General features: G+C 40.5%; 1 protein-coding gene and 1 pseudogene across 2 annotated transcripts; one reads left to right on the top strand and one right to left on the bottom strand.

Moving 5' to 3' along the window:
• The first annotated feature begins 24,038 nt into the window (after positions 1-24,038).
• LOC128575883 (small nuclear ribonucleoprotein Sm D3-like) lies at positions 24,039-26,779 on the top strand (annotated as a pseudogene).
• Positions 26,780-29,310: 2,531 nt separating this feature from the next.
• On the bottom strand, positions 29,311-135,039 carry ADGRA3 (adhesion G protein-coupled receptor A3). 2 transcript variants are annotated; one of them, XM_053577782.1, is made up of 19 exons: positions 134,535-135,039; positions 94,640-94,711; positions 84,202-84,273; positions 77,989-78,060; positions 75,316-75,387; positions 72,524-72,684; positions 70,463-70,676; positions 68,157-68,321; positions 66,401-66,602; positions 64,878-65,033; positions 59,351-59,512; positions 56,622-56,825; positions 51,035-51,248; positions 50,615-50,823; positions 42,495-42,619; positions 40,668-40,791; positions 34,632-34,777; positions 31,042-31,137; positions 29,311-30,901 (listed from the first exon to the last, which is right to left on the bottom strand). In XM_053577782.1, the coding sequence occupies exons 1-19, from the start codon at positions 134,780-134,782 to the stop codon at positions 29,656-29,658; spliced, it is 3,960 nt and encodes a 1,319-aa protein (XP_053433757.1). In that variant the 5' UTR covers positions 134,783-135,039; the 3' UTR covers positions 29,311-29,655. The 2 variants fall into 2 exon arrangements, with proteins under 2 accessions (XP_053433757.1, XP_053433758.1); XM_053577783.1 differs by lacking the exon at positions 75,316-75,387 and having other exon boundaries at positions 134,535-134,940.
• Positions 135,040-144,179: the final 9,140 nt, after the last annotated feature.

The raw sequence follows: 144,179 nt of genomic DNA, 5'->3' as shown, positions 1-144,179 counted from the left end.
GCTTACCTGTGTCTTTTTCCCTCACTCCCTGTGCTCCCTCATCTTGGGAAGGAAGGTGGCATACCTGTCCTCTTGCCACACCCAGACCTCGCATCACCAACCAGCCTCTGTCTATCTGTTCTGTCTGTGTGACATTTCCACCATCCCTGGTTCTTTGCTCTTAGCAAACAAGGAGACGTGGGCCTCCCTCATTCTCCTGGTTCCCAAATCAGAAACCCAATTGTCTTCCCAGACTCTTCTGTGCCTCCACCATCAGTCACCAGACCATAGATCCAAATGCCAAATCTTCTTACCTCTGTCCCTTGTCCCATGTCATTGTCATCCCCTCAGTTCTGTCTTTTCTTACAAGGATCATTGACTGGGCCTCTCTGGCTCCATTCTTCCTTCTTTCTAATTCAACAGCCTCCATGTTTCCAGAGAGCTTTCTAAAATTTGAAACTAACTGAGCTACATTTCTGCTTGATACTTTATTTGAAACTAACTGAGCTACGATTCTGTTTGGTAAGTTTCATGGCTACTTCTCACCTATTGAACAAAATTAGACTCCTTTGCACAATGTATAAGATTTTTCCAGCTCTGCCTCCCACCTATCCGGCCAGCCACTCTGCCTCTCCCACTTTGCCTTCCAGCCTTGATAAACTCTTTCTTTACGCCCACATCTTTGTCCTTTTGTTCATGTTCTGCCTCCTCCTAAAACACATCGCCCTCCCACATTCTAGCTTTGACAAGTCTTTTTCCATCAAGAACTTCAGGAAGAGTTCCATGACTTACATCTCTTAGGCCCTTCTCTCGTGTTCAAAGTAGCTGGTGATGTCCAATGTTCAGGACAAAAAAGGCAATTAATTTCACCTGTTAAATTATTGTTTTAGGGACTTTTTCTAAACAGATTTTGGTCCACCTGTATTTGGGGATCTGCTTCTTTGAACATCTGGTGCTAAATTATTATGACCTTCATTCATTTTCATTTTATTTACATAAAACTCCTGTTTGCATGGAACTGAATTTTCACGTAAGGATCCTGTGTGTCCTGAACACAGCAGATGCGGATAGCTCTGTAAAAAGAGAGTAGCCAAAGACTCTTAGTCACAAGCTTCCTGCTTCTCAGAAGGCAAAGCCAGAGACCACAGCTGCAGGTCAGCAGCAGGTGAACTACAAGTAAATTATCCCACAGACCACACCAGGTCTCAAAACCCTCTTGGAGATCGAGGTTCCTCTTTTATGTAGCAGAAGATATTCACCTGTTTTTTTTTTTTTATCAGAAGTAAATAAAGACACACAACCCTTTGCCTGGATCTTAAAAAAAAAAAAAAAAAATCCCTCAATCATATAATACTAGCCCACTGATAGCCTTCATTCTAAGGACAGATTCTAATTATTATAGAGATGAGTCTTGAGCTGTGCAACTGCCCCGGGGTTAAGCTTGCACTGCTGGGAGTCCATTTGCCTGGGTTTAAACTGTGGCTCAGCCACTTCCCAGCTGCGTGGCATGATCATAGCCATTGGCCCCTCAGTTCCTCTGTCTGCTTATTTATAACAGAAAAATCATAAAGATTATATAGTAAGATTAACTACTGTAAAGGTTGCAATGCTCCTGCAAAGATTAACTAACATATGCAAAACTCCTATTACGTACTATGTCCAATGCGTGGTACTAACAGTGACCTCACTGTTCAATGCCAAAATCTAACAGAATCTATTAGGCGGAAGATAGTTTTATTTTTTGGAAGTTTTGCTCACGTTTCTCTCCTCTCCTTAACTTTAATTATAACCATTGTTCTTTTGATTTTACAGTGGTGCTTCATTTGTGGCCTTGGTTAAAAAGCAGTTTTGACTGATGCATCCAATTTCATCAACAAAATCTTGTTTTAATCCATATACATACATTTTTTGGGGGGGGAGGGTTGTAGTTGTCGTTGTTGTTTGACAGGCCCTGGGGGGGTTCGAATCTGCCAGCCCTGTTGTATGTGGCAGGCACCCTAGCTGCTGAACTACGGGTGCCGAGCCAATCCCAAAATTTTTTTCAATACTTTTAATTTCAAAAGGGAGATCTTAAGTCCTGGACTATATAATTCAGAAAAGATCCCAGCCTAAGTTTAGGCTAATTCCATCAGTTCTCCCATTGGAAGGTGTCAAGTCACACAAGTTTTATGCCATCATGATGAGCACTTAGGTTATGAAAAAATTCCTTTGCAAAAGTTACTGTTTCCTGGGCTATGAATTAGAGAAAACACTCCACATCTTCCAGAAATAAAGGTCAAAGGAACTTACCTGGTCCTTACTTTAAAAACTTAATTGTGATCCTTTGAACCACAGTTTTTAATTTACCAGAACTATAAAAAATATTTCAAAGTAATAGGAGAAAAACACTATTCTGGTATATATTTTGAATTGTTTACTTCACTAGAAAAGAACAAGAAGATTGACCTCTTACTTTTTGTTTTATAAAATTTCATTTTTTACTTATTTATATACTGATGCTAAGGAATCTATTCCTAATTAAAATACATGAGAAATTCAGTCTGAGTTGTGGAGCTAAATATGGCTAGAGACACATAAACACACACACACACACACACACGCCTTGGTGGGGTGCCAAAAATGTATACATCACTTAAGAGATGTTACCAATATATTATGTCTTGAAGTTGAATTGAATTACGGTAACTATGGTAGCAATGTGTAATAGGATGTTCACTCAAAAGAGGACATCAATCAAATGAATGCTAGTATCACCATTCACCAAACATGAGTAAGGACAGCTTTTCTCTTAAAATGTGTATGTACATGTATGTCTGGCGCCTTCCGTCTGCCACATACACACAGGTGCGTACACATGCACACACACACAAATACAGCAGGTAGTACAGAGTAAAATCACAGGGAATATTTGCCAGTTTGATGTCGCAAGGCTTTGAATGGTTTTTGAACATGTGCAATCCATTTGTTTTTCTCAAGTTTGTTTCATTATATTCCCTCAAGAAAGAGTAGCCTGTGAGATCATGAATTTAAAGGAAACTGTCAAGAGGGTGACTCATGCGGGAACCAGGGTCCTAGGTCAATGCTTCCCCCACACAACCCCAATTAACCCCAGCTTCAGAGAAAGCTGATGGTATCCCATTCTACAGATACAAATGAAACAGGACAGCCAGGAATAGATATTTTTTACTTCACAGGCTGCCTCATTCTATGCCACCTTTATCTTTAAATTACACAATGTCAGCTCTGACATTTTTTTTCTCTTAGCACTTATTTTTTCATACTCTTAGGATTTCGACTTTTTTCCCTGAGACCTTCGGAGAGTCTTCAGGTCTATCCAGAACTCCCTGTCTCGCACACACACCTGCACGCACACACACCTATCAATTTAGTATAGACCTAGCATTCTTCCTTCATTCACTCAACAAGTATGAACTGAGCATTACTATGTGCTATTTTAGCCATGGCAATAGAGCATAGGAGCTTCCACTTTGCAGGAGTGACAGATATTAAAGAAATATATCAGGGCCAAGTTTTTAGTGGATTTATTACTTTCTCTTCTTTGGTTCTGCTTCTCAAACTCTCTTGACAGAAGAGACTCAATATGCCACTGGGGGGCGCCAGAGGGCAACCTTTTGGGGAATCTTAAGTCTTTTTTTGTTTGTTTGGTTTTTTTTTTTCACTTTTTTTTTTTTTTTTTTTATTGTTGGGGATTCATTGAGGGTACAATAAGCCAGGTTACACTGATTGCAATTGTCAGGCAAAGTCCCTCCTGCAATCATGGCTTGCCCCCATAAGACAGGGTAGAACTTGCTTGCTTTCTACTCTGTGTCAAGTTCTGCAGTTACCTGCTTTGAATTTAAATATTGCCTAAACTCTTTTAACAGTCTGGCAAGGTATTCAGTGGTTGGGGCCCCTCGCATCCCATATCCCTCCTTTCTTCCCCTTCCTCTGAGCTTTTAGACTCCCATCACAGCCTTTGCAGCCATGGTTGAGTAGTATGTCCCAGAACCTGCCCTACAGGGCTTCCGAGCCCAGGATCCAAGTAGCCTTAAGTCCTCAGGTTCTTGGAAACTGCAACTTTAAGTGTGAACGATGTACAGGCAGTCCCCGGGTTATGAATGAGACAGTTTCTATAGGTTGTTCTTAAGTTGAATTTGTGTGTAAGCTGGAACCGTACATTTACCTATTATCTGTAACAGTCTCCATAACTGTGAGTCATATGTCAGTTGAATGTTTGTACATCCTGCATAACTTGGGGACTCACCGTAGTAGCCTCTGTTTGTAATTTTGAGTTTTAAGCTCGGGGACTGCCCGTACTACAAAACCAGTTTTACCACAGACTGATGGATGGAAATAAGAGTTGCATTCCTCTTGTTTATTTCTAACATATTTTTGGTCACAAAAAATCACCAAACTCTGGAAGTTTGAACCAAGTATTTCTATTAATAATATTAAACATTGAAATAAATGTGAGCTATACTTACATTTAAGGAAGATTAATAAAGACAAGATTATTTACACACCCCCCCAATAGAAATATATCCAAAAACATTGTCATGAACTGTTGTTACAATAGAATACAGGGTGTAAAATAAGAGCACTTAATATGAGTACCTAACCCTAAAATTAAGAAGAGAACTAAAGATAATATTATCTTCTCTTAAGAAGAGAACTAAAATATTATCCACATTAAGAACATGGTATTCTCACTGGGTAGCTCTTCTTGCTTTTTAGTGGTGAGAACTTCTCCCAACAACCTCCTTGCATTCTGGCTGCCTGAGGCAACTAGACATTCTTTTTCCCTGATACTTTTTCCTCCAGGCCAGACCTGGCCAAAGGCTGCAGAAATCTCAAAGCAACAGAGTTCAACCAATGTATTCTGATTGATGTGATGCATCTTCCTATATGCGTGCTGTGGCCTCCACTTTTAATCTACGGGTATGCAGCATTGGGGCTGGGATTCCTTCTCAGCTGCTTTTTTTTTTCTCTTGATTACCCTTGTTAAGCATGCTCCATAAAAATTGACATCAGAGAGTTTTGCTGTCAGTTTTAATTCTTTCTAGCTCTTAGTTCCTGTCATTTATTCTCTCAATCAAAAACTTTATATTGGACATCTACTAAGCACCAGGCATTGTGTTCCTGGATGCAAAGCTGGGAATAGAAAAGACATGAGCTGTTCCCTCACGGAGTTGATGTAGGGTTGATAAGATTCTTTGTTGATAAGTAAATGTTGACTTCTCAATATTTACTAAGCTTTGTGGAAATGCTTAGCTCTGCAAAGAAAAGAATATCCCCGGTTTATAGAACTCATGTTCTTGGGATAGAAATAAATATCTATAGAAAAAGCCACCCTGAGCAGAGCTACATTCTAGCTCAGGCTTCTGTTCATCTTTCTTGTAAGGACTTGACTCTGAAATGCAATAAAAAATCAAATATATATGTAATATATGCAATTATTATTTGTCAATTAAAAATAGAAACATTTAAAACTGTCAGAAACTAATAAAAAAATAAAGAAAGAAACACAGGCCAACATGATGAACATTTTTCTTTTCCCTAAAGCTACAGGCTGAGTCAGCACTGATCAGGTTCCAAAGCCATCACTACCAAAACGTGCGATTTTGCCACAGCATTCATAACAGGAGGCACCAGCTTTCCAGCCTTCACATCTGTGTCTCTGCTGCTCACCACCAAAGATCCAAACCAATATCACATTTTTAGATTTTGTTCAGTCTAAAATAACAGGGCCCGGGCCCCCTACAAGATATCGATTTATGTTTTTGTCTCGAGTAGAAAATTCCTCACTGGGTTGGTGTTTCTGCCCTGCAAAGCCTTCTTTCCACTTGCTTCTCCTTCCAAATCTAAGATATTGCCCTTTCCACATGGTCCAGGACAGCTCTCTGCCCTATCAACACTGTTGGCCAATGTATGTCGTACCATTTTTCCTATTTTATTAACAAACAGACTGTATTTTTTAAAGCCGTTTTAGGTTTGTAGAAAAAATTATGCAGAAAGTACAGAGGGCTCATTAATTCATATCTTATTAGCCAGAACTTAGTCACTTGCTCACACCTAACTGTAATAGAGGTTGAGCAATGTAGTTACTATTCTTGGTGGCTTTTTTCCCAGATTAAAAAAACCAAAGTTTTACCACCAGGAGAGAAGAATGGACAATGGGAATTAGCAAGTAGTCTATCACAATAACTACATCACCGTTGTATTCATATACTAATGTCTATAATTATTGTACAATGTCTCTCTTTCTCACTGTATTTTAAACTCCATTAGACTTGAGACAATATCTACTTTTATTTATTGCCAAATCCCTAACAGTAAAAACCATGCCAGGCATGTAATAGATATTTTTTAATATGCTGAATAATTGAGTAAAAGAACAGAGTAGATTTGAGAAAAATTAAAGAAAATGTATCTACCTTAAAAAAAAATACCTAAAGAAAAAAAATAAGGCTGGATCTTAGAGAACTTTCTCCGAGACTTAGAAGGTTAGCTTTTATTCTTTGTATTCTTTATTTCCAAACTCTCCTATAGAAAGCCAGGGTTTTATGAGGTTTAATAAATACTCCAGAAATAAAAATGTTTTGTGGTCAAGTAATGTAGGAAATGCTGCATGGTGTCGACCTTTGTGTGATTTGTTTGGTCTGGTAAACCCTGTACTAATAAATCCATTTAACATACCACTTTTCAAAATGATTGAATCACAATTCCATTTCTGAAAGAAATATCTCACAGCATCTTGTGGAACATGGTGTCAAGGATTGCATACTTTGGGAAATGATTCACTCATCAAAAGCCATTGGATGTTTTAGAGCAAGCAGAGTTCACTGTCAAAATGGTACCCTTTGGAAGGTTAAGCTAATGGCAAGAAAGACTGAAGGGAGGATGGTTTGGGTGAAGAGTTCTACAAGGACTAATCAATAGTTTTATAATGTCTGCATTTTCAAAAGTATGACAGTAGTGATCTGGCTTTCCCTATACCAAGATTATTAAAGCTATGGTAGAAAATTTTTTTAACTACCTCATATTCGTTCTTGTTTTAGTTAACTATGTTTTGAGGTCAAGTTGTTTCCTCCTTTAGGAACTTACCAAACAACATTTTAATTTCTTTAAAAGGTTTTTTAAATAAATCTTTTGCAGATCACCTTTAAACACTACTTACATTATAATTTACTAAGCTGTACTACCAAGAGGAATAAGCAATTAGCCAAAATACACACCATTTACTGAAACTTACCAAATTATAAAACATTGTCAACTTCAAGTATATGTATAATGAGATGCACTATAAAATGTTTTCTTCTCTTTGTATTTATTTTCAGGTTCCAATCTGCCACAGCTAAGAATATGTACTTAGTTTTTGCTTTATATCCATATTTCATCTTTTAAATTTCACAATTTGAACCTAGTAACTTTTTCCTTTATTTCTTCAACTTTGCTGTCTTTGCTTAAAAAAAAAAATACTATTCTTAATCCCATTATTTTTTGCTTAATTCATTCATTTGCTGCACAAAATCTATTCAAAGACTTCACTGTGTTTAGAGTTATCCCCAGAGTTATCTATTTATACATCTGATCAATCTCATAATGGCCTTTAACTTGTAAGGCAGGGAGATATTATGGAAACCAAACCAAATCCAATTTTTCTACCTCAAATCTCTTATTCCCTATTCTGAATAATCCAACTTTAAAGTGTTTATGCAAAACGGTCTTTAAGAATAAAGCAAACTACTACCAACCATGTTTTTCCATAATCCTCCAAATTTTTCTATCATATTATCACACGTACCTCCATACATTTTATACATTTTCCCAAAATAGCCTTCGATCATGTGGGAAACCAGAATGTGCCTCTCCAAAATACACCTCTTTTGCATAAACAGTGTTTTGAGCTGAAGGTAATTAAGAAGAGGCAGATGCGGGAAAGCTCTCTGCTCCTCCTCCACTTGCCTCAAAGCAGGACATAGATTTACAGAAACAAGAGGGATTCGGCCCCCACACCCCCCATTCTACAAAAGAGGACAAGGTTAACCACCAAAGGCAATTGTAGACCTGACCACAAGCCTGCAGATAGCGCCAGAGAAACCTACATTAACAAGCTTCAGCCTTTACCTGCCATTAACTTGCCTTCCCACATCTTGCCACCCATAGAGACTCAAACTCCTATTCCTGTGCCTTGTTATTTCTTTAAAAATGTTCATCTTTTGCCTGCTAACAATTCCCAACAGCCCCTGGAAGGCGAGGCAGTGAAGTACGGCTTCTCTCTCAGGGCTGTCCTGGCTCCTGCTCTGTGTCCCACCAACCAGCCTCCCATGCTGGAAGTCTAGAGTTAAAACCCATATTAGTTAAAACTCTGACTTCACTGGGTCTCAGGAGTGACCCCAGGGCTCTATGAACATGTGTCTGTTCTTCTGATATGCTAATGAAAAGTGATAAATATCTTGATATGTGGGGGAGTGCATTTTGTTACATGGAGTAGGCAATAAATACTTTTTGATAGAATGAATGAGTCTCCCGGTGACCTATTAATTACAGCCTACATAGGAGGAAGCATCTGCTCCTTCCAGAAAATGTGGGTTGCCTTTTCCTTTTGTAAAATAGATTAGATGAGAGAAAAGAGAGAAAGATGGAGATGTTTATGTCAGGTGTACATGTGTGTCTGATCTTTTAGACTCTAAATCTGGGCTTGGGTCATCCTGAATGAAACCTATTTTGGTGCTGCCGAGTCTCTGAGAATGTTCCTTCTCTCCCCTGTCCCTCCCGGAGCCATTTGACTCTCGCCTTTCTCTTTCTTTCCCTTCAAAGCAGGAGGCGGGAGCTGCAGCTCCTCTGGAAACCTTGGCCTGCTGTTTCCTGGACTAATTTATCCTCTTTTCTGTCTTTCACCCCAGCTGCTCCCTCCACCCTGCCCTCCCTGATTCACTTTGCCATAGCAGCAAAGGCTCAGGGCATTCTGTGAAGCTGTTTCCAGAAGGCCATGCTGGGCTCCTAAGTTCACTAAAGGGAGTGTTTTCTGCTCAAGTACCATAGGCAGCAAAACACAGATACTAACTTACAGTGGAAGTTTCTGTCCGAGGGCCAGTCCCAAAGAACCAGAGGACGAGCAGAGGTCCTGATGCCTGTAGGACTTGGGTTTCTGATCGAGGAAGGAAAAATACTGTGAAAAAACACAGCTAAGGCACCTGACCTCCGAGCCGATTTCCAGGTGAAGGCAATTGTCAGAAGCACCCTCTTCCTCCCAATACTCAACTTTATTTCAATGAGAGATCAAGCACTATCAAGTCCCTTAGTAAGAACTAAATTGGAATGGTTTCTCCTAACATGAAGCTGTTCTCATCCTCATGGACCCGTGAGATACTCTGTAAGAAGAAAGAAAAAAACATTGGGGCACACGATGTATGTGAGGAAGGAAGTTGGAGAAGTCACAGGCCTCATTAGGGGCTGTGGGAAAATGTGAACCTAGACAAATTCCATCTTGATGGGAAGCCTGTGACAGGAGGGATATTGTATCCTTCCCCAGTCTCTAAAGAGGATTTTTTTTTTTTTAATCAAATAAACCTCATTTTAAAAAATATACCTCTATTCGAATTCTCCTTCTGTGATCCACGCGGGCCTCCCTGCCCTTCCTCCACTATGCCAAGCATTGTGAAAAAGCAAAAAGGCATTTTGGGGGCATGTTGCCAAAGGCCTGGGTATTCCGCACTTTTCTACATTTTGATTAGCTCTTTCTTAGCATCAAATAATGACGTCAAAATGCCATCTACTGAGAGCTCCGGCAATTCTACCAGTAATTCTTTAGGTGTGATGGTGTATGTCAACTGGGTGAGGCTAGCATGCTAACTTGAGTGTGATGTCATGATTCTCAAACTCAGGGACCCTTTCCTTGTATTCTCCAATTACTGGGTCTGCAACAGCTGCTTGACCTTCAAATGATTCACATGTATCAACCTGCTCTTCAGTGACCTTGGCTAACAGGGGAAAATGGTTGCTCCAACATTTCCTTTAAGAGGGTAACTTTTTGCAAAACTTTTGGATCTTTTTTTGCCACATATCATAGGTAGACTTAGTTCCCTTACAAAGAAAGATTCAAGTTGTTTTTATTACACATGCTATCCCACAGAAAGGCTGCATCCCTATAGAAATCTTCTTGCAATAATTCACATTCCTGAGTCTGTTCTTCCTAAAATTAACTAACACCTGTCCCTGGGGCAGAGCCAATGCACTTTAGAAGGATATGGCAAATCCACATGGAATCCCTCATTGTTCAACTCTAGCATGTTTCAAAACAGATGCCCTGTTGCATTTGTACAAACATAGTTAACAGTACTCATAACTTGTTGCAAAGCATCACTTAAAGTATTACCTTTAGCACAGAAATATTGCTGATGCAAGACACAATAAAAAGAAATGAGAGCACCCGGATCTGTTAATACATTTTTTTTTAACCTGTGCAATAATCCTTCATGTTTTCCTGTCATGGAAGGTGCATTGTCTGTACATACACTCACTAAAGTTACCAAATTTGGTCCAATTTCAGGACATTTGTCTTGAAAGTTTTTTTTTATTATTATTAAATCATAGCTGTATACATTAATGTGATCATGGGGCACCATACCCTGGTTGTATAGACCGTTTGACACGTTTTCATCACACTGGTTAACATAGCCTTTCTGGCATTTACTAAGTTTCACATGTACCCTTGTAAGATGCACTGCAGGTGTGATCCCACAAAGTTTTTGAAGGTATCTATTCTCTATGTTCTGTTCATAACAGTGCCTAAAGCAAGTAACTCTTCTTGGCAAAGAAAACCTTCTGTAATGACCTGAATGGAGTATAAAAACTGCACTGAATCAGTAGTAACAGTTGATTCATCTAAAGCAATTAAATAAATTAAATAATATATATTTTCCTTTTAAAGCATTGCATAAAATTGTTCTGTCAGGTTGAAGGCTAATTCATGCTGCCAAACAGTTATGGTTCTACTTGAAAGAGGGAGTTGTTTGTACTCTGAAACATTATCAGAGTCTAAGCCCCCTACCACTTCGACAATCAACTCTACCACAATTTCTATGACACTGAGAGGCCTCCCTGTTTTATTGAGTATATAAACTACTTTATAAGTTCTTCCATGGTATTACATATTTTCAGGACGTATTGCTGCTTGAAAGAATCATCTCTGCTTTTGCTTTTCATCTTTTAATTAACATAATACAACCTTTTGTGCCTCTCCCTTTAATTTAAAATGATTTATGGTTTTCATGCATATTAAAATCCTGGTGCACATTGAATATCCTTAATGCTGATACTGCAGTATCACAAAGCAAGCAAATCACCTTATCTTTAGCAGAAACAAGATCATGTTGCAATTTCCAATCCTCATTAAAAAAACTGTTTTCTGCCTTCCGTGTTCTCTCGGTCTTCTTTGACGTGATGGGCTGTGGAGCAGGCAGAATTAAAAATACTATTGAGTTGTGCAACTACTCACAAATTCCACTTCAAAGAAAAACACAGTGCACCATTGTCAACAGCGAATAAGAGACTGGCACAGTTGGCTTGTGTGGCTCTCAGCAACCAGCCTCCTGTGGTGGCACCAGTCAGGCCGGGGAAGTTAGAGTTAAGTCAGGAGCGCAGCAGCCATCGGGTTACTAATGTTGGCTTACTAATGTTCTAATGATGCCTGTCAATCTGGAAGCATTATTTTCCTGAAACTTACTTTATTCTTTTGTATTTTAAATAGGTTCATGTTTAAAATAAAGCAAAAATATACAAGATAAATAAAAATGTATTAATAAAAATGAAAAGATTTATTCTGTGAATTTTGGATTCAGTCAAAAGGCTGCGCTGAAGCACTTATGGGACCAGGTGTGGCCTTAAGGCCTCAGGTTCCCCACCTCTGGACGGGTCTTTTGGGGCAGAGAGGAGGAGCTTGGTGCAAAACAATGGCCTCTAATAATTTCATATACCAACCTAATATAATAGCATCTATTCTATGTGAGACTTTAGAACATACTCTAATCAAGGTTCAAAATGTAACCTCTAAGACACGGGAAACAGCTAGTCCTGTGTATTTCAAAAGGTTTAAGAATAAAAATATATCTTCTCTTCAACTAAATTCCAGTTACATCTACATGTTTAAGGAGAATGTCTAGGTGGGGAGCTAAACATGAGCTCACTGGTGGGACGAGGATGCTAATGGAGTTACGTGAATTGTTCACATTCTAAGGAAAGTGGCTAGAAGGAAATGGGGTCAATTTGTTTGCAAATCCTGAGGACTACTGTGCTCTATTTAGAGAGCGCAGGATGTATTTAAGGACTACCCCGTTGTGAAGTCCTTCACCATCACCAGTCTGGGTTGGGAAGTGCTGCCATCATTCGGAAGGTTACCTGAAGCAAAGTAGAGGATGAAACTGGCAAAAGGCACAAAACCCATTAAAAACAGCTATGAATTAAACATGAGACGTTGCCAATGTGCTAAATTTGGAATTATTTCCTTATCCGTGGTCCTGCTGGAAGAAATATAATGCTCGGCTTGGGAAACAAAGAAAGGAAATGCATCAATGTTTTGCTCATAATATTGGGAGAAATAGAATTATGTGAACCATGTGAATTCCAAATGCACCCCTTTTACAAACACACATTTCTATATTTGGAATGTAATTTAAGAAATTAGACTTTCAGGGTGGCGCCTGTGGCTCAAGGAGTAGGGTGCCGGTCCCATATGCCGGAGGTGGCGGGTTCAAACGCAGCCCCGGCCAAAAAAAAAAAAAAAAAAAAAAGAAATTAGACTTTCAAACGCCTAGAAATGTGATAGCATTGTTAAAACAATTTTTTAGTTTTCACAGAACAAATGGATAAGCTGTATATTTATACGTGAACACACTCAGTAGAAAACTTTTCTGTATGGCTTGAAAATTATAGGTCAAATAGTATCTCAAGACAGTTAAAAATAACGGAGGACATTCTAACATGGCCCTGTGTAGAATGTTCATTTTTTTCACCCCAAATAGTTAAATATAAAAAGAGTCCTGGGCAGCGCCTGTGGCTCAAAGGAGTAGGGCCCCAGCCCCACATGGCGGAGGTGGCAGGTTCAAACCCAGCCCCTGGCCAAACACAAACAAACAAACAAACAAAAACCAATCCTAATATTTATTTTTTTTCTAGTATTTATTTAAAAGAAAAAAATGAGAACACTCATTAGGCTTCAGGATGTAATTGTTTTCTGGGTCAGTTTCCCCAGAAGCAAATCCTGAGATGACAGATCATAGGCAAAGTAAATTCTCATTAACAAAACTAATAAAGGTGAAGGAAGCAGGAGAGTAGAGAGGAGGAAGCCGAATCAGAGTGTAATCTCAAGCAAATTCCCACACAGAATAACTTCAGCCTTATCCCATGGGGGCAATCAGCAGTCTAAATTACATCTCAAAGTTGTCCTAATCTGTGTCAAGAGAGCTGAGATTTCAAATTCCCACACCAGTCACTGAAGGAGGGCCACACTAGGAGGATGTAAATCCTCATGTGCTCAGTCTCTAATAGAATTTAAGGAAAGCCTCAAAAACATTGCTCTAGCTTATGGGTAATGGGAGCAAAAGCAGATTCAGGTCTGAAGACACATAGGGACATTAATGAATCTGGAAAGAGCTCAGACATTACTAACTCCACAGTTCTTTAATAATGTTTATTTGTCAAAGTAACACTTCATACCATTATTATTACCTTTATTATGTTAACACACTGAATAAACATATTTGCACAATTCAAACACAGGGTATCTTCCCCATATGAACAGATACATTTAATTTACTCATATTAATCAACTCAAAGCAACAAGGCTTAATTCTTGATCCCCTGTTTGGATTTTATTCAGTCATTCAAAAGCATTCATAGATTGGCCTCTATGGAGAGTCCACTTCCCCCTGTCATGAAGAGCTTTGGAGTCACAAAGAAGTAGTTTTGAATCCTGACTCCACTGTCTAATACCTACGTGATCTAGAGAAAAGAGCTAAGTTCTCTAAATCCTTTTTGACACGTGTGTAAGCCGAGGACACTCATAAGGATTACATGCGATAGTGTGTCTCTGCACCTGGCACAGAGGAAGGGCCCCATAAATGCTGGTTAACATCATGACAGTTACGATGCTGATGATGTTGATGGCAGGGTGATAACGTCTGTGCATGAGATGGGGGACGCTCAAAAGGAAAACAAGATTTGCCCCTGCTTTGTAGAGCTTAATATCTTAGAATTCAACGTATGAGTAAATATTTAGCACAGAAAAGGCAAATAACACAAGAGAACAATGTGTGATTGATGCAGAATGAGATATCAAAAAGAAAAAGATGCCCTACCACTAATCTCTCCTCCCACTAACATATTCTTCACCCTGACTCTTGAGTTCTCTTCCTGAATATAGTATTGTGAGACTCTCTGTCCTTAAACTGTTAGCTTCCTTCCACTTATACAATAAAGTCCAGGCTTCATAGCATCTGCCATGATCTACTGCAGTCACATCATCACCCTGCATATTTTACAACAACCATCATGAATATATAATAGTTTTCTACCTTAAGGTCATGGCTCAAGTATTTCCATTCATGAGGAAGATCTTTACTCCAATTCTTACTGCTGAAATGTCTCTATCTTTAGATTTCTATCCTGTGTCACCTCCAGTGTAAACTTCCTCATCTCTTCCTTTCAAATTACTTCTCCTGCCCTATGCTCCTATATGGTACAGAGTTTCTTTCCTAGTTTTATACCTAATGGGATTTTAGTCGATATGAAGATGCAAAATAGCTAGACAGAAGTTGTTTGTGCATTAAGTTTGGTTCAGCCAATCTTTGTATTCCATAAATATAGTAAATTATTATCTGTCAATAAAAAATAAAAAAAATAAAGATTGAGTCAGCCAGTAGGCAGTGTTTACCAAAATTATAGTCTTGACATTAGACTGGAAGTTTCTTGAGGCCAAGGATAATCTCTAAGATATCAGAAGGAAGTTGTAAAGGAAAGAGGAAAAACTAGCACATTGTAATATTATAGAAATTCAAGGAAGATAGTTTCAAGGAAGTGGATAATGGAATTGTCACATAATCCTGAGAATTCAAAGGAAACGTGAATGAAAGAGACTTGTATAGGTAAAAGGTCATTCATAGATAATTTTAAAAACTGCAGTTTTACAAATCATATACAACATGTAGTTATACTTAAATACAGGAAAGAATGAATAGTGAAAATATAAAACTTGCAGTGATATACTAGTCATTCAGTGCAAATAAGTTATGAAATTGATGGTAGGAGGCTGAGAAGGTTTATGTAATGAGAAAGTACATTTAAGATTTCTTAAAAGGGCTGTTCTTGTTAAATAATCCATTTAAAGGAGGGATTTTTAAAATGCTGGAGAGAAAAGTTATTTGAAAAGGAACTGATGCTTTTTAACTGTACGCAAAACTGATTACAATTAATCACTGCAGTTGTATCATTCCTATCATTCTTATAATATGGCAATTAAAACTATCTAAATATTAACTTGACACTTTTGCAATGGTGCTAACTTTTCCATTATGTAAGTAGACTCATGAATCAGCAATTGTTTGTCCACTGCTCCATTTGGGGGGATATTCCCAACTGGTTCTATACAACCTTCTGCAAGGTTGATGTGCTCCCTTGGAGCCTCCGCACCCACTCAAGATGAGCAGATTTCACACCATCTGTTAAGGGAAGCATTCGGGAACTCAGCACTGCTGGAGAGCAGCTTGTCGGGCCCAGGGAGAAAAGCTGGCAGGTGCCCACCCCAGCGGGCGTGCCCCTCAGAGGTCATTTCTGATAAAGAGCGTTTCCTCTCTCTCACTTTGAGGATTCCCAGTGTCATCTTCCAGTTTTTCCTACAGACTCACACTTGGGCCTTTTTTCCCCTTTCCCCAACCCCAGGCTCTCAATATCACAATCTATGAGAAAGAAAAAAACTGACCCCAAATATCTGCTTAACATTTCAATCAGTAGTTTCCTTGAATCTTTTTTGTAGCATTAGTGTCAGCTGGAGGAGGGGGGAATCCTTCAAGACACTAGTGAGAGCAAGCAGAGGAAGGGAAATATACAGAAAATAAACAGATCCATGACCTAAGACATCCCTCCATTGCTGGTTATTAAATAGATGAATAATACTAATAAAGACTAAATTTATTGAGTGCTTACTACGTGGCAGGCATTTGTCTCCGCCTTTACACTTATGCTATAAATGTCGCAACAGATCAATGAGAGAAAAGCAATCATTTTTGCTATTTTACAGACAAGAAAACTGAAGCCTAGAGATGTTAAGAATTTTGCCTGAGCTGACACAGCTAAGTGGTGAAATTGAAATTTTGAGTCTCAGCTATGCAGCTCCAGAGTCTATGCTCTTAAGCACCGCTGTACAATTTAGGGATCTAATGTTCTTAGTTTTGCTGAATTATCACTTCTCCTAATTAAAACAACACTTTTGGATAATATTTCCAATAGAAATATGTTCTTATATTGCCATCTTCTGAAGAAAAATTATTTCAGGTAAATCAGGAAATTAAAAATCAGGGTTCTTTGGTTTTTAGATTAGCCCAGCTACAAAAGCATAATTGTAAATGCTTAATAAATGCAATCATCTTGAGTTTGTTTTCTGCTGGACTCTCAGTGAAGCAATACTCAGTAACTAGTTACAGTAATTACCCTGATTTGTATTAGTGATTTTAAAAAAGCACATATAACTTGCTATGAAAATATGTAAGTGGTTGTTAGCTATATGGAAATTTATGGGAATTGACAAAACAGGTTTGCCTTAATTGTATGATTTCAATTAAGCTTTTAAATAAGTGCCTTACACATTCCTTGAGTGATGTGAATATCGCCTGCAGAGACATAGCATGGTTATGTTATGTGGGTTTTCAGGTAGGTCTTCGTAGCTACCTCCACAAACTTACTATAAATAGTCTCAACATCCAAGTGAGGCCTTCCTAAGGAATCATCTATGGCCACAAATACAATTATTACGGTAGAAATATTACAAACTAGCAATTCTCTCTTGGTATCCTGTATCATTTCTACATAAAATTAATTTCTCTTAATGTTGGCAGTAGGTAAAACAATATTTCTGAGTCTAGTTTGCTCATTCAAAGCAGCTAGTTATGTCTTTAAAATGCAGACTCCTGGACACCTTCTGTTTCTGATTCACTGAGTTGGGGAAGGGCCGCAGAATCTGTATTTTAAACAAGCATCTGCGGGAATTCTGATGCAGATGGTCAGCCCACAATACTTTGGAGAACACACATCAGAGACAAGTGAAGTCGGGGTAGTGTGTGGCTGGTTCTGGCATGTTTGCTTTGCTCCGATAGTACCACTACAGAAGGCCATTTATTTGTTCATTCCGCAGACCAGCCATGGGCTGCATGGTCTGTGTGTGACAAAAAGTTGAGGCACCACTTTTCACCACTGCTAAGTGATTTACTGAGTTGAGATTTTTACAACCAATGAAAAAATTAGTTGGAAAGTCATGAACCTAGCATATAGAATACACTATTTATTACTGACTCAATAGTTAACATAAACAAACATGTACACAGCAAACTTTCAGGAACTGTTCATTCCTAACCCCCTCACTGAAGGACTACCAAGACCGTGGCCTGAGGAGGGTGCTGTTCTGTCTTCTTCCTGCGTGAATCAGCCCCTTTCTTTGACTTGACTTAGTGAGATTTATTCATTCCCATCTTGTCTCATTAGAGTTAGTATCAATTCTGCCATGAGGTGCACTATACTAATTTTAATCTTTGTAGACTATCTTTAATTGCTCAGAAAAGTCTTTATCAATTATACCTCTATGGCTATGGTTATTCATACTTTTATTAGCAACTATATAGATCTGTGCAGAATTAAAACCTGTATCTCATCCAACTTGGGGGTAAATATGCTGACCAAGTCCAGTTGTGACCCCCAGGGATGGATATCATCTTTGTTGTGAAATTGGTGAGGATGATAGAGGCAGCCTGGCCTTTTCGCAGGAAAAGAAGGGCTGCCAAACAGCAATGTCTGCACTAGCTTCCAACAATGGGCAGAAGGTTTGACTGTTTTTACTGCATGTCACACAATCTAATGCCCAAACAGATGTTGCTATTTAAACATATCATTCCCGGGATTAATAAACTGTGGTATAAGTATACCACGGAATACTATTGAGCCATTTAAAAAGATGGAGACTTTACATCTTTTGTATTAACCTGGATGGAAGTGGAACACATATTTCTTAGTAAAGCATCACAAGAATGGAGAAGCAAAAATCCCATGTACTCAGTTCTGATATGAGGACAATTAATGACCTTGTACATGGTGGGGGGTAGGGGAAGGAGAGAGCAGAGAGAGGAAAGGAGGGGAGGGAGGTGGGGGAAGGGAAAAGCAGAGAGAGGGAAAGACGGAGGGTTGGGGGTCACGGTATATGACACACTTTTTAGGGTCAGGATGCAATTATAAGAGGGACTTTACCTAACAAATGCAATCAATGTGACCTGGTTCTTTCTACCCTCAATGAATCCCCAACAATAATAAATAAACAAACAAATAAATAAATAAACATACCTTTCCCTCCTGTGTGTGGGCTTCACAAGCTTAGTTAATGTCATCCTGTCGATTGTTTAGTGACACTCATAGAGTTACATCAGAATCTAAGGTTTGGGCTGCAGTTTGAGGTGGAAAAACAACATTTTTAGTGCTTTTAGAAGGTCTGTAATTTTACAGTTTATACTATTTTTAGCTGAGGTTATACCATCATAATGATTTTCAACATGCCAAGACCTGTAGAGAAAAGGGTTGATCATTTCTTTCAATGGATTTGTTCAGGGATAGTTTAATTTCCCAGAAAAAAAAATAAGAAATCACATGATGAAATCTTTTTGTTTTCTTTGCACCCTTCATAGTTTCAATTAAAAATTTTTAATTCATAAACAACACAATGCTAAAAGAAAGAGTCCATTACTTCAATGCTTTTTCCACAAGCACCTTTGGTCTCCAAGGCACCTCAGATACCCACTGCACAGACATAGACTCTTCAGTCATCTGCACCCCTGGAGTCCACACGGGACACAAAAAAAAGAGTTCAAGGTCAAACATTTGCAACCTAGGGCTTGGGTGGGAAGCTTGTGAAGCAAGTCAGAAAGAATTTCCAATTTCATATTTCTTAAAAAGAGGGGAGAGAAATCTGTTATCCTACATATAAAGAAGGCAAAATAAAATATTTGCTTTGTATTTAAGGCTATGCATTTTGAGAGAGAGAGAGAGCACATCTCTCTGCTTTAACAAAAAAGTTGATGCCAGTTACACTTTGGTAACGGCCCCAGAAGCAGCTGCGTTTTTCCCCTTTCTCAGACATATACCACATTTCTGAAGTTTCTATAGTCTCCCTTTTGAAATAGCTACCATTTTTCAAGATTCTAAAACTTTCATTTCACCCATTTGTGTGAAAATTTGGAGGCAGGTTTTTGCTTTTTCCTTATAACTCCAACCTCAGTTGAAAGTCTCAGAAACAACCAATATTTGTGGTTTTGACGTCTACTTTCACAGCAATATGTTGGTGTGATTAAACTAAAGGCAGAATAAAGTTGCAATTTTTTTTTTCTAAAAGAAAGTTCAAAAGCTCAACTGCATATTGCTTCCTACGTTGTGGCAAATGTACAATAGTCATGTAAGACATAAAAGGGAACCATAGGTGGGGATGTACAGCAATTTTCTGTACTACCCTTGTACCTTTTTGTAAGTCTAAAACTATAGTTATCAAGACAGCTGCCTAGACGCAGGTAGTCTGTGCCTCCAACCCAGGGAGGAAATAGAACGATAAGCAAGTTCTCACATTTGGAGACTGACTGTCCAGGAGAGAACACTAGCATTCACTAGGGACGTGACAGGAAGCGTTGAAAGTGGGTAAGGAGAGGAGTGAGGGTAACTTGCTTGGAAGGGGATGGTGGATCAGTTTCCCCATTTCTGCACCTTATCTCAGCTGGCAGCGATGGCTCGCTCCTATAATCCTAGCACTCTGGGAAGCCAAGATGAGACGATGGCTTGAGCTCAAGAGTTCAAGAACAGCCTGAGCAAGAGGGAGACCCAGCTTCTACTAAATATAGAAAATAACTATTTTTAGTTGTGGCAGGCACCTCTAGTCTCAGTTTCTTGGGAGGCTGAGGCCAGAGGATTGCTTGAGCCTAAGAGTTGGAGGTTGGTATGAGCTACGACACCAAAGCACTCTAGCCAAGGTGACAGAGTGACACCTTATCACCCACACCTGTCTAAAGGTGGTTTTAACATCTATCGAGGCTGACATTGGGAATGGGGCAGGAAAAGTCGTGCTTGAATTGAAACTGAGATTAAGTTCGCCTTGAGCATTCTGGGCCCCACTCCGCTGCAGTTCCCTTGATAGACAGGTGCCCATGGTCAATCTGAATTCCTTCCCAAACCAAGGGAAGCCCATGGCACACCTCTAGCCTCTTCCTACTGAGACGTCCTTGCTCCTACAGAGGGGACTACTGGGTAGGCATCACACCAACCCCTTGTGAGAGAGCTCACGCTCCCCTGAGGTCTCTTTCTAATCCACACATTCATCTTTCATAGTCTTTCTCCCAATATCGTATGCCTGTCAGCCTACCTCACAGCTGCAGCCCTCTCCAAGCTCTACACCAAAGCATCAGCCTGTTTATTATTTTTCTATTTCTATTATGTGAGATCATAAGTTACCTAAAATTTATTATTATCATCCTGGAGGTCAGATATTTAAAGTCAGTTGCCTACTGTTGATGGCTCTGGAGAAGCATGGAGAGCCAGCTTCCCACCTTCTCCATCTTCTGGAGGCTGCTGGATTCCTTGGTTCACACCACATCACTCTAATCTCTGCCTCCCTCGCCAGATCGTTTCCTCTGACTCTGACCTCCCCCATCTCCCTTTTATAGGGACCCTTGAAATTACATGGGTCTCACCTGGATTATCCAGGATAATCCCATCTCCAGAGCCTCAGCTGGATCACAGGTGCCAAGTCCTGTTTGCCTTGTAAGGTAACTTGTTCTCTGGTACACTATAGACATCTCTCACCTACCACATCCTGTCCCCTTCTGCATTTCTTGGTGATAGGTGAGTTGGACTCCAATGTGCTATGCCTCAATTTCAAAGAAAGCATAACAGACTTTCTAGGTCTCGTTCATGGAAATCCCTCCACTAGGCTGGAAGTAAAGCAAGCAGCCCTCCCTCTCTTTCTCCATATACACAACAGCTCTTACCAAGCTCTCTGTTCTCTAGTCTCCCTCACAAAGGTCTGCCTGATCCCTCCTTTCATCCTCAGTCTGTCACATGCATCTAAGGTTACGGAACAGTTTCCTTTACATTTTTTTCATAAAATTTGCATGCAACATGTTGATTCCCTTTGATACCATTGAATTGGCGCCTCAGCTGACATGGAGGCCAACTTCCATTCTAACCTTCTGCACAAAAGTATTTCCCTGGAGTAGATCTGTAAAAGTATAACTGGATCTTCAAGAATTGCTAAATTCTTCAAGCGTGTATTCCATGTCAGGACAGAACGTACTTGATGAGCTAAAAGGAATTTCGATATTCAAAGGTGAACATTAAATGAGTAACATTCTATAGAACACAAACTATTTTTGGAAGAGTATTTTTGCTTCTGAATAGCTTTTCAGTTGCAGTTATATGGTTCCTTTGTGAATTAAGAACTATCACTCAACCAATCTCCTGTTCCTATGAAAAAGAATAATTTCAGCTGGAGAGCAAATCTCACCTGCAAAATACTAAATGCAGATAACGTGAGATTGGCATGCTCTTGTTTGCTGAAAGCAAGGTATTTCTTCATTATTAAACTTCACTTTAGTAGTATAATGGTTAAAATCACTTAAAAGTCCATAAAATTATGATGCAATACATTATATTCACATTATGAGACATTTTATTCAAGTGATAAGAATTAGAGTATTTATCCAAGAACTGAAGATGTGGTATTTGATTGTCAGATCTAGAGTATGTCCTCTATCCAACACTGAAATGAGAATCTCTTAGAATATACAAAACATGAAATAGAAGCTCTATGGGTGTGTTAGTTTGAATGTTCTTTGGCTGCAAGTTCAGAAATTAACTCTATCCTCAACCTTCAAAAGAAGTGGAGCCGGGGATGGATTCAATGAGAGAAAGTGCTTGGGGAGTGTTTTTCTCTGCTCCCTCCGCTTTTCATTCTCTCTAGCTGCAGCATTAGGTGGGAGAAGATGTCACTGCCAAAGTATCTGGAGTTTCTAATTTACCAATTCAGCCACTAGAAAAAAAAAAAAAAAAAAACAACAAAAAATCTTCTTAGTTCAAGTTCCCAGGGAAGAGACTACCTGGCCTGGCTTGGGCGATACACCCACCAATGGGATCATTAACAATGGCCAAGTGATCACTCTGGATATTGAGTGAATCCCCGTAGATGGGGGGTAAGGTGAAGGAACACATGAGAGGCAAATCTAGCAGGTCACTTCAAAAAAGTGGTTGGATGGACCAGAGCTGAATACCTAACAGTCCAAATCTGGGCACATAAATCCCATAGGTGGTTGAGAACATGAACTTTCAGGATTGTATTATACAGGGTGGCCATAAAGTTCGTGTGCAATTTTAGTTTTAATTGCAGACAAACTTTATGGCCACCCCGTGTTTGGTTCTCTCCCTAACCCTAGAAGGGGCACCTGGCAAGACTATTTTTTACATTACCATCTCTGCTTGGGAAGATGCAGACAGTAAGAAGTTAACCACCAGAGACAAACCAAAGCTCAGACCCTAACTGATCAATTTCCCAGTTCTTTATCCTAACCCTGGGTGGGTTTCTGCCTGTGCACATGGCCATTTGAGGGACTCAGCTTTACTCAGTCTCTTGGTTGCAACTCTCTGCCTCTCTGAACACCTTTGGTCCTGTCCCTGCATCGACTTAAATTAAGAGACAAGGCCTTTCATCAGGCAACAAATCTAGCAAGACCTTCCAGGCACGCCAGGGAGTGTCAGCCTACAAATTTGAACCTGAAATCCATAAAAATATCACTTGTCAAACACCATTGCTTTTATTGTCAGGAACTTTAAATTGTAATGAACATTTTGTCTCTAATCCTCTTCCCTTTTATACATTCCTTTTGTTGTTGACTGTAGTATTTCTAAAGCTATAGGACTTTCTTTGGCTTTATATGAAGCTACACTGTTTCAGGAATTATTCTATGTAAAAAGGTGATGTAAATCCAACATCTTCAGAAACATGGTTAGAATCGTTCTACGGTAAGACATTCTCTGACTGTTTTGCCTACACTGAGACAGTGGATGCTATACACAAGCACGCTCAGAAATCTTACCGTATGGAATTGTCCTAGGGGATTGCTAATGGCATGGAACAAGAAGAAAAGACAAGGCTGGGTACAGTAACTCAGGCCTCTGAAACCAGCACTTAAGCAGCCTAAGGCGGGAAGATCACTTGAGGTCAGGAGTTCAAGACAAGGCCAGGCAACATAGCAAGACCCTCATCTCCACAAAAAATAATTAACACGGCAGGTGGCACACGCCAATAGTCCTAAGTATTTGGGAGGCTGAGGATCATTTGAAGACAGGAATTCATGGTTACAATGAGCCATGATAAGGCCACTGCATCCAGTCTGGGTGACAGGGCTAGCCCCTGTCTCTTAAAAACAAACAAAAACCCCCCAATCATGTTGAATGAGGGCTTACAAAATTTAAGCAAGAAGTCTTTGGTGGAAAAACAAAATCAGAAATCATGAAAAAACTTTAAATGTCTTAACACAATAACTAAGAAAATGCCAGGAAGGCATTTTAGTGTGATGTTAACTAGTGTGATGAAAATGTGTCAAACGGTCTATAAAACCAGTGTATGGTGCCCCATGATCGTGTTAATGTACACAGCTATGATTTAATAATAATAAAAAAAAAGTAGATTCTAACTGCACGTTAGGGTAAGTAGAAGTGGCCAGGCCTAATTCGCAGGCCCTTCTCATGTACCAGCCTCTATCCCCTGAAGGATGACTGAGAAGAAGGCAGATCCAGGTGATGGAGAAGCTGGGTGTGGAAAGCCCCTGGGAGCTGCCAGGTTAACATCACACACGACAGGCCGTGACTTCAGAGAGAAACTTTATCGTGTCAACACCCTAAAACTTGGCATTTTTTTTTAAAGAGCGGTTTACTCAGACTCAATATAGAAGTTAATAAAAAAATTATCTAAGCAGTAAAATCATGGCTGACCACTAAATTAACATTTTATTCATTTAATAAAGGATGCACATTGGTGACAAAAAGACCCTCCTTAGTCCTGGAACCCACTGCTTTCCTCCTGAGTGTGCTCCAGAAACCTGAGTTGGTACACAGGGCCACACCCAGCTTTGCAAACAACCATGTTCTACAAACGGATTTCCCAATCCGAACAATCTAAATTAATCCATAAAGGAAATCTTTATCAGTATTATATGCCAAGACAGAGTGAACGCAATGGTTATAAAGTTGAAAGTATCATTAGCTGGCTTCTTTGGAATTATCTCAGAGAGTCCTCTGAAAACAGCTTGAACTTTTTTTTTTTTTTTTGCAATTTTTGGCTAGGGCTGGGTTTGAACCCATCACCTCCAGCATATGGGGCCAGTGCCCTACTCCATTGAGCCACAGGCACCATCCTACAGCTTGAACTTTTTTAAGGATACTTGTAAGACCCTGAGGAAGCTCGTCATTGGTACCTTCTCCCACCAGATGGCTGTATCAGTTACTGGATTAAACACATACACACACTCTCTCCTGCCATTTTTTAAATATGACTCAATGAAGGAGGTCAATGTGTGCTTCAAACAGCATGAAAACAAGTTTGTCCAACAAAAGTCTAATGAGATTTTGGCCAGGAATTAATTCTAAGTATTCAACTCCATAAGAGAAGGCAGAAGTCCAGCAGTGACTACGTAAATGGGGCTTTTTAGTGCTAGGCTTCTGGTAAGTTCACACTCAGTGCCCACCTGTGAGCCTCTGGCAGGCCTAGTGCAATGAGGTTGAACAAAAGCTGTGACCAAAAGTTGCCTGGGGCTTCAGGTCCTACAGAGCTGGGCACACAAAGAAGATGGGAAAACTGTGACTAATCAGCCTACAGAGACTAAGTTAGTACATACGGTCCAAGTATGTGTTTATCAGTTGATGTCCCCTACGAGTCTCTAATGGTCAATAAAAGACATCGCTGTAAACTGATCTAGGTAGGTTAGAAAGAAGATTCAAACCAATAAATACTAAGACTAAAACAACCCAAGTGCCCTCCCACACATGAATGGATTAAAAAATCAGAATCTTCTTAATGATTGCAATTTCATCTTTAAGACTTAGCAGTCAGGTTATCAGTAGTGACAGATTGCAAACAATTAATGACTAATTTTTCCTTAAGGAGTTTGCTTTGTTTATACAAACAAATATCCTGGTTTAGTATTAGTTATTTCAGTGGGGGAAAAAAGTGAGTTGACCCACATAACATCATTAATGCAAATGTTAAGGAAAATATAGAAAAACTACCAAGAGTGATGGAATGACTCAAGTTTGGGACACATTATCCTAAGTGATTGTAAATTATCAAATCATCTCTCAGATAAAAGCAGTGGAGTAAATATTAAAATACTTAATGATTCTAAAAATTAGAAAAGAAAACCAGAATTAACATTTCTTTTAAAATTTGGGTTACTTAGCGGGGCGTTGTGGCGAGCGCCTGTAGTCCCAGCTGCTCGGGAGGCTGAGGCAAGAGAATCGCTTAAGCCCAGGAGTTGGAGGTTGCTGTGAGCTGTGTGAGGCCACGGCACTCTACAGAGGGCCATAAAGTGAGACTCTGCCTCTACAAAAAAAAAAAAAAAATTTGGGTTACTATCCCATATTATTTCCTTCTTTGCTGATTAAAGCCTCAGTCATGTGTTTTCAGTTAATTTTTTTACTTCCTCATTTTTTCCTCAGCCAACTTCAGTTTAGACATTCTGAATTCAATGCCTAAAATGGGTATGTCTCTTATCACGTTGTTTCTCTATAATGAGCACAATCTAAATATTCTAATAAGCATCTGTACGTAAGTTGCCATCTGTATATATATATATATATATATATATTATGTACATGAATGAGTTATATGTACATCCCCAAATCCTGAGATCTAGAAATCAGGTGCCACCTATTAATGGCATGAAACATTGATATACATTAACATTGCTATATTAATCTAGTCACAAAAATACTCATACACAAACTTAACTTCTAATCGTTACCTAAAAAAATAAATTAACAAGATCAGAGCCTGCCATTCGCTTTGCCTCAGGCCTTGGCTCCAATCTCTGTAGCACCGCAGAGAAGGAAGTGAGGGCTGGAAGTGAACCCTCTTCCCGCAGAGGGGTCTACTGTGTGCTGATTAAAGCCCTGCACAAGGCTGAAGGCCTCATTGTAATACGTGAGACAAACCCGGCGAGGTATATGGGGGAAGCTCATTGAACCTAAAGGCAACATGAACTTCCAGATGTCCAATGTCACAGTCATGAACACAGCCGTGTGGCACAGCTGGAGCAAGTGTACATTGCGGCAGCAACATTCACTGTCTGATTTTGCCGTACATGCTGAAAATGCACCCATATTAAAGAGCATGAAAAATAAAAATCAAGGCTCAGGGGCTGGCTGGGGGAAGGCTGCTATTCTGAAGGCCTGCGTGGCTGCGAGACGAAGAGGACGTGGGATGGGACATGGAAACATCTTCCAGAAGCAAAGATAATTTTCTGTGTTGAATAAAACTTTGCCCTTTTTTCTTTTAGTTTATCTGGGTGCACAGGAGTGTATGTTTGCATGTGTGTCCTAGGTTTTCTTTTCACATCTTTGTCTTCAGATCAGGGGAAATGTTAAACTAAACTAATCTGGTCATTTGGTTTGTTAAAAATAAAACAGGTTATAATATGATATCAAGTTATGTGTATGTGTATATAGAATGTGTATATTAAAAAATAACTTTCGTGGAGTAAAAGAATAAATTATGTGTATTTTTTTAGGTAGAATATTATACTTCATTATGAAACTAACACTCAAAATCACTAGGATGAGAATAAAGAATAAAATTACAGATGATATGAATATCGCAGACATGTGGTGCCATGCACGGTGGTGCCACCAAGCACAGTGGTGGCCTCGGTGTTGAGAAACAGGGTCCTGGTTCTAATAGGACCACAGCTGTCTGTTATGTGACTGTGATGTTGGACATCTGGCAGTTCAAGTCCTGGACACAGCAGCGCTTGCCGGCATGTCCACCAAGTCACAACGTCTTTGGATCTTGGTTGAAAACATTTTTAAATGAAAGTACTGATCTCTAAGAAAACTGAAACATCTGTTAATAGTTTACAATTATGTGAAAAATAGAGAAATCTTGGCTGGCAATAAGCCATAAAAAGCGAACAAAATATCTCAAGAATGGAAGAAAAAGTATCCAATGTACTCATCCCTACTATGAAACTAATTTATGGCTTTCATATGAAAGCTATAACCCAGTTATAACCTAAGAATATGGGGAAGGGGGAGAGGGAGGGGAGGGAAGGGGAAGATGGGTGGAGGGAGGGTGATTGTTGGGATTACACCTACGGTGCATCTTACAAGGGTACATGTGAAACTTAGTAAATGTAGAATGTAAATGTCTTAACACAATAACTAAAAATGCCAGGAAGGCTATGTTAACCAGTGTGATGAAAATGTGTCAAACGGTCTATAAAACCAGTGTATGGTGCCCCATGATCGCATTAATGTACATAGCTATGATTTAATAAAAAAAAAAAAAGCAAACGACAAAGATGGGGGGAATGCAATGTTATCCACTTCCCAGAGACAAACATCAAATGTTAATTCAATCAAATCACAAGAAAGCAGACATCACCACCATTTCCTATGCTTTGAGTAACAACTGCCCCCCTCCGCCCCCCATTTATAGTGGGATCTTCATTTTCAAGTGTTTGATTGCTTTTCTAACCCTTTCCCACTCTGGCTCCCACTTGCCTATTACCTAAAAGAAGTCGGATCTGAATTAACAAATGTTAATTTCCAGGAAGAGAAATTTCTTGCTTCCTATGGACAAGCAGAAAAAAGAACAAGAAAGTTCTTGCCTTATGTAGCGCTGCCCAACAGATCAAACCGTTAAACACTAGAATAACAGTTGCAAAGTAACAGCAAATAAAAATAGTAATACATAAAAATATTCATTTCATGACTTATTAGTTTACCTTTGTTATATCCAAATACCATCCTGAATATAATACATCAATTTACCAGGAGACCCTGGGCATGGAATATATTAAACGTAAAATGTCAAATCTATCTGTTGGGTGCCTTATTTCCTCCTCCAAAACTAATGTCTCTAAAACTAACGCCTAAAAAAAGGCTTAAAGAGAACGATCAGTTTTATTATTGGAAAGCAAAATAACTTATTTCAAATGCAGTAACGGAAGGAAAAGTGAGTATTTACACAGCAATGGTTAATCTGTCTGAATTTTAGATTTAATAAGCTAAGCTGCTTGACTCTCTTTTGCATTTTTCGAACATGTGCTTTTGAATCTGATCTGATCCAAACCTTCAGACTTCTACTAAAAAGAGACCTAAGCTGTGTCACATTTTGAGAGGGAAGTAGGAACCCCTCTGAGAGCCAGGACTGGACGCAGGTAAGGAGGGATTTCAGGGCTATAAAGACCAAGGGAAACTTTTGGAGCTGAGCTGTTTTGGGAACTTTGGAATGGAATTCTGAAAATTTAAATCTCATTTCAGAATGGAATTTAAAAATCAGTACTTTGGATGAAGCTAATGAACTCAGGAATCCAGGGAGAGTGAGTTTGAACTCCATGTGGTAGCTCTTCACTTACACTCAAGAATAACGTATGTGCAAGAGTCACCTCCCCAACCAAAAGGAATAAGAAAACATAACCCAAATATAAACCACTGAAAAGCCACAGAAGTGTTAAAGTAGTTATGAACAGGGTCAGAATGACACGGCTCAGGTCATCCAAGTTAGAAAAAATGTTTCAGGCATTTCTGTGTTCAAAAGACACATTCTGTGAGATCTTTTTAAAAAACTTAGTGCATTTAAAACTGTATTTACAAACAACAGAAGCCCCCAAATCACTTTGAATTAATATGCCATCACGAGTACAATTAACCATAGATATAAATAACTGATTTAAATATAATTTTCATGAAAACACCTTAATGCACAAATGTCATTAAAATTAAATGCTTATGCTGTAAAATACAAAAATAAGAGATTGGCTACAGGAGAAACACTTATTTATTATATTAAATAGAATCCTGAAATGCAAAGTAGATGTTATAGAGTAAAAGAAATTACATTTCAGATTCCCAGAATGGCCTATTGGTGCTCTGACAAGTAAAACAATGCTTTAAAAAGGTTTTTTTTTTTTTCCTTTAATTTCTAAAAAAAAAAAAAAAAAAAGGCAACCATTTGGGGATATAAAATAAGTAAAATCCAAACCATCTAAGTTGATTTCAAACTCTTTTGAATTCCTAAGGTGGCTGTAAACAGTTTGTTTTCAAATGTTCATAGCTTAGAGGAATGTGATGATCACAGTTTGTAGGAATCTCTGCCCAGGACGCCCTGCAATGCTACACAGTAGTTTCATGTTTCCATAATCCAGTCCTAACGTTGCCAGTGCTATCGGTACCCAGCAAGGGTCCATCCTGGCCATTGCTTTTAATTGGTCCATTCTGACTGGCCAAGTTGAGGCCATAAGACTTCTGCTGACTTTCAACTTCAACCACAGTTGACTTCCTTACAGCATCCTTTTTACTACTAGTTGAAACGGGCTTTTCAAAGTTTCTACTGCTTTTGGGAAGCGTGCTGCCAGCAGCATCACTGCTGTCCTGCAGGGGTGGGTTGTACTGCCTTTCTCTGTAGGCTAAATATGCTCTCCGGCTCCTTGAGTGTCCTTCACTACTGCCCAGCCTGCTCTTGGGCAAGCCGTTCTGCACGCTTCCCTCCACGCTCGTGGGGACGTCGTAGGCATATTCTCTCAGGACTGTGAGTCTGCTGGCTCGGTGACCTTTACTTCTGTTTTTATGATGGCGGCTAGAGTGCACGTTTGTCCGAAACTGAACTTCTAAAGGCGCCACGTGCATTTTAATATCATTGTCCATTGAATGTTCTGTCAAACTGGTGTCCAGCTGAGGGACGGAGTTCAAAGGTAAAGAGTTGGTGTGGCCCTGAGCTGCGGCAGCTTGCAGGTTTGTTAATTTGCAGCCCTGGGAGGAATTTTTGAAGCTTGAAGCACTTTTGTTTGTGCAGGAAGACTCCGCACTGCTATTTGGGCACTTGGGTGCCTCTCCGTTCATGCCGCTTGAGTTGGGGGCCTGGACGTTAACTTGCACGGAGTAGGAGCTCCGTCCTGGGCAGCAGGTCATGACCCACGCCAGTCGGACATCCTCCCTGTTAATGCAGTGGTGAATCAGGACGAACGCACTGAAGCTCAGACACGTGGCTCCAAAGAAGAAGCTGAAAACCAAGTCCAAAGGGTAATACAAGGAAACTGCCAAGGCTCCAAACATCCACAAAGTGACATAAAAGAGCAAAGTCAGGCCAGCCCCCAGGAGCTGAGAATGAAAAGTGTGCTCATTTTCCAACGCTGATGTAGAAATCAGAGACAAGGACATAGAATCCTGGTGATTTATCTCACTGTGTTCATGGGCTGCCAATCTCTGTTGTTCCTCAGTGGGCTCCTTAAGCTCATACTTGCGCTCAGGGTGTCTTTTCAACTGAATAAATATGCTCAGAAAGTACATGCAGTTTACAAAAGTGATGAAGCTGGCAGGCCCATAGAAGGCTCCCAGGGAGGGTTCCCATGCCATCCAGCAACTAGAAAAGAAGATGGGAAACCGGATCAGATGCTACCTACCCCAACAAATGATTAAGAATTTGCAATAAACCACAATAGCTAGATCATACTTGAAAGAGAAGCAACTGGGTCAGGTACATAGAGAACTCGAATTACTCACTAGGGTGCATTTGGCCGACTGCCGTAATTCTTAATGTTGGCTGCTGCTGTGATTCCACAAACGATGATGGGAATGCCACCCCCGATCAGGTAAAACCTGGAAGGAGAGAGCAGGAATCACAGCTCAGCATTCCAGCTTTTTGTCACAGTATTTCAAGAGTCATTCCTCAAAGAATAATTACTATTCTTATTTCAATCATAGGTTGAGGGTTAACTCAACTCCATTAGAGGCTGCTTCATTAGCAATAACATGTTTTTGTTTTGATTTTTAGACAACTCTTTTTCAAGCACAAGCTGTAATATTGTTTCCAAGTGGAGCAAAGCTGGTCAGCTTCTGCCACCCTGTGGACAGGCGGAGTAACTAACACTCAGCTCTTGCAGGTAGGATTTCAGCTGGGGCAGGGGGTGGGGGGTAGGGAGAGAGACGGATGTGTCCTTAGAGATACTAAAACATCAAGAAACATAAAATCCAAATGGACAGGAACAAATAAAACCCTCCCAGCAACACTGATAAGCCCAGCAAACTGAAACTTGTATGGGCGAATCAGAAAGGACGCTGTTGATTATGTTAATTGGAAACAAAAAATAACGGACCATAACACAGTCTATCTCAAAACTTCTGTAGTAACCTACATACACCCACACACACACATATATGTATATGCACACATTTCCGGGGAGAGGAATTGGCTTTTTAAAAATCCAGCTGGTGAACTAGTAAGTCAATCTATTACAAAATGAACTTCAAGATTTCACTGAGCTATAGTTCATGCAAAATGTAATCTATGTATTAATTATTGATTAATGTTCAGCTAAGCCCTCACGTTCCAGGACCTCTGAATGCTGTGTACCTCATCCTTGGTCAACTGAGATTGAGGCCAAAAAAAGGCATCTGGATACTAGTAACTTCCCATAGTGCAGAGGCCCCCCTCAACTGCCTCCCCCTTGGGGACAGCAAGGGAAATGCTGGTGTGACAAGAAACAAGGCAGGCAGAGGAGGGGCTGGTCCTACAGAGAAAGCCTTTGTGTCTGGAGCATCTCTGGGTCCCCTAAGTTCCCTGGATATGCCTGGGTACAAGAACCTTAATTTTACATGGGCTCCTTCTGGAGACATAGCCCCCAATCTTGAATTGGCTGGATAAAAGCATTATCTGTCACATTTTTTTCATATATTGTTTCATCAATCCAATTACTGAAATCCATTAAGATGACATTAGTGTTGCTGAAAAGACAAATGATTACCCTATAAAACTCGAACCCTATCTTCTGTGTCACAGATTAGAGGAAAGCCAACATAGGCAGGTGTCCCCTTCTTCCTGTAATTCTAATTCACATCTGCTTCTTACTTGAAAAGAAAGCATCATTTCCAAAATTAAATGTGGGTTCTAGCGCCTTCTCTGTGCCTCTTCTTTTCCTCCCTAAACCTTCCTGTTATCAGCCCTCATTTTCAGCTTTAACATCCACGGCTTCTTCTTGTCAGCCTATACAAAATGTTCACATTTCTCCCATCTTCTAAAACTACCCTTGAACTACACCCTTCTTTCTTTCTCCTTTCTATGACAAGCTCCTGCAAACAGGGGCACCCCATTAGCTTTGTCTGTACCAACTTATTCATAGACCTCATCCCCTGCTCCAGCCTCCCATCGTGATGCTGAAACCGCCCTCTCTGTGGCCAGGAGAGGCTCATGAGCAAGTCCAGTGTCCCACCTTCCTGAAGCTTAAGGACGTGGGGGAAGAGGATGGAACCTGCACGGCCTAAAGCAAGAAGGGTCTTTGGGGGTCACCTGGGGACTGTGTGGAGTTTGGAGCCCCAGCTGCTTTTTCCTAAATCTTTGGGGTTTTTCTCAGAATCTCCCAGGAAGCAACAGCTTCTGAAGGATCGGATTCCCAAGTCTCTTAGTGAAACATCATCTCTCCTTTCTCTTAACACAGTGAAGGAGGTGACAGCTCTCCCCCCACCCCCCCAGGGTGAGTCTGGGCTGCTGAGCACTCCTGTTGCTCTTTGTCACTCATGGAACGACTCTCCCCATGTCCTCCTTCAGTTAGGTCCGTCATTTTTCTATGGTCCATCTATGAAACACGGGCATAGCCCAGGGAACATTATTTTCTTAACTAAATCTCCCCGGGAGACCTTGCTCATTATCCCAGCTTCAGTGGCTACACAAGGAAATGTTTCCTGTCCCGTCTAGACTGTGTCTGGCTCGACTTCTCTGCTTAGCGCTGGACTTCCCCAAACACAAACTCTTCGTAAGAAAATACTGGTGAGCCTCCCTCTCCTGCGTCAGCCCCCTGTGCGGCCCCCATTTCTTCTTTTCCTGTATTATTTCTCACCTGATGGAAACACTATCTGCCACGGCTCTGCAGCCACCCAGAACAGGTGACATCCAGCCATCTTTAAATGTCTGTCCCTCTGAAATCCAGGTGGCCGTCAACCCTAGAGAAACTACCTCAGGTCTGGGGAACAAGTGCCCCCTTCTCTGTTCTGTATGACACTGTTCTGGCTTCAGTCTTCATGGGGACTGTCCAAGTGACCTCAAGAAATTCATTATTCTCGGGCATTTTGGTGGATGTTCCACACTGGTGCTACGGCTGTACTAACATGACACGGTGTGAGGACACGCCCTGCAGTGGCTGCTGACATTTTAGTAGGGTCTCCAAGGGTGCCAGGCCCAGCTTTCACCCAACTCCTGCTGCTCCAGCCCACATGCCCTGGGGTCCAGCCACATGGCCCTTCTCAAGGCTTTCTCCACTTCCTCCTCGCCTTGGCGTGAGCAAAGCCTCCACTCTGCCTAAGTCACAAGCTTCACTCCTGTAGTCCAGAATTTCCCAGCAGCCCACCAACGTCCCCCCAGTTAATGTCTCCTTTCTTTGGACTTCCTTTTTTTTTGTTGTTGCAGTTTTTGGCCAGGGCTGGGTTTGAACCCGCCACCTCCGCCTATGGGGCTGGTGCCCTACTCCTTGAGCCACAGGCACCGCCCTTCTTTGGGCTTTCAAAGAACATATCTCCCTATGTTTCTCCACAGCCAACAGTCCATTCCTCATGTGCCATCTCCTCCCACAGACTGCCGGTTTCTTTAAGTCCCTGGCTCAGGGCCAGGTCCACAGCGGGCACCGGATAAACCAAGGTGATAATTTACCATTTTTCTTATTCTAATGGATCTGAAGGACATACTGTACATTGTTTGGTTCTTTGTATCGAATAATTAAATGGATATAGACTTGAGTAAATTAAAATCTATGACATATGACCTCAAGGAAATAAAAATAGATGACATTCTCACGGAGCCAGTATCATCTTAAACGCTTTGCACGTGAGCACATTTATTTCTTGCAACAACTCTCTGAGGTAGAACCCACCTCACTTTGGAAGGGAGCTAGGAAGGCTCAGAGAGGGGATGGGAGTTGACAAAGGACGTGCAGGATGGCAGGACCCACATTCAAAATCAAGCAGTCTGCTTTACAAGTTCATGCTTTCAATTCCCCAAAACTGACTCAGCAATTTTTGGTTATCATGTGTGACTATGCTTCAACTAAAACAAATGATTCAATTAACATTCAAGACAATACACGTACAGCTGAGATATTAGGTACCTGAGCATCGGTCTTGGTGGAGGTGGCGGCTCCTCGGGGTCCTGACACCGCTTGGTTTTCTTAGTGACTTGCTTATAGATGTTGCGAGCTGTCACTCCCACCCACAGCACCGTGGCAAGGGTGGAATAATGAAGAATTATCCCAACCTGGAAGGAAGATCGGAGAATATGTAAACTAAAAGACTGTTCTCACTAAGGTTTATCAAAAAATCAGTAGGTAACTTTTAAATATCTGATTCAAGGATCACCTGAGCTCAGGAGTTCAAGACCAGCCTGAGCAAGAGCAAGACCCTGTCTCTACAAAAAACAGAAAAACTAGCCAGGAGTTATGGCAGGTGCCTGTGGTCCTAGTTACTTGGACAAGAAGATTGTTTGTGCCCAAGAGTTTGAGGCTGCTGTGAGCTATGATGCCACAGCACTCTACCCAGGGCAACAGAGCCTGTCTCAAAACAAAACAAAATAAAAACAAAAGCAGTACAGAGGACCAGCTACTCAGCCAGCACTGTCATGAGACATCCTGGGTTCCATTCCTCCACAGCTGGCTCCAGGAAAGCCACAGGCCACCCTTATACCCAAGATGACACTTAATACCTCAAGACCTGATTTTTGAACACCATCAAACCCGAGGAGCATTTCTCACAGATGAAACGCTACAGAGCTCAGCTTCTAAGCCCCATGTTAAGGTGGCACAGAGAGGACAAAGGCAGCCAGCAGTGGGAGACACATGGCGAGTAAGTCCCGGAGCAAGAGACCTGAGTTCTGAGCCAGAGCTGTCATATTCTATAGCAGCACAAGAGCAGTTTAATATGTTGACAGCTAAAAGGGTGCATGAACTCAGGGATCAAATGTTGCTTGGTTTTAAGCCTGGTCTCCTCCTCTCACCTGTGGTGAACAAAGTCACATAACATACTAAGCACTGACTTCCTCCCTTGAGAACCAAGAACAATTCGAGATGTGAAGATGGTCTACATAAGCGATTAGCAGAAGTATCAATATTATTGTTATGTGTTACTTCTTATTAGGACTGTGGCTTTGAGGAAATAATGTGACCTCTCTGAGATTCACTTTCCTTAATTTAATAATGGGGGGATTATGAAGAGTCACCACTAGGGGAGTTGTGGGACATAATAGGTGCTCAATAAATGACTGCCGTCTGTAATATATGAATGATAAAAAACTAAGCCTCTTCTCAGATGGATGATAGTGGGCATGCTCATCATCTGACCTGTGTTTGATTCAACTCTAGGTGAGGATAAAATTCTAGAAGAAGATAGGAGAGGTAATAAGAAAGGTTTAAAATTTATTTAGGGTTAGCGCCTGTAGCTCAAGTGGCAAACGCACCAGCCACATACACCAGAGCTGGCGTGTTTGAATCCAGCCCAGGCCTCCCAAACAAGGACAACTACAACCCACAAATAGCTGGGCGTTGTGGCGTGTGCCTATAGTCCCAGCTACTCGGGAGGCCGAGGCAAGAGAATCACTTAAGCCCAGGAGTTGAAGGTTGCTGTGAGCTGTGACGCCACAGCACTGTACCCAGGGTGATAGCTTGAGGCTCCGTCTCAAAATAAATAAATGAATAAATAAATAAATAATAAAATTTATTTTAGGAGAAATAAATGCCATGTGTCACTGGAGCACCAAGGACATAATCCAGCTCCCATAGCTTATTATGTGCTCTTTGATAATTTCTTATTATATTATAATTACAGGAATAATTTTTTCTCTCCTTTTTTTTTTTTTTTTTGAGACATAGTCTCTCTCTGTTGCCCAGACTCGTGGGCTACAGCATCATAGCTCACAGCAACCTCAAACTCTTGGGCTCAAGTGATTCTCCTGCCTCAGTCTCCTGAGCAGCTGGGATTAGAGGCACCTGCCACCATGTCGGGATAAATTTTCTATTTTTAGTAGAGACAGGTTCAGTCTGGTCTTGAACTTCTGAGCTCAAGCAATCCACCTGCTTCAACCTCCCAGAGTGCTGGAATTAGGAGCATAAGCCGCTGTACCCAGCCCCAGAGTTTATTTCGATCAGAACCAATCTGTAGCTAAAACTTGGTGACATGAAAGTCTAGTCTTCTTTTACAGGGGGAAAAACCAGAGCAGTCACTGTTCACGTAAACCCAGCAAATGACCCTGGAGGTGCTGGGAGGGTGGATGCAGCTTGGCTGAACTAGAAAAGTCAGATGTTTTCTTCTTCTTAAAGAGAAAAGTGGCTTCTTAGTCCTCATTAGTTTCACTGACTGCACTGTGAAAGCAAAATTTATAGATAGAAGTGGAACTGTAGGCATAAAATAACCCTTCATGCTATCTGAAGTCATACCAAAGACTGTAAGTCAAAATAGTCTAAAGAATTTGGTGCACAGAAACCAATAAATTCGAGACAAATCTCTGAATATTGACTCAAACGGGTTGACTCCACCACTCCTGGAGCTGTCTCCAACACAAAGGTCAAAAGAATGAGACACAGCTTCAAAATACGTAAGTTAAAAATATAGGTTAAAAGTATTTTCCACACAGAAAGTGTTAGTTTGAGGGGGTGACATCCCCCATATTTAAGTGATTTCTGTGGCGTTTCTAAATTCCAGAGAAGGGTTCATTCACTGAAGCCTTCCAGTTAAATGATTCTTATCAATAGTGGAATTTTAGAAGTCCAACAACATCTGGTAACACAGTCACACAAGCAAATCATTAAATATTCTTAAAAAACAAAAAGAAAAACAAAAAAACTAAAGGGCAGCGCCTGTGGCTCAGTGAGTAGGGTGCCGACCCTATATACCGAGGGTGGCCAGTTCAAACCCGGCTAAAATCTAGTAGAAAGTATTCTCCTAGTTTTTGAAATATAATCTTTCCTATTGTATTCTCCATCTGACACTTGGGTCTACATGACATACAACCTTACTATCACATTTTCTTCCAAATAAATCACAGATACATATGAAAATTTAGTAAAAATACACTAGAACCTCTGTAAGTTGGCACGCAAGATACTGTGAACAAACTGGTCATCATACAGCGGTGGTCAATGTAAGGAACGAGGCCTACTGTACTGATACGTATGTGCGGTATGTGTCCAGTCTATAAAAATTAGGTCAACTTAAGGGTGGTCAATGTCGGGAGGTGGCCAGCTAGGGAGGTTCTACTATAGTTTGGAAGTAAGGAATCTAAGTCACAGGGCATATATGAGATTAGTTTAATGCAATGGATTATTACTCAAGAAAGCCACCTTCCCTCAGGATACTAATTTGCAAAGCTGCAAAATGAGCATAAAATAATTGCCTTAAAGAGTTTCACTTTCAACGAGTATTACCTGAGTATAAATCTCACATACTGGAGAGTTTTTAAACTACTAATAACGACCATTACACCCCCAACAGTGCATCACACCTAACAACTGCACTCACACACACATACACAGACCTTTATGATGGATATGATCATATATAAAATGAATACAGAAAAATAAAAATAATAAGAGCTTCTACTACTGAATGTCTGCTAGGTACCAAAAACTGTATTTTTTGTGGGTAATTTCACTCCGACCTCCAAGCATCAGCATTCAGCCAGTGTTGTCAACCTCAAGATACAGACATGGAAATCAAGGCTGCTGGAGGTGATATCACCCACCAGAAACCCCAGGGCCGGTAGCAGGGCTCCGAGTCCCACTCCGCTGGTTTCCAAAGCTCTTGTCCTTTCTAAACGCCATGTTGGCCCCCATGGAACAGTGATGGGAGATGAGGGGCTCTCAAGGTCAGACTAGCATTTAAACATGTCAACTCTCTGTGACTCACTTTATGCATTGAAAAAAATATGAAGGAAAAATTGCCTCTTAGGGTTAATCCGTAAGTTAACACGGTTGAAGTGGCTGGTAAGCAGAAAGTTCTTCATATTTACTGGTTAGATTTTACCCAACACCCCCCAGGTGCTGCTCCAACAGTCCTCTCGATGGTAGATCTAAAGGACACCCGAGAAGGGCAGGTGGCTCGCTATTTGACACATTGAATTGTGGAGTGGCAGAGCAACAGAGCCCTGAGACAAGATGCAGTGAAACCAAGGACAAAAATTTAAGGACCAATGATTTGGCAGCACCTCTCGCACCAGAACACAGGTCGCTTGTAACCGTGAGTCAACGGCCCTTGTTCTCTACCACTCGGTGTCTCAGTTCTCCTCCCGCTCCTGTTGCAAAAGAGAGTTCAAGGCTTGGCAACGTACCTAAGCTCCCACCAGGAAGGGATTTAGGAACCAGAGCGGGAGGCAGCTGGGTAGTGGCGCCTTTAATAACCTTAACCCTCCCACTGCTGTGGGGAAGAAACTCCACCACAGCCCATTCACAAAGTTGATAAAGCAAGTGAGCTCTGGACGGGAGGTGAGAAAGGCAACTACAGGGCCTACAGGGTACACACAGCTGCACACACACTGCAGACACACTGCTACACACACACTGCAGACACACTGCTACACACACACTGCAGACACTGCTGCACACACACTGCACACACTGCACACACAGCACACAAACTGCAAACACTGCGCATACACTGCGCACACTGCACACACACTGCGAACTGCACACTGCGCACAGACTGCACGCAAACAGCGTGCACTGAACACTGCACAGCACACTGTACTCACACTGTGCACTGCACACACCGCACACAAACTGCAAACACTGCGCATACACTGTGCACACTGCGCACGCACTGCACGCACACAGTGTGCACTGTGCACCGCACTCACACTGAACACAAACTGCAAACACAGTGAATACACTGTACACACTGCACACGCACTGCACTCACACTGCGCGCTGCACTTGCACTGCGCGCTGCACACACTGGATGCACGCTGCATACGTGCTGTGCGCTGCACTCTCACTGCACACTGCACTCACACTGCACTGCACTCGCACTGCACTCACACTGTGCACTGTACACACTGGATGCGCACTGCATGCGCTCTCACTGCACACTGCACTCATGCTGTGCACTGCACTGACACTGCGCACTGCACTCACACTGCACACTGCGCATGGTGCACACTGTGCACTGCCACACTGAATGCACACTGCACTCACACTGCACTGCGCACACTGCACTGAGCACTGCATATGCACTGTCCACTGCACTCACACAGCACACTGTGCACACTGAATGCACACTGCATACACACTGTGCACTGCACACGTGCGTGCACTGTGTACACACTGGATGTACATGCTGCATACGCTGTGTACTGCACACACACTGCACACTGTGTGCACTACAAACAGCACGCTGCTTGTAACACTGTGCTTAGAGTTCACAACATTGTACCATACACTGAAAATTTTGTTAAGAGCATCGCTCTCATGCTTTGAACAACTTGAAAAGAAAAATAAAAAGGTTATATGAATTACCATAAAAAGACCTACTAAGTGGCAGAACTAAAATCCAAATTTAGGCAGTTTACCTCTTCATCACTATGTTACACTCTTTGCCACCATGCAGACGGAAATCAATCCACAAACAGAAATAAAATTTCACATATTTCCTGTCTACATAGTGAAGAGTTTCGATTTTTTATCCTTATACTGCAAGGATAATGTTCACCAAGGCTACATATGACATAATTTATTTGAAAGTAACAGTTGAATATATTTCAATTCTTCATATTTACTAAACCTACTCTGTTTCCTATTTTTACATCTTATAGTTCAATCTTTTTCTAGAAATTCTTATTATCTCATTGTCATAAATGTCATTTCTCTTTCAAAGTTGGGATTTTACTAATTTTTTTAATGAAATATTAGGCATTATAACAGACATAACAACGAACTACCAATAATAAAGAGATAAATGTTTAAATTATAGACAAGTATATTCAGTTGTGAAATATTAATTCAAAATTTGAGGCATACTGATGAATTGTTTAAGTGAAAGACATTAGATTTAACTTTAAAGAAAAGGCTTTCAAGACACATCCTTTCCCTTTATAGTTAATGAAACATATAAAATACTTTCTAATCCCAATGTTCTTTCCCTTTTAATGTTTCGCTCTGACTTACTGCTTGGCAGACGCTGGCATTTCTGGTCTGGGTTATTCCTCCCACAAAAACTACACAAGTCAGGAAAATATGAAGGTACAAGTTCACAAGCATGTGCCAGCTCTTAAGACTGATTCTGATCAAACTGTTAAAACAACAACAAATAAAGGAAAAAGTTAATATTCAGTCAGCATCTTTGAAGCAGGACCTTACAATGTTTATTTACAAGTTAATTCCAACTGCATCAAAGAACAAATTTAAATGCTTTATATTTAAACATTTTGTGTAATCAACATATACTATCAGATATATACACACACCACACACACAGAACTTGAGAAATTTCTTAACATTTAACTTTGTGCAACAAACCCACCAGCCACTTATGGAACCAGTGTACCCAATAAAGGGTAAACAAATTCTAAACAACAGCTTTGTTATTCCTTATGATAGAGATTTTTGTTACGTACAATGTCTTAAGATGACTGGATTACCTGGTTGGCTACCTAGAAATTTCTTCGATCTGACCTACTGGCATGGTCTAAACACCCAATGCATTTCTTCCTGGCCTTACCTAAACAAATGTTGAAGTCTTTCTTTATTTTTTACATCAAAATCTCCTTTGTTTATTATCTAAATGTCAAGAATGTCATACATATCTAGCTTAAATAGGAAACATTCTAGCAAAACCTTTTATAAAGTGAATTTCTGCTTAGCAGATCCTTTTAGTTTGTTATTTCCTACAATAAAATAAAAGTTTCTTTAGATTTTCCTCCAATTAACAAAAACTGTATCTCATGTATAAATGCCAAAAACTTTCTTTAAAAATGCCATCTATAAAACACAGAAAATCATAACAGGTTAAAAACATCATAATGTAAGAGTAATAACGCAAACTTCTGAGACGTGGAGACACTTATACAGGTAACTGTACAGGTAAGGGGCCTCCACCTTACCCTGCACTCTGCTGCACCCTGCCCCACAGGCTCCACGACAAATTTCTCATGTTCTTTTTCAGATACATACAAACACAACAAATGAAATGGATGCTACAAAAGATGAATTTGCCATTGCATGTACTAATTATATATGTCTCTAATGCCATGAAACGAAGAAGTCTTGTAAATATATGTTACGGTAACCATCCTCGTTTTAGAAGGAAGGCATGTTATCAAACTCAGTTTTTTGTTTTTGGGTTTTTTTTAAGTAAATTTATTTCAGGTTAATGTGAGAGTACAAACAACTAGGTCAAAATATTTGATTTTATTAGGTAGCATCCCTCTTGTGGCTATGTCCCCCACACAAAAGGTGTGTCAAACACCTCCACCCCATGCCAATTCAGTGAGAGCATCCCAACCCCCTCCCACAAACTTGAAATGAAATGAGTTTTTCATCGATATGGGCATACATCAGATTGCCTACTGGCTTCATACTAGTACTGAGTACATTGGATAATTGCTTTTACCTTCTTGTATATTTTACTAAGAAGATGTGTTTCCAGTCCATCCAGGATATTACAAAAGACGTGGTCACCATCTTTTTCATGTCTGAATAGTATGCATGTATGACAATTTGTTAATCCATTCCTGAGTTGATGGGCATTTAGGTTATTTCCACATTATGGATATTATAAATTGAGCTGCAATAAACAATCTAGTGCCAATGTCCTTATGATAAAATTATTATTTGTTTTCTTCTGGGTAGGTGCCTAATAGTGGGATTGCAGAGTCAAATGGGAGGTTTAATGTGAGATCTTTGAGGATTCTCAAACTCCGTTTTATCCCACCAGAATGTGAAATGAAGTCCTCCAATCAAATCACAGACCTGCTGTCAAGGTTCACCTCTTACCTGTGATGGTATATGTAACTGACAACAACGGCCAGCAGACACAAAAGGAGGATGACGGCAGTGGTGTAAACCACAGGGTGCAAGAGACTGGCCGCCTGGGTGTAGAGTTCAGTTCCTGTCAAATCCTGAGGGGAAAAGAGAGAATCAATCTAACAGCACTTGTCTGGACTTTTAACCACTGAGATTTTTTAGTGATAAAACACATTGATAAACCCAAACTCTGGCCCTTATGTCTCTTCATTTTATTCTAGAATTAATGTGTCATGCTATTTTCCTCACACATTACTTTGCTTTCCTAACTTCAGCCGCATTACCTGCTTATGCATAACCCTCCTCTACACCAGACCATGGACTCTGTAACATGGAGCACTGATGATCCTATGACAGGAACACACAGGGAACAGCAGCCCACCTGGGAGTGACTCAGGAGGGGCTGCCACGGACCTCATCCTTCTTTCATGTCCTCTCGGACCACTTACCACTCCTTCTGTTCAGCTGCTGAGTCACAACGAGAGCAACTTCTCACCGTCTACCAAGCCTGAACAGATCCCCCTAACCGTCGATAGTCAAGTTAAACTTTAAGTCCCACAAATGCCAATGGAACACTGGGGACATTACTGGTAAGACATGGTTCCTGCCCTTGAAGAGCTCCAGGTCACAGGAGAGAAGAGATGTATACTTAGATCAAAATAGTATATGTAATGAAGATAAGCCCAGAACAGTTACGACAGCAAAGAAGAAAGATCCCATAAGAGCTCACAAATCAATAAACCATAACAACAAGTTCACTTATAGAGCATTTACCATAATTCAGGCATTGACCATGTCTAGCACTTTGTATAAAGTAATTCTACGAGCCCATTTTAAAGCTTGAAAAATGGAGGCACAGAGAAGTTACGTGCATGAAAGCGAGATGAAAAGGAACGTGGCTGTGGCATCGATGCTCTCAAACACAAGGCAGACACTGCCTCTCTAAAACAATGGAATCTTAGTATTACCCCCCTCATAAAGGAACACAGCAGACAGGGAAGACCCCTCCACCATGGCCACCATGCCAAAAAACTGGATGTGAGAGTCAAAACTATAGGTTTGCCAGGTCCCTTCACTAAATTCTTTCTGCACTGGCTCTTAGAGAAGCTAAAAAAGCTCTTAGAGAAGCTAAAAAGTGACAGCTGGACATGGAAGGAGTCCATAGTAAATGTGTCTTTAATCAAGAAACTCTTGATTGATCTCAAAAAAAAAAGCTAAATGGAGAAAAGAAGTAAATGGGTGATAAGCAGACATGGAAATGGAGACTAGCCTCAACAGAGCATGGAGGGAAGGGGCAAGTTTCCCAGGAGAGAACTAGAAGTTGAGCGGTGCCTGTGGCTCAGCGGAGTAGGGCGCCGGCCCCATATGCCAGAGGTGGCGGGTTCAAACCCAGCCCTGGCCAAAAACTGCAAAAAAAAGAGAACTGGAAGTTGACAATATGTAACTATAGATCTAAAAAGATCATATCAGGACACTTTAACAAATGCTAAATAGTTAATGACACAAATCTGACAAAAATCACAGTAAATGAGAAGCTGGAGATGGAACACAAAAAAACTGAATTTCAACTGGACTATTCCACTACACCGTGATAAGCCTCAAACTTGTAAGTCACTTATTTACTTGACCAATGTTAAGTGGGTACCCACAATGCCCAGGTGCAGAGCCACGAGCCAGACGTGCAGAGATAGAACCTGGTCTGCACCTTTGGAGGGCTTACAGTCTATAAATTAAGAACATAACGGGGGAAAAAACAGGGGAAAGCCTACCATGACCAATTCTGAGCAATCTGCCTTTGTGTGATACCCACAATAGGAGTCAATGGTGTACAGCCTCAAGGTATCTGCATCCTGTTGAAAGTCCATAGTACGGGTGGGAAAAGAATGCTGAGCAATGAAAACTAGTTAGACCCCAATAAGAACAGACACATTTGCCCTCAATTTCTATGAAAAGCTTCCACCCAGTACAGAATTAATAACTGATGATAAACTTTTCAATACCTAGGATTTAGCCTCTAGATTTCTTTCATGCACTGCCTGCTTTTCACTGCTGTAGGAACGGTTCAATAGGAAGCTGCCAGGTCCTAGCTACATGATTTGGAGCAGTTACCTCCCTACAAAACAGAGAATCACCCTAAGGGGTAGGAGAAAGGGAAGAAAAAAAGTGTGTGAAAGTGTCTTCCACGACGCTTGGCAGAGAATAACAAAACTGGAGAGCTGAACATCGTCTAAGAAGACATCAGACTGAGCGCTTAGTTCTCAAAACATACGTAGATAATATTCAATTTTAAAAGAAATCGGTATTTTTCAAAAGCCAAACAAACGTGACACAGAATGAGAAAGAAACTAGATGTTGAAACACAGGGCAATGGCCCTTAAAATGTCAAGCAATGGCCACAGAAAGACACGGCACCTCTGTTCTGGTCACCTAGAGCACTGCTTCTACAAAGCCATCTTTTTCCTCAAGATTTTTTTTATTAATACATAAAAATCATACACATTTACGTGCATGTGATATTTTAATATATACATACAATATGTTATGACCAAATCAGGATAATCAGGCTATCCATCCTCTCAAACATAGATCATATCTCTGTGTTGAATATAATCTAAATCTCTCACAGCTACTTTGAAATACACAATAAATCATGTTAACTAGTCACCCTGCTGTGCTAACAAACATTAGAACTTAAATTCCTTCTATGTAACTGTATTTTGTACCCATTAACCAAGCTTTCTTCATTTCCCTTACCACCCCTTTCCTTCCTAGCCTCTAGTAACCATCATTCTAACTCTCTGCTTCCACGAGTCTCACATTTTTAGCCCCTACATATTGGTCTTTCTACGCATGGCTTTTTTCACTAAATACACTGTCCTCCATGCTCATCTATGTTGCTACAAGTGATTAGATTTCCTTTTTTTTTAATGGCTGGATAATAGTCCATTTTCTGTACCCCATCATCTGTTGATGCCTAGTGGGGACAATGCTCTATCTTGGCCATTGTGAACAGTGCTTTAATAAACAGGAGAGAATAGAGATCTCTTTGACTTAAGTGATTTTATTTTCTTCCAGGAGTGATATAGCTAGATCATATGGTCATTCTCTGCTTAGTTCTGTGAGGAACTTCCCATACTGTATTCCAAGAATGGCTGTATTAACTTACATTCCCTCCAACAGTTGGGAGAGTCCCCCTTTCTCGGTAACCTCACCATCATCTGTCATTTTTTGTCTTTTTTGACAATAGCCCATTTTGACTGGGGTGAGATGTTACTTCGTTGTGATTTGATTTGCATTTTCCTGATGATTAGTGTTACGTGGGACATGTTTTCATACCTGTCGGCTGCGTACGTATCTTCTTTTGAGAAATGTCTATTCAGATCATTTGCCCATTTTTTAAAATCAAATTATTTGTTTTTCTGATGTTAACTTGTTTTAGTTCCTTATATATTTTAGTATTTAATCCTACAGGGGCAAGTTTGACCTCATCACATGCAAAGAGAACCCCTGTGGAAAAACTGACCTACACAATGATATAAAGGACCAGATAATAAATATTTTTGACTCCGCAGGCCAAAAGGCAAATTGAGACTATCATGCAGGTAATTAACCATTTAAAACGTAACTGTTTAAAACTTGTAAATCCATTCCTACTTTCTTAAAAAGAAAAAAAAAAAAGACCACTGGAGCTGGTTAGACTGGGAAATATAAAAGAATATAAAACTATTGAAGACAATTGACAATTTTAGGATATTAGAATAATGAACAAATAAGAGACGAACAATGAGAAAGAGAAAAGAAATCTGAATCAAATTATTTACAATCAAAGTATTAAACAAAAGCAGGCTTTGTGATAATACATCATAACTAGACACACTGTACAAAAACAGTCCTACAAGACACCTGTTAGTAGAAAAAGTGAATGTAAAAATTCTCTGCCTTCTAGAACTTACACAACCACCCATCACCAGTGATCTTAGTTACCCTTCTATATGAACAAAGCTTAGTAAAATAACTAAGCTAGCAAATGAAAAATATAGTTCTCCACAGACGCTAACTGCACCAAGAGAAAATAAATGAATGCATATGACCAGTGAAGTGCTTGACATATTAACATAAGTGCTTAATAACATTAGACACCATCACCGTCATCTTCTTTCAAATATATCCTCATAGTCATCATCGTCCTAGTTTACAATGTTCCACAGAAAAAAAGTGGTTTAGAACAACGTATGTAGCTTGCAACCTCTGTGCAAACAATGGGAGAAAATAGAACTAAATATTCATTGTTTCAATATGCACAAAAGTCTCCCCAAATATTGCAAGACACTGACGGTAGTTACCTAGGATGGTGATGGGAGTTCAAGTTTACACTAAACGTTAATATGTGGAAATAATCAAAACACTTGATCCATATGAATATAGTACCTATCTAAAAATCATTTAAATAGAAACATTGCTAGCATTCATGTTCAATTACAGAGTAATTAAAACTGAAGTTTGCTTTCATTCAGGATGTTTTACATACACAAATTTAAAACATTAGGAAAAGAGTAACAAATGGGTGGTCTCTATTGTCCTATTTCTAGGTGTATGTAATAATAAAAGAGAATCAAGGTATAGCAATTATCTTCACGACTACTAATTAAAGTAATAACTTCTACATAGCATGAACCTAGTTATCCTCCGACTTTCTGTTCAGTTGTGTTTGTTTTTTCCTATCGGCATCAGTGTTTGTAACTCGTCTGTTCCAAGTGACTATTTCTGATCATATCATTCAAGCACATCTAATCTTTGCTTAACTTTTCTCTCTGGATTCCTTAGTATATGATTATAGCAGGATGTATATGAAACCAAACTAGGGCATCTATTCCAGACTTGGGAACAAATACATTCTTTATGTCTCTTTATTTTTTAATACAAAATTCTTTCAAAACCAGAGCAAAAAAGGTTTATTGACAGTATCTCAAGATTAGAATTTAAACTTGCTACATATATTAAGATGGTATTCGAGAAAAATGGAGATTTTACTTATTCAAAAACATGTAGTATAAGAAAAAAAGATGTTAATCCACAGTTTTTAAAAGACAGTTTTCTATGGTAGCCACAACTTAAGAGTGGGTATAATTTCATTAACTCTAACTCCCACATACTAACTTTATTTATAAATTTTGTCAACAATTTCAGATACATTTCACATTGCTGCCTCTAGGTGGCACAGTTACATTTGAGAAAAGAGTGTTCTTTGGAAATAGAAAAAAAAATCTTAGTACTGTATTTTAGCTTTAAAGAATCGTGTATAATTTTTTTTTTAATTATTAACAGTCTGCAAGATAAAAGAATAGCTTATTCCTTCCAGAAAAGGATTATACTAATTTAAATAGTTTAGAAGAACAGCTAGGAAGTTTTTAAAAAGTGCTTTAAACTAGTATTAAACAAAAATAAAAGTTTCACAGGGTATAGTATCATAGCAAAGCTTATAAAATACCTTTTAATGTGATTTTTGTTTCACTTATTTTGTGTGAATTTTTCTAGTTAACTGGTATATAAATTTTATACTATGTCTGTATTATTATCGCTTTTTCAGATATCAAAGTTTCAGATAATTTTATACTTAAACATGAACAAGAAAACTTTTAAACTGAAAGAGAAAATGCCTCCTACTTTAATTAATGCCTCATGCTTTAATTTAAAAGGTGACTACAGGATAACAAAATGTGAACTTGACAGAAACCAGACTCAGACTTACAGAAATCAAGACACCTTCCATTTATGAAGAGAATCGTAAATTGTTAACATAACGTTAAGCCCAAACGGATCAATGACTTTTACAAATAAAAGACTTATACACATTCAACTGTATAAGTCTAAGCAGTACAGAATACACCCACTGTCAGCCAGGTTGAAACACATACATGTTCAAATATGCGCTGACAGTTGTATGATATGCTTAATGATATTCCTGAAAAGATCATCCTTTTGTCCTATGAATCCACTCACTTCTCTGCCTGTGTGACCAGTGTACTGAGAAAGGGAAAGGGAAATGAGTGGCAAAGAAAATCAAAAAGAATTGAGGAAAATTTATGATAATTCAGGCTTGCTTCAAGATCATGTCAATTAGTAAATTCTGTTTATTTAAGAAAAGAAAAATTCACAAAATGAGATACAGGGTATCCCAAAGTCATACTTAAAGTCATCATGCATAGGGGAAATGGGTTATTGGAACCAAATGAATACAAAATATTCACTACAAAGTTTTAGAAAATATTATCTACATGTGAGAAATATTCTCTACAAAATTTTGTAATGACTATCTTGTAAATAAAGGTACATTTAGCTACATGTTCCCCATGCATAGAGACTTTAGGGGTAACTTATTAGTCTCAAGATTATTACTTTGATAAAATATTGTTTAGATAACAGATTTATAGCCGGAATTAGAAACAGAAGCATAGAAGTCCTCACACCCTGCCTAACGTCAAACTGTTTCTGGGAAATGTCTTTCAGACTAATCAGTAATTCTTTCCACTACACTCCAAATGCACTCCATGATGTCAGTTTCTTCCAATAACTATCATGTAAAATAACAACTACCATGCTTAATTTCATAATTATCTGCTCAGGGTTCAGAATGGCTTAAATACCTCATTAATAAAAAGACTTGCTCCTGTACATCAATAACCAGTTATTTTACCAAAAAGATTACAGTTTGAGTATCCCCAATCCAAAAGTCCAAATCCAAAATAAGCCTAATTCTAAAACTTCTAGAAAAACGATATGGGGCGGCGCCTGTGGCTCAGTGAGTAGGGCGCCGGCCCTATATGCTGAGGGTGGCGGGTTCAAACCCAGCCCTGGCCAAACTGCAACAACAAAAAAAAATAGCCGGGCGTTGTGGTGGGCGCCTGTAGTCCCAGCTGCTTGGGAGGCGGAGGCAAGAGAATCGCGTAAGCCCAAGAGTTAGAGGTTGCCGTGAGCCATGTGACGCCACGGCACTCTACCCAAGGGCGGTACAATGAGACTGAGTCTCTACAAAAACAAACAAACAAACAAAAAAAAAAAAATGATATGACACTCCAGGGAAATGCCACATAGAACACTTCAGATTTCAGATTTCCAAATCAGGAATGCTGAACTGGTAAGTATAATATAATACAGATATTACAGGATCCAAAAATATCTGAAATCTGAAACACTTCTGATCTCAAGCATTTTATTTATTTTTTATTTTTTTATTGTTAAATCATAGCTGTGTACATTAGTGCAATCAAGGGGTACAGTGTGCTAGTTTCATATACAATCTGAAATATTCTCATCGAACTATTCAACATAGCCTTCATGGCATTTTCTTAGTTATTGTATGTAGACATTTGTATTCTGCCTTTAGTAAGTTTTGCCTGTACCCATTCTAAGGAGGGATACTCAGCTTGTTAACAAGGGGAAGTAACAGAAAACAACATTAGACTGATTGGCATTACTATTGTAAAGATATTCTTTGTGTTGGGTGGCACGTGTGGCTCAGTGAGTAGGGTGCCAGCCCCATATACTGAGGGTGGCAGTTTTGAACCCAGCCCCAACCAAACTGCAACAAAAAATAGGCAAGTGTTGTGGCAGGCACCTGTAGTTCCAGCTATTCAGGAGGCTGAGGCAAGAGAACCACCTAAGCCCAAGAGCTGGAGGTTGCTGTGAGTTGTGATGCCACAGCACTCTACCAAGGGTGACAATGACAAATCTGACAACGTTGATTCAACATTTGATTCAATATGTATCCTTGAGCAAGTAAATGACGCTTTCTAGGTGTAGAGAACTTGTCTTTGTAAATCCAAGACCTCTCCAAATTTTAAAGTCAAAGAATTAATTCCCTTATAAGGTTTATTAAAATTTATTATATGAAATGTAATCCCATACATTTCACTTGATAGTAACTCAGTTTCCCTTTCTAATCAGAACTACACCAAACATCATCCCTTACATAATTCAAAGGAGTAAATTATGTTAAAAGTTAAAAAAAAAAATCTTCGTTTGAGCTTAATTATGCAGAGGGGAAAATCAGAACACTGAGTGTTTATGCATCAGGTTAACCCCTGCCATACCATTAAAACTGCGTAGTTACTGAGGGCGGAGCACTGGATGGTGGTGATGTTCTCGTCTGAGTGGAGAATGCGGCACCCGTCTGACTTCCAGCCTCCTTGTCCGTTCAGCAAACCAAAATCCCACTGGGCTGCAACAGCATCTGCTCCGTGCGCGATTCGACGCAGTGTCACATTCACTGGGACGTGGTGGGTATCGACATTCACACCATCTGGAGGAAATGAGAAAGAAAAATATTTCTTCAACAAACTTCATAAACAATTCAATGCCAACTCCTACACGAGTGGGGACTCTGCAAGAACTTTCTTCACTGGTGACTCATTAAAAAGAGAAAAGGACAAAGCTAAGCCTTGGGGGGGGGGAAGTCAACTCTAAAGCCACACTGTCCAGTAACTAGGGGGTAACGTGTGTCACACACAAACCTATTTTGGTGAGAATCACGGGGGTAACCACTGTGCGTCGTTTTCCGTCATCAGCCAGATTGGTTGAATTTCCAGTGGCTGGAAAAAGCTTTCCATTGCGGAAAGCAATGAGCTGCAGCTTATAGGCAGAATCATCAGTTGTTCTGACTTCTCTTTTTTGCTTTGGTGAGAAAAGGGAAGGAGGAAGCTGAATAGAAGCCTCCACAACAGTATTCTGAAAATACACACATAAAAGGGGAGAAGGGGGGCAAAATGTGGCTATATTAATATGTAGAAAACCAAAAAAAGAAAAAGTCAGTGACTGAAGTTTTCTAATTACATACTGAATACATTTTTTAAAATTATACATATAATTTCACATTTAAAAATATATTAACAATGAAGGGGAAATGTCAGAACACCACATAACATCATAGAACAAAAGAAATACAAAATAGAAATGCAAACTCCATTTCAAAGAGGTTATCAAGCAAACAAGATTAGTTCACATTACAAACTTAATTTTCCTGCGACAGTGTGTATTGTGGAAGTAGATGGCATTAAACAGATTAAGGATCTTAGTGACCACCCGAATCAATTTTATAACACCAAACTGGCATTTCTAAGCACAAATGTAAGTATAATTAATTTGGGCTAACAGAACTTTACGGTGATTTATGATGAATTCAAACAGTCAAACAACAAAAGAGTAAAATTACACAAACATAATAGAAATTTAGATTCAGCAAATTCTTAGCAGAAGTTTCCTTGCCACTAAGAAAACATATTAGAAAAACATAATAACAAGATTAACTGAAAATGCTCACTGATCACTGAATATTTTTTAGATTTCTTTCTCGGGGATTTTTAAATGATAAATTATTCAACATACAAGAAAAAGGGTATATACGAAAGAAACAAACAATTAACTATCCTTAAAAAAAAAACAAAAAACCTCCCTAATTTATGAATTTATTACAAAGTTTTTCTTGGCCACCAACTGGTTTCCTTCCGATTCAATGCTCATTTTGTCAAAAGAATTTCTACTTAAACAAATCTGATGATCTTATTCCAGTTTAAATAAGACCTTGTTCTTTAATTTTTGTACAACCTCCAAATCCTAAGTACACCACATAATTTGACTAAGATCTATTTCTCAAATCATCTCCCCACACGTCTCTACCACAACTTATAACACAGCCACGCTGAGTTTAACAAGTGTTGACTTATCCCATGTTTCTCCTACCCCATCATGCACACTGCACACGACGTGTCCCTAGCTGAAATGCTCCAAGATTCTATTGCCTGGAAAACTCCTAGAACTTGTGCAGTGGAAAGAATAAATCGGAATAAGAAAGGCTAGCAGCCAGCAGCAAGATATTACACAGAGCCCTTAAAATAGGGCTTCTGTGGACGATTAATTACGTCTGCTCAGAACACTGCTTTTCTGGTTTAGCTGCTCCTTCTTCCGGATTCACTCTGCACACATCTCTGTCCTGACAAAAGCCTGCAGCCTCACGGACTCACTCACTGCCTGCTCCTCTAGCTGGAAGTCAGCATTTAGGGTACAGACAATCTCATTCATTTCTTGAAACCCGTATGTTCATAGTTTCTAACATGTGTATTTGATAAAAATAGCTCCCTTATTATGAAATTAATAAAGTCTGTATGGCATGTTTACTGTTTAAAAAAGGGTTCTATTTAAGCAAATGACTGATTTTAGAATTATTTAGCTGCCGTGATGTAATGTTAGAAAAGAAGCAGATATTCATAGTAGCTTCTAAATGATTTGGGGAAGTTTGAATGTATTACCTTTATATTGAAGATGCCAAGAATAATTTTAGTAGACATATTTTGCCTAAGAAAATACCTAAAAAAGATTTCTGCTCTTCTCACATACAAATGTAATGTTATGTCAATAAATTTTTATAAATTCATTTGCTAATCTAATAAATTTCTCATAATCTGATGGCATATACCAAGAGAAAAACATAAACAGATCCATTAGTTAAAAGTTCAAAATGCTGATAAAGCATTACATAATGAACACTTATTAATAAGCTTAAATACGACAAATTCATAAAATAGTTTTTTTGTGTGAGTGCAAAATGACTTGAAAGCTCAGCTCTTTGGGGACGTCTTAGTAGTGATAAATCAAATTGATTTTTAAAAATATCATACCTAACACTTTCTAAAAGGAAGTTAAAAAAGGAAATAATATCTATACTATCTACAAGTTTAAAAAAAGGTCTTCTAGGCTGGGTACGGTGCTTTGAGCACTCTTAACGTTTTTCTGTGCCATCACGCACACTGCACAGTACAGTGGCCATGAATATGAGGTCAACTTACTGAGGCGGTCAAAGTAGGAAGGTGGTCAACTATGGAGGTTCTACTGTACAGGTTTTTGGATTCTGATATTTATTACTGAAAGGCCATGTGCCAAGGAAAGGAGAATGTAGGCTCTGAAACAGGAAAGCAGGATTTGGGCCCCAGCCCCAGCATTTACCAGCAGGTCAACACTGCACAATTGTGTTTAACCTCCTTGAGTCTCATCTGTCAAACGTAGCTAATGGTCTTTCTGACAAATGGTGGTGAGGACCAGATGGGATCATGACCAGGAAGAGAGCACCAAAGGCTAGGGATCAGTCCGGGTGTTTTGTTCACCATGACTAAAGCAGCGTGGAGGACCTCAGGACGCGGGAGAACAGAAGTGCCTTACAGTAACTGATTTACCAACCAAAATCTAGAACTTGGCCATGTTTTCTCTTCTAAGAATCAACCTCAGTTCTAATTTTCATGGTAAAAACTGATGAGTGTAAAAACACCTGAAATGAACGCTATCACAGAGCTCTGGTATTATTTGCTATTGTAGAGACCTTCTACTTCGTAGGCCGGTGCCCCGCAACTTGTTAAAAATGGGACAGGGAGGGGTTCCCAACAGAAGAACCAGCATGGCTGAGGACTCCTCAGACTCGGGTAGCAGCTGTGCTGTTAGACAATGAGGAAGTGTTTCAACATTTTACTATCTGGGGTGATTGTACTGATACATGTTGGCCAAATGTCAGGCCTAGGTAGACACATCTATATGGGAAAGATGGATTTTTGAGAAAAAGTCAAGAGATAAAGAGACGAAGTGAGAAGTTACAATGGTTTGGAAAATATAGGAGAGTCCAACCCAGGTCATGGAGGGCAGTGACTCCAGAAGGAGGCAGGACCCACTGGTAACCAAGGACCACTTTTCCTGGGTTTTACTTCACAAACTCCCATTTAAAGATAATGCAATCAATCCTTGGATGTTCAACTTGTCTAGTTAGTACGTTCAAGGGATTAAGAAAAAAAAAGGATGCACAGAAAGAGTAAACAGTGTCCTATCTGTTGTAAGGTATAAAATGTAACTGAAGCTTAAGTATATTTTATACTGTTAACATGAGAAATGTTAACTAATTTGGTGTCGTGAAGGATGTGCCCCTCTTTCATTTGGTCTAATCATGTCCACCTATGAGGTATGAATAATAGTATAAGGTGTCCTTGGTCTCTGGCCATGAGATGTTCTTGAGAGGACAGAATAGTATGAAATTGACAAATCTGAGTGTTCTTTTAAAGCTTTCTACTTTAGCAGGTAGAAACTTTCCTTACCCAGAGTTGAACATCCAAGGAAGGTTGTGACATTGATGACACGTAGGGTTTCATCATTTTTAATCCCTTTCTACAAACTGTGGTCGTCTAAGACAGAAGTGTTCATCAATTTTAAGTGCTCCTCCAAAAACACACACCTTCTCCTCATGGGTGTCTCTGCGTTGCTGTACCTGTGACTCTTGTGATATGTTCTTACCAATGAAAGGCACAGTAAGGAAAGCTGAGCCGGTCTGAGAAGTATGGCTGGGTGGCTGGGTGCAACAGGTATTTTCTTTCTTTCTTTTTTTTTTTTTTAGAGACAGAGTCTCACTTTATCACCCTTAGTACAGTGCCATGGAGTCACACAGCAACCTCCAACTCCTGGGCTTAGGTGGTTCTCTTGCCTCAGCCTCAACAAACAGCCTGCTACAATGCCCAGCTATTTTTTTGTTGCAGTTTGGCTGGGGCCAGGTTCGAACTCGCTACCCTTGGTATATGAGGCCAGCACCCTACCCACTGAGCCACAGGCATCACTCTGCAACAAGTATTTTCATATATTTTCTTTCTTTTTTTTTTTTTTTATTGTTGGGGATTCATTGAGGGTACAATAAGCCAGGTTACATTGATTGCAATTGTTAGGCAAAGTCCCTCTTGCAATCATGTCTTGCCCCCATAAAGTGTGACACACATCAAGGCTATTTTCATATATTTTCATAGGGCCAGAAAGTATGAACAGATAAATCTTGACAATTTTGCTCTGAGTATATGGTACCAAGTAATTACATTATTATCAGACATTTTGACCCTGCTGAAATTGTATTGGACAGTTAGGTTATTTCTAAATTTAGCAAATGGCCTCTCTTCGTGGAGGTCACCAGGATAAAGAATGAAAAAATGCACATTCTTCATTCTTCGCTACTTACTGAGGATTTACGTGTCCCAGAACACCGGTTCAGTCAATGACTATGCAGCCATGAAAATGTCTGCTTGGAATACCATTGGTGATGTCATTCAGGGGTAAGCCAGAATTAAGGAGAGTACTGGGTAATTAAATACCACAGAGAAGGGCGGCACCCCATAGCTTAGTGGGTAGGGCGACAGCCACATACACCAAGGTTTGAACCCAGCCTGGGCCAGCTAAAATAAACAATGACAACTGCAAAAAAAAAAAAAAAAAAAAAACAGCCAGGCATCGTGGCAGGCACCTGGGATCCCAGCTACTTGGGAGGCTGAGGCAAGAGAATCACTTAAGCCCAAGAGTTTGAGGTTGCTGTGAGCTGTGACGCCATGGCACTCTACCGAGGGCAACATAGTGAGACTCTACCTCAAAAAAAAAAACAGAGACCACAATTACATATGAGGACACAGAGCCAAATGGGAAAAATACAGTTCCATCAGGGGGCTAGATTTATGCCCCCACTATTTGCTTCAATGTGTTTTTAGTGGAACACATCTAAATCCTCCATTGTAAAAATCAATAAAAATGCTTTCACTGTGCTTGCTCCAGTGAAACACATTTTTTTCCCAAGATATATGATTAATTTGTTCTTTGCCCAAAGCCTCGAAACAGGACCCGCCTGACACCTGTCCCCAGGGCTGACTTCTGCACGAGGCACTCTGAGCACAGTGCCAAGGGCACCCAACACTTTTAGGGGCCCAGAAAACATTTTAATGTCTCAAAATCAGGAGCAAAAAGAAATAAATGTTTAGGTCAAAGAAAATGGTTTAATACGCAATATATATTTCCCTTTATACTATTGCAGTCCTAAAATGTAATTTTTAACATTTTTGCGTGGAGAAAAAGGGAACCAAGAGGCAAGAAGATTTAGGTCCCAGGAAAGTTATAACATGCCTCTTTCTGTTCTGAATTCCCTAGCAAAATTAACAAAACTTCCCCCCCAAATCTCTAATACGGTTACTTTACAAAACAAAACATTTGCAGCCCTCTAACTATACATAAGTCTTAAATTATTTTTAACAGACTGTAACATACTTTTAGTGCCAGACTTGAAAATGTACTGGAGACGTTGCACTTAAAGCTGAGCTGCTTATCCAGGTTTCCATCGGGATCCCGCCTCCCAAAATCCGAAAGTCCTGTACGATCAGAGGCTGCCACTTTCTGGAACACGGTACAGGTCATCCCAGTGAAGCCAGAAGCCTTGATGACATAAGCTTCCAGAGCAATATTGGGTGAATACTTCAAAAGTCAATCAAACAGGAGTTATGAACGATTTATAATACAGGGGAGAAGCATTTTAAAGACTTCTCAAATACAAAACACTGTACATAAGTCAAATCAGAAAGCCAGGTTCTTACTAAACAAAAACACTGCATCGATATCTGGCAGAATTAAAAAAAAAAAAAAAAAACTAAAAGACCTAGAAATGGAAAGGCTATCCTAAGACTGAATAAGAGGAAAAGAAGCCATAAAGTATGAAGTTCAGGTACGCGTTAGAAGTCAATTAAAAATAATGTAAAGAACACCTTGGGGAAAACTATAAGCTAAAAAATGGAAGTTTCTTAAACAAAAAATCAGCAAGAGACATCAGTGGACCCTCTCAATAACCAGGAGGAATAAAAACTTGATTTGGCACTGAACAGTCACCCTGTTCAACACTCAGGCCATCTTCATTTTTTTCTTTCACAGGGAGATCAAATTAACTCTTTGCATTAAGTTGCACTATTCAAAACTTTACACAGACTCACTCCAAAGCTGTGTCTTCAGAAATGGAAGGCAGGTGCTAGCTCAGATAGTAAGAAAATGAATAGATTTAAAAAGCGAATCAGGTAAAAAAGAGACAGCACTTGCCCTAGAGTTTTAAAGGAATTCACCAGCAAGAGTGAACGGAGGGGGTCCACCAAAACATATGAGCTGTCAACACAAACAGCCGCCAGGCCTACACTCTGGAGGACCACCAGCAGTCACCACCATCAGTCAGAGCCTCAGCAGAGTGGGCATGTGAGGTGACGGGCTGACGAGATGCATGTTCACATCCAGCAAGGTTCAGACTTACTGTAATTTCTATGGACAAAATGGCATTTCCCTTCATCCTTCAAGCATGATTAAAGATATGTCTACCACATAGGCCAGGTGCCATTCTAGACACTACATACAAATGTCTTTTTTTTTTTTTCTTTTTAAAGTATGAGACTTTCATGCAAGATGCTTAAAATCTATGAGGGAGATAAGATACCAATTAAAAAATTACAAAAAGGTATAATGTAACAAGTCCCATACACAGGACAGAAAATACTTATTCTCAAGCTTTTCCAAAGTAAGAAATCTTTGCGTTAGCTCCTGCCTCTCAATGTGTACATGGGGAGAAGTCTTATTGAATTATATTTAGTGATGAATAATGTGTATTCCAATTTTTTATTGGTCAATGACACATATAAATAACCACCAAAGCCTCTGTTAAGAAGTAATAACCATGATCAACACATGAAATCTCAGTTAAAAGAAAAAAAATCTGTCATTCTTGAGGTACCCCTGAAGCTGTGTCTTTACTTATTTTAGGAAGAGGTGTAATTTCCTAGAACCTTTTTCATGTGTTAAAATAGTGAGCAAATACTGACTATGACCTTTATCATACCCTTGGGTTCTCAGAAGAACTGATGAGGTTCAAGAGGAAAAAGAAATTCTTCAGGATGACTAACAAGCAAGACTAAAGGTTAGGATAGGGCAGCAACTGTGGCTCAAAGGAGTAGGGTGCTGGCCCCATATACCGGAGGTGGTGGGTTCAAACCCAGCCCCAGCCAAAAAAACTGCAAAAAAATGACAATAATAATAATAAATGGGTCTAAATGTCCAGGAAGACATAAAAATGACAAGCTGGTTCCAAGTAAGGTCATGTATCTAAGCAGGAAATTACCACAAACTATGTTGTAAAGACAGTAGCCAATAATGGGCTTCTATTTTATTTTTTAGTCAGGAAAGTGATCCTCAACTTAATTGAGCAAAAGTAGCAATAAAACACGATATTGTCAGAAAAGATCTAAGAAATACCTGGAGAAATAATAATCTCAAAATGTGTAAGATCACAGAAGGAAGTGTAGAATATTCTACACTATGTGAGCCCACTAAAATGATTAGGAAATAAAAATCATAGACCAGATCGGAAATACACATTTGTCATGATCTACCACTTTTTTTTTAGAACGAAAAGTTAAGAGGCACTCAACTAAGCAAATTTGCAAGAGTTTGAAATTTAGCATAAATAAAATTTAATACTATTTAATTGAGTGATCATTATTTATTAATCACTCATTACCCCAAGAGTGGGATTGACTGAAAATGCCAATACCTTCCACGTGTTGGAAGGCGTCCCGGTTCTCCTTTGAGATTGAAACCTAGGCAAACAGTCAGCCATTCTCTCAAAACCTCCTCAGGGCCCCACAGAGAATATTCCAGCCCAGATGCATGTGCCAGTGGGGCAATTCTATAATGTTCTGATTTTCATTGCAGAAATAGTTTCAGTGGATTACACGATGAAACCCATTCAAATTACGGTTTAACAAAGTATTTTTCAGTTACCAAGAAAACACTCCTCAAATGCAAAATTCACTTTGAAAATGTTTTAGAAAGGGAAATTCTATAAAAACCAGGAGTAAAGAGAAAACACCCCATCTCATAATGGGGAACAGATCTTTCTCTCTCTTTTGGGTTAGATTAGCTTTAAATGAATTTTTTTCCTTGGAAGTCAATGATAATATTATACTTACTGTTGAATAAACATGAGCACCATTGGCCAGCCGGTACGTAGCCACGCGCTGCAGGCACTGAACAATCCTACTGCAGGCTTTAGCCTCTCTCTGCGCCAGCCACAGGACGCGCTCATCAGCCAACATGATGTTACTTGCAATGTCAACCATCACATCGCCCAGCTAGCAGGGGTGCCGGAGAAAAAGGAAAGCTCTTTAAACACTAGGGGTTTTATAGAATCGAAATTCTTTTTTATTTCTTCTTCTTTTGTTTATGAAGTCATATACACATAGATCCTGTAAACATTAATGCATTTATGGAGTACAATGTGCTGTTCTTATATACAATTTGGAATGCTTCAATCATTAACTAGATCAAATTAGGGTTTCACCTCATCTACTTAGTTAACTAGATCAAATGAGGGTTTCACCTCATCTACTTAGTTATTGAGTTAAGACATTCATACTCTGTACTTAGTAGCTATGACACGTACCCTTGCAATATGCTCCATAGGTGTGGTCCTACCTTTTACCCTCTCACCATCAAACTTACTTCCTCCCCTCCCATCCCCCTCCTCTCTCCTCCCACATCCTGGGATAGAATCAAAATTCTAATGAAACAGTGAGAACAGCCTTCAGCCTATATTTCCACATGAAAACCCAACAGGCACTTCACTTGTTTCTCATTAAAACATCTATGAGCATCTTCAATTATAGCTGTTTGGTAATATTTAGCTCAAAACAGCGTACCCCAGTATATCACTCCTGAAAAGATCACACTCTGTCCAGAAAACCATTTATATCCACTTCTTTTTGTGTAAGCATTGGGCTAAAGGGGACTCTAAGATCATGAATAAATAGACACCGCCTATCTCCTCAGTTTCCTGTCAGGTTTGAAATCCTAGGCATGTCCAACCATTACGAGTTTCCCGTATTTGTTGTGTGATCTCACATGCGGTTTCTTCTACCTCAAATGAGCTTCTTTCCTTCCTCCCAACTCAGTGAATGACTTAAGGTGTTTACAGATAAGCACAATTACAACTACACTTATTAATACTTTTTTGAAGTTTTAAACGTAAGGACCTTATAAGGAGCCGACATGAGACTTTAATAGACACATCATCTAGCCTGAAAAAATCACAATTATTATGTGATCTAAGAAACACTGCTACACCCCACTAAATAAGAGTAAAGAAACGTAAATTGTGTTAATAATTGTAAAGAAAAGAAATACCGCTAAGAAGATACAGAGCTAATAAGGGTCAGTGCCTTAGCTGAGAACAACCTATTTTTCTCATTATTTCACTCCAAATGGCTGAGAACTGAGGGAAAGGATTTGTTGCCAAAATATTCCCTAGAGCAGATAATCATAAAATGCTCTGTGCTTCTGTGGCTCGGTTACAGAAGTAGCTCTGAATCCGTCACAGTGGCAAAAAAGGACACAAAAGGGATAACAATGTATGAAAAATTACACTGGATTAAAAAAGTATTCCTGGAATCTGACACAAAAAGATAGTTTAGAAACTGCAACTGGCACCAGAAAGCATCATATTTCTCCTTGGCCCATTTCCTGCAGGCCACTCCATCCACAAAAAGGTCAGAAGGAACCGCACACCTGCTTGTGCACCTGTCTCCCTGTAGCAGGAGGACCAGCAAAACCACACGTGAATGCATTTTATCAAAGATAACAGTGAAGAGACACAAATGCTATGTCAGTAATAACTGAAGAGTCAATGCCATTTGCCATACCAGGATATTTCATACTCTTCTGAAGAATGCTCCAAATTAGGTCAAAGTCATTGATAAATTTAATGAATGTCTGATGTTATCATATTAAATACACAAGATAGTACAAAACCCAAACCTGATGATATTTAGTTTTAATGCATGGTGATTAGCACTGAAGACAGAATACAGATGTGTCTTGGTGTTAAACACTCCCGGGATGAGCTTTCAAGTCGTCCACTTATAAGTTTAGATGTTCCTGGGCAAATTGGCCTAAGACTCAGTTTACTTATTTGTAAAATAAGATCTCTATAAAAAGTGCTCAAAACCATCTCATTCCATAGTGAATCAGAAAAAAGGAAAAAACAGAAGACAAATGTGTTCACTTGCTCAGGAGAAATTAAGCAATTCATGTAGTTTTTGAGAAAAGTGGATCAATGTAGGCCTTGCCCTCATATTTCCATTCGCAAGCACAGAGCAGCAAGGGACATGCGTTCAATTCTAATAACCAGATACGCGTGTAGGTGGGGCAGCAAGCTGGATAATGGTCTGGGGGCAGCTAACTGAGAGATAAGTAGAGGCACAGAGGTCGTCACACTGAGGACAGCATCACCATCGTCATCACAGCTGACAATATGAAGCACAGGTAATCTTCAGGATGGCTTCCAAACTAGAAATTAAGTATAATATTGAGACTGTACCTATCCCAAGGTGGGTATTTACCCTTTTGTGGTCTAGGCAAGCAGCTGAGAAGCCTGCAGTGGGATCTGGTGGCACTCAGAGGACAGATGCATCCTAAGAGTGACATAAATGCACTTTTAAAACTTAGACTTTCAAAGCAGAGCAATTCCTTCATTAAAAGTAATCAGGGTAATTAAAAATGAATAAATGATTTAACAAAAATCTAGACATTACAATGTGCTAAATGAATTTAGTAGTAAGTATAAAGTAAGTGTATCTCACATATTTAAAAACAGAACAGTAAGGGCCATAAGTATCACCAAATCTAATATTTATATACTTTTTCATCTTCTAAAATGGATATATATTGTTTTAATAAGAACAATCACTCTAGTAAATACGGAACAGACACTAACATTGTCTGATAGGCAACCTTCAGTGGTTTTTGAAAGATTCCACCGAACACATCATTTACATCTGGCAGGTTGATGGCTTTTAGTACCTACCTTGAGATAAGAGAGTTACTGCTTATGTTGGCTAGACTCAACTATAGGTTAAAAAGCAATTGCCTCACAATATTTTAGTTCTGAAATTATCCATAGCAGAATAACAATAAAAAAATCATTTTAATTAATTATTTGTCTAATGCTATATGCATTTTAGAATAACTTGGTATGATTTTATGCTCGGGTAATTAACTTAAAATGCATTCTTTATGAAGCCTTATTAATTTCTTTTCCCTATATTAAGAAATGGTGAAAGCTATAGCCTGTGGCTTAAGTTTTCAAAGAATTGTGTAAGATGTCAGTCACAGAATCACAAGTAATATGACATTCATACCTCAATTATTCAATCCTGTTTTTCTACTTTTTCCCATTTATATTTAACACGGTGTCATCACTTGCTTCGAAAGATAACAATAAATGCTATGTCCAATGTTAACCAGTAAGAGTGACAGCAATCACCTTCAAACTAAATTTTTAGATACGTAAACTGAAGCACTTGTGATTTTTTAAAAAGGACTTCTTCCTACCTTCTGAGATCCTGAAAATTTTAAATTTCAGAACCTTATTGTCTCCAAGCGATGCAACTATTTCACCTGTTATTTTCTCACTGTGCACAGACACACCACATGTTAAACAGGATAAATTAACACAAAGATTGTGCACACAAAGTTTGCAAGACGGCAGCCCCATTTAAAAATGAATAAAGGGCCATTGGTTAATTTAACAACTCATGATGCCATATCCATTTTCAGTTCAAAAAGATGCTTCTGCCTAAGCACAAATCCACACAACGGACGGTGTGTTCCACAGCCTGGCAAACAGTTATGTGTCACCTCTGGGCACCATGTGGGAGGTGAGCAAAACTTCTCCACTTCAAAACAGGGCAGAGTGGGACTAAATACGATAGCAAATTCCTTTCAATGTCCACATTCCAAATGTCATTGCCATTATTCCAGTAATTTGAAATGTTCCACTTCAGGAAATGACTGCCAATTCTGTGGCAGCTAACTTATGACTGTCAGCAAAAATATAGAGCAATGTTACCACAATGTTACCAGTCAGAACCCAAATGGCCTTTTCCAGTGCTAAGAAAATTTACCACAGGAAAACAGGCTATGGCCAGACATACTATCAAATAGCAATAAAAATCCCTAGAAAATCAGTCTTTGAAATTGGGGTACCAAGGCAGAAAAGTTATCTTGTCCTCAGTCAAGTAAGGGGCCCACTGACGTATATGTTCCCGTTTCCCTCCTTTAATAACTATACCTTATCAATTAAAGTGGATAACACAGTAGGGCCACAGCTCCAAACCTTTTTAACAAAATGTAAGATGTTAACAGTTAGTCTACAAAAAAAAAAAAAAAAAAAAAAAATCCTTAGTTAAACAATTTAGGCTTATTTAGTACTTTTTAGGAATAATAATGGATCTGAGATGTCCTACATAAAGCAATATGTAGACTTTGTTAAATATTTTCCCCAGCTGTGTACAGAATATTTTTAGAATAGAAAAAGAGAACAACTTTGTATTAGAAGGTAAATGGGATACTATAGAAAACGCTTATGGATTAGAATCAGGGCTCTCGAGCTCCGTTTTCAGGCTGTCGTAACCTAAGTGCATAATCTTGAATATATCTTTAATTTTCATTGATTTTCTGTTTATAACCTCTTCTAGAGTCCCTCTGCCTCTAAAATTTTTATATAAGTGATTACATCACCCCCCCCCAAAAAAATAGTACACATAAAGTTTTCAAGTAGCTTGAAACTTAAGGCCTAAATATATATTAATTCTGCCTCTTAAAAATTATTCAAAATATTGTTTGTTTGCTGCTCACTCATTGTGAAGACTGTGGCTGTCAATTTTTTCCCCTAAAGGAATATCATGTTGACAAGCATATTGTAGTTTTAACACGGCCCCATTTAAATGCACCCCTTTTCAAAGTTGTTAAATTTTTATGACTTGTATATTCCAATCATTTCCCAAAAAAGTTCCTAAACAGCTCATCATTTCTCCAGGACACAAAGGCAGTTTAACATAAAAGCATTTAACACAAGCTCTTTGTGACTAAAAGTCACATTAAGAAAGATGAGCATATACATTAGTGGAGAACAGAAATCTCAGAAGGCTCCAGCCAGGCAGCCCCAGCCAATCCACAGGTGGAGGCAGAATGCTGTCTTCCCATTGGCTCCCTCTGCTATACCTATACCTTAATTCCCAGAACAGAAATCCCAGAAGGCTCCAGCCAAGCAGCTCCAGCCAATCCATAAGGCAGAGGCAGAATGCTGTCTTCCCATTGGCTCCCTCTGCTATACCTATACCTTAATTCCCAGAACAGAAATCCCAGAAGGCTCCAGCCAAGCAGCTCCAGCCAATCCATAAGGCAGAGGCAGAATGCTGTCTTCCCATTGGCTCCCTCTGCTATAGCCAGGGTATACCTATACCTTAATGCCCAAGAACTGAACGAACAAGTGACTGTATGTAGCAGGTGAAGCAGAAGTTTCTCAGCAAAATAATTTAAAAGCTTATGTAGTTCAAATGTAACAATGCAAATAGGCTCTACAAAAAATTCAAATTCAAATCGATCACGTTACCATTTGTTGGCACTGTTTTCGTTAAGTTTGAACTTAAAAAAAAATACCTCTTTTGATTTTTCCTCCTTTGTAAATCTTCCAAATTTTTCTATCATTTCAGCTACAAATAAAACATCCATTTTGTCAGAAAAGTTGGCGGCTTCCACGGTGTAAGCCAGGAGCTGTCGAGCTGTTGCCACAGCATTCGTGAGATTGAGGGGCATCTAACGTTGAAAAGGCAAAAATGATTGACAAAGGGACATTGCAAAATGATCAACAGAATTCTGACACTTTAATTTTGCATTTTAACACATGACAATGAACTGAAAAACTCTTTATTATAGAATTATCGAGAACTTTTATGCTTTCTCAGGCCCAAGAAAACTAGAATTTTAATGGAAATGCATGTCAGAGAATTTTTTTTAAATTTGGAATGAAATACAGTGATAGATAAAAATACATCAAGTTAACATATTATACCATCTACCTCTTCTCTGCTTATTCAAATTCTACACATATTTTGATCTCAATTGCTTAATAAAGCCTTTCCCGAGTATTCCACCTGGGAGTATAAAGCACTTATTTGGCACGCTTCTATACTGCCGTGCATTGCCAGCAATGTTTTATATTTGTTTAGCTATTGGCTCAAACACTGAGCACCAACCATCACAAAAAGGAGATACTAGATGCTAAGGAACAGAAGAAAATATCTTACGCAGGAGCCATTTCCACTTGCCTATAGTCTGGTCAGGTTTGGAAGCAGAAAGAGGGACGGAGGGAGGGGGGTGGGGCCTTGGTGTGTGTCACACTTTATGGGGGCAAGACATGATTGCAAGAGGGACTTTACCTAACAATTACAATCAGTGTAACCTGGCTTATTGTACCCTCAATGAATCCCCAACAATAAAAAAAAGAAAAGATGCACAGAAGCAAAGATAAAAGGCTTATGAGTAGTGCAAGTATTCTTTGTGTGTGTTTACTTTTATTTTATTTTATTTTTTAATTTTTTTCCCTTTTTTTTTTATTGTTGGGGATTCATTGAGGGTACAATAAGCCAGGTTACACTGATTGCATTTGTTAGGTAAAGTCCCTCTTGCAATCATGTCTTGCCCCCGGAAGGTGTGGCACACACCAAGGCCCCATCCCCCTCCCTCCTTCCCTCTCTCTGCTTTTCCTTCCCCCCCATAACCTTAATTGTCATTAATTGTCCTCATATCAAAATTGAGTACATAGGATTCATGCTTCTCCATTCTTGTGATGCTTTAACAAAAGAACTATAAAAGGAACCCAAGAGGTCGGTTTCCACATGGACTTGAAGCGTGGCTGGGATTTTGTCCAGTGGATACAGATGATAAAAATACTCAAACTAAGGCACAAAGTCAGGCTGCGACTGGAAAGGAAGAGGGACTCCTGAGAGGCCTTGACCATAGGTTACAAAACGAGACCTGACCCAGAAGACAGGTAAGTCAATGGAAGTCAAAGCATCAAATCCTTTTACTTTACCTAGTACTTTGGAGAAGAATCTTATTTATTTGATTTGAATACCATGTTTTATTCAAGACCTGAGTAAATCGAAAGATTTTCCAGTTACCTGATTAAACATATAAAGTACTCTAGTGACATCATTTGCATACTGACAGCGAGAATAATCATCATCTGCCCAGAAGCCACCTCTGTCACATCTGCGCCATGCCTTCCTCTCATCCTGCGGGCTTCCGGGGTATATCCCACTGCCATGGGTGTTCCGAGTGCACTGCAGGTATGCAGTAATGCCTGCCAACGTCCTGGGCCATCTAGAAGAATTAATAGAGCAAGGAAACAGAGGTACATCAACTACAGTAACAGTGAAGTGAAAGTCAGAGAGCAGGACCCGTCGGGTCAATTCAATCCTATTGACAAGGGTTACTGAAACTGGGTTGGGTGAAAACTTTGTTGTTTGAGCTCTATTTTTCCAAAACTAGGAATGGAATTGAACATATTTAATACATTTTTAATAACCACTAAATTGTAGTATTAGTCACACCAAAATGGACTTCATTACCAAAAACTACATAAATAGATCAAGCAATACTAAACTAAATCTTATCCATGCAGTGGGAGTTTCGTTGTATAATATCTTAATGAGTGACAAAAAATAAACAATTCATTAATCAGTTAAACATTTAGATGTTTCTTCTGTTTTGAAAAAAATAAAGCCCTCAAACACTATAAGTAAACCAGAAAATACAGCATAGATGGTAAACATCATATTGGGATTATTTTCAAATTTTGAATATAACAAAATTAACAAATATTACACATTTCACGTTAAAGCATGCAATATAAATATTATAGACCAATAGTTAGTCTACATAAAAGATTTGTTGGTGATAATAAAGGTTGATTTCCATATACGCATGTCAAAGATAATTTTTTTTTTAAGGACAAAAATACAGTGACAAACTCGCCGAGCTTATGAAGTTATTATTGCTTCTTCACCTGGGATTTGAAAGATTCACACTAAAGTTGTTTCCTCACCCTTGAAACATTGGGTTATAGGCAGGAAGCAACAAATATACCCAGCATAGACGGAAACTGGGTATTAAATGATCTTTACGGTGCTTTAGAAAATATATTTGTTTATACCAACTATAAGTTCATTATTAAAACCCCTGAGACACAACAAACATGTTTTAAAACAACTTTGAAAATAAGGCGAGTCTAAAGCAAAAGTTCTTACCTCTCACACAGTCTAAGTTTTCTACTTAAGAAAAAGAAAAATTTAACTCAATTCTGTTTATTTTAACAGAGTTCAACAAACCCACCTGGGAATCCAATGGTTTTCCCAGTTCTAGGCTACCCAATACCTCTCATTTCCCAAAGTCCTTCTTGCTTAATTGCCAGAAGAACTAAATGGGGAAAGAAAATTAGAGACACGTTTCTCCTGATAGCAAGGCCTACTCAGCCTCAAGTACACGGGACGCAGCAATGAAACTTCTAAAGTTCACTCATAAAAGAGACGCCGAAGAGACAGAAAGTACCGTTCTCCTGTCTGGAGTTTGTACTTTTTTAGCAGAATACCCAAAATGCCTCCCTCGTTCTTAAATTGTACAAGAAAACCATTCGTTAAAAATGACTTTCAGAGACTCTTAAATCAAAAGGTCTGAGACACTGCTCGGGTGTCTTTTATTTATTTATTTTTTTTTCATTTCCCTGTATGGCCAATGTCATTCTAAAGGGCAGTCCTTAGACAGACATGTAAGGATATATACGTCTGTGTGTGTATATCTATATATATGTATGTATGTATACAGATCTAAATCCTGTTCCTGAGGATGGGAGGCCAGCTGTGTGTGCACATCACTGACCTGAAGTCCCCTTTGTTGTTCACCACCCTCTCCGGGGGACAGTACTGCGCAGAGCTCTCTAACACCACAATGTCCACAGTCCTTGTATTGTTCCCACGTTTGGTCTGGACATGACAGCCCCAATTTCCAGTAGATCCAGCCTGAATATTAGAAATGGTTAAGGCACTGCATGAGGAAAGATTTTAAAAAGAGGAAAAATATGATTAGGCAAAAAGAGAGACAGGATGGGCTTCAATCTTTCATGTAGCAAATGCGTCTCAATGCACACTGAGTACCCAGCATTGCCAGATAAGAACAAATAGCACAATGACCCCTCCTTTCCAGGCCTTCAGTAGAAAATCAAGACAAACAAGGAAAGGGATCCTCCCCCAAAATGCCAGAGTGACAAGAGAAGTATCAAAAAAGGGCAGTGACCATAATGCGTGCAAATTCTCCTTCTAGAAACAGGGAGAGCAGAGCACTGTAGGGCACAGGAATGGTGCTCTCATCATGATACTCTCTTTAGCAAAACTTGGAGAAGCTTCCAAGTCCCATCTACCTATTCACAGATTCCGAGGAAAACATTCAAGCAAGAAAAAAGGAGAATACCATTACAAAGCACGTAATTAAGAAACTATTTAATGTAAAATATTTTGTGGAAACACGGTTCTACCTCAAACAACCAGTTAAATCTATAAAAAAAAGATTCGGCAAATTACCAGTCAATACTTTTACAAAAGGAAGTTTCCATGTGAAGGTATATTTCAACTTATAAAAGAGCTGTATTTCTAAATAGCTGTCAGTAAATTCAATTTTCAAGATGAACTCATAATTCTTTAATATAACAACCTATTAATTAAGGAGCAAATACCAGAGCCTTCAATTAACCTTTATTCCCCCCATGTGACCTATTATGCTTTGCTATTATGTAGACACAAATGATAAGAAATAATTAGACAAAAAGGATGTATCATTTTAGTTAACTTATAAAATTCTGTCATGAAATTAATACACATTTGTCTAATACACATTTGTCTAAGTCTTCTAAATCACTAACGGGTACAGAAAATGTTCCAGTAAAGACCTGAGGCACTTTTATATTTTGAATCATCAAAGAAAATATTTATTAACTTTACTAATTAGGTTGGGAAAATAAATCAATGCATTGTAATTAATATTTTCAAGATAGAGTGACACAAAAAAAATTTTGACTTTAAACCACCAGAAAGTTGTCAGTTGACTTTATAAACAACTTACTGAACTATACAAATAATTTTGGTCACAAAAATCATTCCTTAACTCAGAGGTTCACAAACTTTTTTCAGTTCTTTGGTCTTTTTACCTTTACAAGGTTTCTCTAGCAGAAAACAAATAAACAAACAAAAAAATATATGGTGGTTCCCATTACTAAATTCCCAAACTATGTCCCTATGTCCTGTATCTTAGGAGCCATTTGAAAAAATAACACCCATGAATTTTAAATAAAATTTTTACTGCATTCTTAAATTACCACACTCCTTCCAAATGGGACATGTGTGCCTCCTGGGACACTTCCAACTTAATGAAAGCTCAGATTCAGATCAGATAATAATGTTCACGTCTTCTTTGACAATGACTCACACCCACAGTACTTGCTTTGTACCAAGGTAATTGTCCAAAACCTGGCATCTCAAAGAATGACAACAATCAAGTGTGTGCAATTTTCTCAGAAGATGAAACTGAAGCTAGAGCTTTCTCCTTAAATCTTGAAATCTTCATACATTTTTCTTTTCTTTTAGCAACACTTTCTTTTTTTTGTTTGTTTTGGAAGTGACATAAGACTTCTATGACTATTACTTAACGCTCTCAAATATGAAGGAAAGATTATAAATGGCAGACACACACACACTCCAGGATTTATATTCTAACACCTATGAACTGAGCATCTAAGTAGTTCATCTTCGCCAACTTCATTTAAGGCAATTAAAGGGAAATTGAACGTAACAAAACTTAGCCCAGGTTTGGCTTTTATGATTCAATAACATAGCATATTTAAGATAAGAAATTAAGAAATTTTCAATTAAGAAAAAGAAGTTAATATCCAGCTTCCTATTTTTCTTTTTTTTTTTAAATTGTTTGGGGTTCATTGAGGGTACAAAGAACTAGGTTACACTGCTTGCCCTTGGAAAGTCCCTCTTACAGTTCTGTCCTGCCCCCATGAGGTGCGCCACTTTCAATACCTAACAGAAGTTACTGGAATACATGTTTCCAGGAATTTTCAAGGCCACCAATTTGGACTCAAGGAAGGGATTCAACATCTACAGGTAAAGATTTCAGTAAAAATTTACCTTGCAATTAAGGAGCAGTTGTGAATCATGTTCTTTTCCACAAAGATACCTTGCGACTCATCAGTTTCAACTATCCGCCCATCCTGGTACCACAGCACTTTCATGTCCTGGTCAATGTAAGAGGCCATGCACTGGAAGGGAAGGCTGTCTCCTTCAAACACAACCTGCCGGTGAGACGGGCTCATGTAGAAAGAAGGCAGTTCCAGGGGAGGATCTAAAGACAGAGAAGCAAAGATTCAGTGCAGAGACCCTACCATCTCCACGCCCCACAATGAAAAGTTGCAGAAATGCTACATAAAACTATAAAAATAGAAAAACAAATATTCTTTAGTGACCAGAATTCCAATGCTGATACCAACAGGCTGCTACTGAGTTAAAAATGAAAAAATAAATAAATAAAGCAAAATTGAAATGAAACCATTTCATACTCAGATTTGACATTTAGAGCTATTCCTTTCAGTTGTACCATAAGACTATCTATAACGCGACCACAGACAACAACTAAAGAACGGGTTGTAAAAATAATATTTCAATCTAGAGAATGGAATCTGTGGTAAGTAAATGCTGATATTTACAATTGTAAACACATTTTGGAGTTTGTATTACCTTTGATTAAAAACACTAGTTTCTGGTTTTAAAAGTAATGTATATTTATTGCAGAAAATTTATAACATTTAAAGAAGAAAGCAAAAAAATCTTTTAAAGTCCATATACTACAATCACTTTTTTAAAAGGGATATATTTCCTTCTAGTGAAAAATAAGACAAAAAGTACATAAATACCTCTGGCTCATTAAAAGCCTTTACATTTTTAGTCCAGCTGTCTAACACAATAATTCTACATTTAGTTAAGTAGTATCCTAAAGAATAGTAGCAAATATGCAAAAAATATACAAAGAAATTTATCGTTCCAATATTCCCAGAGTGAAAAATTAGTAACAAGCTAAATTGACCATAATAGAGTTGTTGTTAAATTACAGTTACGGCTATACAATGGATTGATAGCCACCTATTTTAAATGACAAGAACATAAGGAAAATAAGTTTATATTATTTTAACTTTAAAAAGATTATAAGATACCATTAGAGTTTGATAAAATACAGGAAAAAGGTCCAGAAGATAATATAAAAAGCACTTAACATTAGCTACTTTTGAGGGGTAAGAACATTAAACATGAGCTTTGTTTCTTTGCTCTTAATTCACCGCTTCTTTTCATCAATCTTAGTTTTTATTCAATGAGTATTTTTTACTCATGAAACAATGGTAAATAATAATAATAATCATAAAGACCAATGGAAAGATACGATAGGACTGTTAATTTCCAAACATAAAGACTGAACTGGGATCCATCTCCCTCCATCATTTTAGGACTTTATTTTTGATTTGTCGGGTTTTTGTGGCTTTTCAATTTGTTTTTCATTTAACACATAGCACATGTCATTTCCCTCATGTCTTCAGATAGTCTTTAAAAATCACGATTTTCAACAGTTGCATTCATTGAAAGGATGTGTCACAAGTAACTAAGGCAATACTCTATTTTCAAGGATTTAGGATATGCTTACATATAAAATCCAAAGATTTACATACATAGCTGATCATTTTCGAAGGCTTAACTCCTTAGAATTAGTGTATCTAATTTTATCAAATCTTTAAAGAACACTGACACATATTGCTGAACTATGCATCAAAAAGCCTACACCACTTCACAGTCCTACTAAAAAACACTACGTGTGTATCCTAAGATTTTATTACAATCAACCAATTCCTAATTTGCCAATTGATAGAAAACATGAAGATCTATTTTGTTTTTTAGAGTTGGTTTGCATATAGAAAGGTATTCAGAACCTAGAAACAGATACCTTAAAGACCAATTCAAAAAACAAAAAAGGAAATTCCTTTTTAATCCAGCTGCTTAACTGTTGGCATAAACTAAGTGTTATCAAATCCACGGAGATTACTCCAGTTCCATTCAACGTAAAGAGAACTTTACAGTTTGCCAAGAAAAACACAGTAGCGGGTCAAAACCTGGGAAGCTCTTCCTCCACTTGGGTGTCCCCCTTACCGCACGTCAAGAGCTCTTGCTTCACGCCCGTGACTGGCTGGGCCTGCAGTGACTTGGGATAAACACACCTGGTGTCCCTGACCGTGACGTTCCTCTCCTTCACCCAGCGATGCATCCACAGTATGTTACAGTCACACAAAAGATACTCAGTCTGGAATTCTCTGTTTAACACAGAAATACAAATTAACGGAGCCCAGTGAAGGACATGAAATAGCACCTTTGCTTTCTAGTTTTATGCTTTTCCTGAAAAGCACAATGCCAGCACCCTCGCCAGGCCTGTGGCACGCAGGGGCTGCTACTTTTCCTTTCTGAGAAGCTGATGCTGATGTGTACGCGGAGCCCCGGCCCCAAAGCTGTTCCTCACTGACTCTGGCCTCTGCTTTGCATCAAAGCTGGTGCACAAACAAAGACTGCTCGTCAGATATCCGTCTTCTATACAGCAAGCTCCTGCAGCTCAGGGTGCTGGAACAGGGAACCCCTTCCTTTCTATCAAGTTTCTCCCCATTTATCTTTAAGTGTAGGGCATTACCACTGGATCCTTAAGCATTCCCCCAGCTTTTCAGCATCACTGCCATGTTCTTGGCCTAAATGTCTACAAATGCTGTTGATTTTGGCAGGGAAACAACAACTTAAAGCAATGTAAGACTAAATCCTATGATTATATTCTATATGCCTAACTAGATCCTGAGCTCACCAGGGGTGGGGACTATTTCGGATACTTTTCTGCTATGCATCAAAAGACACCATTATATAATTACAAATTTTAAGAAATAAAGACACAACAAATCAAAAATATCTCCTACTGGCTTGGTACCCATAGCTCAGTGGTTAGGGCGCTGGCCACAAACACTGAGGCTGCTGGGTTTGAATCCAGTCTGGGCCTGCTAAACAATGACAACAGCACACACACACAAAAAAAAAGAATAGCCAGCCATTGTGGCGGGCACCTGTCATCCCAGCTATTTGGGAGGCTGAGGCAAGAGAATCACTTAAGCCCAAGAGTTTGAGGTTGCTGTGAGCTGTGATGCCACAGCACTCTACTGAGGGTGACATACTGAGACTCTGTCTCAAAAAAAAAAAAAAAAAAACAAAGTACAAACAGCAAATGTAACTGTATAGGTTTCTATCATAGTCAGTGTGCTGTTTCAGGGTTTACCTCATTCATTTGGCAGGAATAAAAAGAAAGGGAAGGGGTTGCGATGGATTACAGCAAAGAGAAAATAAATTTAAAAACAATACCAGAAGGATAAACTTCCTGACACTAGCACTGGCAATTTTCCCTCTTTTTTTGGACAAAAATACAACCCACATTCCTGCTATGCAAGACCTCAAAGCCAGATTATCCTTTGCAATCCTTTTTATTTCTCAGACTTCCCAGAAATGGCTGATTTGGGCTCACTAAACATGTCAAAGGAGATGTTCCCGCTCAAAAGCAGCCTTCTGAGTAAGAACAGTGGTGGCGCTAAAAACACAGACCAGGCAGAGTCCCACCCAGTGAGACTCTGCAAGTGCACACAGATGTCTGTGAGTAGGGAGGGAGCTGGGAGCCTGACCTGTTAGCTGAGCCCCAGTGGAAACCCCACAGTGAGACTGAAATGACAGAGATGGGAAAGGAACAGAGAGGGGGGGAGAAGTCAGCATGCAGTGAACAGAGCAAGCTGCCTAAGAATTCCCTGGAAAAGACCATCTCATGGATTGCGTGAAGGACATTTTAAAAACATTGTATTCAATGCAATTCCAATAAAAGTAGTACAACTTAAGTCTGAGCTCTACTAAGTTTTATCTGAAAATAGTTATTTTTTTTTTATTAAATCATAGCTGTGTACATTAATGAGATCATGGGGCACCATACACTGGTTTTATAGACCGTTTGACACATTTTCATCACACTGGTTAACACAGCCTTCCTGGCATTTTCTTAGTTATTATGTTAAGACATTTACATTCTACATTTACTAAGTTTCATATATACCCTTGTCAGATGCACCGCAGGTGTAATGCTACCAATCACCCTCCCTCTGGCCCCCCCCCCTTCCCCTTCGCCCTATTCTTGGGTTATAACTGGGTTATAGCTTTCATGTGAAAGCCATAAATTAGTTTCATAGTAGGGCTGAGTACATTGGATACTTTTTCTTCCATTCTTGAGATACTTTACTAAGAAAAATATGTTCCAGCTCCATCCATGTAAACATGAAAGAGGAAAATAGTTACTTTTAAAAGTAACTCTTATGCAATTTAGCAGTTAAGAAAACGTTATTAAACAAAAAACGGACTCTAAAGCTATAGAGAACTGTGCGAATTAAGATCTTACACTGGTTTCACAAAGCAGCCATTCTAAATAACATCCCTGGAAATGTCAGTAATGAACTGTGAATTTGATTTGGAGCTGGGGCTTACAAGATAAAACTTAACCTCTAAAGTATAAAGTATTCTTACTACACATTCCTCATATGAAGGGATATTTTATACTTTAGGATTTTATTAGTAGAACTACAAAACATTTTCTGATTTGAAATCAAAGTCAAAGAGAAACAGTTACTAATTTATTTACCCTAAATACAGATTATAGTATTTTAAGGAGAAAATAGTTATCCTATTCTGAAAAGCATTATTAAGGTTTAATGAATGTTTCTCCAGGTGAATGGTGGCTCTCAAGTGAGATTCTAGTTTTTGCAAATGGACAAAACTTTCCCCATGAAGTCCTCCAGACCATATAATAAATGTTGTTGTTTTTTTTAATTTTCAAAAGCAAAGTTAAGACAATCAAACCAGGAGAAAAAGTTCTTACTTACAAAGACCGTAATGAGCCAAGATAATCAAAAGTTCCTTGAGATAATGAAGAAAACAAATTCCCTGAAAGGTTTCTGAAAAAAAAAAAAAAGAAAAGACTTTCACAAAAAAAAAAAAAAAAGAACATTCCTATTGGGCATGGTGTCTGGTGCACACTGTAAGAATCATAGAAGAAAATGTCGGAAAAACTATTACAGATATTGGGCTAATCAAAGAATTCATGAAGACCTCAAAGGCAATCACAGCAGCAACGAAAATCAATAAATGGAACCTGATCAAATTAAAAAGCTTCTATGCAGCCACGAACATAGTCTAAGAGCAAATAGACAACCCACAGAACGGGAGGAAATATTCGCATGCTATACATCTGACAAAGGGCTGATAATCAGAATCCACTAAGAACTAAAACAAATTAGTAAGAAACAACCAAACAACCTCATTAAAAGTGGGCAAAAGGCATAAAACAGACACTTTTCAAATGAAGAAATACTAATAGCCAACAAACTCATGGAAAAAATGCTCAATATCTCTCATCATTAAGGAAGCAGAAATCAAAACCACAAAGAGATATTCCCTAAGTCCAATGAGAATGGCTCATATTTAAAAAGTCCCCAAACAACAGAAGTTGGTAGAGATGCAGAGAGAACAGAACTCTCATACGCTATTGGTGGGACTACCAACTTTATGGAAAACTGTATGAAGATATTTCAAAGAACTTAAAGTAGACCTATCATTTGATCCAGCAATCCCCCTGCTGGGTATATATCCGAAAGAAAAAAAAAGGTCATTTTATAAAAAGGACACCTACACTCAAACGTATAAAGCAACACAATTCTCAATCGCAAAGATGTGGAAACATCCAAGGAGCCACCAAAAAGTGAATGGATTAATAAAATGTAGCATCTGCATACCATGGAGTACTACTTGGCCATAAGAAAAAATGGGGATGGGGAGGTGCCTGTGGCTCAAAGGAATAGGACACCGACCCCATATGCCAGAGGTGGCGGGTTCAAACCCAGCCCCGACCAAGAACTGCAAAAAAAAAAAAAAAATGGTGATCTAGCATCTTTTTGGACAACCAGAGGGAACTGGAAACCGTCCTTCTAAGTAAAATATCACAAGAATGCAAAAACAAACACAGGTATTCAATACCAAAGTGCAACTAATCAATCACCATTTAGAGGTAAATCTCAATGAACATCAAACTGAGAGGAGGAGGGGTTGGGTGAATTCATACCTATTGAGTACAGTGTACAACACCTGGGGGAAAGGCACACTTACGTGTACAACTTTGATTCGATCTGAACAAAAATAAAGTTTGTAAACAAAACATCTGTACCCTCTAACCTTCTGAAAAATTTTTAAAGAGCACTGAAATAAAATGCTTGCAATCCAGTTACAAAAGAAATAAAATTGCCGCTTGAATTTAATTCAAATTGCCGCTTGAATTTAATTCAAATTGCCATTTGAATTAAAATGCCACTGATTGAACTGATTTCAAGCCTTTGTAAAGCTGTATACCAATCAATCTTTTATTTAAGAAAAAAAATTAGGCCACATAGCTTTCCCCCCAAAATGGAAGGACACACCAAAAAACAACTACAAGTTTCCTAAGAAGTGGGAGCAATTTGTTCTACTGTAAAAATTGATATTTCTTCCCTTACTGTAAGGATGGAATAATTTCGCTGTTTAAGCCTCTATTTTTTAAAAGGTAATTTGAATGAAATACAAGAAACACTCTAAAAAGCTATCAGGAGAAATAACCAAGAACAGACAACTCTTATCCTAGACCTTCTGCTCTGAATTTGGCATTTCACATTGAACCCTCTTCCCGAACGGCTCATCTCTAAAAGGCGATTTTGTGCCATTTTCCCACACAAATGTCTTTCAGTAGCCTCCTACTGTTAAATCAGATCTAAGCCTCTGTCTTTCAAATATTCTAAAAGAAAGCTCCATGACAGATAACCCGCCTAAAAACAAAATAAAAACATCCTTTATAGCATATCCAGAGTTCTTCTACATTTTTCTTATACATAAATTATAACAGAGATAAAGATAATTTAAATACTAATTAATTAATACAACTTTGAGGTACTATGAATCCTACTTATAGATAAAAAAACAGAAAAGCTCAGAAAATTGACACCCCAAATCACAGGGTCAGAGGCAAAATTCAAAAGGTTATTTTACTGCAGGTCCATTGGGAAACCCTTTACAAACTGGTCTTTTCTCCTTTCTACCTACAAGCACCAATGGTTCTTTTCTTGTCTATCAATGCAGAGCTTTACAAATCTTAGAGACCATCAGCTCAGATGTCACCTCTTCCAAGAAATTTTCCTACACTAGCAACACTTTCTATCATCCCTAGGCATGAACGTGAACATTCTCACATAATGCATGTACTACATTGCGTGTGTGTGTGAGTGTGTGTGTGCAGGTGTGCCCAGCATGGGCGTGAGCATGGGTGTCCATGAGTGTGGTGTGGTAATGTACCCTTATATTCTGAGAACATTATATTTCCTTCATTAAACTGAGACCCCTAGTGCCTTACTCTTTTTAAGGCCCCTACAACATTTGCTACTTGAATTAAACATATCCTAGGTGTATTCATAAATATGTGGCTACCGGTTCAAATGCTCGCTTCTCTTTTGATAGGAAAGAGATGACGTACTTACAGCCTAATCAGATTGGTAAGTCCTCGAAATATGTCTGCATTCAGACATCCTATTCGATTGTTCGTCAGATCCCTAAGAAGAAGGGAGGGAAAAATGTGTCTTCAATTAGTTCTCTTGGTTAATGAAGGTCTCATACATTGAATATTCAAGAACAGCATGCAGGTTCACATCAGATCTTTTTTTTAGAGCATCTTTGAGAGATGTACCTACCTTAAGTGAGATTAGGACAATAGTGACAAAGAAGATGATCTTTGCTTTCCTTTAACTTCTGCACACAAAGACTAAATGCTCTTTAATTATAGTGCCCTCTATATTTCAAGCATTTACTCATGTGATATTACTCAGGATAAAACAGGAGTAGTAAACATGAGATTCAATGTGATGACATTGAGTGGGTGCAGAACTGAGCCCAATCTCACTTCAAATAACAGACAAGGGAAGAAAATACCTACTATGACAGTGACGGGACGTTTATTTCCTCAAGAACCTCTGAATCATAATCCTTACTTCCTCCATTCCTTATATACTCATGAGTTTTGACCGTAAAGAAAAAACAACGAAGTGAGCCTTTACTTGACCAACCTATCATTTAGTTTCTAAGTCAAATTACTTTAACAATATCTATGTTATGGCCCAGTTATTTTTTTCATCCATTTCTAATTTCTATTTTCCATGCTATGTTGCTTTCTGAATATTTTTTTCGTATCCACAGTCAATGAATTTTTTTCCTTTTTACCTATATAAAGTTTTACTTGGTATTTTATTTCTATCTTTCTTCACTTACTTTGCTTTGCACCAAAGACGATGAGTGCAATGTTATTATTTTACATTTAATCAGAGACATGCACTAGTTTATATGTAAAAACTTTACATTGGGACATAACAATTGACAGTTTCTGTAACTTTCCACTGGGACGGCATAACTTCCATCATTGTTCATCAATGGACTCGGTAAACCTATGCAAGAAAACCCTAAAACAATGAATCTTAATGCTCTGTAAACCAAACCTTCAAAAATGTTTTTATCATATAATTTCTTCAATATCCATGTAAGTCTCTACCATGAAGAAATATATATTCTTTGATTCACACTTAAGAAGTTATTCCTTTAAAAAGCAATTTGTACCACACTAATACTAATACTAATGTATTATTAGTGTGACCAGAAATGATTAAGAGTATAACATTTGAATCAGGAACATACTCATTTAGTTTTCCCCTGAATATTTCAAAAGCCACCCAAGAGGGTTAATTTCAGGTGCCAAGTGGCCTGGATTAAGGTACGCCTAGATGGCTGGGGAAGCTTTGTGTCTGGGCCTTCTAAGAGGGTGTTTCCAGGGGAGACTGTGGGTGAGTCAGTGGATGGAGAAGGGGCACCAGCGAATCGGCTGGGGGCCCCATTGGAACAAACAGGCAAAGGTAAATACTTGTCTGCTCTCTCTCCCTCCTGGAATGATGTCTCTGCTCCTCCTGCCCTTAGACATCAGACGCCAGGTTCTTTGGCTTTTGGAGTATGGCACTTGCACCCATGGCGTTCCAGGGGCTCATGGGCCTTCAGTCTTAGACTGTGGGCTGCACCATTGGCTTTCCTGGTTTGGAAGCTTCCAGACTTGGATTGTGTCATGCTAAAGGATTCTCTGGTCCTCTCGCTTGCAGATGGTCTACCATGGGACTCTGCCCCTCTGTGATCATACAAGCCAATTTCCCTGCATAAATCCCCTCTCACACAGCCCCCAGGGTCTCTCTCTGTGGAGAGCCCTGACTAATGCACCACCTTAACCAACCCTAGAATTTGATGATTTACTAGCAGTGTCTTCCCTTTCCAATGACAACTTTTGATAAAAGAATCTTAAGCAATATAAACCTTTATCTGTGCTTGCTGTTTTGCAGCTCCTAAGCATGTAATTGTATAGGACTTTTTTTTTTAATTCCAGTTAATTTTCTTTTTATTTCGCAGTTTTATTGTTTACAAAAATTAGGTATCTTGTTGCTTAAATAAGCATATCTGGGCTGTGTTCATAATATTATCTTGTCTCAATTCTGAGCTTTAACTGGTATAATTACCATCGATTCTCTGAGAAACAATTTCATTACAGCTATACCTTCTTCGAATAGTATTTAGATACTGATAATGGCTTTTGATTTGGATTGAGAATCAGCTTAAAGTGGTTGACAAAGCAAAAGAAAAATGATAGGTCTGGGTTTCACTCACTTCTGATAGTTTATTCTGCAGAAAGCCACTTAATCTTCCTGAGACAAATTATCTATAAACTAAAGGCAAAGGCACGGTACAATTACAAAACCAGTTCATGTGTGGCTGTTGAGTGAGAGGCCCAACTGAATTGGGCGATTTAAGGCGCTCTAAGAAAAACGTGTCTGTATCTACAAAGCAACTGGAAAACACTACTATTGCTAAATATCTTCATATCCTATTGAGTTGGCATAGAGGACTCCTTTAGCTTATACGTTGTGCACCGTAAGTTAATTACAAGTCATCTGCTTGGAATTAAGAATGTATTTTCTAGTGGGAAGAATATTATAAATGGCAATTACCTTCCCAGGCAAGAACACAAGAGACTACTTAATGTGTAAGGCAATGAAAAACTGCTAAGGCAATGCCTGGTACAATATCAGTAATTAAATTAAATGCGACTAAACAAGAATTTTTTTCTAAAACATTCTGTATGGCAGTACTTGAGAAATTATTTTCTGAAAGATAAAGAATTAGATGGAGAACCTAACATAGTCTTCGGTATCTAAAACATCCTGATAAAACTGCTTTATGTGAACAGTCAAGTTCACCTTTCTTTTAGCATAGAGGGATTATCAGTATTCATCTTTTTATCACCTAAAGGCTGTGAATACAGGGTTGTGGAACAGAAAGGGAGGAGATACGAAGTCTTCCTGTCTCACAGTACGACATCACAGTTCTCCTCCCTGAAGAAAAGAAAGGTTGGAGGAAAAACTAGAATTCTGAGAACTTCTCAAATGTTAGCATGAGAACTCATAGCAGGGATGGTTGAAACAAAGATCATTAGGCCCCAGCCCCAGAGCTTCTGATAGGGTAGGCCTAGCCCCTTCACTTGTGCTTCCAACTTGAGGACTCATGTTCAAAGTCGTAGGTATGAACTGACTCTGGCATGGACAGATGCAGAAAGAAGGTGGCCTACTGGCACAGTCCAGCTCACCTGTCATGCCGCTGCCCCCTGCACTCTCCAGGGACTCTGTGTCTGCAGATGTGGCCTGTCTGTGGACACACGCCACACCCCTGCCTGCGTCTGCCTGGCTGAGTGCTAAGAACTTCCAAGACTCTAACTACTGCTTGTCTCTGTGTAACTGGATTCTGATCCACGTCCAGGCTCGAGTTTGGAGTATGTGATCCCACTAGACTGCACACTCCTCAGGGGGTCCTGGTTTACCTTTGTGTCTCTGGAGCCTGGCTCACTGTTGAGTCCGCAGGATGGAAATGCACGGACACCAGATGAGCCTCACCTCTCCGATGACGCGGCTCTACCTGGCTGTTAGCACCTTGCTGCGCTGCAAAGCTGCTGCATAATGCCCACGCCTTTCCAACACCTGTCACCCTTACTAGAACTCCCATGTCCAGTACCACCCACCTCACACCTGCCAGCTTGTCTGACTTATTTCATTACAAAGCATTAACCAGATAATAATGAAGTGCAGTGGAAAAGAAGAAAACTGACTAGCAATATGATCTTCTCCAGACATCCCTGAACCCCCACAGAGTAGAGGCAAAGATGAAAAACACAATGCATCCCCTTACCCTGAACAAAAACTCGGGGAACAAAAGTCTCTATCCAAGGCTCTGATCGAAATTCTGAATAACTTTACAAGAGGCAGAGAAAGCCCGTTCACTCCTACCATTCATAATCTTACAGAATTCTGAACCTTCCGACTTCCCCAAGAGAGAAATAGGGAAAGAGTGACAGATGGTTAGAGACAAGATAATTTCACCTGCAGAATAAGAAAAAATTCTACAAGAGCATGGCCAACTGGTACAATTGGATCTGATTTAGACCTGTTGATTTTGAATGACAGAATAATAGATGCAAAATGTCAAAAGTATTAGGATGGAAGTTAGTACTGAAGCCATGGCATGATTAAACTGAGAGCAACCAGACTCATTTTTATTACACGAACACAATGGAAAACCAGTAAGGCAGGAAAAAGTACCTGTGTACCTTGTGAGGGGAAAAGAAAAAAATACCCTACAAATGTAAATAAGAACCCAAAAATATAAGAGGCAGGGCAAAAGGGTGACAGGACAATGGAAGCCATGGAGCTGGTCCCCCTATCTTGTGTCCCTGGTCTGTCTAGACGTAAACGCTTTCTCCTTATCACCAGCACGAACATTCTGAAACACAAATCAAATCATGTTTACCCCATATTCAAAAAATTCTGATAGCCCTTTATTGCCTAAAGAACAGATCGAAGTTTTAACATAGCAAGTCTTTAAGAGCCTAGTCCCTGACCAGCTTTACCTCCCAATATCCTTGTCCCCCTGCTACTTTATGTTCTCACCAAAGAACGAAACTACTGCCCCCATACAGTGCAGGAAGGGTGGGAAAGACTCTTTCCATATTCCTGCACGCCTGTTCCTACTCTGCTAGGAAGGCCTGTTCTGCTGTTCTTCAATACAAATTCATTCCTCAGGAGTGAGTTCAAATCTAAACGCTGATGGCTCTCAGGTTGGCTGTCCCTTCTCAGCTGGTCCCTCTTTCCCCTGGCAGATCATTATCGTTATTAATATTATAATTATTATTTACTTGTTATAGCATGTGTACACATATTAGTGTGTATTTGCTTAACAACTAAAGGGTAGAACAAGACCCCAAAATATCCTATGTTGGCTTAAGGATTATTTTGAGCTGATGCCATTGGAAAGAATCAAATACGAGAAAGACTCTCTGCCTTCCCCTATTTGCTAAAAGCAGCATATAAATTTACAAAAGTGTCCCTCCCCTGTGTACCAGTAGAGGACTTTAGACCCTTACCAGCCTAGAGAGGGCACGCGGGGACTCTTCATAAACATAACTAACAAGACTGTCTCTACCACCAGCTTCTCATTCATTTGCCTTCCCATGATTTGCTGCACCAGGAAGATCAAGGTCCTTTTCCTTTGTCTTGTCGCTTCCCTAAAAATGCATTTGTTTCTTATTGAAAATACTCTTTAAGTTGTCATTCTAAACTGCGTCTTTAAGTTACTCTTGAGAGTTTTTTTTTTTTTTTTTTTTTTTTGTAGAGACAGAGTCTCACTGTACCGCCCTCGGGTAGAGTGCTGTGGCGTCACACGGCTCACAGCAACCTCCAACTCCTGGGCTTACGTGATTCTCTTGCCTCAGCCTCCCGAGCAGCTGGGACTACAGGCGCCCGCCACAACGCCCGGCTATTTTTTTTTTTTGTTGCAGTTTGGCCGGGGCTGGGTTTGAACCCGCCACCCTTGGTATATGGGGCCGGCGCCCTACTCACTGAGCCACAGGCGCCGCCCACTCTTGAGAGTTTTCATAACTATAAAATATAATTTTACTGAACTTCTGTTTGTTTTTCTCTTGTTTGTCTTTTATCATAGAGATCCACACCAAGAAGTTCAAAGAGCAGAGAGAAAAATTAGTTTTCCTCCCTGACACTATTTCCCCCCCCCCCCATTCTATGAGATCTTCCAGAGAAGCGTTCAATGGATGTCTTAGAAAGAATAAAGGATGGAGCAACTTGAGGACAGAGTGTGCTGAGACAGCAGGGTAATAGCAAAAACAGCTTAAAGAGGAGGGGAGAGGAATTATTCAGCTACAGAAGTAATAAAAACTGGTCTTTGGGTTTTGAAATAATAATATGACTTTAAATCATTAATATAAAAGGTGCCTTAATTTATATGGCATCTATAACACATACAATTTAAATGGATTCATAACTTGAAAATCATCCAAAGATTATATCCACTGGCAAAGCCAGCATGGTAATGAATTTGTTAGCGTAAGAGGGACACAGCCATCTATCACCAAACAGATCAAGTGACCGTGCAAATTAACCATCATGTCAGCTACTTACATTAAATATTGTGTCTGTTTCTCTATCAGGGAAGAAATAATTCTCTAAAAATTATTGAATGTCCATTTTTTATCATGCTAATGTAAGTTAACAGTGACCCATAACAGGAAGAGTTCAAACTCACAAGCGATTAATTCAGACACTTACAATCTCTTCAGGGATGACAGGCCCCAGAAGGCACCTGGATCTATACTACTGATAAGATTATTGCGAAGGTCCCTGTTAAAAACAAAATAAAATCCAAGTCAGTCATATGTCAACACCGTAACAAACATGTAGGCACACTATACGTACTTGATATACAAAAAACAATGTTACAATAATGGGAAGAAACCAAAGCCAAAAGGTTAAGCCAACAATCACCCCAACAGTAACTGAGAAATTGGGCTCCAAAGCATTTTTCTTTTGTCACTATAAAAATAAAAGCACATGTCATAAAACATGTATCTGTCCTAATAGTTTTCATTGTTATCCCTAAAGGACAGTCATATACATTATTTTTACAATTTCATCAATAGGCCGTACTTTGGGTATCAAAGTAAGTCGGTGACTATTATATTTGTGATAAGCATCACTAAATCGGATTTTTTTTTTTAACTATCTTCAAGAATATACACTCTAAAACTCATGCCATTTGGTTTTTCATTTTCTTTTCTTCCCTGGCCGCCTTTGGTCAGGTTTTCTATAAAGTGATGATATAAAATAAGAATGCTGTAAGTTATAATTTAAAGCTGAAAACAAAGATGTACAAGCCCCACACCTCCTAGCCTCTGACAGCAGTCACAAGTATCCTTCTCCAGCGCGCTGGCATGTCCAGGTCTAGACACAAGCCTTGGGGAACAGCAGTGAATGTCACAGCCACATCCCTCCACCACGTGGCTCTGGGTGGCAAGCATAGGCTACAGCTCTCCTCCTGGTCCCTGGGCACGGCTGCAGAGTGTCTGGTGACCCCATACAAGGGTGTGGCTCCACAGTGAGGTGACAGTCAGACATAGTCCACTTCCCCAGACCCCATTCCTGCCAGTGGCTTCAACTGGGCCCTACGGTGGCCCTGTCAGGACTCACGTATAACCTTGTCTATGAAGTCAGCGTGGCCTCTGGTCATCCCTCGGGAGCCTGGTACCAGCCAGTGAACACAAACTCCTCCAGCTTTCCCTCCCCTGGCAACCTGGCCCTTTTTCCACACAGCAACATCAAAGTTCCCTTGCCCTCTTCATCCCTGGCTTAGGGACATGGAAACGCAGCAGAGGAATTCTCAATACCAGGCGGGACAGCAGGGGCCTCCGGCTTCCTTAGTGTCTTACTTCAATTGAGATTTAAAAGGTCTTCCTGGAAGCCTCTGCTAGGGACACTGAAGTGACCTGTGTCTGGGATCTGTAATAACTTATCCTTCCTTCTGGGCGTTCTAGCCCCTGCCCAGGCTAGAATTACTTGGAGAAAAATCCTCACTTTGTTTTTCAAATCACTTGACTTAGGAACATCAAGTGTGTCCCTTCTCCACCTGTAATTCAAAAAAGGACTCTGAAGAAGTCTCGTCAGTGAGCCCAGATCTGCAGGTTTCTTCCATTCAATTTTATTGTTTCACCAGCTATAAATCCTAACTACTGTATGGCCTGGCTCATAACATGTGATTTTTTTTTTTTTTTTTTTTTTTGCAATTTTTGGCGGAGGCTGGTCTTAAATCCACCACCTCCAGCATATGGGGCCGACGCTCTACTCCTTTGAAGCACAGGACCACCATAACATGTGATTTTGTTGTTATCATTGTTGTTGTTCTAATGGTTTATTCTATCAATGTAGCAAAAGTTACAACATTCGACTTAGTTTCTGAACATGTTTCTTAGAAATTTCAAAAAAAATCCCGTTGTGGTTGGCCCTTTGCTCACCAGTGTCCGTGGGCCTTCACTCTTCACCTGCAATAAGGACAGTGTCGTTGAAGTGTCACTGACCCCATGGCTTCCCATAATGAGAGACTGATTAGAAATTGTCAAGGCCCTGCTCTGGATGCACAATCCTGAGAGCACGGGGCCCTAGTGAACCCTATCCTACCTATCCTTTGGTTTCATTCCCATTCTAACACAAAACATCCTCCAGGAGCTAGGGTTATGGTTGTAATTCCACAGCCTCCCCCATCGGAGCCAGATTTTTCTGAATAAAACTCAACCCTTCCCAATACCACCCCCAGGACATCACAATACTTTTTTGAAAAGGAAAAAAGTATTAAGCATAGATATAAAATCTATGCCCTGATTAGCATCACCAAATACTTCACTGATCAGAATTTAGATAATTTCACATCCCACAAGAAGAAAACAGCTTTATCGATGTTGATAACTACCCCAACTTTGGGGGTGGTTTATACTTTAGCCTGTAAGACACTTTCTAAATAAAGTAAATGAAAACATCTGGAAAAGGCAGGAAGCTTCAACAAATACATTTAGACAAACTAAACTGTCTGACTTAAGTCAGTAATCCGACCCTTCTCTGTGGACGTCTAATAGCTTTTAAGTTTTCCTCTTAACTTGGAGTAAAAAAGATGGTCCTCAAGGTAGCAATTTCAACACAAGGGGGAAAATCACACAGAGAATAATAGGTTCACTGCTGTGAACACCGTGGCTCCAGCATCCCCATCTCCAGGTTCCTTCGTCAGGGCCTATAAGGCCAATGATGCCCACACTGACAGGTAGCAATGTTAAGCTAGTGCTGGGTCCTTCAACTTACAACTCTCCTCACGCAGGCTCCCTTCTGGTCACCGGAGTCACCCAGAGGTCAGAGGTAAAGGCGTAAATGGCTGTAGTCTTCTTTCCCTCCTTGAGGAAAGGAAGTAGGGGAACATCCCAGCTTCTAAGGCCTGGGCTTCTACTAACTCCCCACAGTCCCCAGTGCCACCTGCCTGCACCAGACACTGCTTCTCACTGTCCAGCTCCACCCACAGAGCTTCTGGGACACCTCCCAAGCAAATCTCCTCAATGGAAACTTCATCTCAGGATCTGCTTCTGGGAAAATGCAGCCTCAGATATATTAGCCTGGGAAAGTGGATCTGCCAGCACCCAGGCCGAGTGTTGACACCCGGTACAGAGACCTAAGGAAACTCTGGCCATGCCATTTGGAGGCAAACAGCGGAAAGAGACAGACCAGAGCCGTTTAAAACCTCAAAACGTCTAGGGTGGGTGGAGGTGCACCCCTAAATGTGGCAATGACGTTTGCTGTCAATTATTTACTGCTTCCATTTTCATGATTTTGTTTTTGTTTTGTATGGCTTCTCTCCCTTGCTCTTCCACATAGGGTGCAGACAGAGCCCTCCGAGTCCCAGCACCATTGCTCTAGCTATGGATCAACCTCACCCTTGTGCAGATTTTTCAAACACTTGGATTTGCTGGGGGTTAGGGGTGAGGGGCAGGGGAATAGATGTTTCCACTGGTCTGATCAGAAGTCAAAGTATGAGCCTAGAACATTAGTGGCCCTCTAATGACAATCTGACAAAGTCCAGCCGTGCCTGAAATCCAGCTCAAACTCTGGGCTCCTCAGTAAATACAGTGAGATGATGTCTGTCATTTAACATCTCATTAAGACCCAATGGTGCCTTCATTGTTTCAGATGAGGAAACTCACGTGCAGGAGGATTAAGTAGTTTGGCCAAGGCCGGGCACAGGGCACAGTGGCTCACACCTCTAATCCTAGCACTTTGGGAGGCTGAGGTGAAAGATCATTTAAGGTCAGAAGTTAGAGACCAGTCTGAGCAGTACCAAGATACCATCTCTACAAAAAAAAAAAAAAATTAGAAGGCTCAGCGCCTGTGGCTCCAGCAGCTAAAGCGCCACCCAAATACACCTGAGCTGGCAGGTTCAAATCCAGCCTGGGTCTGCCAAACAACAATGATGGCTGCAACCAAAAAATAGCCAGGTGATGTGACAGGTGCCTGTAATCCCAGCTACTTAGGAGGCAGAGGCAGGAGAATCGCTTGAGCTCAGGAGTTGGAGGTTGCTGTGAGCTGTGATGCCACAGCACTCTACCCAGGGTGACAGCTTGAGGCTCCGTCTCAAAAAAAAAAAAAAGTGAAAAATTAGCTCGGCACTGTGGTGTGTACCTGTAGTCCCAGCTACTCAGGAGGCTAAGACAAGAGGATCAATTGATCCCAGGAGTTTGACGTTGCAATGAGCTGTGACAATATCATGGCGCTCCAACCTGGGAGACACAGCAAGGCACTGTCTCAAAAAAAAAATTAAAAAAAAAAGGTATTTGTCCAAGTTTTTGATATTAATCAGTGACCACTATTAAGCATTATCTTTCTGAATGACACAGTGGAAAGTTACTACACCCTGGCGTTACCCAGCCTTCCCACCAGGTCTCACAGTCATCAATGTCTCATTCCTCTTCACTGTCATCACCCTCACCCTGGAGGCAGACCACACAGTTCCTGTCTGTGTCTAACTCTCCCTTTCAACCCAATCACCTTCCTGTTGTGGTTAAAACCTCAAAAAGCTACAGTTTCTTCAGAAGAAAGTTCGGCTCTTTGAAGTGACAGACAAGGCTACTGTCCTCCTTCCCGTTCTCACCTCCCATCCTCCCGACACCTTTCCCTTATCACTCATGCACCCAGGCTCTCTCTCTCCCTTCTGGTCCCATTTCAAGATGTTTCCAGAGAGTCATTTTCTCACCTCCAGACCCTGCACATGGATATCCCTGTCCTGAACACGCATCACGATCCACCCCACCTCACAGGCTCACCTGCCTCCCTTTTTTCTCGCCTGGCTACAACCTACTTTCTTTTCCTCCAAGTAAAATACCTCTGAACACCTGCCCTGTCACATCTCCCATCACTCTGAGATGCTTTAACCGTCTACGCCGAGCAAACACAAGCTCGACGAAGCAGGGTCTGCTCTGTTCAGTGAGAGAGAGAGACACTCAATCCACTGTGGGTGGGTGAATGGATAAACACAGGAAAAAACAAAGGCGGAGAGACAGAATTACATAAACTGACTATGAAAATATTTTCATTAACAGTACATTATGGCCGCCCCCAAAATCAGCAAGATATTCATAAAGTCAGATATTATAAAGAGTATTGCATCTCATTTGTAACAATTTACATTTCTCAGTAAAGGTAGAGTTGCGGTGTCTGTAATTGACCTTCAAATAATTCAGCAAATGTGTGTGTGTGCAGACTTATTCTATTATAGAGGGGAAAAAAATGATGGCATTTTGTTAACGCTCAGTGACTTTTTGAATCTGGGGGAATAAACTGCTGATGTGGAAGATGACAGCGTGGCCCTTTCAATGCTTCTGTTTGTCTGAAAACTATCTCAATAAAATTTAGTTTTGGTCCCCAACAATGTAAGTCCTAGGAAATCCAATTCATCATCAGGCCCAATGGATCAGTTTCTATCCCCCTCTTTCTGATTCCCCAGCTGACTCCAACCTTATACCTTAAAGAGGTAAGACGATTTTAGGAAAAAATTCAATCCATGTTTTTTACTTGTTTTGCATAAACTAAACAGCTCCATAAATAGAAATATATAATGCCAGTTCCATTTTTTTAAAACATAAGTTTCCCTTTTCAGATGTTAAACAGCATCTACCAGAGGAACTGATGTAATGAAGGCAGTGTGTAAATTTCTCGTCAATGATGAACTGTGTGTGTTTGTACAAAATACCTCTCGTGAATAACTGAGTACTGTAATTTGATTTAAAGATGTACCTTTTCTTTGATAATAAAAAATTCTCGACATATTATGTAATATTTAATAATAGCCATATTAATCAGGCATTGTCAAAAGATATGTATAGTCAGACTCTCTCATTTAACATCCCCCTAAACCCCCACCAACCTACAGATTCCCTAGTAAACAGGAGTCTAACTTTAGGATCGATGGCTAAATCTGAATACAACTGGATCATTAAAGCATAAATTAAAAGAAGTAAAAGAACTGCTTAAACAAAATATTTTCACAGTTCTTGGTAAAAGAACTAACATCTTTAGGAAAGACCGCAAACCATATCCATCAGAACCAAAAACGCCTTTAGCTACAACTGTCAAGAATCCTCCACTCTAAATGGTTTCAACAGTCAAGCAAACTTCTCTGGCATTATGGAAAATCAGGAAGCAGGGCAGCCGTGGTGGTTGGTTCTGTCCTTCCCTTGGATCAACCACCCTCAGCATGTGACTCTGCTTCAGGGTTGGGCCACAGTCACAAGACGGGCTCCCAGGACCAGAAATCACCTCCAAGCACAAAGTCATAAAAAAGAACACAGGTTTTCTTGTGTATCTCCTTAGAACAGCGGTTCTCAATCTGTGGGTCACAACCCACAGGAACTGTATCAAAGGGCTGCGGCATTAGGAAGGTTGAGACCACTGCCTTAAAAGCTAAGAATCCTTCCCCAGTGCCTCACGGCAAGCTGCCCCTCATCTCTTATTACCTGGGACAGACTCTGTTAATGGCTGGAAAGAGATGGTGAACTACCTTGGTGACCTAAACCCACCATGAGGGGGTAGAATTGACACTGGGGAGTCAGACACATGGACCAGGAGGCATCCCTGGTGTCAGGAGTTGGCATATAGGGGGCAGCACTCACCTACTATCACTAAATATTTACAACTAAGTACATGAAGGCTGTCCGGAAAGAACCTGCCATGTCCCATGGGGGAAAAAAGCATTAACAATAGCTGGATACTTTCCAAACAGCCCTGGTATAATACACCATGACAAGAACAGGATAAAGTAAAGATGGAGGTGGAAGAAGGAAGGAGGGAAAGCTACGTGCAGGTGGATGGATGAAAGCATGGACAGGAAAGCTCCCACTTCTAAAACACACAGCATAAACATAAAACATACGCTAAAACACAGCGTAGCAAAAAAGGGCTCAAAAATACATCCACTGAAATACTGGGAGGAAAATTCATAGGAAGCATTGATTTTAGACAATCTTGTCTTTTTTTTTTTTTTGAGAGTTTAGAATCTATATTTTACTATAGTGGAAGCTCTATTGTTGACCACTCCTTACATTTATCACTTCCTTAAGTTAATCTAATTTTCACAGCCGAACACGCATCACATGTACTCATCAGTATAGTAAACCTAGTTCTTTATGTTGACCACCTTGGTTATTTTGACCAGTTTGTTGTAGTCCTTTGTGTGGTCAACTTACAGAGGTTCGCTGTATTTATTTTATTTTTATTTTTTTATTTTTTTTATTGTTGGGGATTCATTGAGGGTACAATATACCAGATTACACTAATTGCATTTGTTAGGCAAAGTCCCTAGAGACAATCCTGTCATTTAATAAGAATATATTTTAGCAACTAGGTCAAGGGAGATGATTATCATATAAGGTTAGTGGTTTAACACTGTCAGTCTATTGTATCAAGAGTCCACAACATCAATTCCCCACAAAGAGCAAATGAGAAGACTCCTTGGCTGACCCGGCAGCAGAGTCCACGTCCTCCCCTACAGATGTCTGCTCCCTGGACTGTGAGGGAGGCTTCTCTGCACACTCTGTCCAAAAGTGAGCACAGCCTCAGTCCACACTGACAGCTCCACGGCACTTATCACAATCCATCTTCTCCACTTTGGTTCATTATTGTAAGTATTGTCTATTTGCTCAATCACCAGGCTGCAGGAGTGAGGCTAAGACTCAGAGCCGGAGTTCCAAGGGTCCACAGCCAATGCTGAGTTTAGAGTTTGCAAAGGTAAAAATGTTCTCCAACAAAGGAGGCCCAGGTGCCAGAGTCAACACCGGGCCTTCAGGTCGAAGCCCTCAATAATAGAATGCCCCCTGTCTTTCTTTTATGTCTTTCGTTCTTTTTCTTTCTTTCTTTTTTTTTTGCTTTTATTTCTTATCTTTTCCTTTCCTTTCTTCCTCCCTCTCTCCCTTCTTTCCTTCCCTCCGTTTCTTTCCTCTACCTACCTACCTACCTGCACATGGTCCCACAAAAGAAAACGGTAGGATTCTGGGATATAAGTTCAAGCTAAACAGGTCCAAGCTAAAAATGATCACAGCATCTTAACATCACCCAAAATGGCGATTTAATTTGTTTCTAACAAGTACAGAGATCTAGTATCACAACGGCTGCCAATAAGGTCAAAGACAAGGGAAATTCAAAAATAAATGTAAGAAGAGGAGTAATTCACAACACAGCATAGAGCATCAGGCGTGCTGTCTATCACCTTTTCATGATATACATGAACAACATCAATCTTAGGTGACGAAAATAAAAGGTGTTCCTGAACACAACAGGTGCCATTTATATCCTAGGAGTTTTTGCCATCCTTCCTTTTGGAAAGGGAAGACAACATGAACTTCTTCAATCGTCATTTAAGCACCTACCAAATGCCTGACGATGTACTGTCTGCTAAGGGTGTTTGCCAACCCAGTGACTTTTCTTTGCAAGGAACAGAAAATATAACGGGAATTTATTGCCTCCCACAGTCCTAGTGGTCCAGAGGCAATCACACTTCAGCAGGTCCTCCCGGCTCCCCCCTGCTTAGGTGAGGGTCCCCTCTTCAGCCTCAGACAGTCAGCAGGATGGCTTCTGTATCAAAGACAACTACAACTATCTTTTCCAGTGACAGTGAGGAAATTACCTCCCTCAAAGCCCACGTACATCTCACATCCATCAAACTGGGTCAAATACCCGTTCCCAAACCAGTGCCCGTGGCCTGTGCATGAAGCACTGTCCTTGGCCTGGTCGGACCTGGAGCTATAGGTGCAGCCAGCAGCCTTCTCTGAAGCACACAGACCATGTGGAACAAAAATAGGAATAGTTAAAAGAAAACAGCAAAACAAAAATCTGACGATTAAATACTACTATGCCAAGAACACTTGAAAACATACGTGTATACACATTTTTGTATGCATACACACTTATACACATGTGTATGTGTTTGTATACACATGTAAACAGGAATGTACTCACTTCCTATGTGCAGGCAGGCCCCAGTTACAACTGAGATAGGCTCCGTAGGTTTGTTCTTCAGCTAAATTTGCACATCACGTGGGACAGGTACCTTTATCTAGTCCCTGTAATAGCCTCCGTCCATATGAGCCACATATCAGTTGGATGTTTGTAACTTGGGACTGCCTGTACATACATGTGTGTATGTCGGTGCATATATAACCTAACTTCAAGTCATCTGGTCCAGACGAAGAGAACAGGACTCTAGATGGTTCATGCCCAGACAGCACTTTGGTAACTAAAGCAATGAGTCCTGTAAGAGCTCAACTGCAGGAGAAGCCAGAGGGGACACAGCCACAGAGAGAAGCAGAGAAAGTGAAGCAAAGAGGGTTAAGAAAGACAAAGACAGTTGGTGGCTTCTTTACATGTTCCGAAGTTGTATCTCAAATGCATGAGTACTAGAAGCACTTAAAACATTATCCCTTGCAAATTTAATATCCATTGTCTAAAATTCACCAATGCAAAAAACGGTGCTACTTGCAGCACCTTGGGCCAGGGATCACAAGCAAACCCAGAGCTAATTACTAAGCAAACAAACAAACAAATCACATTCAAAGACATCAGAATATCAAAGTTTAGGGTGGTGCCTGTGGCTCAGTGGGTAGGGCACTGGCCCCATATGCTGAGGGTAGTGGGTTCAAACCCAGCACCGGCCCAACTGCAACAAAAAAAATAGCTGGGCATTGTGGTGGTCACCTGTAGTCCAGCTACTCAGGAGGCTGAGGCAAGAGAATCGCCAGCCCAGGAGTTGGAGGTTGCTGTGAGCTGTGACACCACAGCACTCTACTGAGGGCGATAAAGTAAGACTGTGTCTCTACCAAAAAACAAACAAACAAACAAAAAAAAGAATATCAAAGTTTACCTAAAAGTTTTTCCCCTGACATTTTTTTTTTAAATAAATTCCACCACACTTTCCTACCAGGCATACACATTTCATGATACAGAATTCCAAAACAGCATCTATGCTTTATGCCAGCAGCCCAGCTGTCAACAAACTATGAGCCACAATTTATTTTGTAAATAAAGTTTTATTGGAGACTCCGCATCAATTCACTTTGTATCCCTAAGTACTGTCTAACGTGCAATACTTACTGACGTGGTAGTGACGGCTGCTTTCACACTTCAGAGGAGAGTCACTGTGACCAACTAGGAATCACATGGTCCACAAACCTAAATTACTTTCTGGCCCTTTCCAGAATTTAGGTAATTACTTGTTTGTTCAATTCAATTCTTGAAATTTTTTCATAATAAAAAGTTGGAAAAGCGGGCGGCGCCTGTGGCTCAGTGAGTAGGGCGCCAGCCCCATAGGCCGAGGGTGGGGGGTTCAAACCCAGCCCCAGCCAAACTGCAACAAAAAAATAGCCGGGCGTTGTGGCGGGTGCCTGTAGTCCCAGCTGCTCGGGAGGCTGAGGCAAGAGAATCGTGTAAGCCCAAGAGTTAGAGGTTGCTGTGAGCCGTGTGACGCCACGGCACTCTACCCGAGGGCGGTACAGTGAGACTCTGTCTCTACAAAAAAAAAAACAAAGTTGGAAAAACTCAATTTTAGTTTTGAATATCTGCGAGTTCAGTAATAGGTTTAAAATGAAAATGCATCAAATAAAATAATAAGGGATGATAATTAAAGAATACTTACAATCTTTCAAGGAGACTTAATCCAGAAAATGAGCCATTCTTCAGCTCCGATATCTTATTGTTACTCAGAATCCTAAAAATGGCAGGAAAAAAAAATAAGTTGCCTAACATACAACATCAATATCAAAGTAATTTAGCTCATTATGTTTAAACCTATGAAGAATGCTAAAACATCACTTGTTACCCGACTTTTTTAGCTGGTTGACAAAAAGAAAGCATCTTCCCCTTTCTTTTTGAAATCAACTACTTAAAATAGCTCACTCATACATCTTGTCACATTGTAAATGACACTCAGCCAGAACCTTTAAAATAAAAATAGAGAAAAGTCGACAGGTAATAGGTCTAAGTTCAACATAAGCATACAGAATGCTCTGTACATTTACATAATTAATCAACTTATGTAAGTTGAATATTTATTTTAAAACTAGAATCAAATGTAAAAAAAAAAAAAAGCCTTAACATGTGATCTATAAAATACTGATGTAAAGAAATAAAGTATCTTCTAGATATCATTATAATCATGCTGAATATTGTTTATATTGTTTTACTGTCAAGGGTGGGTAAAAATATGCTTTCCACAGGCACTCACATGCACAGGTGGCTGAACCCTAATATGGCACCCATATAATGAGAAAATATTTAAAAATGAACTGAAAACAAACATTGATTAAAAGAAGTCATAATCAAGACCACGTTGACAGCAGACTTGTCTGAGAAGAGACTCTATAATCCCGCCCCTTCTCTAGCTAGGCTTTGTAACTGTCTGCAGCTTTTGCAGCCTGAATGTCAATGAAAAATTTCCAAGAATACAGTGAAAATGCTACAGTTACCTGATCTGAGGAAGTGGTGATAGGAAAGTGAAGAAAATGAGAACACCAAAGTACCCAAGAATAAAATAAATGTTATTTACACTAGTAAAAGACAGAGCTAGATATTGAACCTGAGCAGTTTTTACTGCAAACACCATGTTCTTCAACATGCCCCAAGAGTCGGTCCGGAAGTACTTCTCATGATGGGGACAGCGTGACTTGGTGCTTCATGAAGCACAGCAATTCTTTGTACATACAAATGTTCACAGAGCCTGCCTCTGCATCATAAGATTTGGGGCATTCATTTTCACTTTGTCTCAAAGAACCTTAGATTATTTTCATTAAAACAAAAATATTTAAAAAAAAATGATTTTCCTTTGATATAGTGGAATAAAAAAAAAATCTCTGCTCATGTAGATGAACAAGTCAGAGCGTTTTTTGGATGATTATTAGGAACGCCTCAAGTCAGGCACACCTGGGGTTGAACCCCAGCTGTATGGATTTCAAGCTAGCTGATCTTTGGAAGTCATACCCCCTTTCTGTGACAGAGTTCCCTCATTCGCAAAATGGGAAAAACAGGACAGACCTCACAAACACTAGAAGGAAATGAGAAAATGCATGACACATTTGATGAGCATCCATTATGATTCAGATTCTGTTCCCTGGATTCTAAGACACACATCGTCTCTCACTTCAGTGGTTCTGAAGTCAGGATATACCTTGTAAAGTACAGTAGACCCTCTGTAAATTGACCACCCACGGGACTGTAACAAACTGGTCAACATACGGAGGTGGTCAACATAAGGAACTAGGCCCACTGTACTGATAGGTACATGTGGTGCATGTCTGGTCAACTTAAGGAGGTGGTCAATGTAGGAAGGTGGTCAGCGACGGAGGTTTTATTTTATATTATTCTGCAGGATTCTGTCCCTCTCCAGCTGTTAGTATAGCAAGAATAAAACTTCAATCACTGGAACCAAGAAAACGTGGAGATCAAAAACTTTCTAACGAAAATACAATACCATCATCTCTAATCAATAATGGCAAAGGTGTTTGAAAGAAAAGTAGCACGGGCAAAGCAAAATTAGACTCTCACATGACCACAGACATTTCTGGACCAAGATTTCAAGTGGCCTAATAGCATTCCAGGAGCCTGCCAACCTCGCTGCTCTAAACAGGCACAATCTTTCACTAGCACTCACCGAATCTAACAAACAGCATATTCTACTATTTTATGTCAGCATGATTTATAGCAGACAGAAATTACAAACTAACAAAGAGGTGAGGTCGACTGTAAGAGTTAATACCAATTATGATACAGTCAAAAATAAAACGTTAGGCATTCATTAAAAAATTGTTCTTTCAAAGAAAACTTGAGGGGAAAATGCTTACAGTCGGTTAAAAAGCAAATAAGAAAATTGATGATATTATTAATTAAAAAGAATCTGGACAGACCAAAAAAAAGAAGAAACAGTTGGAAAGAAAATACATCAAAATGATCATTATTTTAGTGGTGATGTTTTAATTAATTTCTCTTTCATTCTATATAATCTAGCAGTATCTTTTGAATATCTACATAAGACTTTTTTTAGTTTCCCTCCTAATGATAAACATAAGAATCTTAATAACTATGTACAGCTTGAAAAACTGACTTAATTTTGACTGTAAGAATATCTTAGAAATAAAAACAAGTAAAGAATAATGTATCCCTTGAGATTAAAGAGTCACTTATTTAGGGCAGTGGCTCAGTGATTAGGGCACCGGCCCCATATACCGAGGGTGGTGGGTTCAAACCCAGCCCCGAGCAAACTGCAATAAAAAATAGCCGGGTGTTGTGGTAGGTGCCCGTAGTCCCAGCTACTGGGGAGGCTGAGGCAAGGGAATCGCCTAAGCCCAAGAGCTGGAGGTTGCTGTGAGCTGTGACGTCACAGCACTCTACAAGGGGCAATAAAGTAAGACTCTGCCTCTAAATAAAAAAAGAGTCATTTATTTATATTCAAAATACATTTATGTAAGGACTGATGTCAGCAACTTTATACTCACTATACATAGTGCAAAGGACAAGGGGATATTCAGAGTTCAGCGTGTTACTCAAGATCGTGGCAGGAATAAATGACTCAGTTTGTCACATTTATTTATATTCAAAATACAGACTTTTCTAAGTATACTTCCCTTCATTAAGAAGGATAAAGAAGTAGACTAGAATGATCACCAACATCCCGTACAGCTAGTTTTAATTTTCTATAATTATTCATGTTTTAGTAAGCAAAACCACTGAACTTTGCAGTGACTGAGCATTTATAACCAATAAAAAAAAAATAGAAAACTATACAAACTACCAACCCCAATAGCGTTAGTGTCCTGTTTCTGAGTGAAAAATGAAACCCAAATATCACAAGTGGCTGGTAAAAAACTGCCAGGGTGGTGACTAAATTACACGCAGTGCAATTTAGTAATGCTTCAGCAAAAGGACTGTCATTTGCTCAGTCATAAAAGCTTTAGTACGATAAATGATAGATTTTATTGAGGAAAGTAAAAAGGAAGACATTTCATCACACTTAAAAAGTTATAACTGTAACCTTAAAAATATAGTTTACAACCTCAAGTTAATATATTCAGTCTACACATTACTCCATGTGTTTAAGGATTTTGTGCAAGGAAACGGGATCGGTATGAATAAATCTCCTCTGCAGACAGTTTTTATACTCGGTTCTGAAACGGGGGACTGTGGACTAGCGAATGCATAATATCATGTATCATTATAAGCCGCAAACCCATCCATAATCAATATTTTTGCTGACATCTTTGAAATCTCAAACTTTCTAGGAGGCAACTAAATGAAAAATATAAAACTTGACCAAAGTTATAAAGCGTATATATACCCATTCCTGTTCTCTACTAATGATGTTAACGGCACATGATCTATAGACAACGCTTAGGAATGCTACTCCGGGCTCGCACCTCTTGAATTTCAACACCATAAAGAAGAATTTGTCGTCCATTGTTACCATTTAACACGGTCCCGAGTTGGTTTGGTATGGCACTGATCCTGGGATGTGAAAAAGGAATAAGACTTCATAAAGACATGTAGTTAAGAAAACCAAAAGCTTATGGAGGAAAAGAAACAAAAATTAAGTAGTATTAGAAGTTTTCACTTGCGGGTGGTGCCTGTGGGCTCAGTGAGTAAGGCGCCAGCCCCATATACAGAGGGTGGCGGGTTCAAACCCAGCCCCAGCTGAACTGCAACCAAAAAATAGCCGGGCGTTGTGGCGGGCGCCTGTAATCCCAGCTTCTTGGGAGGCTGAGGCAGGAGAATCGCAGAAGCCCAAGAGCTAGAGGTTGCTGTGAGTCCTGTGTACATCATGGCACTCTACTGAAGGCGCTAAGGTGAGACTGTGTCTCTACAAAAAAGAAAAATTAAAAAAAAAAAAAAAAAGAAGTTTTCACTTGCTGTTGCAACTCCAGGAACAGAAGGAATCCTTGAAAGCCATTAACAGCACTCACACCCTGCATGGGCTAGACAATTAAGTTCATGAACTCATCCTAGAAAAAAGTGCCACACACCTCATTGCTGAGTATCACTATGGTCACCTTCAAAGTACTTCCTCTTGGGAAGATGCACTCATACCAGCACCTAGTTCAAAGCAACTTTGGAAGTCTTTATCCCGAATAGCCATCACAGCTGTCATTGTACGAGGTCTGACCATGAAGTTCATGAACTCATCCTAGAAATAGTATCTTGAAGGGTGGACTAGGCGCTAGGGTCAGTGCATAGCTTCCCAAAGGGAGCACTTCCAGGGTGACCCTGGTGATATTCAGCCATGATATAGGCAGCCCTTTTTCTAGGGTGAGTTTGTGAACTTAATTATCTAGCCTCATATGGAAGAAGGCACAAAATTATTTCCCTTTTAAGAGGAATTTAAAAATATACATCAAGAACATTAAATATTCCAATCAAATGTCAAGAATGTAATTCTTGGCATCAAATGAGGGAAAAATCAGATGAACCATCAAATAGGCTGCTGTGGTGGCTTGAATGGCTGTGGTGGGTGGAAAGAGAGGTCCCCGCAGAACCTGGGAGTCTGACCTGAATGTGAACCTGTGACCTTATTCAGAAAAAGAGCGTTTGCAGACATAATTAAGTTGAGGATCAGCAATGAGAGCATCCTGGGTTGGGGCCTAACTCCAGTGACAGGTGTCCCTAGAAGAGAAAGTGGGGAAGCGCACACAGGCGGGGCCTTGTGAAGATGAAGGCAGAGACAGGCCTCCAAAAGAGACAAAAGGGAAAATGAACAGAAGGCAGAGCCATGCATAATTAAGGTTTTTCCTGAATATGGAAAAGAGCAAATAGGACACTTTAAAATGTAGTACATTTTTTCATTCTATTTGACTTTTTAAAATCATAAGCAATGTTAAAACAAGTATTTGTAACTTCTATTTTTTTTTTTTATTAAATCATAGCTGTGTACATTAATGTGATCATGGGGCACCATACACTAGTTTCATAGACCATTTGACACATTTTCATCACACTGGTTAACACAGCCTTCCTGGCGTTTTCTTAGTTATTGTGCTAAGACATTTACATTCCACATTTACTAAGTAACTTCAAAAAAAAAAAAAAAAGACAGGGTTGATGAGGTGGCTCGGACTTGTAATCCTGGCAGTCTGGGAGGCTGAGGCAGGTGGATTGCGTAAGCTCAGGAGTTCAAGATCAGCCTGAGCAAGAAGTGAGACCCTCATCTCTAAAAATAGCCAGGTGTTTGTGGTGGGCACCTGTAGTCCTAGCTACTTGAGAGGCTGAAGCAAGAGAGGATGGCTTGAGCCCAAGAGTTTAGGTTGCTGTGAGCTATGATGATGCCATGGCACTCTACCAAGGGTGACAAAGTGAGACTCTGTCTTGAAAAAAAAGGACAAAATTTCCAAATGCATAAAAAGGTCTTAGAAAACATTTAAGAAAATAAACTCTCCAATAGAAAAACTGGCATATACCCTCAACAGAAAGTTCAATGAAAGTAAACACCAATACATCACAACCACATGAGGGGATATACCACCTCACTCAGGGCAGAAATGTCAGTAACAGTAAAAGAAGATACCACCCATCAATTAGAGTGGGGAACAAATGTGCTAACATATTTTATATTCTCAGGGAAACAGCCACTCACAGTTGGCCTAAGATCAGTACAGTCGCCAGAAGCGGAAAAGTACAGTGCATATATAATATTTGATCCATTTATTCCTCTTCAGGAAATGTATTCTAAAGCTATACTTGCACTTGTACAAAATATACTACATGTTATGTTACGTAATTATGTATTTCTATAACAAAATTATTCATTGCACTATTTGTTTGCAAAAGCTAATTATTGGTTGGTTCCAGTAACAGTGGATTTTATGGGATTTGGGGGTAGGGGGGTAGTCTATATACAAAATGAGTTACCAGGAAGATGGAAGGCTGCAGGGCACAGGGGGAGGAGGTCTTCGGATATTCACACAGAACAATCAAGACGTGTACATCTCTATTAAAAGTTTCCATTCCTTGACAGTCCTGATTTGTTTAAGCATTAATAATGCAAATCGTACTGATACTCACAGACGCTGTGTCAGATTTACTGAGTATAACCGTGTGTGTGTGTGCGTGTGTGTGTGTGTTACTACAATAGCCATCAAGTATAGAAAGGCAGCCAAAAGAGGAAGAAAAGTCAGCTAGGTTTGCAGCAGGTGAGTCGCTGATGGGCACACATCCTAAACCTGCGGGGCCACCTGTGGTGAGCAGGGATCAGGAAAGGGAACTCCTCACAAAGGAAGTGGGGTGCTTTGCTTCATGTAGTGCACTCACGAAAACAGCGACTCCTAACGTTCTTCAAATTTTAGGTCCAGAGGTTAGCCAGATTAACCGACGTTTCCTTTATAGATTGTGACCTCTAAGAATGGCTTTTACATTTTTCAGTGGGTGAAATAAAATCAGAAGAGTAAAGTTTCATGACGCATGAGAATCACAGGAAATTCAAATGCCAGTGTCCTTAAATAAAGTTTCACTGGAACAGGAGTACCCTCACTTGTTTCACACTGTCTAGGGCTGCTTCATGCCGTGATGGCAGCAGAGCCAGGCAGAGGCGACAGTCACTCTGGCCTGTAATCCTTAATATTTACTAACTGGTTCTTTACAGCAAAAGTCCAGCGACTACTGTTTTAGTCAATCCTGCTCATTCTGTTTTCAGGTCAATGCAAATCAAGTGCTAATTTCTAAATTAATTCTTCCTAGCAAGTAAAAATAAAAGTATCTACTGAACTCAGAACTCCCCATCAATTTGAATAATCCTTAGTTTAGAATTATGTTTAATTCTGCAAGGCACTGGTGATTATATATACATATACATGTACATAAATATAGTCATAATCATAATTACTTTGTTCAGCAATGTCTCTCTTTAACTAGATATTATATATATTCATTCATTCATTTTTGCAGAACAAAATTTTGGATGGTATGCTGTAGCTCTTGCATGTCACAGAATGTTCTGCCTTCACGGGACCCATCTACATCACTTATCTTTATCTGAAATTACGCTGTTCAGGCATTTTTTGCATCTATCATGTCTCCCACGACAAGGTGAAATTCATGAAGTGTAGAGATCTGTTCCAATTTGACCATCACACCACACACACACAAAAGGACATAATGCTGAACATCTGAGCCATCCTATTTTGCGGCCACTCTCTTCATGGGGAATATCCACTCCTTCACAAGAACTCTATTCGTAGTTTCTCCAAAACAATAGTAAAAACTCGCAAGAGGAAAGAAGTTCAGTAACTTGCTTGGGTCCGCACTCAGACGATGGCAGAGTTAAGATACAGGTGGTGTTAAGTGTCGGCTGCAGCCAGGGAGGTGTACCCTTCACCTCTCCTTCTGAAAGAGGCGTGTGCGACAGGACAGCAGTCAGCTGACAGCCCCCATCTGCAGGCGTCCAGAGGGTCTGCCTCCGTTTTCAATGTTCAAGCAGAGTTCAGACACTTGGCAAGCAGTTTCCCAGCCAATGAACAAACACAACAGCAGAGACAGGGCTCCCCTTCTCTGCCCAGCACAGACTCCACGCGGTCCTCCTCATACCAGAGCTTCTGCTGGGCTGGCCAATCCCTTTCCACATCTGCACGGCAGTCTGAGGCTCTCCTACCCAATCCATAGTCCCACTGTCCCCATCTTTTCACAGGGGCTTGGCCTGCAGTCCCTTCTGAGAGCTTCCCAGCGCCTTCTTCTCTTTCCTCTCCGTTTTTCGAAGTCCTTTCCCCCAGTAAATGTCTTGGGCTTCGAGCTGTACCCTCCCATGTGCTTCCCAAAGAACCCAACTGACAAGTTGCTCACAGCATCTGTTCCATAAATGAATGAAATAAAATATGACTGGGTTTAACTTTCTGTGTTCAAAGATCCTTCCCTAAGGAGATAATGATACAGCATCTATAATTTACTGGCCTCCAGTGGTACAGATAAAAGTATAAATCTCGGTCCCACTTTCCCTCTTTCTACTCTGTGAGGCTTATAGAATTTTTCTTTTTTAAAATCAAAAATTCTACCAGAGTATGTCTGATATACTTTTTTCTTTTAATATTGCAATAAACTTGTCCTAAAGATACTTTTACCACATTGCAACTCTTGTGAAATTAGGAATGCCTTAGGGCGGCGCCTGTGGCTCAACGGGTAGGGCGCCGGTCCCATATGCCGGAGGTGGCGGGTTCAAGCCCAGCCCCGGCCAAAAATAAAAAAAAAAAAAAAAAAAAAAAGGAATGCCTTAAAAATGATACCAAAAGAAATTTCCAGTTGTCAGAAAAAGGAAGAAGTTAGACCTTTGTCAGGAGCTGTGATGGTGGGCAAACCCACAAGCTGTGGATGAATTTTAAGTTTAGTCTGGATTTTAATTATCGCTTAATGTGTATACTTTAAGATTTCACTGTGATGGGGCACTGAAGTAAACATTTGTGGAACAGAACATTGCATATTCCACAACTGTCAGCATAATTAAAGGCAGAGAAATAGTAAATCTTGCAGAATTTAACACTCAGGAGAGGTGGGAGGGATTCATTCATGACTCACAGAAAACTATCACTCAAGCAGCTCGCATCCCTGGTAAGCTGCCAGCTGACTTATAACACAAGCAGATAAACTTCCAATGCTGCATGATTAAATTAAATTGGGGGAGGGGGACAGCTTGTTAAATTAACCAAGTAGAAAAACGCAAAACTTCAAAACTTCAATCTCTTCATAGACATCCAAATTATAAAATCACAACCAAAGATGCTAAAGGAAAAGTCAAGATCACTTTTATTAAAAAAGCTATGGAGGGCGGTGCCTGTAGCTCAAAGGAGTAGGGCGCCGGCCCCATATGCAGGAGGTGGCGGGTTCAAACCCAGTCCTGGCCAAAAACTGCAAAAAAAAAAAAAAAAAAAAAAGCTATGGAATTAGTTGTTTGCAATATACTCAGAAATGATTTTAAAGACTATGTATATTTAGTGTGCATATCTTAAAAAATAATTGATAAAGGAGTAAAATGCTAGTCATGAGAAAATCAGGCAAATTTGAATAAAAAACATATAGGAGTTCTACCCATTATTCAACGTTCACCTATATTGGAAGTTTTCAAAGGAAAAGCTTTGAGTTAAATGAGTTAGATGCAGAACATGAATGGTTATGAGACTAAGATGAAGTTGAAACAGGAAGGCTCCCGGGCTGACAGAAGCATTATGGAAGCAGCATTTCATGAGGTGGAGAAAAAAAGCAGACGCCTTTAGAGAAACGAACTCTGAAGAGTAAGTCTCTCCAGCTTCCTTGCTGCAAAGTCGTTTGGAAACAGGGACCTGACTGTCGATGGCATCTGAGAATTGAAGAATTTTTTCCTTCTCTAACTGATCCTTAGTTGTATACGCCATAATTTAGACACCATGTCCATACATTTTAATTCTGCTTCATAATTCTCATCCTAATTCCTTGGCTTTCAATTTTGGAATCGGTCCTCTGCTCAATTTTCCAGACCACTAATTTTCATAAATCCTGAGTTGCACTTTTGCACTTCAGCCCATCAACTGTGCCCAAGCCCCTTGGCTGTTTAACATTACGATCCCATTCTTGATTTCTAAAAACTCTTCCTTTTCCCTACCTTGCCCAGGAAACTGCCTTTGGCTTTATCAACCGCTATTCTCTTGTATCTGAAACTATCAATTAAAAAGTTCTTGTGTTAACTTTTCCCTGGTGCTTCCATGGGACTAACTCAGTCACCTCTGGTTATGCTGATTTCTTCTCAAACGTCCAGTGGTCCTCTCGGTTCCCTGCACATCTTTACAAAGGTAGAGCAGACTTAGTTGCTGGAGAGGGTTTCTTTAGCACAGTGGTTCTCAACATTCCTAATGCCATGACCCTTTAATACAGTTCCTCATGGTGTGGTGACCCCCAACCATAAAATTATTTTCGTTCCTACTTCGTAACTGTAATTTTGCTACCGTTATGAATTGTTTTTTTTTGTTTGTTTGTTTGTTTGCTTGTTTTGTAGAGACAGAGTCTTGCTTTATGGCCCTCGGTACAGTGCCGTGGCCTCACACAGCTCACAGCAACCTCCAACTCCTGGGCTTAAGTGATTCTCTTGCCTCAGCCTCCCGAGTAGCTGGGACTACAGGTGCCCGCCACAACACCCGGCTATTTTTTGGTTGCAATTTGGCCGGGGCCGGGTTTGAACCCGCTACCCTCAGTATATGGGGCCGGCGCCCTACCGACTGAGCCACAGGCGCCGCCAATGTTTGATAAGCAGGATGTATTTTCATTGTTACAAAGGGGTCGCGACCCACGGGTTGAGAACCGCTGCTTTAGCACAAATGAAAATAATGCTGAATGGATAGTCTCACTGCCTTTACTCCAAGGTTCAGAAGTCTCCCGTCCTTGGAAGTAGAGACACAATAGTCGCCTGGCACCAGCTACAACTTCTCCCTCCTGCTACTGTCACCCCCCAGTATATTCTGTGACAACTCTCCCAGTTTGTTTAAAACTCCTAAACGGCTTTGTTGCAGAGCAAACTCTACCACCAACCCCTGCTGAGCCAAACTGGGAGTCCCGCTTTTGTCTCCATTGGGTAGTAATTTCCCTTGCTGTGGAATTGTGGAATTTTACCACCAATCTGATCCCACCTGCGTTATTTATTCCACGAGGTCCTCAATGCTTCTGGGCCTCTCACTTTCAGTCCCTTAGGGGTCCATTCCTATTTTTATGTTTCATTGCTTGTTTTTGACAGAACTTAGAAAGGAAAGGTTAAAAAGTAAAGAAACCTGGTTCTTTAGATATCTCCTTGGGGGTACAAAGGGGTCATTTCTAAAAGCAGAGGTCTCCGTCATCTTCTCTCTATCCTCTCTGGAAAGTCCCGTTTCTAACCCATTTCTCCCTTCATACAGGAAGGCTAACATTTCCTCTTACAAATTTGCAAAATTCTACACAAAAACCTCACCCTGTCACTTAACAGAAGTGTTACTTTTAGCATTGGTCAACATGTGCGTATCTCACATGTCAACCAAACAAAAGTCCCCTGTACCCAATAACATACTCAGACGGTCCTTAGCACAATCATTCTTGAAGAGCCATGGTCATCTTAGCCCAACAACCCACCACCAAATGCAGAAAAGAAGGTCAGCAGGGGAGGAAGAATTGTTTTGGGGCCCTGACTGGTGACCCGAACCAATTTTTTGTCTGGTGTCACTTTTCCAATCTCTGCCCCCTCCAGTAATTACTGAGCGCTTAATTCCATGACAAAGGTGGACTCTGAGACACACAACACCTGAATTTGAACTGTGACATCAGGATCCTTAACCTCTCAGTTACCTCATTGATAAATCATCCCTACGCAAAAACACAAGGCTTTTGTGAGCACATGATTGAATGTGGGCAAAGGCACTTAAAGCAGGCCCTCATGCGTACATCCTAAGACCAGAGCAGCTGGATGGTAACACTGACACTAGACATTTTCATCTGGCAGTGCCTGCGGATTGATTCCCAACCTGGTCGGGCACCCTTTAGTCTTCTGACAAAGCCAACAGAAACTGCCCCACCTCACCACTCTCTGAACTGTTTGTTACCCACACCACTGGGGTCCAGGAACATCTCCAGTATATTTTTTAATTACTAATACGTTAAAATAAATGAAACTCATTTAAACCCATAACTTCATAGATACTGTTTAAAATATTTCAAAATGAGTAAAAACAAAATTGAGACAATACTTTTTAATTAACAGTACAAGTAGTATCCAATGGCAAGGCAAGATGACAGCCTGGACACGCCTGAAGTCTGAAACACTGCACCACTTTCCAAACAAGAGACCCACCTATGGAGCAGAACAGGCATCAAGAGAAACAGCCACTGAAAGAGCTCTCTGACCAAATGCACCCAGAAAGCACAGCCTGCTAATCAACTGTTCTAAACTGAAGACACGTATTCATATTCATTGAGTTGAACATTCCTAGGATTTGTTTCATCGAGACACTTTCCTGAGAGATGACAGTGCAAAGGCCGGCTAACCACACTCTGCAAAAAGCTCAACTGTAGCTGTCAGGTGCCTGCAGGCAAAAGTGTGCTGGGTGCAACCACAGATTGGGTGCCAGAATGTCAGGATGCCAGGATTTGAAGACAGCACTGCCACTGTGACATTAGCATACGAGGTCTGACAATGAGATTTGTGAACTCATCCTAGAAAAAGTGCTACACAGCTCATTGCTGAAGATCGCTATGGTCACCTTCAAAGTACTCCCCTGGGGAAGCTATGGACTGACGCCATCCCTAAAGCCCCTTCAAAGCAATTTGGAAACTTTTTCTGGAATGACCAGCTGAGCCTTTGGTTCTGCAAAAGTCTGACAATTAAATTCACAAACTTGCCACCATGCACCTATGTTGGCAGCACTGTACAAACAACACAGTAAGGTTTCATAACCTTGGTATATCAGTGTCTCACAGCTGTGTTCTTGTGAGTGTGTGGCAGTGTCTTGCTGAGCGTTCATTATTGTTGTGTGTATTTGTGTGGTTACATGGTTACACTTAATTTCTGAAAACAATCTTTCAAGTTTCTAGGCATTTGTATCAAAGACTTGATATTTCAAAATAAAGGTCTGTTTTTTCCTTATTATTTTGGATAATTTTTGTTGGTGCATTGGTTTTTTGAGACAAAGTCTCACTCTGTCACCTTGGATAGAGTGCCATGATATCGTCATAGCTCCCAGCAACCTCAACTCCTGGGCTCAAGAGATCTACTCTCCTCAGCCTCTCAAGTACCACAGTGCCTGGCTAGTTTTTCTATTTTTAGTAGAGATGGGGGCTCACTCTTGCTCAGGCTGGTCTCCAACTCTTGAGCTCAAGCAATCTACCCAGCCTCCCAGATTGCTGGGATTACAGGTGTAAGCCAGCACACATGGTCCTATTTTGCATTCTTTATATCTGCTTTAGCATTAAACTGCAAGTTTACATGAAATTAAATAGTATTTAATTAAGAAAAACTAGAAGGTTTTTAATGCCATACTAGATGTCTTTCAAAAATGCCTGGAAATGAGAACCTGTTTATTAAATAGCTCTTCATCTTATCTTAGGAACACAATAGCTTCATGCAGCATAAAGAACATGGAACACTTAATATTTATGAATACAGTAAAAGGCAGTTTATCTGACATTTTAATCAAATGGAGAGTTTCTCTTGGGACCATACTGAGGTCACTGTGGGTCTCTTGAGTTTTTTTTTTTTTTTTTCCAACTTTTTTCCAAGTTCTTGATAAAGGACTTATTACTCATTATTCCAGAATGCATTTGAAGAACTATTGTGTGCTGGGAGTGATACAAGGATACAAAAACAGACTTCAAGACTAATGTTACACAGGTGCACCCCAAGTGTCAGGTGCTACAGAAGAAAGGAATAAGCTGATCCCAGGAGCATACAAAGCCTGAGTGTTGTTGAAAAGTATGATGATAAGAGAGCACATTTCTGAACTTTGTTGTAAAAACACGTAGAAATTTAAAGGGCAAAGAAGGGAAAAATCCTTTTAAACAGAGATAGCCTCTGAAAGGTCTAGATGAATTTTCTATTGACTATGTCACAAATTACCACATTTAGCTGCATAAATCGCACCTGCTTATTAGGTCGAGAAGTAAGTCTAGCTAAGGAGTGAGAGGGTCCCTCTGATCGGGGCAGAGAGCTTCGACATTAAAGGTAAGTGTGCTCTAGGGTTCATAGTGAGGTAGGGTAAGGGGAAGAAGGTGACAAGGCAGTCAGAGACCTACAGGCAGGCAGACATCAGATGCATAGCAGAAAACATCCAAGAAAAAAACTGGAAACTATGTAAGCTACATCAGAGAGGCGCTTTCTGCCTGTAGCCAGCTCTCCAAAAGCAAGCAGCACAAGGTCCACATGTCAGTAGTAAACTCTGTTTAAAATGCAAGGCTGTAAAAATTCACAAGAGGGGGCGGCACCTGTGGCTCAGTGAGTAGGGCGCCGGCCCCATATACCGAGGGTGGTGGGTTCAAACCCAGCCCCGGCTGAAGTGCAACAAAAAAAAATAGCTGGGCGTTGTGGCGGGCGCCTGTAGTCCCAGCTGCTCGGGAGGCTGAGGCAAGAGAATCACATAAGCCCAAGAGCTGGAGGTTGCTGTGAGCCGTGTGACGCCACGGCACTCTACTGAGGGCAGTAAAGTGAGACTCTGTCTCTACAAAAAAAAAAAAAAAAAAAAAAATTCACAAGAGGAGCACCAAAACTCTACAGAAGAGGTCAAGAAACTTCTTCTGTTAAGATGCTTGATAGTATTTTAAGTTTGCAGGCAAAGAGGCAAGTCCCAGATATTACATACGAACTTACCATATAAAAGGAAGGAAATGAATAGCCACAATTATTATTGACAAAACTCAAAATACAGTAACATTTGGCAAAGACGGGCTCCTCCACCAAGCTTCAGTCAGGCTCCGCTGAGATCTTCAGAGGCCTGGACCTTGGGTTTTTGTGTTGATCCCTGCAGGGTCCAGTTTTAACAAGAATCTTGCTAAGTCAGTTTAGAGGGAATCCCCTCCTGGATTTCGGATCCAACCCCTCTTCCCCCAAGACTTCCCATGTGATAGACATCTGATCACCCTGGCCTGCCTTTAGCAAGAATCTGCCTACTTGCGGTATCTCCTCTGAGTAATTTTCCATTCAGTGATCCTCCAACCTGCTCTGCTACAAACCCCCACTAGTTCTTGTACTTGGATTCGAACCCCTTTTCTCTCCCATACTGTGGCAGTCCTGACACCCATAACAATGGTCTTCAATGAAGTCTTCCTCACAGTCTTAATGGTATCAGGGTTGTCTTTAATCACACCACTTGTAAGAAGAATGAATTTCCTTTTGTTGAGGGAGATAACATTTCACTGAATCAGAGTTCACACTCATCAAATCAACCGTAAATGTAAAAACACATTCTTAGCTCACAGACTGGAAAAAAAAAAATTGGGCGGCACCTGTGGCTCAGTTCAAACCCAGCCCCTGCCAAACTGCAACCAAAAAAAAAAAAAAAATCGCTGCAGTTGTAGTTTATTGACCTTTGCTCTTGAGAATGTACACTTTAGAGGAAATAAAACAGGTAAAAAACCCTAACACACACGTTCCCTCCAACACACATCCCACGTTACAGCTTTTCAGTACCACAGGAAAATAAATGCACGTGGTATCTGGAGAAGGAATGCAAAATTAGCCTCACGTGAAAGAGCATGTTAAGGGAGAAGGGCTCCCCCATCCAGCCCTTGTTCCCCTTTTATTTCCTTGAGACTTGTCCCTTCAATATATATTATGTATATAATTATATATATTGAACATATATTTATATATTATTTATAATATATATTTATAATACATATTACATGTATATAAAATATCAAATATATATTACATATAACCTATATACTATATATATTATAATCTATAAATATATATCCGTATATATAATATACGTATACCCAGTTAAAGCTTTTAAAAATCGTTTAGCACAGTGACTTCTAAACTTGACTGCAACTCATTGTTATCATCAAGTATAAAACTCAATTATACATATATGCAAATTGGATACTATCCATTCACGTATTCAATTACGAAGACTTATTAAGTACATACTGTGTGCCTGACAGCCTTCCAGGTTTTGGGGGTAAACAGAACAAAAACAAACTTCCCCGATCTCTGAGAGTTCACACACTAATAATAATAGCAGGAGACAGACAAATAAGCAAAAGATAGAACGTGTTAACCGGTGGAAACTTCTATTGAGGAAAACAACACAGGACACAGCAGTACGGGTAGATTACTCTTCTAAAGAGATATGACAAGTGACATTCCAACTGAAAACACGGCTTCTCTAAGTGATTTTTGTTACCATAGCAGCAGGTGTGCACTGTCCAGAATCAGAAAGCAAAGACTCGGAAAAGTGAGAAAACAAAAGTATACTCCAAGCCTGTAGCGAAGGCCATTTTAACACCTTAATGAAGCTTGTCTCTGACGCTGTTGCACGCGCGCGCGCGCGCACACACACACACACACACACACACACACAGGCGTATTTTACATGCCCCAAACAAGATTATGCAGTAGAGAGCGTCTTCACCAGCTTTCTCAGCTATGGGTCTCCACCTTCTGTCTTGGTATATTTTCATTTCATCTAATACCCACCATATAATCAAGTTTCCAATTATCTCAGAAAGATCCTTGACAGACAAACCAGTATCAAAGACCACACCCCCACCCTGAATATGTCACTGGCAACAGAATGACAAAGTCCAACCTCTTTTTTCTTTCTTTCTTTTCTTTTTTTTTTTTCTGCACAGAAAAAACAATGACTCATCTGGGTGGTTCTTTGTGGTGCTGTGGTACTGGTTCCTCTGTACTCCCCACAATTCCCGCAGCCGGGCATTCTATCCACAGATCCACAGCAAGGCGGCTCCACTTCTTGTGTCCTGGATGACTGTGGCAGCCTGGAGGCAACTTAGGACCTCTTTTGAGAGGTGGCGCCTCACCCGTCTGTTTGCACGAGACCACCCAGAGGATTGTGCTGTGTTTGAGAAGCTCCTGACTCACATATGCTGTACCTCCCCCTCTAAATAAATACTATAAGTTACTACAAATAAACTACAGAGTTAAATTTCATATTTTTTTAGATCCTTCTGTTGGAATGCTAAAGTTATGCAGTCAAAATACTAAATTGAAAATAATCTGTTTCATTTTCAATATAAAAAATTTTTAGGATGTCCCACGGGCCATGTGGCTGCAGAAGGACGGAGAGGAGGCAGGAGCTGCTGGAGGATTTAAACCTATCTGGACTATTGTGACTCTCGCCATGATTTTTTGATTCATATTCATTCTCATTTCTCCATCCTGAAAGCAGGATGTGGCAAGAAAACAAGCATTCCTTTTAGACATCAGCATAGGGAAATCAAGGAACCACTTCCTTCCTCTGAAGTCAGTTCACATCCAGCTCCCCACCAGATAATCCTTACATTGCAGATCTCCTGCAAGTGCCCGATAATACCAAGAAAAATCACCTGACCTAACCACAAGTAAAGAATCCTGGCCGCGACCGCCATCAGCTCCCGCCCGGACCTCCATAGGAGCTGCAATGCGACTGCGATCGGTGCCTAGCCGGACCTCGGTAAGAGCTGAGCCACGACCTGCGCCTGCCAGGCCTCCACACGCCCTGACCAGAACTGTGGAAGCTGCGGAACCCCAGGTCCTCCCTCCTGTAGCCTCCCTGCCTCCACACCGGCCGGCTTGTCTAACCAGGGACTCTGGTAGCTGCGTGCCCTCCGGAGCCCACCCTGCTTCGGTACAGAGCCCTTCTCCAGGCCAGACACTGCTGGAGCCTTAGGCTCTCTGTGCCAAAGTCACAGACTGCACCCGGCAGTCCCAGAACCATGTGCACCACCCCCAGCCCTGTTGCTGGATCCGGGTGTATCACACTCTGGAGCTGCGCCCACAACCACAACTCCCTGGCTGGGGCAGCCCCAGATGAACTACACAGGGCAACTCCCTACAAAGACCCAGCAACAATAGAGTGATCCCGCTGGGGTCTAATCTTGGACAGACACCTCCCCAACTTTTAGGACGGCCAGAGGCAATGGTGAAAAACAATCATGAGGTGAAATCAACAAAAAAACTCTAGCAATATGAATACTCAGAGTAAATCAACTCCCCCAATGATCAATGGGGCAGACACAGCACAAGATCCCATACACAAACAAATAGCTGAGATGTCAGAAATCGAATTCAGAATTTGGATAGCAAATAAGATCGAATTAGAATTCCAAGCAGTAACCCAAAAGATATCTCAAGAATTCAACAAATTCAAAGACCAAATGACCAAAGATTTTGACACATTGAGAAAAGAAGTTGCAGCCCTCAAAGATCAGAAAAACACAGTAGAATCCCTCAGTAACAGAATGGAGCAAGCAGAAGAAAGGATTTCTGACATCAAAGGCAAAGCTTTCGAACGCTCCCAAACTCTCAAAGAGGAAGAGAAATGGAGGGCAAAAACAGATCACTCTCTCAGAGAGCTCTGGCATAATTTGAAGAAAACCAATATTCATCTTATAGGGATCCCGGAAAGTGACGAAGTGGCTTCACAAGGCACAGAGTGTCTACTCCATGAGATTATGAAAGAGAACTTTCCAGACATGCCAAGAGATTTTGAAATTCAGATAGCAAGACAGTTTCAGAACTCCAGCATGACTCAACCCAAATAAGACATCCCCCAGACACATCATAATCAATTTCACTAAAGTTAGTATGAAGGAGAAAATTCTGAAAGCAGCCAGATGAAAAAAATCCATCACCTACAAAGGGAAGAATATTAGAATAACCGCAGATGTCTCTGCTGAAACCTTTCAAGATAGAAGAGGATTGTCATCGACTTTTAATCTCCTAAAACAAAATGAATTTCAACCCAGGATCCTGTACCAAGCTAAACTGAGTTTCATTTACGATGGAGAAATTAAATACTTTAAAGACATTCACATGTTGAAGAAATTTACCATAAATAAACCAGCTCTCCAGGATATTCTCAGACCTATCCTTCATAAATATCAGTGTAATCCTCCACCACAAAAGTAAACCCACCCACAAAATTTTGATCAAATTCCAACTTCCACAGTCGCAAAAGGATTAAAAATGTCCACTGGACTCTCGAAAGGCTCATCAATATTATCAATTAATGTGAATGGTTTAAATTGTCCTCTAAAGAGGCACAGGTTGGCTGACTGGATACAAAAACTCAAGCCAGGTATCTGCTGCATACAGGAATCTCATCTTACATTAAAAGACAAATACAGACTAAGGTGAAGGGATGGTCATCTATACTCCAGGCAAATGGAAAGCATTAAAAAGCAGGCATTGCAACTATATTCACAGACGCAATAGGCTTTAAACCAACCAAAACCAAGGAAGGATAAGGATGGACACTTCATATTTGTTAAAGGCAAGACTCAATATGATGAGATTTCAATTATTAATATTTATGCAACCAACCAGAATGCACCTCAATTTATAAGACAGACTCTAACAGACATGAGCAACTTGATTTCCTCCAGTTGCATAGTAGTTGGAGATTTTAACAGCCCTTTATCAGTGCTGGATAGATCCTCCAAAAAGAAGCTAAGCGAAGAAATTTTAGATTTAAACTTAACCATTCAACATCTGGACTTAACAGACATCTACAGAACATTGCATCCCAACAAAACTGAATACACATTCTTCTCATCAGCCCATAGAACATACTCCATAATCGACCACATCCTAGGCCACAAATATAACCTCAGCAAATTTAAAAAAAGAGAAATTATTCCTTGCATCTTCTCAGACCATCATGGAATAAAAGTTGAACTCAATAACAACAGGAATCTGCATACCCATACAAAAACATGGAAGCTAAACAACCCTATCCTGAAGGATAGATGGGTTATAGATGAGATTAGAAAGGAAATCACCAAATTTTTGGACCAAAACAACAATGAAGACACAAGTTACCAGAACCTCTGGGAAATTGCAAAGGCAGTCCTATTTAACAAATGGTGCTGGGTGAACTGGCCGGCGATCTGTAAAAGACTGAAACTGGACCCACACCTTTCACCATTAACTAACATAGACTCTCACTGGATTAAAGATTTAAACTTAAGACATGAAACTATAAAAATACTTAAAGAGTGCAGGGAAAACTCTTGAAGGAATCAGCCTGGGTGAATATTTTATGAGGAGGACTCCCCAGGCAATTGAAGCAGTATCAAAAATACATTACTGGGACCTGATGAAACTAAAAAGCTTCTGCACAGCCAAGAACATAGCAAGTAAAGCAAGCAGACAGCCCTCAGAATGGGAGAAATTATTTGCAGGTTATACCTCCAATAAAGGTTTAATAACCAGAATCCACAGAGAACTCAAACATATTAGCAAGGAAAGAACATGTGACCCATCTCAGGGTAGGCAAGGGACTTGAAGAGAAACTTCTCTAAAGAAGACAGACGCACGATCTACAAACACATGAAAAAAAGCTCATCATCCTTAATCATCAGAGAAATGCAAATCAAAACTACTTTGAGATATCACCTAACCCCAGTAAGAGTAGCCCACATAACAAAATCCCAAAACCAGAGATGTTGGCATGGATGTGGAGGAAAGGGCACACTTCTACACTGCTGGTGGGAATGCACACTAATACGTTCCTTCTGGAAGGATGTTTGGAGATAAACTTGCCATTCGATCCTACAATTCCTTTACTAGGTTTATATCCAGAAGACCAAAAATCACAATATAACAAAGACATCTGTACCAGAATGTTTAGTGCAAGCCAATTCACAATTGCTAAGTCATGGAAGAAGCCCAAGTGCCCATTGACCCACGAATGGACTAGCAAATTGTGGTACATGTATACCATGGAATATTATGCAGCCTTAAAGAAAGATGGAGACTTTATCACTTTCATGTTTACATAGATGGAGCTGGAACATATTCTTCTTAGCAAAGTATCTCAGGATTGGAAGAAAAAATATCCAATGTACTCAGCCCTACTATGAAGATAATTTATACTTTCACATGAAGGCTATAACCCAACTATAGCACAAGAATATGGGGAAAGGGCCAAGGAAGGGGAAGGGAGGGGGGAGGTTAGGGTGGGGCCACACCTATGGTGCATCTTAGAATGGGTACAGGCGAAACTTACTAAATGCAGAATACAAATGTCTACATACAATCACTAAGAAAATGCCATGAAGGCTACGTTGAACAGTTTGATGAGAATATTTCAGATTTTATATGAAACCAGCACATTGTACCCCTTAATTGCACGAATGTACACAGCTATGATTTAACAATAAAAAAATAAAATAAAATAAAATAAAAATTTTAGTTATTTTTAAGTAGATAATGCACTTCTATTATATAAGTCAAAGGTAAAAAACATATAGAAGGGGAATCAACTTATTACAGTTATCCCCCCATCTGCAAGGGATGTGTTCCAAGACCCCCAGTGGATGCCTGAAACTATGGATAGTACCAGCTCCTGTACACATGGTTATTTTCTCTATACATACATACCTATGATAAAGTTTAATTTATAAATTACTAAGAGATTAACAATAACTAATAATTCAGAAAGTAGAAGAGAAGAGGAGAAAGAGGGGAGGGTGGGGGTAGGAGGAGGGTATTTGGGGAGACCTCACCTAATGTACACGATGCAATGGTACATTTCAAACTATTAAGAAATTAGTATCATTGTGATGGATGTGTTACTCAGTTCAGTGTAAGCATTTCACATTGTATATCAAATCAGTACACTGAAACCCATAAACACATCAACATACACACCAAAAAAAACAATAACTAATAATAAAATGGAGTGCTATAATAAAAATTATGTGAATGCTGCCTCTCTCTCAAAAACCTACCCTACTATACTATACTCACCCTTCCTGCGAACTGTTCATCTGATAACCAAGCCAGGCGCTAAGTGACAAATAGGCTGGTGACACACCCAGTATGGGAACCCTGGACAAAGGTACAATCCAAGTTCTGGGCAGGATGTAGTGAGCTGGTGCAAGATTTCATCAAACTGCTTAGAACACATTTATGAATTGCTTATTTATGAAAGTTTCCAGTTGAAATGTTTGGACCTCGGCTGACCAAAGGCAACTAAAACCACAGATAACAAAACCACAACAAAGAAGTGCTACTATATTCTGAATATGGTATAAAATAGGGAAACATCAAGAACTGACCTTGCCCTTCCTGGGCAAAGTGACCTCAAGAAAGGCAAGTAATTTGACCAGGAGAAAATTTCTTTGATAGGGCGGCGCCTGTGGCTCAGTGGGTAGGGCGCCGGCCCCATATACCAAGGGTGGCGGGTTCAAACCCAGCCCCGGCCAAACTGCAACCAAAAAATGTCCAGGCGTTGTGGCGGGTGCCTGTAGTCCCAGCTACTCGGGAGGTCTGAGGCAAGAGAATCGCTTAAGCCCAGGAGTTGGAGGTTGCTGTGAGCTGTGTGAGGCCACAGCATTCTACTGAGGGCCATAAAGTGAGACTCTGTCTCTACACAAAAAAAAAAAAAAAAGAAAATTTCTTTGATAGACGTATTCAAGCCAATAAAGCAAGACGAATAATTAGAGTAACACCATTTTGCAACCACTAATAATATAACTGATTTAGGCAATGATACCTAGGGCTGCTAACATCTTTTTTAAAGACATTATGTATCCCATTAATGTAAGTATACAACAGTACCTTTTTTGGTACGTTCACGCTTGAATCTGAGAAGTGAAAAGTGGTGCTTCAAAATATGAACTTGGGTTTCTCAGTGTGAATGTGTATTCCCTTCCTGTGAAAGTCTGAAAATGTCCTTTGACCAACCATGACAACAGGTTATGTGGAAGCTCTCTGGGGCCAGACTGCTTCAACACAAATCCTGGTTCCATCACCTGCTGCCTGGGTGACCTCATTGGGGAAGCTTAATAAGCTTCTATGCTCACTTCCTCCGGCACAAAACCAGGATCCTAATAATAATGACTTCATTAGGGAACTGTGGAAAGCAACTAACACAACACTTACGTACAGGACCCAACATACTCAGCAATCATAACCTATTATTAGAATTAGATCCTATTTCCAATGGATCAGATGTCATATCCTATATCTAGATATACAGGGACCTGTCCTTTTCCCCAATACAGTCCAACAAAGATCCTTAGGCTGCTGGTCCAAATATGGGGACCCATTCTCGTGCTTGGGAGAGAACACTTTGGAAATTATGGCTGAGGACTGAAATCAGTATTGTTGACAAGAACAGAGCTTATTATGAAGCACAGAATCTCCATAATTCTACTGGTAAGAAATCTCTCCTGACCCTCTTTCACTTTAAGAGGCTGAGCCACCTTTAAAATAGGTATAGAAAATATCACAAACTGTGATCAAAGAAGAAGCCTGGTCCATACAGAAGGCCCACGTGAGCTTAAGACTGTAAAACCACCGAGTTACAAGCTTCCAAGAACAAGGACAAATAATGGCACATGTGCACCACCTGCCTCCCCATACCATGCCGTGACAGATTCAGCCCTGGCACTTTCCTGACAGGCTCACATAGCACTTCCAGTAGCTACTCTCAGCTCACTGGGGCAGACATGCAAGAAATCCACTTGCTCCACTGGTTCTATTAAATAAACCCCAGCAAGGGGGCAAGTGAGGCCCAAATGCACTTTTATAACTGATGGGGGGACTGTGACCAGGAACAGGCCTGTCCTCTTAGACTCACGTGAAGCACAGGACAACAGCCAGAACACTCATGTTATAGGATTCTGTAATAAATATGTGGTCATACAAAGCCGTGAGAGGTGCGGGAGTAAAAAGGAAAGAAAAACAGGACTGTGATCAGAATCTGCACGCGTCCATAAAGTGTGGAAATCAAAGTAAAAAACAGTGTGTGTGCATCCACGTATAGTCATTAAAAATGTCTTCGCTAGGGAAAAAAAAAAGAAAATTTCATGTTTCTGAAATTTCTGGACACCTGCAGGTTCATCTGGTACTCACAAATTCAGAGAAGCGGAATGGTTTATTCATGGATTTGTGGTTAAAAAATCTACACTCCTAATGATAGAATAGCAGAGGACAGAATAGCTATACGCAAAGGGACAACCAGAGTTCACGTGCTATACGAGCTGCCCAAGTTTTCAGACCTTAAATAGAAAGCCAGTTAACACAAGAAGAGAACAAGGTCCCCAGGCTGAAATTAGCCCTCGGAGAAGGCAAGTCCCAGCCTGCAAGTGAGGGGCAATTAGTGGTAAGAAAAGGCAAGCGAAGCTCAGGAACTAGGCAGGCCTGACGCTAATTATAAGCAGCCCCAGCCCCCACCCCAACCGGAGAAAACAGCCCCAGTGCTTACTATTATAATGCAGAGTAATGATGCAATGCGTGTCCGTTCTAATAAAACTCCTGGAGCTTCGTTAAACATGCGCGTAACTTCTGTAAAGTCTTAAAAATAGTTTAGCAATCTTGTTGGGTTTGTTTTAGTTTTGTAGCATCTGCAAAATCAGAGAATTTTAGTGGCTATAAAGAACCTTTAAAAGATAATCTAGTTCCAAACCTCGTTTTACTAGTCAGGAAAGTGAAAGCTAGATGGAATAGAGATTTGCCAACCATCGCAGTTCCAAGTGGTAGTGAGGCCAGTGGGAGTCCCCACCTGCCTTCAATCTCCTGCTGTTCTCTCTGCATCCTATTGTCACCTTCATTAAACAAGGGCTGGGAATGAAGTTCCTTGCTCACCCTGCAAGGCAGGACATGCAGCCTGAAGCTTCCCTAAAAGAGACCTGGAGAGTTAGGAATTCCTCTCACTTTAGATGGAAACAGACCAAAACCGCCATGCCCTTCTCTGGGATACTAATTCTCCTGTCATCTTCACATGGCAGCTACGCTTGAGAGAGGGCCATTTATTATCCCAGAAAAATGTTCAATCTCAAGAATGCAAACTACACAAAGAAGGACCGACTGTGTAATAAACAATAAATACTGCATTACAAATCTAAGTCTAACTGCCCCTGGTCATTTCTACAAACACTTGATGACAGCAAAACAGGATGCTAAAATTGTTTCCTTCAGCTGTTAGTCACTTGGGCATAATGTGTACCAGGAGACAGTCTGTTACATGTTGAGTATCCCTTATCCCAAATGCTTGGGACAAGAAATGTTTTGAATTTCGGATTTGGCATTAAACTTACTGGTTGAGCATTCCTAATCCAGAAATCTGAAATCCCTAATTCTCCAGTGAGCAATTTCTGTGAGTGTAAGGCCAATGCTTACAAAGATTCAGAAGGTGGAGCATTTCAGATTTGAGATGTTCAACCTGCGTTTTGTTTTCTCATCCAGCAGCCACTTTAAAGAAAAGGTTCCATGCAAAAAACAAGTCTGTCTGGACTGTTGTACAAAGGTTTGCCCCCAACCTACCAGCAAAGAGAGTTACTTAAGTTTCCGTGGCATTTATGGGCATAACAATAGTTAGAATTACAAGCCTACAGTCACATTCCTGGGCCAAAAGCCAGGGCTAGCAACTCACAAAACACATATGTAACTTGAGAAGAGCCATTTACCTGCCCATGCTCCAGTGGGCACACCTGTGAAACATGGACAGTACCAAGTTCATACACTGTTTTAATGATTAAGTGAGACGCTGCACATGAAGGTTTTGGCACAGTACCTAGCACATGATAAACATCCAAATGTTGGTTGTTGTAGAACTTTTAAGTCAGTTAAGGGCACTTAAATATAAAGTTCTGAAGGTCAAAGAGCTCTACAGACAGCTGAGATTTCGCTAGTCTGGTAGTTCAAAGACCTAACCAGTTCTAGGAGGAAATTAAAAGCATTAGAAAGAAACCCCTTCTTAAAAAAAAAAAAAATAAAACAGGTTTATAACCCAGTTACAATGATTAATTTTATTTGTCAATGAGACGGGGCTAAAGGATGCCCAGATAGCTGGTAAAACATTTTTCTGCCTGAGTCCATGAAGGTATTTCCAAGAGATTCGTGTTCAAGTTGGTGAACTCATAAACCAGAAGGGTCTCTCCATTAAGGATGCAGCACCCAGTCCCACCCAGTCCGTGGAGGGCCTGAACTCAGCAAAAGGATGGATGGGCAAGGCTGGACGTCCATCTTCTTTTGCTCTCAGACATCTGAGCTCCTGGTTCTTGGGCTTTCAGGCCCAGATGGAGAATTATAATATCTCCCCAAGGCAGTCCTCAATCGCAGGCCTTGGAACTTGGCCTGAATTACAGCATCAGCTTTCCTGGTTGTCCAGGTTGCAGACCACGGGAATTCTGCAACTCCATGACCATGTAAGCCAATTCCTATAATGAATCTACTCATCTATCTATCTGCTATCCATCTCTATCTACCTATGTATCTCTCCATCTCTCTGTCATCTACTTCTTCTATTGGTTCTATTTTTCTGGAGAACCTTAACATACCTGTATATTAGGTAACACGACAAGGGTTACATCACAACTAGAAACAGCAGGTCTATCAAATTAATTTCACCAAAGAGAAAAGAGAAATGCTTTCTGAAACCCTCCTTTCCTAAAAGAGAACAATGAGAAGGGGAAGGCCAAGATCTTTAGTTAGACTTTACCACCTGGCAACATCCAAACAGAAAAATAAGCACGTCACTGGGAAACAAACTCTGGGTCAGCACACAATACCCAGGACCAGCAAGACAGTCTGGAAGTTAAAGAGCAAAAAAGAACCTGAGTGAGCCTGTTACGCTCGCCTCGGAAAAAAGTCTTTCTGCAACCAGAGAGGGAGATGCTTTTATTGTCCACGGATCCTGGGGGCCTCCTCATGTTTTCCTCTCCATTTTAAAGCCATCTCCACCTAGTCTCGCTGTGATGTCCTAAGACTTAGTATAGACGTTCTCCCTAATTTCCCCTCTCATGGGCACTGCACACAGTAAGAGAAGAACATTTCCAATGTAGAAGGTTTTATAATTGCTAAGATGAGAAAAGATGGGAAAGCTAACACAAGGAACTAACAGCATCACAAAGCTAAAAAAAAGTCTGAAAATGTCCCAGTCTGTGATTGCTAACTTCTTAGCTAAGCTGATGGACAAGTTTTTCAACTTTACCCCCAAAGGAAGAACTCAAATACATTTTGTTTTCCAGCAAGGAGCACTTAGAAATTCCAATCCTGGTTAAACAGCTCACTATGGTTCTTTTTTAGGTAAGCAGTAATGTTATGCCAAGGACAATCCCTATTTCTCACAGGTTGAGAATGGATAGCACCCATTCCCAGAAACCTTACCTCAAAGAGCAGCCTGGTAGGGAAGCCATGCACCCAATTCCTCCTGAGAGCTCCCCAGCTCAAACCACGTGAGAAAGAAAGAATGGTTGAATTAGTAAACACAGTGGCCGAATTTCAATAGTTAGCCTTAGCAATGATTCAATGCACTCATCAAGCAAAAGCACCTGAGTAAGAAGAAAGAAATGGTAGTGAATAAAAACAGGTTGTAATCTAGGCAGACGTCAGCAGAAACCAGACAGCAAGAGGCTAAAGTGAAGTCAGAGGTGAGGAAATAAAAACAGGGGACTCGGGCAACGTCACCCCTACGTGGTGCTACTGGGAGGTTTTTTGAGTAGAAGAGTTTTCAACACAGGAGAAAAGGATGGAGTCCTGCATGCTCAGGAGAAACATCACCAACTATGAAAGAAATTTACAATAGAGGAAAGAGAGATGAGAAGTAGGAGGGAACTGGATCAAGAAATTAAAAAAAAAAAAATTAATACAAGTAAGAGACACTTTACTGTCAGATGAAGCATTGGAGTTTAAGCCTAGAGTTTAAGCCTAAACCTGGTATGTTACACATTCTGCTTTGAAGAGTCTCAGGTGTGTCTATGATAGATTCATCCCATATAAGAATAATGCAAGATTATCTGGCTAGTCCTACTTGAGAAAAAGAATAGCAAAAAAAATGGGACCTCGGTACAAAGACTTACTGAGTGCTTATGTACTTCGGATGCTGGGGATGCAGAGATGAATATGGCCAGTGAGATTTGGTAAAGTCTCTACAATTTGCTAAGAGAGCTAAGACCGTAAATAAATAATGGAGCAGTATGACAGCTGTCACAGTGCCCACAAATAAGAGGTAGGAGATGGTCAGAATAAATGCAAGAGCCAGCCCAACACCGTCACTAGGGTAGACTGCCATTCCATGTCATCAGAAAGACTTTAGAATTCTGAGTCATGGCCTTAAGCGGAAAGTTTACACTTGATCTTGTTTAAAACAAACAAACAAACAAAAGCAGGTTAAAAAAAATGACAGATCCAAGAAAGGACATCTGTCTTGAACACTGCCCTGCAGATGAACACACCACGTCTCAATTTCCCTTTCCCTTTTTCATGAGAAGAGTCACAACAATTGCACAATAAAACAAAGCATGCTTTTAAGTCTTATCTTGATGGGAAACGAATCAATTTAATTAGACTTAGATTCAAGGTAAAGAAAAAAAAAAAGAAAGAAAGAAGAAAGAAAGCTTTAATACCTGTGTTAAAGAACCTGCACTAATTATACTCCCAAGGCTGCTCTAAGTTTCCCCATCAAGTGTAAGGAAAGTTTAGACTGAAGTGTCATCCCTAGCACCAACTTCAACTGCTACCTGCCCCACCCACAATATGACACCGCCATCACAGGTGTGGCAGTTAAAATACCTGCTAGGACAGAAGGTGCTACAGATGCAGGAGGAAACAAAAAGTCTGATTCTTCCCTGGAACTGACATTCTAGATGAGCCCCTGTTACCCAGTTGCAAACAGGTACTCCAACTGGAAAACATCTTCCCTCCTATCTGGAGGGAGCTTAATTCATTAGCATTCACCACCCACACACTGGGATTGTGTCCTGTGTGGGTGGGGGCTGGGATGGGATTTAGGGAGCTTACATAACTTCTGGGACCTTCCAGGTCTCCCCAGCCTCTGTAGGGGGCACGTTTATTCTTGTGGAGAGACATCTTGGCCCCATAAGTACAATTCTTGAACAGGTGGGAGGCAGCATTTTTACATAAGAGCTGGCGATCCTGCCAAAAGATTTTCTCATGCTTATGGGTAGCACCGTCATCAAGCAGAATCATAACATGGTTTAATGAAAACTCTAAGCAGAAGATGGTGAAGATGATGGACAATCTACCTTCACCATCTACGTTCTGTGTGCCATATATGTCTGTCCCCTCAATGGTGATTACTTAGGAACAAAAGATTGTTAAATACACGAGAGTGCAAACCTTATATAAGTTAAACATGGGGCAAAAAGGAGGAAGAAAAAAAAGGACCAAAATGTAATTTTATAAAAATTGCATTAAACTGAGAACTAAGAATGTCAGTAATCTGAACTGATGAGCCAAAAGCAACTAGCAAATGCCTGATACCCCAGTTGGTTCAGGTTCACAGGTAACCAAGTCACCTTTCCAGACAAAGGAAATCTCTAGTCACAGTGTCACCAACATCCTTATCAACCGTAGGTCCTCAGAGACCACTGGATGCACATTCGCTGCTGTTAGACCCTTTTGTGTTATTCATTTAATTCCACAACACCACTCCAAAACCTTGTAACTCTTAACCCCCTGACCTGATTGATATTAAATCAGTCTTCAGCAGGTCACTCTCCACTTCACGAATGGTCGTTTTTCAATTTTTTTTTTTTTTTTTTATTGTTGGGGATTCATTGAGGGTACAATAAGCCAGGTTACACTGATTGCAATTGTTAGGTAAAGTCCCTCTTGCAATCATGTCTTGCCCCCATAAAGTGTGACACACACCAAGGCCCCACCCCCCTCCCTCCTTCCCTCTTTCTGCTTTTCCTGCCCCCATTAACCTTAATTGTCATTAATTGTCCTCATATCAAAATTGAGTACATAGGATTCATGCTTCTCCATTCTTGTGATGCTTTACTAAGAATAATGCTTTCCACTTCCATCCAGGTTAATACTAAGGATGTAGAGTCACCATTTTTTTTAATGGCTGAATAGTATTCCATGGTATACATATACCACAGCTTGTTAATCCATTCCTGGGTTGGTGGGCATTTAGGCTGTTTCCACATTTTGGCGATTGTAAATTGAGCTGCAATAAACAGTCTAGTACAAGTGTCCTTATCATCAAAGGATTTTTTTCCTTCTGGGTAGATGCCCAGTAATGGGATTGCAGGATCAAATGGGAGGTCTAGCTTGAGTGCTTTGAGGTTTCTCCATACTTCCTTCCAGAAAGGTTGTACTAGTTTGCAGTCCCACCAGCAGTGTAAAAGTGTTCCCTTCTCTCCACATCCACGCCAGCATCTGCAGTTTTGAGATTTTGTGATGTGGGCCATTCTCACTGGGGTTAGATGATATCTCAGGGTTGTTTTGATTTGCATTTCTCTAATATATAGAGATGATGAACATTTTTTCATGTGTTTGTTAGCCATTCGTCTGTCATCTTTAGAGAAAGTTCTATTCATGTCTCTTGCCCATTGATATATGGGATGGTTGGCTTTTTTCATGTGGATTAATTTGAGTTCTCTATAGATCCTGGTTATCAAGCTTTTGTCTGATTGAAAATATGCAAATATCCTTTCCCATTGTGTAGGTTGTCTCTTTGCTTTGGTTATTGTCTCCTTAGCTGTACAGAAGCTTTTCAGTTTAATGAAGTCCTATTTGTTTATTTTTGTTGTTGTTGCAATTGCCATGGCAGTCTTCTTCATGAAGTCTTTCCCCAGGCCAATGTCTTCCAGTGTTTTTCCTATGCTTTCTTTGAGGATTTTTATTGTTTCATGCCTTAAATTTAAGTCCTTTATCCATCTTGAATCAATTTTTGTGAGTGGGGAAAGGTGTGGGTCCAGTTTCAGTCTTTTACATGTAGACATCCAGTTCTCCCAACACCATTTATTGAATAGGGAGTCTTTCCCCCAAGGTATGTTCTTGTTTGCTTTATCGAAGATTAGGTGGTTGTAAGATGTTAGTTTCATTTCTTGGTTTTCAATTTGATTCTAAGTGTCTATGTCTCTGTTTTTGTGCCAGTACCATGCTGTCTTGACCACTATGGCTTTGTAGTACAGACTAAAATCTGGCATGCTGATGCCCCCAGCTTTATTTTTATTACTAAGAAGTGCCTTAGCTATATGGGGTTTTTTCCGGTTCCATACAAAACACAGAATCATTTTTTCCAAATCTTGAAAGTACGATGTTGGTATTTTGATAGAAATGGCATTGAATAGGTAGATTGCTTTGGGAAGTATAGACATTTTAACAACGTGAATTCTTCCTATCCATGAGCATGGTATGTTCTTCCATTTGTTAATATCCTCTGCTATTTCCTTTCTCAGTATTTCATAGTTTTCTTTATAGGACCTTCACCTCCTTCGTTAGGTATATTCCTAGGTATTTCATTTTCTTTGAAACTATGGTGAAGGGAGTTGTGTCCTTAATTAGCTTCTCATCTTGACTGTTATTGGTGTACACAAAGGCTACTGACTTGTGGACATTGATTGTATATCCTGAAACTTTACTATATTTTTTGATGACTTCTAGGAGTCTTGTGGTTGAGTCTTTGGGGTTCTCTAAGTATAAGATCATGTCATCAGCAAAGAGGGAGAGTTTGACCTCCTCTGCTCCCATTTGGATTCCCTTTATTTCCTTGTCTTGCCTAGTTCTTATCGGGTAGAACTTCCAGCACTATGTTGAATAGTAAAGGTGACAGAGGACAACCTTGTCTGGTTCCAGTTCTAAGAGGAAAAGCTTTCAGTTTTACTCCATTCAGTAAAATATTGGCTGTGGGTTTGTCATAGATAGCTTCAATCAGTTTTAGAAATGTGCCACCTATGCCTATACTCTTCAGTGTTCTAATTAGAAAAGGATGCTGGATTTTATCAAATGCTTTTCCTGCATCTATTGAGAGGATCATGTGATCTTTATTTTTGCCTCTGTTAATATGGTGGATAACGTTTATGGACTTGCATATGTTAAACCAGCCTTGCTTCCCTGGGATGAAGCCTACTTGATCATGATGAATGACTTTTTTGATGATAAGCTGTAATCTATTGGCTAGGATTTTGTTGAGAATTTTTGCATCTATATTCATGAGGGAGATTGGTCTGAAATGCTCCTTTTTGTTTGGGTCTTTTCCTGGTTTTGGTATCAAGTTGATGTTTGCTTCACAGAATGTATTGGGGAAGATTCCTTCTTCCTCAATTTTTTGGAATAATTTCTGCAGTACAGGAATAAGCTCTTCCTTGAAGGTTTGATAGAATTCTGGAGTGAAGCCATCTGGACCAGGGCATTTTTTGGTTGGAAGATTTTTTATTGTTTCTTTGATCTCAGTGCTTGAAATTGGTCTGTTCAGGAGCTCTCTTTCTTCCTGGCTGAGTCTAGGGAGAGGGTGTGATTCCAAATATTGATCCATTTCCTTCACATTGTCAAATTTCTGGGCATAGAGTTTCTGGTAGTATTCAGAGATGATCTCTTGTATCTCTGTGGGATCAGTTGTTATTTCCCCTTTATCATTTCTGATTGAGGTTACTAGAGATTTTACTTTTCAATTCCTCGTTAGTCTGGCCAATGGTTTATCTATTTTATTTATTTTCTCAAAAAACCAACTTCTTGTTTCATTAATTTTCTGAATGATTCTTTTGTTTTCAATTTCATTGATCTCTGATTTGATTATGGATATTTCTCGAATGGTCATTTTTCTTGGCTTCTCTGGGTAAGGCCCTAACTGGAATCTCTCAGCTATCTTTCCTAGAAACGTCTCCCAATTTCATCGCCTTTGCTCCACTTGGAACATCCCCTCCCTCCCACGTGAGGCAGCTGCCCTCAATTTGTTCCTCTGCTCTTTCTTCCACCTTCTTTTGTTGCAGCAGTGACAGATGGTGACTGTGGTTAACCCATTCGGTGGCTGGCTACTAAGCAACAATTTGTCAGCCCAGATGACATCAAACCCACCCAAGGAGGTTCTGTCCAGGACTCATCCCTGAACAATAAAACCAGAACTTGAGGTCTGTAGTCCGGGCATCTAAACTTTAAATGCTTCCTGTTGATTCAAATGCAAGGCTGAAAACCTCAATAGCAATTCTTCTTAGAGGAAGGGTTTTGTGTCAGCAGATGGACCTAAGAAAAGAGCAAGGGTGGTTGGAGAACAAAACATTTGCCAGTCCCCTTAGCAAGGCTGTTCCCACACCAGCCTTGCAAATTCCCCTGTAGAGACTCCCAATGCCTATAAAAATATATCCACAAGTTACCCCCTGCTATCTACTGTTACCTTAGCAGAAATGTGACAAAAGAGGAAGATGCCATTTAAATCACTTCCTAAACAGCTGGATGGTCACATCTAACGAGGGGCAAGAGGCAGAGCTCCAGAAATACATACAAGACCAGCATAAAACTAGTCGAATCGGATGGAAAAAAGGCCCCAAATAAGGAGTCACATAAATCCTCAAGCAGGAGAGCCAGTCGGTAACTCTGCTGGATGAATGAAAAGGCCTGCAGTTTAGGATATGAATTATCAGTATCACCACTAGAGAAGAGTAAAGATCAAAAGCAAATTCTGGTGTCTGGCCAGTCCCCACCGCAGGAAGGCACAGATTCAAACTTGGGCTTGCAGCTTTGCCAACAGCAGACAGACCAGGGTGCTGGGGTTGGGGGAAGACAGAAAGGTTCTGTATTATTTTTATACCAACACATTAAACTTTCCTTCTGTTCTCTTCTTGTCCTTTGATGAACAGGAAGGATCAGGAGACAAATAATGCTTCCCTGGAAAAAAAACAAAAGCAAAGCCTAGTACCTGTGAGGAGCTCAGCATGGTTCTAGAAGTGAGCGAGACACACGCGGGCCTCCTACCAGGCGCCTACTATTCTGTCCCCACCCCGATGTAGGTGATTCCCTTAATAAATACCCAACATCTCTGAAAAGTTCAGTTCAGAGGAAGAAAACCAACCTTGGGAGCAACTGCATATTTTTTAAAGCTCCCTCTTCACACTAAAATTGTCTACATTGAAACACGGACGCACGTAAGCCATACATAAAGCATTAAAATTACATTAAATGTTGAAATAAATCACTCAGGCAGCAGTTGACTCATTGAGCAAGTTTGCGCCTACAGCTTCTTAATCTTTGCGAAAACTGAGATAATAAGCTACTAAAACTTAACCCTGTATCCTAATTTCTGTCTGTTTACCAGAAAAACACAGTCACATTAATAAAGTAGCTACGTTCTTTGGACTTAAGATTCCTCCATTGGGTTAAGACCATATACAGAAAATAATCACGGTCTGAAAAGAAGCTGAATGAAATTAAAAACTGCATCCTGTGTTATTTTCAGAGTTGTCACTTTTGTTTTTTTATCTGTTTTTAAAAAGCATCTTTATAGGCCCCTGGGAAGAGAAGCTCAAACTGCACGAGGACAAACCTCTCCAAACATATTTGTTTGTTTCTAGATTTGGTATCTTGCCAAACCCACCAACTGCTCTCATGTACTTTGATGCAGGCAAGAAGCAACAGGATTTAAAGGCCGTCTCTAGCAAATCCCTGTCATCCTATCAGGAAAAATTTGAGACTTGAATTCATGGATGAAATTCCTAAGTCAAATTTTGCAATATTTCTGGGAGGCATTCAGGGCACTTTCTGACACACCTTACCTGTGTGCTGGCCACGTGCATGCGATCAAGTAAGTCAAATGCGACAGCAGGTGGATTTAAATATACCCAGTTTTGAATTTGGGATCCTACTGCGATAAAACAAGTGTTTTCATTTGTATATATAATAAGGAAAAATTTTGAATTCACATCCTCCCCTTTTCCTGATTTTCCATCATCTAGCTATATCTTTGTTAGCATTATTATTGCCAGTAAAGAACAATCACATGCCCAGCCATACTTGAGGCACTGTACTAAAGCAGATCTGAGTCCTTCTCTTCAAGAAGACTTGCACCATGCTCTTCTATGATACACCTACATCACAGAGAGTGACATGAGGGCACAGATATTAAGAGCTACCTGGGTTCAGAGAAGAGAGGGAGGAAAACACTCGAACACCAAGTTCATGGCAGTAGAGATGGATTGTGAAGGATCCAGCATTTAGTAGACTGGGCTTCCAAGGCAAGGATGACAGTCTTAGGCAAGGCACGGGGCAAGAAAAGTACAAACTCTGCTCAGGGCATAATGGCAGGTGCATGTTAGTTAAACAGAGGATTCAAAGACAAGGCAGATCTTTGGATAAAGGTATCATTTTTATTAATATTTTATCCCGGAACCCCTGGCACTCAGCACTGTGCCTACAACACACCACACCTCAACAAATTTCCACAGAAAGAAAAAATAATCTGTGCTGGGTCTTGGCAGCTCAGGCTACAGAGATATGGTAAGACCTTGACTTGAAAGATGACAACTTTGCCCTTGAATTGTAAAGGTAGGAATTCAGGCCACAAGAGCATACTGGTTCACTCATTAAAACCACTCTGCTCCTCTCTCCCTCAGCTGCACTCACCTGGCAAAGAAGCAACCTGGCTACATACGCCAAGGATTCCCATCTCCAGGCTGCGCTTAAATCTGACCACAAGGCAAACATGGACGCAGCTCCACCCTGGTGACTTTTCTGCACTCCCCAAGTTCATTTCCCAAAAGGAACATTTCCCTTCTCTTCCACCTTCCTCCCAGCCCTTTCTTTCCTTGCCCTGATCAGATGTTTTTGGAAAGACAGAAGCGCTGGGGCCAGAACTCTCTCTTCCTCCCCCTGCACCCTGCTGCCCTCCTGCCTACCAAGATGCCAACAACCAGGTGGGGCTGGACCTTCCCTGATGCCTTCAAAAGCCTAATCCCCACCCGAACTTCCATCTGCCACTCTCCCCCCTCAAGCCACCCAAGCTGACTTCTTTCACGTCTGGGGCTTGGATTCTGCTCAGGGAGGGGATAGAATTCCAGGCCGTCAAATGCCAAGTAATGTCCACTCATGGGTCTTTCTGCACTGATCTCTCCACACCTCTCGACTGGCACGGCCGTTCCTGTCTTGACACGTACACTTCCCTCGGCTTCCAGGACCAGATTCCACCACCACCCGCCCCCAGCTGCTCCCCCAGACTCTCAGCAGCTCCTCCTCAGCCTCCTCTCCAGGCTCCACTGTGCCCCAGGATGGTGCTGCCTGGGCCTCCTCTTTCCACAAGCACATTCTCCCCTAAGTGACCACAACCAGGCCTGGGTTTGAAATGCCACGTCCAGGCCAAGGGCTCTGGAAGCTCTCTCCACACCAGGAGGGCTAGTCATCATTCCCTAACCTTCCCCCAGACCGCCCTCTTCCCCCACTAGGTCCAATCTTTCCCTTCCTTCAGGCCATGCTCAAGTCCTAACTTCTCCAGGAAAATAAAAACCTTCCAACAACTTTGCAGCAGCACTAATCTCTACCCTTTTCAGGCTCCCTAAAGCATTGAAACCACCTGCAGCACAGGATTTATTACTTAATTACAGACATTCTTTAATTGTTCCCTAAAATGCCCGCTTCCTATTGTACAAATCCCCTCTCCCCAAGTAGCTTTGTGAACAAGTCAAGCATTCTTGTCCAAATAATTATCAGTTCTTTGGCTCCAAACAAACGTAACAGTTTATAAAGTAAGAAACAAAACTCATTCATTATTTGAGTATGTTTGAGAAGAAACTGGAAGTCCTTTGAGAAATCCCAAATAATTAATTTTTTCCTTTGCCTGGAACCACCAGGTAACATCATGAGAAAGACACGTTTGGAATAACAAGAGGTAGGCTTGTAAAAGTTTCTATCGATGAAGTCCTCAGAACGCATAAAACTTAAAATACTGAGCAACATTTCATATAAAGCATAAGAACATGACCCCTATTTCCAACAAAAATAGTAAATGCAGGCAAATTTTTGTTCAATTTGTATGCTAAAATAAGAGATGCAATTTAATATTTCAAATCAAAAGTTTATAAGAGATACTGGGAACAAATACAGTCAGGTCACTGATTTCTGCCAGACCTCCTTTCCAACTATAGGAAAGAGCATCAGACAGTTGAAGGGTCTCAGATTTAGGCTATGGTGTAAAGTCCAGTCCATCCACTAAACAGAAATAGCCTTATTCACTATGAAAAAAAAAAAAAAACAACAACTCTGTCATTCTCTCAATGCCCATCAATTAATTTTCCTGCCTGCAGCCACATCATGGCTCAGCTTAAAACACTTTGCCACATCTAAAGGCTGAATCCTGGGAGCCTGTCCCTTCCTGACTTGGCCCGCACAGCCTCCCCTCTGACCACTCTGGGCACTGGACACTTTCCCTTGATATTCTGGCAAGGCCAACTGCAAAGCATCATACCTGGACATTGGCGTCTCCAAGCCCGAGGGCAGGTGGGGGATCCCCCACTCCCAGACCCCCTCATTTCCTCCCCTTTATCCCCTTCACAGTTTTCTTTCCTCTTTCCAAAATCAGCTCAGGATCCTCAAATCCTCACTTGCACCAACTCTGCTCATAAGGGCCTTAGCTGCTCTTCTCCTGTGTATCTTGGTAATAGAACATTTACCACTCTGCTCTGAGACTTTTCCCCGAAATGTCCCTAAGGTCCTAGAAAAAAAAAAAAAAAAAAAAGACTTTATTTCTACATTCTGTAGTATGTTACTTACACGGTGTCTCCTAAAAAAATATGTCTAATTCCTAACCTTTGAATGTGACAGTATTTGAAAACGGGGTCTTTACAGCAGTTATTAAGCAAATTATCTCGAGATGAGATCATCCTGGACTTAGGTGGACCCTAAATTGAATGGCTGGTATCCTCAGGAGAGGAAAGAGAGGGTCAGAGACACCCAGGGATGAAGACCACAGGAAGACAGAAGCAGAGACTAATGTTGTGCTGCCACAGGCCAAGGAGCACTGGACGCTGGAAAAAGCCATGGAGGATTCTCCCCTAAAGTCCTCATAGGAAGCATGGGCCTGCTGACACCTTGGCTTTGGATATGTAGCCTCTAGAACAGAGAAATAATAATTTTGTTCTTTCAAGCCACCAAGTTTGTGGTAATGTGTGACGGCCTCAGGAACTAACACATCATCCAAACCTCAACAGGCTACCTACTATCTAGGGACCACACAACAAAGACGGTATTGAATTAAGACAGTGGAGAAGGCAGGGAAAGATAAGAAAGCATCTCAACTGCAGGGCAGGAATCTGGGCCCTGGACCCAGCTGCTCATTCATTATGAGAACTCCGGCAAGTCACCCATCGATAGTGACGCCCGGGTTCCTTGCCTGAAATGAGGCAGTGGCCCAGAGGACCCTCTACCAGGCCTGATAGACCTTGAACCCACTTTATGCAGAAAAGCAGCTGTCACTGGTCCTTAAGTAAGTTATACCTTCTTCCTAGTCACTAAATAAATTTTATTAATTTTACTTTCATCTACAAGAGTGTTCAAGTACAATAAGAAAATTGAAATAAAATAGTACTTCAAAGATACAAGATTTAATCGGTCACAAAAAATTTAGTAAAATAGGTTGACAGATAATAACACCAAAAAGCAATTTTCTACCACATCCCGTTTTTTTTTTCTTCCACACAGAATCAACAATTTACAAGTAAGTCGATCTAAGCCAACCAAACTTGTTGACATTTTTAAGTCAGAAAAACCAGACCTAAACAGGATTCACCTAAGCACCAACTCACTGACCCAGAACCCAAATGTTTATAACATCACTGCAGGATGACTAATTTTTGCACAAGGGACATCTCCAACACTGGGGGTTTTCTCTCCTTAACTCAGACTGTAATTGAAGTCCCAGTCCTAAAATTTCCACTTCAAAGAATGTGGCTAAGAAATAAGTAAATACAACTGCTGCCACCACCAAATGGCAAAGTGTCTTAAAGGAATGAAGCAAAACAAAACTACCTCCTCTCTCTTCAGGTCTCCATAAACAGAAAATCTCTCTGGCACACACACAGTTCTCAGGCATTAAATGTTTCCTAATTCGGAAAAAGAAAAAATAGAAAGAAATACGGCATAAACAAAGGCACTGGTAATGATTCTACACCTACCCAACATCTGCATCCTCTTTCTGAATTTAGACGAAATTAAAAACTGAATTGTAAGTGTTTCAAAGATCACGCTGTGGCCTCTGCCTTCATGTTTTTATAGTGGCAGCCTTGATTCTTTTTTAAGAAACCAACCAAAACAACACAGGGGAACACCGAGCCAGGGACACATATTTCAGTTTGACAAAATGCCCATTAGAAACACACTAAAACTTTTCCAAACCAACTCATCCTTCAGAAAACAAAATCAACAGTCAACGGGGGAACTATTCAGCTGGAATTAGCAGAATGATGCTTGGAAAACTGGACCGTGAATCCCAGCACCAAGTGAGTTATCAAAGTTTTTCCTTCTGGGTGGAAACCGAACCCGAAAACCCCAAGTGCCTTGGGTGGGAAGGCTCTACAGATCCAGTTTTCAATTCCTAAGTTTGGGGCTTTTAAATAGGAGCTCTCATACACATGAAAACCGGACCGGAAGGCAGGTGTGCAGCTGACCCTCTGATATTTCTAGCACTCAAAGTCTGGGGGGTCGGGGTCGCACGCGAGGCGTTTGAGTCCTTGTGTGCTGCAAACTGCCATCTAGTAAAACTTGATTTCCATAGAAGCAGGAGGACTAGCACTTCTCCTGAAGCCCCGTCTTTTCTGGAAACCCCAGCCTGGGATGAATGAGCTTTAACGCCCCCGACTGCGGGTTTACGTGCATCCTCACGTGGCACCGCGCAGCCACAGAGGTGCTGCGCCCTGGACCGCGCGGGGCGCGCGGTGGGACCAGAAAACTTTACTTTGCAAACTTGAGGGGCTGAGCGGCAGCTCAGAGGCAGATTGGCTAGCTTTCCCGCGAACTGCACCCATCCCAAGCACACGAGGGCTTAGTCAGTTCAGCACCACCCCCTGCCCGCAGTTTCATTCACACAAAGGCGCGCAGGTCCACGGAACCCTCTCCAAGGGGAGAAAAGTGAGATCAGAAAGAGCCGCAAGGGAGAGGACCCGGCTGCCCGCGGGCTACTCACAGGGTGACCGTGCGGTTGGGCAGCGTGTCCGGGGGCAGGACCTGCGCGAGCTCCAGGCTGCTGCACACCACCTTGCCCTCGGCGGTGCCCGCCGCCCTGCCGGTCCCTCTGGGTCGCCCATCGTGCTTGCAGCCGGGGGGCAGCGCCGCGGCGCCGCCGCCGCCCCCTCCCAGCAGTGCGAGCAGCGCGAGTGGCGGCAGCAGCAGCAACGGCCGCGCGCGGCCCCGCGGGCGCCCGGGCGGCTTCATGTTGGGGCCGGGGCCTGCGGACCGAGCGGGGAGCGCCGGCCTAGCGCGGGCGGGCAGGGGCGCTGCGCGGGCCCGGCGGCGCCTGGAGCCTCCTGGCGGCCGGAGGACAGGCCCTCCGCGGCGCCGACATGCTCCTTTGTCCGCCGCGCCTGCGATCGGCCTCCGGGAGCCGCAGGGTCACGGCCGCGCGGGTCCCAGCGCCGCTCTCTGGCCAGGCGGGAGCGCCGCCTCCTCCTCCGCAGCCACCGCCTCCTCCCCCGGCCAGGCCCCGCGGCGGCTCCTCCCCGCCGGCCGCCTACGGCCCTTCCCCTCCTCCCGCTGCTCTCGGCTCCGAGCCTCTCGGCCGCCGCAGCCCGGGGAGGAGGCGCGCGCTCTCGGGACCCGCAGGACGGACCCCGGGACCTTCCCGCACCCGGCCCGCCGCCTCGGGCAGGAGCTGTGGAGGAGCCCGCGGGAGGACGGCAACTCGTGCAGAGGGCAGAGGAAAGTTCTAGTCCAAACTCCAGCCACTGCGGCGACTCTACCGCACATTCCCTTCGCCACCACCGCCCTCCAGACAAAGCCGCCCTGTGCGCCCGTGGGCACCGCCCACTCGGTCTGAGGAGCCCAGGCCAGGAGGACAGAGAGGGAGAAGGGCAGCACGGGCAACCCTTCGCCAACAACCCCGGGGCAAAGTGCACGAGACCAAGTGTCCTGAAACAATCGTCGTCCCCGCTCACTGAGGTAGCCTCATTTGTTTCAAACACGTAAGAGCAAGAAAGTAGGTTCCACTCCAATAATGTGAACTCGCTGAAGCTTTGTCAGCAACAAGTATGGTCCCTCCCTGCAGAGGAAATCTCTGATGTCCAAAGATACCTCAGAGGTTCACCAGTTTCAGAAAACTGGTCAAGACACCTCCCACCCCCACCTCGTCCCTAAATCCATCAAAGACTGCAAGGCCCGCAGACATTTGCAAGTCCAGAGCCGACTTACCTATATTCAAAATGTAGGAGGAATATATCAAAGTAACAAATAAGTTCTGTTCTCCTACCTTGAACCACCTACCTTCCTAACAACCTGGAAGGCCAAGTTCGTAAGCAAAAAATCTCAGATACCTTGGAGTTTGACCCTGAACCGTGGCAGACAGGAGTCAGATCCCACCCTTGGCCTGTAGACGTTCAGCCCATTTGCTTTCTTTGCCCATCTCCATTCAAGAACAAGAAGGACATTTTGCACCTGTGTGTGGACAACCCAGCCCCTCGGACTGGGCTCTGGCCACACTTTCAAATAGCCACCCTTTAGCTGCCATTCAGGACCAGAGACATGCTTAGCGGTCATTTTATTCTTCACAGGGAGGACGATTCTGTGAAGAGAACATCTCGGGGCCTGAAAGGGGCGTTAGGAATTTCAGTCTGGGAAGTGCAGGGTCCTGGGTCTCCTGGAGATAATCTAAAATAGAGTGGCATCGCAGGGTCTGGGTAGTGCTTTGGAGATTTTTGACCCTATGGGAGGAAGAGTCAGGTTAAGGTCCTCTAAAATGGAAGGCCCAGAGCAGGGATTATTTATGCCTGAGGCTAAGGACTGCACTGCTTAAGTCCCCTTCAAAGTTGATCTTAGGGACCAAATTCCAGGAATCTATTAGAACTTTCCCAATCATAAGTAAATGGCCTCTGTTTACAATGTACTATTACATTTATATTTTTTGAATAGTTCATTTGTTCAACACGTTGGGATTCAGCTCCATAAACCCTGAAGTGTCCAGTGCTGTCTGATAAATACATTCTGCAGTGGTAGAATTGTTCTAGATCTGTACTGTCTAAACGGTGGGCACGTGTGGCTAAGGAGAGTCTGGAATGTAGCTAGTGTGTGAGGATGAGGCAATTTTTCATTATGATTAATTTAAATTTGAATTTAGGCCAGGTGCAGTGGCTCATACCTGTAATCCTAACATTCTGGGAGGCCGAGGAGGTACATTCCTTGTTCTCAGGAGGTAGAGAGCAGCCTGAGTAACAGCCAGATCCTATCTCTTCTAAACATAGAAAAAATTAGCTGGGCATTGTGGTGGATACCTGTAGGCCCAGCTACTTGGGAGGCTGAGGCAAGGGGGATCACTTGATCCCAGGAGTTGGAGGTTGCTGTGAGCTAGGATGACACCACAGCACTCTACCCAGGGCAACAGAGTAAGGCTCTGTCTCAAAATTAAATAATATAAATTTGGATTTAAATGCCTTACGACTACCTTGACAGTGTTGAACAACACAGGTCTGGACACTATGCTAGACTGAAACAGCAGGTGATTATCACCACCATTAAGTAGCCTTAAACTTATAAATAACCACAGAAGACAAACTGTTACCTCTGGCGTAGGGTGAGTGAAACTGTTCATATTTCCCTTGAAGCATTTATCTGAAGAGTTCCTGTTCCCTAACAAAATCCTCATTATCATCATCATCTGTTTTTTTTAATAAAGATTAAAAACTTCTTACTAGAGATTGAGCATCCCTAATCTAAAAATTCAAAATCCGTATGTTCCAAAATGCAAAAAATTCTGAACATCCACAGGTGACACCAGAATGGAAAATTCCAAACCTAACCTCATGTGAAGGGTCACAGCCAAAACACAGTTTATTCAGCACCCCCAAGGTAAGAAAAGATCCAGCCCCTGTAAGCTGTACTATATCTTTTCTGCATATGCCTAGATATCCCCCTGCATGAGGGCCCAGGAAGGGTAATAAAATGTGACACATACAGGCTGGACGTCCCAACAGTGGATTTCCTGAAGTGCCCCACCTGGGGCCAAGACCTATGTGTATTACTCACTGTGGTTTTTGATTTTTAGGGTTTCATTTCCCTTATTCTCTGCTCTGTGGTATAAAGATCCTTTGAGAATGTCAAAAAGACCTGCAGATACTCCTATGGGTAACAGTGATAAGAAAAAGAAGAAACGTATATATTTATGTATAGGACAGAGAATCCAGCTGGGGAAGAATCTGGACAGTGGTGTAAGTGTGAAACGTCTTACAAAAGAGTATAGTGTAGGAATGACCACTCTGTATGACCTGAAGGAATACATGGCTAAATTGTCGAATTTCTAAAAGTGTTGAACCGAAATGCATAAAGATAACAAAACGTTTTGCATAAAGCTACAAATGAAGATTGCACATGTGCATTGAGAGATTGCATCTGTCAGTATTGCAGTGAACAAATGCCACTTAATGATATGCTGATCCGTGAAACAAGCACAGATCTATCACGAGGAACCGAAAATTGAAGGGAATCATCAATATTCAACAGGCTGCTCACAGAAATTTAAGAAAAGTCACAGCGCTAACTTTGTAAACATTTGTACTGATAAAAGGTCTACTGATCACAAAGCAGCAGAGAAACTCATGGATGAGTTTGCCAAGGTCATCACTGATGAAAATCTGATGCCAAAACAAGTCTATAGTGCCAATGCAACATCGCTGTTTTGGTGTTATTGCCCCGGAAAGACATTGATCACAGCTGATGAGACAGCTGCCACAGGAATTAAAGACGCCAAGGGCAGAATAACGGTGCTGGCGTAGGCTAACGCAACAGGCACACACGATTATAAACTTAGTGTGACAGGCAAGAGTTTGCTCTCTCTCTGTTTTTCAAGGAGAGCATTTCTTGCCAGTTCATTATGAGGCTAACAAAAAGGCATAGACCACCAGGGACATCTTTTCTGATTGGTTTCACAAATATTTTGTATTTGTGAGGCTTGTGCTCACTGTAGGAATACTAGACCAGCAGATGACTAAGAGATTTTGTTATTCCCTGACAACTGCTCTGCTCATGCTCCATCTGAAATGCTCATCAAAAGTAATGTTGGTGCCATGTACTTAGCCCAAATTTGACTTCATTAATTCAGCCATGTGACCAGGGTATCCTTAGACCAATGAAGAGTAAGTACAAAAATACCGTCTTGAATAGCATGCTAGCAAAGGCATACGGAGGTGGGGATGTGGGAGGTTTTTAAAAGGAGTGCCATCTATGCTGTTGGCAATACTTGGAGCACGGTGACTAAAGACACAGTTGTGTGCCGTGCACAACCTCCGGCCTGTTACTATGTTCAGGGTTGATGATAAACAAGGTGGTGATGTTGAAGGATTTCAAATATCGAGTGACAAAACAATGATCTCAGACCTTTTTACAGATGCAAAAATATATACCTCCAGAGTCCATCGGTGAACTTGAAGAAGTGAGTATGAAACACGTGTTTAGCAGCGATAAGGGGGCTCGAGTTGTTCATTCGCTGACTCGGTGAAGTAGCTAAAATGATTCTGAATCAAGATGTTCATGACTCCAAAGATGATGCAGACTAGATTGTTAACACTGCAGAAAAAGGCCTATAGATAAATGGTGAAAATGTGTGATGGGTTTATTGAAGGACTCGAGCATTCATAACAGAACACAGAGTTGTGTCAATTTTTAAAAAATCGGAGACTTCTAAGGCAATGGGCATATGACTCTGTGGGAAATAGTGTGAAAAGCTGTCAGCAGAATGCCCACTCACACCAGAAAGACCCATTTCCTGGTTCCTCAACTGCTTCTGATGAGTCTTTTTTCCTAAAAGAAAAAAAAAACACACACACACAAATATATTGTAATCAAGACACAACATCCACAGTTTTGTAGGTGCAGGCTGAAAGCCTGCCATTGTGTGTTGCTGTTTAACAACTGGCACAGGTGCTCTGGTGATGCCGTTGCCCTGCTTATCTGTCCTGAGCAGAGTATTTCCCTGTATTAATGGTACATCATTCTGTGAAAAACCACAGATTGTTGTTATAAGTGACATGTTTGTAATTTCCCCTTTATAATAATATATTTTCTCCAATTTTAATATCAGGTGTACCCAGATCAAGTAGTATGATTTAGAAGTTTTTCTTCTTTTTCTATTGTCTATAAGATTTAGCATGATCTGTTTTTTGAAATGATCTATTACTTTTATTTATAAATATTAGTTGTTTATTTTTTGATACTTAAAAAAAAAGAAGTTAACTGATGACTCCACTGAATCTCAGAGTCAAAGCATTTTATAATAGACGTACTCTTATTTGACAATGTGAATGTTACTTTCTTTGCATTATTATTATTATTACTTAATTATTTCGATGTAGCAATTGTCTGATTCCTTTTCTGAATGTATTTATATTCACGTGTTTTTTACAAGGTTTTTGTTTCTAGTCCTTACCTTAAACATTGTTATTATTATTAAATTTTAAGCCTTTTTAATTTTGTGAAGGCAAAAAGTGGAAACCTAATAAATACATGTACATAAAATACATATATGTAAAAAGAAAAAAAAAAGAAAAACCCACAGATTGTTCACATGGTGCCTGAGATAGTTACACCTTTGCTTTTTGCAATCTACACAAACTTTGTTTCAAACACAAAATTGTTTAAAATATTGTATAAAATTACCTTTAGGCTATGTAAATGAGGAATAAATGAAAAGAATGAATTTTGTGTTTAGATTTTGATCCCACCCCCAAGCTATGTCACTACACATATGCAAGTATTCCAAAACCCATAAAATTCCATGATAGTAAACACTTCTGGTCCTAAGCATTTCATAGAAGGGATACTCAACCTGTATCTCAATATAGATGTCTTTAGTAACCATAGAAACCATATATATTGACAGACATAAATAGTCATGTGAACTTAGAGGATGTGTATATTTTGAAGTCTGTAGTTGAGGCAAATGTGCATGTCTGTTTTGAAATGTTTGCCACAAGTACTGACATTGATTTGGTACATATTATCTTTTTACTTCATTATAGTTGAGAAAGTTATAAAAAGTACAGAATTATTTGAAGACAATATGCTACAAGTGTTACCATGAATCCTAAGAGAAATATAGCATGTGTTCGTTAAATGGATCGTTTCAGCTATTACCGCGCAGAAATAGTTCATACCATCTTTGGAGGAAAATGGTAATTATAGATCACAAATAGTAGTGTACTAAAGCTGGAAAAGATGCTTTAGAAAAATTATTTTTCAACGCAGTAGGACTTTGAATGCTCATTCAACTGTTGCTTTAAGAGTGGTAGATGGACCACATTCCAATGCTTTTCTGTTGCGAATCCTGTCTTGTTATGTTATATAAGGCTTGTAGGAGGTACCAGAGAAGCACCAAAAGAGGTTTTGTTTCTTCTTCTTTTTTTTTTTTTTTTTGTAGAGACAGAGTCTCACTTTATTGCCCTCCGTAGAGTGCCGTGGCATCACACAGCTCACAGCAACCTCCAACTCCTGGGCTTAGGCGATTCTCTTGCCTCAGCCTCCCGAGTAGCTGGGACTACAGGCGCCCACCACAACGCCCGGCTATTTTTTTGTTGCAGTTTGGCCGGGGCTGGGTTTGAACCCTCCACCCTCGGCATATGGGGCTGGCGCCCTACCGACTGAGCCACAGGTGCCGCCCAGGTTTTGTTTCTTCTTAATAGAGAAACTGCCTTAACTCTGTGTGTGCATGCATTTTAATATATTTATTTGTTATGTAGTATGTGCATATATATGTGTAAATATTTATGTTTATATATAAAAATATGTGTATATCCATATTTATTTTACATAATTTCTTTTACATGCTTCTCTTCCTTTTCCACCAGACTATGAACTTCTGGAAGCTTTTCTTGACCCTTTTCTTAAATCCTTTCTTCCCACTTTCTGTCACTCTCTATTACATTATTCTAGAATCTGGAATCTGGACTAAGTATATTGACTGACTCTAGATAATCCTCACGTCTTTTCTGAACCTGAACACAGTTCCCTTTCTTATTTACTTGTTCATATTTTTACTTGTATGCTGTTAACCACTCTCACTACAGTACCAGCTCCATGGTGTCCTGTCTTACTTACTTTTATAGCACAACCGCTTGGTTGCTGCCAAAGAGCCATTTCCAAGCCATATCCCTTAGAAGTAGATAATCGCTTTCCCAGCCTCCCTTGCAGCTACCAGTGACAATAGACCTAGTTGTAGCCAGGAAGAATTAAAGATCGCAGAGCGATATGATAGCACTAGACACTTGTGGGTATATACATTTAAATTTAAATTTAAACCAAAAAATGAGTTCTTTAGTCACTCTAGTGATAATTCAAATGCTCACAATTACTTGTTACTTGTGGGCACCATTTTGGATGGTACAGATGATAGAATAGCTCCAACATCACAGGGCATTCTACCAGTCACTAGTCAACATCTACCTGAGGGAAAGTCCACTGAGAAGTCTAAGGATGAAGTGTGTGTGTCTGTGTGTGTGTGTGTGTATGAGAAAGAGAGAGAGGAGTATAAGAGAATGTCTTGCTTTCATCACCCCTCCTGCCTTGGATGTGATACTGTGAAGATGTGCCACCTATCTGGGGCTGAATCATATATTTCATAATGACAAGACAACAAGCCTAAAGAAAAATTCTGAGATAAAGTGGAAAGACAGAAACCATTTAAGTCACAGACATCACAGTTGACCTGCCAATCAAGCGTCTGGACTTCTTTTTATCAATAATAAATAGCCACTGGTTTGAGCCCCTGTTGTGGAGTTCCTAGGGCCCAGAACAGTGGCTGGCACATAGAAAGAACTCACAGGCATGTGTTGATTTTCATAGTTTAAATCTTACTCATTTTTATATTCCAAATATCTAATATAATTCCTCTGTTGTAACCCATTGCCACCTGTAAGAAAAACTCGGACCCCACTTCAGGTATAAATCAGATGGTGGTCTATTACACCTGCGCAGGGGACCGCTGCCCTAAAGGGCTAAGGGCCCCTAAATGAGGAGCAGGCTGATTTTTATACCATTTTTGTGCTGCGTGGCAAGCTGGCAAACACAGACGTAGAATGTGGCAGTTAGTGTTAGCTCAGGGCGGGGTTACAGTCAGGTAGTTGGCTCAGGGGGTAGCTCGGGGCGGGGTTACGGTGAGTTGGCTTAAGGGGTTACATCGTGGCAGTTGGCATGACAAACTTAGGAGACTCAGTAGCTTGGGAAACTCTGCTTGAGTAAGTTTTCACTATTGTTTTACCTGTGGCTAGGAGTTTTTGAGAACTCAGGGAACTTCCTTATTCTATTCTGAAACTTGTTCCTGGATTTTGCCAGAGGCAGGGGTGGTGGGGGTGGGGAAGAGGAGGGTTGAGACCTGCCGGGACTCAGGCTGAGACAGTTAGGGGCCTTTAGGGGTCTTTTTGCTGAGTCGGTTATTACATTTTCTAGGCTATAAAAGTTTTGTTGCATTGAACGTTTTGGACAGCTGGGCATAAACTCCCAGCGAAAGTCAACCAACTTGAGATAATTGACCAAATGCAGTTCAGTCTTCCACCGTCAAGTGGAAATGTGTAATGCCGAGATCAGATTAACGCTAGGGAAGAACATCCATTTTTCTTATTTGTTAGCAAACAGAATTTCTGTTTATTTTTGTACCATTTAACATTAATGTATTAATTGTGACAGCCACGGTTTGCACTTTTAGTCCTTATATAGCATGTGCTAGAACGTGTGCTTAGTCATCATCCAGAATCCAGAAAGGGACAGCAGAGGTATCTCAGATAAGCCTGGAGCACCTTGACACAGCACTGGCTCCTGTGCTGGCTTTCTAACTACTTACTAGAAATAGTGAGCTTTGGCAAGTCACTGTACTGTATCTTTTGAAATAAGAGTTTGAATTGGAACCAGTTTTAAATTGCTGTGATTTTATTCTGCTGAACTATGAATTATTTTCTTGTTTGACTGCTTCAGCAAAACTATTATTGGAATGCATCCTTGTGACAGGATGCATTAAATGCTTTCTTTAGATGACCAAATGCCTTTCTGAAATGCTATATTCTTTATCCCCTCCAGTGTAAATGTAAATCAGTCGTAAATGTATGGAAGAAGTATGAGGCAAAAATTGACCAGCAGTAGCATATAGAGAGAGCATTATTTTCAGGCAATTGTATCCTCCAATAACCAGGCAGGTTACCACAGACGTGATAGAGCCAGAAGGCTCACTGTCTAAATTAAGGCTCACAGTCAAATCATGGGATTTACTCCATTGGTTTAAAACATACAGTGGAAATCACAGGAAAGGTTAACCCATAAAGCAGAGGGTGCTAACAGATGAACGCTCTCACCACCTGAATGTGGGTTACATGAACTGGGTGGATTCGTTCACCACTTGTCTCTGTCATCTAACTGAGGAACATCGGCCTTCCCCACTGATGGTGTGGTTACAAGCACCAGAGTTGAGGTCCAAGTTCTGAGAGCAACGTTGTCCACCAGATATAAGGCCCCTGCGGCCCCGGGCTCTATTAGAAACTTGCCAAACAGTCCCATGAGCAGCTGTTGACTCTATTTATGATTCTTGGACAGATGCTATGTGGGGCCAGATTGGATGTCACCAATAGGCAGCCAATTTTCCATATAA

This window comes from Nycticebus coucang, chromosome 23 (genome assembly GCF_027406575.1).
Source record: "Nycticebus coucang isolate mNycCou1 chromosome 23, mNycCou1.pri, whole genome shotgun sequence".
In the NCBI taxonomy this organism is placed as follows: domain Eukaryota; kingdom Metazoa; phylum Chordata; class Mammalia; order Primates; family Lorisidae; genus Nycticebus; species Nycticebus coucang.
This window is presented reverse-complemented; position numbering and strand designations above follow the sequence as displayed.

What these genes read in the sequence shown, in the direction of transcription:
- ADGRA3 (XM_053577782.1), bottom strand. Translation starts at nt 134,782, where the DNA reads ATGAAGCCGCCCGGGCGCCCGCGGGGCCGCGCGCGGCCGTTGCTGCTG. An exon ending in TTTCAAGTCTGGCACTAAAA is followed by an intron (nt 51,249 to 56,621) that starts GTATGTTACAGT and finishes GTGTATTTTCAG; the next exon opens with AATACTGTTGTGGAGGCTTC. An exon ending in CCACCAAGACCGATGCTCAG is followed by an intron (nt 31,138 to 34,631) that starts GTACCTAATATC and finishes CTCTCCTTCCAG; the next exon opens with GTTTTACCTGATCGGGGGTG.